This window comes from Corvus hawaiiensis, chromosome Z, assembly GCF_020740725.1.
Source record: "Corvus hawaiiensis isolate bCorHaw1 chromosome Z, bCorHaw1.pri.cur, whole genome shotgun sequence".
Lineage (NCBI taxonomy): Eukaryota > Metazoa > Chordata > Aves > Passeriformes > Corvidae > Corvus > Corvus hawaiiensis.
This window is the reverse complement of record NC_063255.1, coordinates 78,618,697-78,740,592: the sequence shown is the minus strand read 5'-3', so window position 1 is coordinate 78,740,592 and position 121,896 is coordinate 78,618,697. Positions and strand designations below refer to the sequence as shown.

The window sequence follows — 121,896 nt, the reverse complement described above, 5'->3', positions numbered from 1 at the left end:
CTCCACTCCCCCATCCCTCTCGCCCCCCCCCTTCCCTCAGCCCCCATTCCCGCCCCACCACGCCCCGCGCGCACGCGCAGCCGGTCCCCGCTCCCTCCCCGGCGCGCGCCGCCGGCCGCGGGGGCCGCGCATGCGCAGCCGGCGCGGGGCGGGCGCGCGCCCGGAGCGGCGGGAGGAGGAGGAGGAGGAGGAGGAGAAGGAAGAAAAAGAGGAGGAAAAGGAAAAGGAGGAGGAGCGCACGGTACGTGAGGGGCGGCCAGCGGGGCTGGTCCCTCCCGCTCTCCCCGAACCTGTCCGCCGGGGCCGGGAAGACCGAGGAGAGGAGGAAAAGGAAAAAGCTGTGCGGGGCTCGCTTGGCCTCCGGCAGCCGGCCGGGCCCGTGTCCGAGCGGGACGGGCCCGTGCGGGTCCGCTCGTGGCTCTTTCACGGAGTCTGGAGAAGGGAAGGCTGAGAGGGAATGCCGCCAATCCATACAAACGCCTCCGAGGGTGCCAGAGGATGGTGCCAGGCTCTGTTCCGTGCTGCCAGGGACAGGGTGGGGAGCAGTGGCCATAAAATAAACCACACCGAGTTCCAGCCCAGCAGGAGGAAGAGCTTCTGTCCATGGCGGGGCAGAGGCCTGGAACAGCTGCCCAGGGAGGGCCTGGAGTGTCCCTCTCTGGAGACATCCCGAGGCCAGCTGGACACGTTCCTATGCCACTGCTCCAGGGGACCCTGCCTGGGGCTGGGCAGGGGCTTGGGCTGGGTGAGCTCCAGAGGTCCCTTCCAACCCCAGGTGTGCTGGGATTCTTTGCAGCTGCCGATTTCCAGAAGCACGCAGCTCTGCTTCAACCCTGTGTGGGAGCTGTGCACTCCTCACGTTTTCCACTAAAGGTGGTTTGCAGCTCATCAGGGCTGGGGCACTTGGGGAATTGCAGAGGCACCTGCACTGTCTGTTTCCTGCTTTTCCTGTTTCCTGGCATCCAAGAGGCACAGAGCAGCAGAGCCTTGGGTTAACTGCTGTTGGAAGTAAAGTGTTTCAAGTGCTAAAAAATAATTTTTGTCGTGGGTAGACAGGATAGTGATGTGACTCAGGGTCAGATACTGAAAAATAATGAGCATTGCATGAGGTGCTGTGTCACTTGCATTTCTTGTTAAGGACAGGTGTGATCTGGTTGTAATGGTTACAGGTTATTATTGTGATAGCCACTGACAGGACAAGGGGAATGGCTTTAAACTGAAAGAGTAGGTTTAGAGTAGATAATGGGAAGGAATTGTTCCCTCTGAGGGTGGGCAGGCCCTGGCACAGGGTGCCCAGAGCAGCTGTGGCTGCCCCTGGATGTGTCTAAAGCCTGGTTGGATGGGGCTTGGAACAGCCTGGGGTAGTGGAAGGTGTCCCTGCCCATGGGACAAAGATGAGCTTTAAGGTTGCTTCCATCCCAAACCATGCTGTGATTCAGTGATTTGTTTGTGGTGCTGCAGTGCTGCCTGATGTCCACAAACACATTAAACCAGCTCTGTTTATGACACATCCTCATTGAAATGGACGAGGGGACAGGGGTGCAAGTAAAAATAAATAAATTCTCTGAGAAAAATTTTATCTTTAAAACCTTGGGAGAAAACACTTTGAGGGATAGGGAAGGTTTTGAAGCCATATTTTTGGGCCACAGAGAGCTGTGCAGCACTATGAAGGAAATACACGTTAAAAGTGCAGCTCTGGGCTCCCCAGTATAGGGAAGACACCACCATACTGGAACCAGTCCAGCAAAGAGCCCCAAAGTTGAGGCTTTTTTGCCTCAACTAAGGGTGTTTGATACACGAGGCAAGGCTGAGAGAGGTGGGATGAATCAGCCTGGAGAAGAGGAAGGTCAGTGGGATCTTCTAAATGTCCATAAATACGTGGTGGGAGGGAATAAAGAAATGGAGCCAGACTTTCTTCAGTACTGTGCAGCGACAGCACAAGAGGCAACAAGCACAAACTGATAGGTAAATGTTTCCAGCTAAACAGAGGAAAAAATACTCACTGCTATGGTAATTGAGCTCTGAAACAGGTTCCCTAGAGATGCTGTGGCATCTCCATCCTTGGAGATAATCAAAACCCAAATGGAAACAATCCCCAGCAACCTGCTGCAGTTGACACTGCTGTGACCAGGGGGAATGGACCAGACAACCTCCAAAGGTCTCTTCCAGCCTCAGCTCTTCTGCCATATCCATGATTCTCTAATGGAATTGAAGAAAAGTCTTTGGTTTTTTTAAAGCAATAGTTTTTTTTTCTCTATGCTTTGTTACTGTACTATTCAGTTGCTATAAATTAGTGAAATTTTTTGGTGTTCTTTTTATCTGCCAGCAGATTCAGTTTACTCTGCAGGTATCCTGCAGCATGGCAGGTGAAGAAGACTTCTTTTTGGAGGAGAAAAGATTCAAGCAGTACTGTGAAGACTTTGTTAAACATTCGCAGCAGATAGGAGATGGCTGGGAGTGGAGAACTAGCAAGGTAAAGCAATCAGAGTGTTAACTTTTAGAGACCCTTGATGCTCTTTTTGAGCTGTTGACAACCACCACAAGCTGGAACATCCTTTAACGACACATGAAACAAATTTTTCGCACAGCTGGTCTGAGACCATGATAGTGCATAGGTGTGTTGACATGAGGGTTTAGGCCAGTGCATGTTTTGAATAGGCTTGTGGATCTCTGAATCCTGGCCAAGCTATCAAAACCTTTTTTCAGCTGTGGGCAGGACCAGACCACGAATGTGAAATGTGAATGTGAAATTCAAGCCCTCCTACTCTGGGCAATTGCTCGTGGTTTTATACCCAAGGCTCACTTTAACCCTTTAGGCTGAAATAGCACATAGCCTTTATTCTAGATCCTTGGCTTAGTATTTTCATTACAATGCCTGCCAGTTGCATACAGCAACCAGAAGTATCTGCCACTATTAATGATCAGTTCTCATTATTTGCTGCTTCTCCATAACTTTCAAACCTCTACAATAATAATTACATATTGTTTCTAGGTCATTAATCAAAATTTTAAATAGCACAGGGCTAAGAGTAGTCTCAAAGGACCCCATTAGAATCACTTCTTTCATGATGATTTCCCCATTTTTTAAGCTACATTTGAGATCTGTGAATGAATAAATTTTCATCATATAGGATGAGTCAGATAAGTGTGGGATTATTTTAATTTTTTTTAATCTTCACTTGCGGAATCAACAGAGATCTTAGGGAATTCTGAGCGTGTATTGTTCCAACTTGTATGTTTATCAACCAAACATGTCTTTTGAAATTACACTGACAAATTCTGTTTTCTTTAAGAAAAATGTGTTTACTGTACATATTTTTTCACCTATTGAATTCTGTATGACTTCTGTTAGTTTGCTCAGGATAAGGTCAAACTAATATGGGTATAGGTACACTAATTAGCCAGTATATGTATTATGGTGTATAAATATGTATTAATACAGTATATAAAAATGTATTGTTAGAGTATATGAAGACATTGATACATGCTGGCTTTCTCCAGCATGTAGGTTTTCATGTTCTCTTTTCTGTGTATTCTTTCTATTGTAGAAATTTTTTTTTTTTAGAGTTTAATGGCATTAGTGGTTTCCCATGCTTTCATGAATTTTGTGGAGTAAAGTCATGCTTTTTCCAGTGTATGCCATCGTTTTTATGTATGTAGTTGTACATTTGTATTTGTAACCCTTTCTTCACAGACCATCAGAATTTCAGTAAGAAGGAGAACCTTGGACTTAGATTTGTTCTGTTTAGGAGTTTTTAAAGGAGTGCAAATATTAGCCAAGTGTTACAATGCACCCTTTCTTACAGAAAACCATTTGAAACTTTAGATTTCAGTCCAAGGCTATATTTGTGAGGATTTATTCAACAAAGAAAGATGCTCTGAGCCTCTACTGGGAATTTAATACATGGGTCAAAGTCTGAACTTTCTGTGAAATAAGAAGCTTTTCTGAAAATAGCAGAATGAGATAGATTTTTGTTCTCATATAAAAAAATTCTAAGAGGGTTGTTTTCTTTTTTTAATGGGCCAAGTTGGCGACTCTATGATTTCAGTGTGTGATAAAAACCTGGCCATGGAGACCATCCGTTTATAGTGTGGAGTCTGGGAAGAAGGGTTTTCCTCAACAAGATGTCTCAGTGTCTTTTTGCCTTTTTTTTTTAACCAGTATATGTGTTGTGGGTAGTTTGGGGCACTCTTAATTTTGCTGATGTAATGCACTTGGATCCCATTCCTCATTCCTGATGCACGTGAATAGACCCATTGATAGCAGTGAGACCACACAAGTGAACCAGGCTGGTAGAGCTGTGTTCCTGTGTTCCCGTGTTTTCTGTGGAGATTAAATTTAGATGATGAAATACTCATTGTTCTCGTGGAGCTGGCTCTTGGTGCACAAGCTCACATGGCCCAGGCAGAACCCTGTATTTATAGCTGTAAGTGAAATGTTCTAAATGATGTTATTTTTATAACGTGTTTTCTTGGTTTGGTTTTTTTTTTCCACCGGAAGAAAGCTGTAAAAAAGCCAGGAGCACCTCTACTGCAGGAGCTGGAGGAGCTGAGCTTGGGTGGTGCCATTAGGGATGGGTAGTTAAATCTTGCTGTGGCAGTCGAGATTTTATTAAAGCAAACGAGTCCCTGTTTTCTCTCTGCTTTTTGTTTGTTTCATATTTAGTGAGGTTAATCCAGGTAATCACACTGAAAGCTGCACTAGTTCCCTTTTGCTTATGATACAGCTGCAGTAGGAAGGGATTCCCTTTGCACATGTGTGGGATCAAGGTTCTGGCTAAAGCTTTGAATGATAGGGTTATAGAAGTGTACAGAGTCCAAAACACTGCCAAGTGCAACGGAATGGATGCTCCTCCTTCCTGCCTCCTCTGACACACAGCTATGAAACACAGAGGCTGCTGGCTCCAGGTCTCCATCCATCCATCCATCCATCCATCCATCCATCCATCCATCCATCCATCTGTGTTTTTTCATGGCGCTCACAGAACGCGAAGGCTGTGAAGATTGACTGCGCTCCTTTGGGGGGAAGAACTGGTTCAAGGAGCTGGAGGCTCTGTCCAACACTGCTCTGGCAAAGCTTGCTGTGCTGTGGGGCATTTCACCTCTGTGGGTGGCTGCAGTGCTTCCTCTGCTGCTCTTAGTGGGACAAATACCTGTGCAGGTATCTACTCCTGCTGACACCGTTGGGAAGCTCCACGAGGAGATACTTGAGAGGAGCAAGTAGACACTTCAGAGGGTGTTGAGAGTGAAAGAAATGGATTTTCTGTCACCAGTTTAGGCTTGGTTTTTCTTTCACCATTCTCTGCACACTGGATTCCTCCATGCACAGGCTGTACTTGGCTCTGCAGCCAGGACCTGCAGAAAATTTGGTGGGTTCATGCTCTTAATGAGATTTATTGAAAAATAAGACATGCAGTAGGAGATGTTGTGAGCAATGTAATTGCCTATGGTGTTGTTCATGCTTAAAAATCAATGGAAAAAATACATGTAGAGAGCATTATCCTTTTTCTTTATGAGTGAAACATGATCAGAACAAAGTAAACAGGTAGCTCATAGTAGATTTTGGAGGTACATATAATCTACAGTGTCTTTGGAAAGAGAGATCTAGTGTGTCAGTATAAAACCTGTGATGGTTTAAAGGTCAAAATAAATGGCATAAACTGTCAGCAATGACAGATTAACCAAAGACTTAAATCATAGTTAAATTTTCAGTCTTGTCAAGTAATTTAATGCTACGTTAATGAATTTTGTAGCAAGACTGTTTTGAATAGAATCCTTTTTCATCAGATGATGTGCATATGCTCTCTGTTTGTCTAAAATAAAATGTAATGAAACAGCTAATAAACCCCCAATTTATTTGTTTCCTTTGAGAAATAAATTCTCGACATGCAACTACTACTGTTCTTTCTGTTCTGTACATGCTTTCTCCCTTTCAGAGTGTACCTGTTACTAAATGTTTTCTCTCCTCTTGCTTCTAATTAAGAGAAATAAAATGTGCAGGTAGACAGGCCAGTAATGCAGGAAAGCTCCTAAACCTTTCTTCTGCCACTCTGGAGTTGTACAAGGGCCCTTTACAGCTGTGGACTCTGTGGCCTGGGAAGCAGAATGATAAAATGGGAACTGGAGAAGGCACAGCTTCATCTGTTTTCTCTTACCTTTGACCTCAGAGGTGATCAAGAGAAGGAAACAAGTTGTGACTCTGCATACATAAATTCTGAAGTGGTTTTGCTTTGTTTTGTTTTCAGAACTTTGTAAAGTTAGAGGGGGAAACACAGCAAAACCAAACCATCCTTGCAAGAGCTGGGAAGTTAATCCTGGCGTGAATGCATTGAAATAGGTTAGAATCATTAATAACGCCTTGTCTCTTCATCACCTTGGTGCACTGCCTTCCTGTTCTTTGGCACTTATCCTGATCCCCAGGGAGCAGTTGTCTTATTCCATTAATAGCTGTATTAAACTTTATTTTTGCTGCTCAGGTCTTTGACTTCCTTCAACACCAAGAACTGGTGTAAACTATCTGTGAGAAGGTGCTGAGGAGCACTGCAGTCATCGGTACCTATAAAAAGACTTGGAGCCTGTGCCTAAATACCATGCTCTGTTTATTTTCTAGAACAGTGAAGGCATTTACCATTTTGGTTACAGAAAATTTCTTTTTTTCTTTCTCTTTTTCTGAACACAGGACCTTGGTGATGGTTATCTTAGTAAGACACACTTCCAAGTAAGAAATAGACACATCCCACCAGACCTTGAGGAGAAAAACAATGATAACACTGAACCAACGTTATTTGCACATGTTGAAGTAAGTACAGATTTTTAAACTTTAGTGTTTATAAAATAAACAATCAAATCAAAAAGCACTATGCTAGTTAGTCCTTCCAGCAAGACTTCAGATCTGAAGTTATCAGTGGCTTTTAATTAGTTACCCTACAGTTACAGGAAAACTAATTCATACACCTCATTGAGGTGTACATCTGTATTGGTGATGAAAATTGGGAAGAAATGGAAAAGATTCCAGCATCCTTTATGTAGGTGTTATCCTCATAGGACAATATTTCTTAGCATGTTGATTCACTAATGTTAAGGAAAATTTTTTTGTGTGTGTGTTTGGAAAAAGATTAAACATCAAGATTTATTTATCTTAGAGTTAAATGTTTGTTAAAAGAATTAAGGAAAGTTTGAGGTTAATATTCATTTGAAGTGATATTTATTGAATAAGACTTTTATACTCAGTGGCTACTTTTCTACTGTGGAGCTGACTTAAGAGACTGAGCAATTCTTTGAAACTGGTGGCGGGCAATGAAATGGCCTTGGTGTTCCTGAAGGAGAATAAACATCTTTCTTCCAGAAAATTAAAACTGTTCATTAAACTCTGGTTGGACTGATCTGAATAATTATTTGCTTGTTTGAGTCTGCATTAGACCTCCAGATTATTGACTAATCAGGATATAAATGACAGGGATTCCCTCCCTTGTTACGTTGTTACCATAAATAAGAAAATAAATCTTGGATTATAATAGACTGAAAGCAATGTATTCTGTGTGTTATTAGCTATTGAATAGGTGGATGTGGTATACTTTGCAGTTACCTTTTTCTGCAATTCCTTTCCTTTTTTCATCAGCACTCTTGATTGCTTTTTTCCCCCCCACAGTGACTGGTACATTTAAGACTTTTCTGGTCTGAAATGAGTATTCTTTTGGCCTGGTTTCTGAAGGAAATGGCACTTAAAACAATTGTGCTATTAGTCTGTGATACAGTCATTTCTACTGATTTTTGAGCTCACTCACAGGTTTCAACTGCATTTTAAAGAAGGATAGATATCTAAGTCATTTAACGAATGGCTGAATTATTTTTCAAGTTTTCCCTTATATTGAATACTGGTATTGTAAAAAGAAGGCTGATATCAGTGCTTCAGGGGTTGTTATTTAATTGTCACTAACAACAGTGTTTGTATACTTCAGTCCTGACTTGTAACAGCAGATTACTGTTTATATTGAAAATTGCTTTTGATGACTGTGACCTTTTTTTTTTTTTAAGTAATGAATCAAGTCTTCATTACAGAGTGCATTTTAAAAGAACATCTGTAAAAAGCTATTGAGTCCTTCTTCTGGAAAGAGAGTGTCAGTTATAGAAAATGTCATAGAACAGACTTCAGAGTCTCTAACATACTGAAATGGAGTCTTAAATACACCACAATATTATAATAAATAATACCCTGAAATAAGATTCCAGGCCAAGCTTTGTGATTTATCAGGATACTGAAGTGATTAGTCCTTGAGATAGTTTGAAAGATTTCTTTGTTTTGAACCACAGTAATGTGCAGGTTGGAAGGAGCCTCTTTGAGAAGGAGCCTTTGTACCTGTCGTGTAGGAGCAGTAAAGATGAGGAGTGAAGCAAGAGAAAGGTCTTAGAAAATTATGGAGGGTAAAAGACCATAAAAAAAGAATTATTTTTTTCTCCCAAATATTCAGTGCCTAATAGAGATGGTGTCAAATTTACATTCTTCATTGAACTGAAGGGTAACCAGACTGTTAAAGTTATTTAATCTATCAAAAGTAGGAAAATGAAATTTGCTATGGATATGTAAAGTAAAGCTGTGTGTTTAGCACTAAGAAAGATGAAAATGGTGACTGTAGAGGGGTTACATTTTCTTCAGCACAGTAGTTCCTGTGTAAGATGCATGTTCTTTCTCACAGATAGTGAATGCTAGAGACCAATACCACTCTAATAACAATCTGTTATTTAAATAGGTGTTGCGTTTCGGTTTATTTTTTTAGTTTTAATACATGTTGTACCCATAAATCATATGGTATTATGGAATTACTGCAATGTGTTTGAATAAGTTATTGAAATACATTCTGATGAAAAGCAAAAGTTGTGGTCTTGGTAGTTTCTTATGGCTATATGCATTCAGTATTTATCTTTTTCTTTTTTTTTAAATGTAATACATTTTATTTTTATGTATTTGGAGTTTAAAGAAGCTCTAAATAAGAAATTAAACTCATTTTGGAAAAAAATGGCCATTGACTGATAGTTGCATATTTCACAATTTTCAGTTCCAGAATTACTGTTATGATCTCGATTTTTCTATATTTTGTCTCTGTTATTTGTATCTTATTGGAATATTTCCCTGACCTCCCCCAAGGTGTGGTAGATACGATACATGTGCCTGTAATAATATAATTAACTACGAACAATAAGAAAGGAAAAATACGGAAATTAAGATCTAAGTAATCAATGTTCATAGTTAGGAACAGCCATTGTTGACAAAAATAAAAACACTCTGTAGTGTGGAATATGCCAGGGCATAAGAGGCCAGAGGATTTTCCTCTCCTCATCCTGGAAATCCAGTTCAAAGGTTAGAAATAGAACATTAGTTTTGGCAGACAAGGTGAAAATTCAGAGGAAGATCAGAGACAGATTTTTGAAGTTGGGTGAAGTTACAGGAAAGTTATCCATAGTGAGGATTTAACTCCTGTGTAAGAGACTGAACCCAAGACACATGGAGAGGGGGTGATGTAGAATAAACCATAAATATGTCCTGTTGTAGTGGGGTACAGTTGGGATGATGAAACTGCAGAGAGGCAAAAATAATATTGTTCTACTCATTTTCAGTCTCTGAAGAGACACTGAAATCTAATGATACAATTAAGAAAATACACAAATAACCTGAAGTAGCTTTATTCAAATACGAAATTGATTATCAGTTATGATAATATCAAAAATGTGCTAGTCTTATGGGATGTACTGGAAACCTAACCAGTTTACTTGGAGTTTGTTTCACCTCATTGATCAGTATGGACAGTTAATGTTTCCAGCTTCCCCTCTCATTGACTGGTATCTAAATATCAGGAGCCTTCCTGGTGAAGGAGTGATGAATAACTTCATAATCTGGTCTTTTCCACAGAGCAGTCTGTATTGTGTGCTGGTTCCATTTATACAAGTTGTGTTTTCTTCTGAAAACCAAGAATAAAATTCTATGTGGGTTTCTTTCTGCTTATTTTAGATATCTGCAATAGAGAGCTTGTCACTTAGATCTTTGTTTCAGCCTGAGGAGGTAAGAAAGCATTTTTGGGTATAAATCAGTTGACCTATTTTAGGTGTCTCCTCTAAGAGAAGATGAGTCTAAAAGTGTGTGTTTTTCCTCAGGGGTGATCAAGGGAAGCTACACGGTTAACCAGGCTGTAGGTGCCTGCATATTGTCCTGTGAGCCCCATACAACAAAACGTGGCTCTGGGCCCCTGGGAGCTGTGGGAATTTGTGCTGGTGACTTCACTGAGGCCGAGATTTCACTTTGGTGGTGAAGCTCATACTTGGTTGAGGATTATGTTTTGTAAAGTAGCAACTTACAGACGGTTTAAGCAAATCTGTCTTTTTATACTTGGCATTGTCTCAGTTGTCAATCTGTTTATCTTAACGAGGTGCCTGGGGGATCCTGTCTTAGGCAGACCCTATTTGTCCATTTGCCATCCTCCTAGAAAAGGATTCACGCTGTTCCTCTGGTACACCATCCTCTGGTTTTTGTGGTTTTAGTTTAATCAAGATGTTCATTTCAACATCCTGATTGGTAAACAGAAACTACTAATGACATGTGACTGATGATAAATTTTAGGCCAAGTTGGTTGAGGATGCCCTTCTGACCAGTGAGATCAGATTCAGTCCCTTGGATATGAGCTGAAGAGCCATAAACCTTTTAGAGTCTCTTCCAATAGAATAAAAATAGCCTGAGATGCAAAGGAAGGGACAGATAGAAACACAAGGGCGCCATTTGAAAATTTTTAAGTTGCCATTTTGTTCTGGTTAAATTTTTATTGAATCAGTTGTTGTCTTTCTGAGCTGCTCTGACTTCATGCCAGCTGAGTGTCATCTGTACTTTTCCACAGACAGCATAAATCTTGTGTAACCACCATAAAGCGTTCTGGCTAATTCAACAACAATCTTCAGTATGTATTCTCTCTTGATCCAAATCAAATCTGTCCTCTCAGGACATCTGTCAGGGTCTTTATCAGTGAACATGGGACTGTGTCTTCTTTTCTGGCAAGGACAGAACAGTTACATACATTACTGCATGAATTGTTGATAAGGTAAAAAATACTGTGCAAGATTCAAAGTGAAGGTAGTTCTCCTGCCTCAAAGAGCTTACACTCTAAAAGAGTAAAATGGGAAAATCTGGATTCACTTTATGCATTCTTTTTGTTTTTGTTATTCAAATAGCCCAAGGGAAGCAATAACTTGGAGTAATAATTCTCAGTGTGTGGTTTGTCTCAGCTCCTCTGGGTATTGCAGAAGAAGTGAGTCAGCATGGAACCATTCCTGGAGCTGGAGCCATTGCCACTTTGTACGGGAGTGGGCAGGTTGGGAATGCTGAGAGTCTGTTCATACCTGATACTGCCTTTGGAAAATGAGCGCTGAACCCCAGCAAACACGCTGGCGAAGTTATGCGTTTGCTGTATCGTGGGCTCCACCTTTGCTGGCAGTTGTTCATGAGTGTTAGTGAAGATTTGCCTGATGGGGGATGTGGGAACGAGTCTGACATCTTTCTTAAACGTCCTAATTCCATAATTTGCTGTTCAGCTGTGCTTCTAAGTTTGTAGCAAATAGAAAATTACAATTTTTAGCAATTATTAATCATTTTTTCTCTAAACGCATCCAGTATTTTTACAGTTGGGAACAAGTCTTTTTTCTTTTTTCTGTGCAAAAATAAATAAGATGAATACAGTGTAAACATTTGCATAACCACAGTATTTGTTGGATGGTTAAGTGAAAACCCAGCAAACAGTGCTTAAGGAGAGAAATGTAAATACATTTAATAGAATCCAGCACTCACTGCAGGAAACAATGGAAGTACCTTAGCAAAGAGGGAGAAAATCAAGTATTACATACCTAAAACATCAGATTGTAGGGAATGTTTTGAGCTCATGAGCAGTGGAGTTGCTCATGTACCAGCACCATTTTCAAATGTCATGTCACAGAAATGAAACCCCAATGGAGACCTGTAAAAAATAAATCAAGAAACCACTTATGCCAAAGAGTTCTAAAGTGTGTTGCAAAACACAGTGAAGATCCTTGTGATTTTGCTTAAAAATGTATTAATCTGAAAGTGGAATTAGCCTTTATTAAACCGCAGGAAAATATGCCAGTGTGGATTTTATTAACTGTTGTTAATAAAAGGAAATGCTTGGCAAAATAACGGCATTGTTTAGAAATACCAAGGCTGGAAGAAACTTTGGTGCGGACATTACACCCCTTCCTTGAGCTGGAGAGCCCTCAGAAAAAGAAGAATGGTGACAGAAGCTACCTGAGTCCCAATCCTGATTTTGGGCTCCTTCTTTGATGGGATGCCTGGGTCTTCAGGGAAGAGGCTCAAATGCTTCTGCTCCTGTAAAGTTCTGGAGGCACAGGAAGTTTTTGTCTCCCACACACAGACCTTTGTGCATCGTTTTCTGCGTGTCGCGTTGGAATCCTGGCAAATCTTGTTAGCAGTAGTTACATTTAGTTTCCAACAGCTTTGATGACATGCTGTTGGCTTGACTGTCGTTGTGGGTGGTGGGACCCTGATCTGAGTTCTCTATCTTGCACATTCTTTGATAGCTGTTCTGTTTTACCCACTAATAACTTTCCACAAATCTTAGGAAATACATCAAAAGCAAGTATATAAACTAATTATGACGCTTTTGGGAGAGCTGAAGGACCACTTTTTGTGACCTCCAAAAGTGATTCATTTTCTGTTTAGATGTTAGCATGGGGTGATTTCTACTTTTTATCTGCCATCTTGGTATTCAGAGCTGTCACTTAATATTAGCAAATAAATGCTACATCAGACACAGGAAAAGATGCTCTAATTCAGGTTTGGTAAGTGAATGTGACAGTTTAGTTGGAGTTACCGTGGTTGAAGGCATGATGTCATTCCAGCAGAATGTCTTTCTTCTGCAGTAAATAAACATTCATTTCCTGTGGAGCACGCACTGAGGCTGTGGGAAGTGAAGGTGATTTTTCCAGAATCTGGACTTTGAGAGAGCAGTAATACCAGTGACAAAACTATTTATAAGCTCATCCTTTTATCCTGGTGATCCTGTGTTTTAGATATTAAGAAGGGGTATTGTTGTTTTGTTTCCATTTAGTGCATTTTCTCATGACATCCAGAAAGGTGTTTTGAAAAATGTGTGTGGTGGTTTTTTAGAGCATCTAGACAAGATCAAAATCAGAGTAAAGTATTTACACTTTTTAAATTCTTCAAGTTAAAATTTAATTAAATAATTCTAGTTTGATTTAATGTCATAAATATACATTCTGGTGGGGTTTCGTTGTGCAGTAAGTCATTATTATGAGATTGTAAGAAATAATTTTTAAAAATTGTGCCAGAGTGGACTTGAACTGTGGTTGTCTTCCCACAGAAGATGAACTGTGTGTAATTGCATATACAGCAGCAGTATCAGAGATGTGTAGGCCACACAGTCACTCACCTACGTGGGTTGTGTGCTTCCCCTCTCAACTTGATGGGTTAATATGATTTTTTACAAGTCTTGGCGACTCTTCCATCAAATGTTTGGATGCTTGGCATGTCTTGATAGCTGGGCAAAACATCAGGAGATCTCAGCTTCTGCAGTTTTATCAATGGAAAGGCTTGTGAGAAATTAAAGTCTGTTTTTCTGTTTCCAATTTAAAAAATATTGCTGCTGTGGTCTTAATAGGAGAGACGGTTTTGAAAAAAGACATTTTTCCTTTGTTGTATTGTTCAACCACTCTCTCTCCCTCTTCTTTTCTCCTCCAAAAAATGTTCAGAATGAGCTGCCATGAATGGAGGAGGTACTGAACTGATGGCCGTGTCAACAGTGCTTATGTTGGCACATTTGGCCACACCTTGGCTTCCTTTTATGTTATTTAATATATTGAAACTAGTGCACGTTGTAACACAATACCACTGTGACATTTCCTACACATGCTGTATGCCTGGGGATGATGGGAATGAAGAATTTGAGGGGGTCTAAATTCCCCAAATTCTATGCATTTTAATATCAAGACATACTTTAGGATGCAGTAGAATGCAGCTCATACTGGTCATAGTTGTTCAGAGTTGTTTAAGCACCGAGGTACACATATTGCAAAAGGATTTTTCTCAAAAAAAAGCACATGCATTGAAATGTGATGTTAAATATCGTAGAAAGATCAATGTTAACGTTGTGGCATTCCTGAAAGCAAATCTCCAGTGTGTTTGTAACAACCTGACTGTGCCAGGTGTAGATAAATTTTATAGATAAATATGCATTTTCAAATACTTAATGACATTAACTCACAGACGAAAGACACTACACTGTCAATACTGTTTTACCACAACAGAAACAAAATCACAATCTGGTCAATTGTTAGCATTTTATTTTTAATGGTGAACCTCAAAACACTTCACGTTTCCAGCCTTGCATATATGCCTGCCTTTGTTTCTCTTAAATTAAATTGTACTGGTTCAATGTTACGCTCTAATTTTCTGGGGATGATGATGCTCATCTGTATTGGAACAATGCTTTTATTTTGGCCAAGTGCCTGTGTTTTTAGCAGTGTCATATGATTATCTTTCAGTGTGTTTGGATTGCTCGCCTTCAGCACACAGGTCGTGTTGGCTCGGAGTGAATATTGCAGATTTAGGGCCTCAGAGTGGCTTCCTGAGAACCAGGCAAAATGGCCAAACTTCCATATGTTGCTGCTTTGTGGAAAATTCATGGTTATTGTCCTTTTAGCTGTGAGGTCCAACTGTGAGTTCTGTTTCCTTCCCAACACCATCTCATTCTCATTGTCTCTGACCTCTCAAGATACATGAAAAAATCCTTTTCTCCCCTTTGTTACAAAGAATGGTTGTGACTTTCTGCTCTGGAAAAAGATGCAGTCTCATACTTTTTTTTCCCCCTGCACGATAAGGTTTTCCTTGCCATAAACCTTTCTGTTACCCTTATTAATTAAGAAGCTTACACTGCTGGGTTTGTGTTAATATTGTAAATAAAGCGATTTAGCTTTTTTGTTGCGATCAGAATGTGACGTTTCTTAAGAAAATTATAGACTTATATTGTGTTATCAGTGTGTGATTTTGAGGTCAGGTCCTTTCTAGATATAACTAAAGAGCATCGAAGTTCACTGAGACTTAGGAACTTGTAGTGCTGGGAAATGTGTTCTAGAGTTAGAAATTATTTTTCATGAATCATAAAAATAACTTACCTTTCCCCACATAGACCAACACACAGAGAGGAGACACCGCTTTTTTACTTTGTAGGAGTCAAGACTTAATATGTATAGTTTAAAAGCTTGTCTATATATAAAGTATGTATATAACATAAGACTTTTCTCATACTGCAGTGGTACTCAACATGATGCTGCCAATGCAGAGTGTTAAAATTTGGTACTAATGAGATTATGAATGCCCCAATTTCAAAATTTCTATTCTGGTTTACAGCAGAAATTAATTTGGTTCTGTCAATTTATATGAGACAGGTGTTTTCCTGAATGAGCAAGACAATAGATCATTAATACAGAGCAGGTTTTTTTCACTTGAATTCAGCTTGTTAATGTTGTGTAATCTTTCTGCCCTGGTTTGCCAAGGACTAGTTCAGGCAGCACTTGGACGTGCTCACTGACTTATTTAAATGAGACTCGCTTCTACTGAGTGCAAGATACTGAGAGCACATCCTGAGCACAGGGGACATTAATGCTTGGGAGTGGAAAATACACTGTGGGCATAAACGGGTGTCTGTAATGGGGAGTATTTAGCTTAATGGGTGGCTTTCTCATGATGATCTGTGGTGGTAGCAATGAAAATGAGTTATTTGAGTTGACTCAAACATCTCTTACCACCATTTTGCTCTGAATTCTGAGGAAGGTATAATGCCATGCACTAAATAAGATTTAAGTTTGCTGTTTGAAGAGGAAAACAATAAAGTGTAAGAACTCATTGTGATCATGAGATAAGACGTTTTTCTCGGATAAGTGATGAACAAAGTTGTGGAAAGGCAGATGTGTCTAGTATGGGAGAGAGAAATCTGAGAGACAAAAGACTTGTGCTGTAGGTCATACTTTATAACATAAGCTTTGTGTCCATCTAGTGATTTTTGTAATATGATCATTAGTGTTTCCATCTGTATTTTGTGTTTTTCCCTATTTGATAGCTTGCCAATAAAATTTCTTTCCCAGACAGCTGAACCTAGCTTGCAGACTGACAGGGCACAAAAAAACCCCCCCCACCTTCAAAGGAAAGCACATTAAAAAGCTTAGAAATCACCAGAAAGCGTTAACGGCTCTGTTGGCTGTTACACAATGGGATGCAGGAATTGCAATAATGTTCTCTTCCATCTGGTGCCTGCAAACTTGCTGTTTTCGGAGGCATTCACTGCTGTAGCAAACTGTTCACTTATTCATTCTTGTGTAGTTGCCCGTGATTCTTTGGAAAAGACTTAGGTTGAAAGCGGCTCAGTTCTTTGTTGCAGAAGTGCTCAGTGTCAAACATATTACAAGAAGATGTCAGTCCAAATGCAAATATCATCAGCTCTCAAAGCCTCTCCGCATGTTGTGTATATTTGGAATGTGCTGTGAAGGTGTAGTCCCAGGAGCGAGGGTCTTGACTGACAATACTTAAAGGAAAATCATGCGATATCTGTGCCAAAACGTCTATCTCAGGCTGAAATTTCAATTTCCGCTTTAAATTTCCTGGCTTGTGTTAGCTAACATTACAGCCTTGGTTTTCCTTCTTTTCTTAGGATCTGTGTGGTTATTTTCTTTGTTGCATCTGGACTGGTTAATTTTCAGGACGGTGAGATAGCAACTGACTGGAAGGTGTTACTGTGAGAGGGAGGAATGGTTTAAGGAACTAAAACAAGTGAAGACACAGTTCTTATTGCCAGACCATGAGATAAAGGAGTTCATACATAATTTTTGAGCACAAACCGTGAAAAAATGTCCAACTCTTGGTCCTCCCTGAACATCTGAAGTAACTATGTTCATACAGCAACAGTCTTTGGTGATGTTTGTAGTGAGATGGGCTAGCCATCACCTATCATACATTATCCTACCCCAGAATTTAAATTTGTCTCTTCAGTCCTGTGGTATTGAGCAAGTAAATGGGCTTATTAATAGTTTTCCTGAAAGTATTACAGGAATTCCCAGCATTCTGCCCATTTTAGTTGAATGTTACATAATGATGTACATTTATGGAAATCTTGTGTTGCTTTCAAAAATCGTGAGCAGAATTGGGGTGCGTTGAGATGACCTTGGAAACCTTCATTTCAGCATGTGTACATTTCCAGGTGCTGTACGGTGTGCCTTTGTCCTTTCTAGCTTTTTTCCTGGAAGGCTTTGGTGCTGCCTGCGCTGATGTGACCGTGGTAGTTGTGTGTGGGATCTGACACTGCTATAATTCCATGTGCTCTGGGTGCAGTGGCTCAAATACCAGCCACCAGATCTGCTCTTGAGGGCCTCAGGGCTTTTAGGATGAAAGCTTAGCTCTCAAAGGCAGGTATGTGGGAGCCAGTGGTTATGCCTCTTTTTGACTCAATTCCTTTGCAAATGCTCTGGAGATCACTGTAGAGTCAGTCTGTTGGTCACCACAGTGTGCTTTTGAGGTCGTTTGCCAGTTCTTTTGTGCTTTTGAGTATCTCTAAATAAAGATCTTATCTGCTTGAGTTCAGCCAGCAGCTGTGCAGATGTGGGCTGGATAGATGGTCATGGCAACCTTAAAAACCAGTTATTTCTTCCCCAGCTAAGTTGGAATTTCAGCTCTGATTAAATGAATCTGAATTAAGTGTCTAGCTTAAGCAAACTGAATTCCATCTTTCAGCTTTTTTAGTGCTTCAGTTAGTGCTTGTGAAACGTTTGTTTTCCTTCCTGTATGCTCAGTGAAATCCATACTTCTGGGATGTTAGTAGGTAATACTGATCTTTTTGGAAGGGAGGTGTGTCAGAAGAATTAAGTGTTGTTATTTGGGCCATGCAATTTCCAGCAGTTCTGGAGCTTGAGGCGGGTGTCTGAACTGACCTGGTCCTTGGCAGCAGTGGGTCCTTTGCCTCTCTTCAGCAGAAGCTTCTGAGCACAAGACGCTTGGGAAAAATCAGGCCACATAGGCACTTAAAACAGAACAATGCCAATCCGAGTGAGAATCTCTGATTTTGAAGGTGTTGTCCAAGATTTTGAGGCTAAGGCAAAGTTAAGTGTCTTGAGTAGTTGCACAGGTTTGCAAGAAAGAACACAAGAGCTAGGAAAAGCTTTCTAAATGAAATCCTGAAACCAAGTAGGATGCATGGAATATATTGAAACATCTCCTTTGTAGCATTCTTGTCTTTCAGCAGAGTCACAGCATGTGTTCTAATGCATGTTTAATGTATGTTTAATTAGTCCAGTGTTTAAGATGCAGAAGTGCAGTTAAAAATTGAAGAGAGTATTGAGTCAAAATTTTGATCCCATGGTCTGGTATTGGCTAGAAATACTTAGTTCTCAAAAAAAAAGTATTACTACTGCTGTTACTGCTATCCATTTAAATACAAATGGCAGACACTCTAATGAATTTCTAACTTTTAAAATACTTCTAATTGCTGCCTTTTGTTAGATGCTTAATTTCAAATTCCCCAGGTCTTGTTCTATATTTTAGAAGGATAGAAACACCGTTGCTTTTTAACATCAGATGTAGTTTTTGTGTAAACCATAATTGCACAAATTTGAATTCTAAGAGAAATGTTAAACATTGGAAGGATGAGTCTGCAAAAGGTCTGCTGTGCTAAGGTTAGCAAGGTATAATACTTTTCTTTGGATTGTGCTAGAAAACCTGTTTTGATCTGTTTTTCTGTGATGTGTGCTTCAGTCTCTGCCCTTGCCCCTTCTTAGAAATTCATCTTTCAGTGGAGTGATGATAACCACATTTGAGCAAAGTTTTTTAAAGATAATTAAACTCCTGCAAGTTTTATGGAGGTAAGTGGCCGAGTGGAGGACAGGGCATGAAAGTTCTCTGTCTGAGGTAACTTACTGTGTGCCAGAGAATCCACACGACAAAGGCCTTTGTAAACGTCCCAGCTGCAGCAAGAGCCCTCTCCTTCCTTGGGCCTAACACTTGATGCAGATCTGAAGGAAAGAAAAATCAGTCAGACTAAACATTTCTAAGTAATTCCAGGTAATTCTGGGCTTACAGTATTTAGCAAGCAACTTGATAAGCAGCTTCAAAATATTTTGTCATCTGAATTAGAGGCAATACAAAAAAATAAATATGAATTGATTGAAGAGCTATGCTTGCATAAAAAAAAAAGACTGCTTTTTTGTTATTGATTTCCCTCCCCTCTTTCCACAAGTGGCTGTGCTTTGGGAAGATAGAGAGAGCATTTGATTAAATGTGAGTAAAGGCACCCTTGTATTCCTGGCACAATATGCAAAGTACATGGATATTAAAACCTTGCATTCTTTGGTGAAGCCCAGCTTACCTGTAGCTGATCAACATCTGTCCCTGTGAATGGCAGATTTAAATGCCTGTGAACAGTAAGGATACCTTGGCAAGGTATTTTTTTTTCCACTGTTAACCAGATTTGTGGTATTAAACTTTATTTCCTGCTCCAGGCTTTTTACCTCATCTACCAACTCTACTGATTTTCTTTGTCTCTCCATGGAAAGAGCTGCCACAGTAGGATCTCATTACAGAATTTTATTTCAAACCCATCTCTAGAAATACCTCTAAAAATAACTAGACTTTAATGTTCTTTTTTTAAAAAAAGTCTTTCTGAAGGCTGAGATAATACTGTGACAGAAATCTTGGTAAAAAAGAAGAAAGAGAAAAATAACATGAGTGGAGTGGTTAGTGATGTTTGTCAGTTAATGTGCTTCATTACCTTCAAATGAAATCCCTGTTTGGGTATACTTAGTTTTCTGGAAGGTCTTCTCACACTATTTCAATTAGCTGGTACTTTCAGATTTTGTCCATTGGTATTTTAAACTGTTTCTGAGAATTCACTTTGTTTTTCCAAGGCAGCCCTGGATCACAAATCTCATAACCATGTGTGAACACCTGTAGCAGGTGTTTGGTTGTCTGGTTTTTCAGCCAGGTCTGGGAATCTTGCTGTGATGAGCTGTTCCCTTACATGTGTGAAGTCCTTCATAAAGGACAGCCCTCCTCAAAGATGTAAAAAATACGTAATTAAAAAGCATAATCAGTTTTCTTTAGTGATTAAAGAACATTTAATGGCCACGCATGAATAATACAACGAAGTCCTTAAGCAAATCAAATTAGAATCATGTGCCTCAAAGTTTTTAAAATAATAATTATTAAGAACTGAACACTTACACTTTGAGCTGAACTTATTAATAATTTGTAGTCATACAGGGAGGGAGTGAATGGATGAATAGAAAGAAGCGTGAAGAGTAGGAGGGAAGTGAGCTGATGCAATACTTTGGTAAGGAAGGGGATGAGCCCATTCTAGTACTTTACAGACTTTTTTTTAGCAACTTCTTAATGCCAGAAGTCAGATTGCAAACAGTTTAATTTTCAGCATCAGGAGAGCAGAAGAGTGGGTTTTCCCTGCTTTTTTTGTTTTTTTTCTTTTCCCCTGTCCATTTTTTGAACTGTCTTTTACTTAAGTTTTCCCCTACCACTATCAAAAAACCAGATATTAAAAAATTTATTTTTTCTGACTGTAGAGTAGATAACAGCTATATTCAGCTGGTCCTGAAGCAAAATATTTCTTCTTAAATAGTATGAAAAATACAGAAAACTTCTTCAACATTTCTTTCAAAAAATAGGTTAGGGAAAATAGCTGTTGCAGGACCAGAAGTCAGTTTGAGAGGATTTACAACTTTTTAGTTTAAAAAGAACAGCTGAAACAAGTTTTGAGTGTGTCACTAATCGGATTTGAGGTCAGACTTGTACAGTTATTTTTCCCCACTAGTCTTGTGCAAGTGGCTTTTTGATAACTATGGCATTATTAAATTTAATTACTATTCTGGTTATTATTTCTAAAAATGTAAGCGTCTTTGGCATTTAACAGCTGATGGATTTTTCTCAGCAGTTGTGTTTCTTTATGAGCAAAGCCTGAAACTCTTTCAGACTTGGTTTTAGCATGTAGTAAGAACTACAGAACAGCTGGCTTGAGGAAACAGGCTTGAGAGGATATATCATTAATTGATTCTGTTTAAAATAAATAGATGGACAATTTGAGTGTTTATGTTTCTTAATTTCCAAAGGGCAAATTTTAATTTCTGGAAAAGGTTTAATGGTTTTGACTGAAGCACACTTCACCTTTCTTCAATCAGATGTGTAGGATAGTCTGAGAAGCAGCCATTCTACCAAGATCATTAGGAAAAAAAGCAACATTTAGAAATGGCACAAAAGTATAGCTTAGGCTTTTTAGATTCAAGAATTTCCAGAAAGAGAACCTGCTTTATATATGGAAAATAGGTCTGAAAAGATGCTGAGACAAATACCAGAAGGTTATTGAACCCTGCATATAGCAATATTAAAAAAAGCCCAGGGAAAAGATTGCAGACAAAATTATATTTGACTCTGTTCACCAGGTAAACAGAAATAAATTCCTATTTCCAGTAAAGATTCAGACAAGGTAGGATGTCTGGTGAGGATGGTCTGATGAGTAACTACTGTAGATAGTAGATACTTCAATCAAGGGGGAAACAATCTTTGAGAGGAGATCTTGAAGAAGAAAGTAGGAAATAACTTCTACCCTAGAATTTCTGTCAGGTGTCAGAAATCTGTTGGGTTTTGGATTTGGTTTTTTCTATTTCAAAAGGCAAAAAGCTATACATTTATTAGTCTAGCATCAGTGGTATTCAAAGTTTTTGAAGGAATTATTAAGACTTAAGGTTGAATATGGAAATAGGATGGAATGCAAGGTGGTGTTACAGAAGGTAGTGGATGTATTGAACCATTACCTATCATTTGGCAAAATAACTGAGTTACAGGACAAAGAAAATTTAGTGCTCCTAATCCATGTAGCGTTTAGCAAAACTTTATATCAATGGCCCACAGGAAAGCAAAGCTGTGTGATAATACCACAAAAATTCACCCTCAGACAAATCTCGTATTTCAAGTTGCAATTGCAGGACAGGGAGTAGGAGAGAGTTAATGAAATTTGCTGATGGCAAAATATGCGGAGGCATTGTCAATACAGCAGAAGGTAGGAAATTCCTGTGGAGAGAACCAGAGGAGCTTGAGGACTGGCACAACAGAACCAGGATGAAATTTAGTGGTGCAAAGTATAAGGTCATGTACTTGGGGAGAACGGGTAAGGTAATGCTGCTTCAGAAGCTCGTGGCTCATTATCTGGAAATGACTGAGGCGGAGAAATAAATGGATGTTTTAGTTGATCATAGGATTACTGTGAACTGCTCATGGGCATGAATGAAATAAAGACAGGTTTAGGTTCTGTCTGGGTGTTGCTCTCTGATGGAGTTGGTATTAAACAAGGATGTTGAGGACTTGTGCGTCGTGTTGTATGTTTAATTGCAGCTACTCCCGCTGAAATAAAAATAAAGATAATTAAAATATAATAGATCTTTTGTGTTGATTGGAAAAATCAGAAGAATTCTTGTTTAGTGTTAAAAAAAGAAAGGCTGAAAGAAGTATAATTTATCTCTGTTAATAGATTGGGCAAAAAAGGTTTGAAATGCCAAGGAATGAAAAAAAAGCTCCTTAAACTAAACTATGATGTTGGCATGGGAATTTACAGTTATAAACTGAACTTGGATAAACTTGCGCTAGAACCAGAGAAGTGAGATGCTGAAATAGCTTTCCAAAAGGAGCAATAGTATCCTGAAGTCTGTTAATTTGCAGGTAAAACAATATAAATATAGAAAAAGCCATTCCAGGATGTTTGGTATCTGTGGTAACGAGATACTGACCTTAATCACCCAGCAGGTCCCTTGGCCTCCTGTTTCATAGATCACTGTTCATTTGTGTTGTCCATGGCTGCGGTGGAAGATGCACATTTAGAGTTAATGCCTTTGTTTATATGTAAAATCAGATTTTGCAAGGCTGCTTGGAGAGCAAGGAAATCAAAGCAGAGATTGCACAAGAATGAATATTTTCCCTGTGTGAAACAGGACCCTCATCTTTACATAGCTCTGTGATTCGGCCTAGATAAGAGATCCTGAAAGCCTGGGATCTGATTATGAGAGTGTGTGATCCTCAAAATCCCTCAGATTTTATTCTTTTAAAAAGCTGTCTCCCAGGTTCCGTTTTCATGTGAAGTTCAGCTAGGAATTTCTTCTTTTATGTCCTGATGGATTAAAGGGTGCTGCAAGGTTAGTAATTTATTTCACCTTTGCAGCCAAGCTTTGTCTTGAAACAGAGAAACACTCTGGTCTTTAAAAATGCCGTTTTTAATGACACACAATTTTAGATTATTCATAGCTTTAGATTTTTACCTTTTCCTTGGTAATCTCCAATCCAGCTTTGTTACCAAGAACATAGTGTTTTCCTTTCCTGGGTGGAATTTGTTTTCATTTGTCAGTCATTTGGTGTTGAAAAGGAGCAGAACTGACGGACAGTCTTCTCCAAAGAGAGTGTGTTGTATGAAAGCAGCAGGGATGTACAACTTGAGAGAAGTTTGGGGTTTTCTGGAACTCTGCAGGAGTGCTGCCAACTGGAGGGGTCCACAGGCACCTGGTGTAGCTGCTGAGTGGTAGGAAAACACCCTGGCAGTATCTGTGCAGGGTGCCTTAGCTGAGGTTTATACTGAAAAAAAAAAAAAAAAGAAGCTAACCCTGATGACAGAATTACAGTTTTATGTGATAAAATCTAATACTAATGTGCTCTTTTTAGGTTAATTTTGTCTGAGTGACTCAGACAGTTTGCAGTTGTGATTGGCAATCAATAGCAATAATATGAACACTGTCATGTTTCCTCATGGAAATGACAAGGCTCGGAGCAGACAGTGTAATTGTTTGCTTTTCTGCACAGGTGCAGATGTGATTGCACTGCTCTTTTTCAAAGGAACAAGTCTGTGGGACTAAACTTATTATGTAAAGGACCAGGGACAAAGAGGGAAATGTAAATATAAAATAGAATGGGCATTGAATACGTCATGCTAAACATTGGCAACTCAACAGATTCTAACCTTATACCTTAAAACCAAATTAAAATCTGTAATAACTTTTTTTTCACTTCCTAACATGGTGTATGCTTTTTCATGTTTTCTTGAGGCTTATCTCCATAGCTAAGAATTCATATCGCTATTTTTTTTCTATTTTACCTTAGCAAAGTTACATATTTCTATCTAGTATCTGATTTTTCCCTTTGCCCATTCCAAATTTGGCTTGGTTCTATGTCTATTACTTAATATCTGTAATATCAACAATTCCTTTAATGCCTGTGTGGTTAAGAGATAAACCAAGAAAAAATTAGTTATTTTAAGAGCACCTAATATTAATGGGATGAAAGCCACAGAAATTCTGTTGAACCATAGCAAAATGGAGCAAAGCAAGTACACCATAGCTGGTCAGTCTGTTTTGGAAAGCTGATTCCAGCCGTGTGTTACACACACATCATCTGTCATAATTTTAAGGAAATATATGTATTTTTAGTTTTTGTTATAAAATTCGTGTTTCTTTTTTCTTTCCTGTGTTTGTCTTTCCTCCAAAGACTGTATAAAGAATTGGCATTTTCTTGTACAGAGGAAAATGTGGGAGAAGAGTTATGTTCAGATGTGTTTTAAGTATGCTTTTGGCACCTGTTTTTGTGATTGATGCTTTTTCAAATAGAAGACAAAATTAGCAAAAGTGTTAACCCTCCCAGTGTTTAAATTGTATTTTCAAGTTAAAGATACAAACAAATCTTGCTTCTACTGTTGCTTCTCTGGCATCAGGTTCTGTCACCCAGGTTTACACTGGAAGTTACTTACTAGCATGGTCATATTACTAGTTCTACAGACACAGCTGTAGTGTTTTCCTCGGCTATATCTGGTAAAAGTCTTGCACCACCTGAAGAAATTAATAAATTTTGGTGTTGCCTGCTTCAGGTATTACTGCATTCTGTTCCTCAAGATGGCTAAAAATGGAATTCTTGCTGATGTGGGGGTATCCAGCCTTTGAAAATATGTCTAATAGTTCACAAAACTGTTTGGCATTGACTTTGTTTTTAAACTTAGGTATTTAGTTCAGAGAGTTGTTATTCCTCAGAAAGTTATTTGTTAAATGGTTTCAAAACACAGATTTTACAGTTGCTAAAGCTGTGAAGGTGGCAGGGTGTATTCCAAGGTATTCTAAGGTTGTCTGCGACATGGTTATGGTAATGTTGTCTTGTGATTAGAGGTTCTCCTGACCTGTGATGAAGCATTGAGCATGTTTTTTTACCATTTTCAATTGTAAAATTTAACAGTTACTAAATGGACTTTTAAAATGCATAGGTATTTTACCACTGGATGATTACAGCCTGTTAATACTTGATCTTAATTTTGGAATGTTTGGATTTTAAAACAAAGATATCTAAAATATGTGTTGTGTACTTTACTGCCATCCCTTGTTTTCAAGGTTGCTTATGTTCGTAAACAGAACCAGTTTTGAAGTAATTTTGCTAAAATAGTGAGCTGTAAAGTCACTATTTTTTTTTTTTTTTTTAATATTTGGAAACAGTATTTTGGCAGTAGGAATCAGGATAACTAAATTATACTCTGTTCTGTTGTGAATTTTCAGTGTATGTTTGATCAAAGCTTTTCACTTCTTTGTCTCAGTTTTCACAGAGTAGCTCTTGCTTGTAGGGGGTAGAAGTAAACAGAACAAAATAACTTTGTAAAAAGAATCCTCATACAGAATATTCAGTGAACTCTGTATTGTCACTTTGTATTGGAAAACCTTCTTAAAATATTCAATGAAACTATTAAGGCAAGAGCTTTACCTTGAATTCCATCACTGCTTTGCAATGTTTGCCTTCCTTTCAACTATTCCTATGTTAAACAACAAAAACCTCTGTTTACGACTTAGCCTCTCCTGTTGTATCTTGGTCTTCTTGGGTTTATTGCTGAAAATTTTGGCTAATTTTTGTTAAGGGTGGAATTGTAGGATAAGCTAACATGGTGCAGCTTAAAAAAAAGTCATAACACTGAAGACTGTTTTTGAGGATAAAAAACCTCAGGACAGAGCTGTTTGATACTTATGTTACAGATGGTCAGCTATCCTTGAAAGTTAGAACAAACTTTATTCCACAGTAGAACTGTGTATAATCAGTATTTAGTCTAGTGGTCTGCATTCCTCTTCCATCCCAAAATTGGGTGATAACAAAACCAAGAAAAATGGGGTTAAATTTCTGTCTAGCTTAATTTTACATATTTTAATGTAGTGATATGAAATAAATGGATTTTCTTTGAGTATGAAGTGGCTGTATTTTTTTTTTTCAGAGTTATGATTGCAGTTTTAATGAACACTTTTGCACAGTGCTGTGTGGGTACTGCAGTACAGGTGAAGGTGTCAAGAGAATTTCTGAGTAGAAAATCCATTTTCTACAAACTCAGATCTTTTCAGGAATTTGGTTTTCTAATTAGACAAATGAAGTAGTTTGTCTAGGGTCAGATTAGTTCTACTGAAGATACAACAAGGTTTTAAACTTTTCTGAAAGTTTTTTTTTAAGCAGGTTTAATAATCTGCTTCATTGCCCAGCAGAGCTGTATTTTTAAAATGTTTTCCCACTAATGCCCTAATGCAGACTACCACGATTATCAAACTGAATGTCCAGCTGATTCCGAGTGAGCCAGTTCAGATTTATATGGCACACTTTAATTTGGAAATTCTGACATTTTCTATTTTAGTATTTACCGTCTCGGACCAGAAGGTTTTTTGTCCTGTGAAAAGGGTTCATATTTAACTTCCGTATTGATTAAAGAAAAAGACAAATGTTAAAACACTGGATTTTCTCGTGGAGTGGAAATGGCAGTATTTGGTTGAACCTCAGCGTTTCTCGTTCTCTGTTCTCGGTGTAAATCACGGCTGAGGCAGTGAGGGCTTGGAGTGCGTGTGGGATCCCTGGTGGCAGCGGGGAATGAGGGGCATTTGTCTTGTGATTTGTTGGTCCTGTCAATACCCGTGTGACAGGGGGAGAGCAGAGCTGAGATCAGCTCGTGGGCAATCTCAGCGTGGCAATGCTGTGTTATAAACCCCATTTCCTGCCACGGTTTCCATCTCCTGCTCTATTGACTGTGCTGCCCAGCTTTGTATCATCAGCAAAATTTGTCAACAATCCCCTGCTTTTGTGCTCAGGTTGTTGAGGAATATTGTAACTAAGATTACTTTACAGCCCAGCTTTAGAGGTGCTTTGTTAGTTGACTGTCTCCTGGTCAATAATTCTCTTTTTAGCTATTCACATCTTTTTAGCTATTCACATATTTTAGCTATTCACATACTCTCCCCTTTTCACTTTCTTATGTATTACATTTTGAGCATAATCCCCATCTTCTCTGCTTTAAAGAACTGCTTCCCATTTGGCCTGGTATCAAATATTTTACTGCATCCAGCCAGATTGAGTCTCCTGCATTTCCTTGGCCACTAATTCAGTTATCTTATCAGGGGAAGATATCAGGTTCGTTTGGCTTGCTCTCTCTCTGACAAACCAATGTTAAGTTTTAATCCAGTTTCTACATAGCTCTGTATGATTAATTATTCTTTCCTTCAAAAATGGTTCTAATCCCTTTTGCCATTTGTAAGTACAACTTGAATTTTGGCAGCTCTTACCTTCTTCCTTTAAACTTAGGCTTCAAGAAATAGGGTTTTTTTGCTTGCTGTACCTCTTTTTTGTTCTCTGTAAGGGTTTTCTTTTCATACTCTTTGTATCCTTTGTGAAGTGATTATTCACTCAGTTAGATCTGCAGTTTTATCCTATATTTTGTTTTCAGTTGTTCAGGGTGTAAATTCTAGGAAGTTTTTGTATCTTTGATTTAAATAAAATTCAAGCCTCTTCCAAATCCCAGTCCTTCCCCATTTAAATTTCTCTGCTTTAACTTACTATCTCCCTTATTTCTCAAATACTTTAAAAAAATGTAAACATAGATTTAGAAAGCTAATCATGGGCAGTTCCTCAACAGATGCCGAGTTCAGGAGGACCCATGACATGCTTGTTCTGTGGTCACCTGGACATTGCAGGCCAGAACACATTTCCCTGTCCACCAGACAAAGATCTGTTACAAGATCCTGACTGCCGCTTCTTGAACTTGTAAAATTCCTGTCTGATCCTAGAAAGCAGAGCACACTCTTGATTTTCCATTCAAGACATTAAAATTTCAGTAATCTCTGCTAGTCTGACGGCACATGAGATTCCCACATGACTTTGTGTCTTGCAGTTGGTTGTTTTTGAGAGATTGAGCAAGACCCAAAAGTCAAATAAGCTTAGTATGATGTGTGCACCTATCTTCCTTGATTTGTACTTGTATAGAATTGTAATCTTTGAGTCAGATTTATTTTATGTAAGCAGCTATCCTGTAATCATCTTAAAACTTTGTTAATCCACATAAAAATATTTTTGTTTGTTAATTCAGGAAATTTAGGTGAAGAAGTAATACCAATATTGCATCCAAAAATACTGGAAACATAATTTACTGCGGTTTTGGGTTTAAAAAAAAAATTATTTATATTTTGCTATTTCTTCATCTATGCTTTTATTCTCTGTTTGGATAACAGGCAAATCTCTCACAACACTTTTCCTGGTTTAAAACACTTAACTATCCTGTGAATATGAGTGACCATGGTGTCTTTTTATTGAGAGAGCTCAGTTCTGTGTGAATGCCTATCAACGAGACATCCTGGTTAACAGTTGGACTCGATGGTCTCAGAGGTCTTTGGCAGCCTAAATGATTCCATGATTCTACAAAATCCAAAGCAAAAAATCAAAATCTTCTGGGAAAGAAGTCTGCTGTGAAAAAGAATTCCACATACTTGCACTCGTGCTGTGCGCAGGTGTGTAGATGCTTGTGAAAACTTGAAAATTGATACAAAAAGGCAACATTAGCCTTTTTTCCTGTAAATTGGGTAGAGTCCTCTAGAACTCAGCTTATGAAAGACCCTGGTACTTCGGAGCTGATTTCTGCAGCCATAAATTCCTGATCTGCTCACGTGTTGTTTCCAGACTCACCGAAGTCAGAAACTCTTCTTTTACCTGAAACATTATGGAATAGGGACCTTGGCAGTACTGTTTGAAATATCATATGGACACCAGGCCTTTATTCTAAAATTATTCCTTCAGGGTTTGCAGTTGAGTTGCAGAAACCTATAAACTGAAGTTAAGAAAAAAATAAGTTGAATTGTCTTTGATTTTGGTGCAGCTCTACCGTTTGTAGCCTCTGCCTTATGAATAAGTCATCATATGGGATGTTAAAAATATATTAACATATTTTTAGTTGCTTTTTCTTCCCCAACTTCTTTGGTTTTGCACATGGCTGAAGTTTAATTTAGGGAAGCATGGTCTTGGTCATCTCCTGATTGGTTCCTTTACATAACCAGGGACAATTTAAGTAGTAAATATCTTGCTGTGGGACCCTGTTTGGGGTACCAGCAGCAGCATGCAGTACAGTAAAAGGTTCTTTCAGCAAATGTTTAGGAAAATACTTTCCAAGAGATCTGCACATGATTAGAATTATTGAGTGCTCTCCTCTCTGGCTTCCTGTTTTGGAATTAAATGCCTTCAGGACACTTGGAATATCTCAGTTTTGAGAAGCAAGAGCAATTTAACCAACTCTGTACTTCATTGTACTTCATTGTCTTAGCTATGATTTCAGTTAGTTGCAAATAGGGACGAATATATGGAATAACCCCTGAGATACCTTAATCAAATTGAAGGAATAAATTACAGAGCAGCTTTTGAGGGAAATGAGAGCAGATAAAATGTCCCAACAGTCAGAGCTATGTTCTGGCTCTTTCTCTGCACATGTGTACAATTAGTGGCTCTTTCCTTGCTTCTTGTTTCCCATCCTGTGGGATAATGAGTTTGAACATTTTTTGGAACAATTTGCTAATTGCTTGAAGTATTTTATGTAGGTTATTTATAAAGTATGAAGGGAAAATTTGATATGGTTATTGAACAGTTGTATACAGAACAGTTTCTTCAGGTCCCTCCACCTACTTCTGAGCAATTCAACTACAAGAATAATTCCTCGAAATGAGATAAATTCATTTATTTAACAGTTCAGCCATTATGCTGATTTTGCAGATGTGTAATATTTTTGTGAGATTACATGAGCTCGGCCAAGTGCAGTTATGTACATCTGTACCATTTCTTGGTGATTTTAACCCTTCTGCCACAGTGGTGTTGTCTGGTCATTGTGCTTGTGGGTGTTATTGACTGCATGTTTTCCACCACATACAGCAGCGGAAATATTTGGGTATTCTTGATTCTGTACTCGGCTTTCTTGTCAAATAAAATACAGTTTAAATGGAGACTGTTAGAAGAGTCATTCCGGACAAAAACATTGTCAATAATTCATCCAAATTTTCTACTTGGCTTTAAGGAATTGTAAAGCAAATTCCAAGTGGTTAAGTTTGCATCAAGACTTATTATGTACCACATTTCTGGAAATTAAAAATAACATGTAATGCTCTGTGGCAGTTTTCATTTGAGATCAGACTAATAAAGGAAGTAATTCAGTACTTCTCTCCAGCCACTGTGAATCTCTCCAATATACATTTGGTGTGTTTGTGATCAGTGACATTTGATAACTTTGTGTATGTTAATTCTTAGAATATTCTTACAGAGTATTTTGTTTGAAAGTGAACTTAAGGGCTTTTGACCTGCCCCAGTCTGAGTTCAGAACTTTACATTTCCTTTGTAGCAGTGTTTACAGAGTAGAAGGTAAGTGCACTTGTATTATATCATATATGAATACAACAAACAGCTTTTCAAAGTGGACAAAAGCTGAACATACTTGACTTGGTAGGGTCTGCCCCTGTTCCATTTAAAAATTCATTTATTACACTTAGGTATTTCCAAATGCAAACAATCACTGGATCTTAATGTGCTACCATTTTTTTGTCTAAGTGTAAAAACAAATTCAGGTTTTCTTTTGGAGATTTTAGGAGTAACTTCACAACTATTTTGAGTAATTTCATAATTATTTGTAGTGATAGCTAAAATTTTTGAATGCAGGCTATTTTAAATTTGCAATTTAGTCTCCTCTTCCTGCTTTTGTAGTAAGAGAATAACACGTGTGCTTTAGCCTTAACATACAGTTAATAGGATAGGATCTCTCACATCCAAATAAACCAGTTGTAATTAAGCCACATTGTTTATGATGATTGTTTCTAATGGTTGTGCTTATCTAATATAGTCTATAGCCAAGCTTAGGTTAGCATCTCAGGTAACTTTCAAGATGTATCATTTTGTCAGATATTAACTTAATCAGATGCTATTTCCTTTTTCAAGTGGGCAGCATCCAACTGTTCTATTTCTTGCAGTAAGTCACTTTCCCAGTGTCATAGCTGTTCCCTCAGAGTGTCCTGGGTGGGCACCAGTGCAGCCACTTCTAATTGCAACATGTAATTTCAAATTTCTTGTTTTTACAGCACCAGATTTTGTGATAATTTGAGCATTTCTGTCTGTAGCTTTTTCACCAGAATTACTGTTAAACACTGTCTGTCAGTCTTGGCATCGTTTTCATACAGTTTCCCATCTGAGAAATTAATGAGGATTTGAGTTTGTCTTCTAAAAAGTAAAGGTTTGTAGGCATTTGCTGTCAGTCTCCCTGTTGAATTAAGCGTGGCCAAAACTGGGTTGCTGCTGCGATTCACAAAGCAGAAATAATAATCCTTGTTCTAAAAAAATAAAGCTGACCTAAAATCCAGTTGAACTGCTACTGTTGTCTTCTAGTGTAGCAATTTTTTTTCCCTTTTTTTGCCTGTTGTAAAGCACAGAGCCCAGTCCTGGAAGCGCTTCAGTTCAAAAGAAGCAATAATCTTGTGGAATAGTACTTAACCTCAAAGTAGTGGCTTACTCCAATTTGTGCAAATGGAAGATAATGACAAAAATGATGGGAAAATCCTTCAAAAAGAGGCTCGGGGGGACCTTGTGGCTCTGCACAAGTCCCTGACAGGAGGGGGCAGCCGGGGGGGTCAGGCTCTGCTGCCAGGGAACAGGGACAGGAGGAGAGGGAACGGCCTCAGGCTGGGCCAGGGCAGGCTCAGGGTGGACAGCAGCAGGAATTTCCCTATGGAAAGGGTGCTCAGGCCTTGGCAGGGGCTGCCCAGGGAGGTTTGGAGTGCCCATCCCTGGAGGTGTCCAAGGAAGGGCTGGAGGTGGCACTCAGTGCTCCGGGCTGAGGACAAGGTGGGGGTGGTGTCACAGGTTGGGCTCAATGTCTGGGAGGGATTTTCTAACCTCAGTGATCCCAGGATTCAGTGATTCTTACTGAAAGGCGGGTGCCAAAAAAGTGCGGGTACAGGTACCACCATCTCTGATTGCTCCTTATCCCACTTCAGTGGAAAGAAAACCACTGTAAATTCCTCAGTCTGAGGAATAACATTGGCAAAGAACATTGGTAGGGGGTGGTGGAAGTGTTTGAATCCCTACAGCTTCCAGGTGGGGCTGCTGTGATCCTCAGCAAGGTCTGTGTCCATAGCTCCAGGGGGACATTCCTTTCGGGAATTTCGGGTAGTCTGGTAGGTCCATCCTCCCTCAGCAGATGAGCTGTGTCCCTCTGTCTCCTTTGATTTCCTTGCCTCATTTTCCAGATTTGCTGTCATTCCCGTCGGAAGAGGTTTCCTAACACACCATGCCTCTGTTCCAGCCCTGTGCAGACAGCCTTGTACTCTACATTAGAACAAGAGAAAATGTTTCTTCTGTGGGAGGAGAGAAGCCACCGAATTCTGCATTTTGTATGTGACAACCCGGGAAGAATGAGGAGTGGTTTTGTAACAATTCCCCACCTTTATGTGCAGACAAAATTCACAACTGTTCTGTTTTCACGGTCCGCTGCTTCTTTTGCTTGAAAAGGCTTTGCTTTCACTTGTGATAGTGGTTTTGAAGCAATCAAAAGACAAATCTAATTTCCAGCTGTTAGAAATGATTGTTCATGCATGAGGACTGCATGGCACATAAAACTGCAGTTTTATGTGCCATGTCTTTTCGGGATGGAAGTCTTGTTTTTGGTGTTTTGGTATGCCTTGAATAACAGAAGGCTGGGAGATGGGGAGGGGGGCAAATACATTTTGGAAATAGTTATTCTGAAAATGCTGGACATCTCCATGCAGTGGACATCACTCGATGCTTTCATAGTGTCATAGCCAGGATGCTGAGTTCAGTCAGAAGATTTCCTTTGGAAAATGGCATATTTCAGGGATCCACTAGCTGTTTACCTTGACTCACCTCTGAAGTTTTCCACTGGTGACATGGTGGCTTTTCAGAAGAAGGCTCCTTGCACGTGGTATTTCAGGCATCACCAAATGATTTGAGCCACTTTGTTTCTTTGTTTTTGGGAATTTAACCAGGTTCTTCACTTGGATGACTAAACTGTGAGAAGTTCAAGACAGTGGGGAGGATTTTGTAGCTGCACACAGAAAATGAATCCGTAAGGTAACTTTGTTCTGCTTCAGACCACTCCTGTTATCCTTGTGTTGCCTCATCTGTCACTGATGATGTCAGCACCAGAAAACACCTGGAGGTTGTTGGATTCCCCATGTGTTCTTCACATAAAAGAGCAGTTTGTCAATGTACATAAAAATGGTGCAACTGGTGGTAAAGGATTTTGTACAACATTCATATTGCACTGAAATTCTTCAGGGAGATGTCTGTGTTTTTGCAGGCTGTGGTAGAATAGGCTACTTTTGATTGGAGCCTGTAAATTTGAGCACAGTGTGAATATTTAGTAGTGACGGAAAAAAGTGACAATCAGTAAATGCATTCAGTCTCCCCCTCCCCAGGCAGGGTCACCTCGCTGACCACTGTGACCCCCGCGCTGTGGGTCAGTGACGAGGGCAGAGGCAGGATCAGGTCTGGAGGTCTCAGGGCTGTGCCAGGCTGGGGGCTGAGCCGAGATCCTGCACAGGAAGGACCAAAACCTGCAGGAAAATGACCTGCAGAGACTGTACCCGCGGGGGCTGCAGCAAGAACGTGGGGCACGGTCTGAATGCTTGGGAGAACAGCCGGGAGCCAGAACGGAGACATGATCTCACCACAAGGCCACACCCTGCTCGCCAAGCTCTGCTTTAATTCTCCCTGATGAACACTGTCCCACCATTCAGGTTCCGTGTTCAAATCTCCCTGTTTGCCAGGGGGAAAGTGCTGAAAGAGCTGCTCCTGAGAGCTCTTGTGTTTCAGTGGTGACTGCGCGCCTCTGAAGAGAAAGAGCCGTACATTTCCAACTTTAGAAGCTGAAATGAAATTAGATGTAAACGCATTCCAAGCAATGAAGGCAAATTTGCTTACTAATCTGGGTTGCATCTCCTTTTTCCCCTCCTCACACTGAAAGTAGCATTACCAGTACCTGTGCCTGTGTCACCTCTTCCCAGTCCTGCTGTGTTCCCACAGGAACATCTCCCAGGAGCCTGGATAAGGCAGGAGTAAGCAGAGGCCAAAGCAGCAAGAAGGGAGAGGAGGAACATGGGAACTGGGAGAAAGGCCACAGTGTCTAGACATCCGGGAGAAATGTTTATTTGCACCACTTCTCTTACCTTTTCCCCCAAAAGGGGGTCTGCTTCTTAATTTCAAAGGGAATTTAGGCTGAGCAAGAGGCTCAATGGCCCTCTGCAGGTGAGGTGGAGAGAGGGAAATGTTTGGTGTCAGCAGAGAAACCCATTTTTTTTTAGCTAATTCTGTCACCATCTCAGCTTACCCTGTCTGCCTCACCTTTCCTTCATCGTGTCCCTCCAAAGGTGCCTTAACCCACATCTCCCTGCTGCCCTGGTGCCACTAAACAGTACCCAAAACCACTATTAAGTCTCTCCTGCTGTCAAATTAACTTGTTACCACAGGTTTTAGACTCGCCTTCCTCATCAAGAGGAATTGAAATACTACAAATACGTTATTTTGCCTTCAAAATGACACCTGGCAGTGTTTCTTATCTATTGATTTAAATAATTTAGCATTTTAAAAGGAACAAATCGACTTAATTTGTTTTGGGGATACTTAAAGGTTGAGGACAATTTGATATCAATTAAAATCAGTGGTAATTCATTTATGATGGAACTAATGTAATTAATTAGGTAGCTGCTGCTTATCTTTTTACTAATACATACATTGCTTTTAAACATCTGCTCAATAGTCCATTATGATAGCCCAGGAGTGATTTTACCTGAGAGCAATAGAGGAGCAGATGCTTCCTGATGACAACTTCCCAATCTGTTTAGGAAGCAGCCAGTCAGTTCTGGATTCACAGTTTTAACTTGAAGCATGGCGGGCATGCAAGTAAATTTGAAAATCAGAAAAAAAAATTTGAGGAATAAGTTTCATTGTATCATTTTTAATGATTGCAGTTTGGTTAATGTTTTATATGACATTTTTTAAGGCTGATATGTGTGGTTTTTGTCTTTTGTGGTGTGTATATACATGTGAATGTTTTTCAAGAGTTACAAAACCATCTGAATTTAAATTTGATCTCAGTGTTGTCTAGTACAGTAACTAAAATTCAGCATTAGCTCAAGAAGAGAGCACCACTATATATAAGAAAAAGAAACTAACAGTTATTCAAAGAAAGAGTTAAAGTAGACTATAATGACATATATAAAAATAAAGTGGGAGTTTTGCTTTTTTTTAAAATAAGTTACACCTGTGTTTTGTATTTATGGCTTTATCAGTAGTTGGTTAAAGGGTGAAAATGAAGTCTTGTGGGCTGATATAAACCTGTCTGAGACTCCTTGGTTCTAGTGAGCCATTTGTGGATTTTTAGATGTTTCAAAGATCACCTGAAATGACTGTACTCGTTTTATTCATCTCATCAGCAAAGTTCATCTCATCAGCTACAGAGATACCATCAAAACTTGTGGGCTACAAAATGTACTTTTCCTGCAAAAATACTGTAGGCTGTACTTACAGAGACTGTAAAGAGCACGATTGCAAATCAATGATGTATCTTTTTTAAGTAAGAAAATGTGAAAATGCTGTTTACTGAGAAGAAAGGGGATTAGAGTAGCCCCGAGAAGGATTCAGCTATTTGCCTTTGTGTGCAGATCTAAAATAGCCACAAATTAGTCATTTTGCCATTATGTACAGAACACAGCATAAGCCGTCTTTTCTAGAACACTGATATTTAACACATGAACAGGTAGTCTTGACATTTCCAGAAGTATCTTTTAGGGCAGGGTAAGCTGGTGACTAAGCAGGAGGCAAAGCTGTGGTATCTGATGAAACATTAATGCCCGAGGAGCACCATGTAGGCTCAGTTCTCAGCACGGGGTCCTTCTCTTCCCCACCCCTACACAAATGAAAACCAATCTGTAGCTGGGTTTGGTTTTTTCCTTTTCCCACAGGCTGCTGATGGTCTTTCTTCTGTTATTCTTACTGAAGCGCTGATCAATTTTAAAGAAGGTTCAGCATTATATAGAGAAGAAACTTGTGTTTTCTAGAGGTTTTTTTTTTTAGCCTGTATTTTACGTCTAACCACTGGGTATGACTTGTGTGGGGAGGAAAAGAGCTCCCTTTCTTGGCCTGTCACTCATGTATGTGGGAACTGGGCATATCATACCTGTCTTTATCTGGCCTGTGACATCAAGAATAGCAATCATCACTGTCCTTCTGGCTGGTTGACTTTAGGATCTCTTCACATACAGTTTTTAAAACCAGATTAAACCAGGTAACAAGTTTCTAAACATTGCCTTTCAGTGCTTTAGGCACCTGTTTTCCCGTAAGCTAAAATCAACCATTCCTGCAGCCATCTAGGATTTACCAGGAAACCTCTGCTCCGGAGCCGTCTGGGATCTTCTCACTTCATGTCCGAATATGTATAGACAGTTTCGTGGTCTGCAGCTTTTCCAGGGTCTGGGCTTTCATTTGTGAACTTCTGTCCATGCAGAAGTTGCAGCATCTGGTTGTCTAATACACTAAATTTGGGGAGAGTCACATCAGACAAAAACCTGAAAATATCTTGGGTGTCATTACTGTTATAATTTATCAGTTTCTATATATCTTCATATATTGATTAATCCATTGCTGATTTGACTATGGATATGACATAAAAATGCAAAATAGTTTTAAATTTCTTGTGTGTTATATTAACATAGTGTTCAGAGGATGCTGGTTCTACTTTTCTGCTCAGTCGTTTTCTATTTTGCTTGGACAGATACCATAAGCCAATATTCAGAGTTGCTTGGCAGTAGCCAAGTTGTGAAATGCACACCCAACCTGTGAGGCATTATGGTTGCTTAGTTCATGCATGTAAATTTGGGGGTTTGAGCACTGAATAAGTCCACACCCTGAGTGTCTTCTTGGAAAGTTTGTTCTTACGTTTAATCCTAATGGCAGTATTAATTTAATGGTTCCATTTTCAGAGACGTTTGAGTTATGACAGCTTTTAGAAAAGTCCAAACAACTGGGTGCTTAGCACTGTTGGAATATTAATCTGAAATGTTATGAAATTTGTGCTGCAGCTGGGGTATATCTCAATGCAGTTACTTTCATTTATTTTGATTTGTTTCAAATCTGCCATAAACTTTACACCTGGAATATACACTAACAGGAAAAAAAACCCCTCTCAGTTTTATAATTGCATTCTTTGTTACTATAATTATATTATGTATTTTAAATTATTAGCAAAAACAACTGGCAAAAACCTGTAAAGATCAGAGGATTTTTGGTGGATACATTTGATTTGTCTTTTGGCAAGCAAAACCAGATTATTTAAGGAGACACTTCTAAAATGGTCTATACTGAATGTAATGAGGAGCGGTACAGCTGTAATCCCCTTATTGTGCCAGTTGCTGTGCCATGAAGCTTTTAGAGAGCCTTGGTACAGCTTAGAAAGACCTCAGTTCTGGAAAGGCTTGCAAATAGTTCACAGTTTGTGGAAGTAAGTGTGTAAGATGTCTTTGTAGGTTTTGGATTTCTCTGATTTTCTTGCTAGTGTTGAAAAGTTCCTTTGGGAGTTTGCATGAGTAGTGCCATGGAAGGGGTGGTTGCCATTATTTCTGTTCTGTGCATTTAGTGAATTTATGACAATTTCCGTCAGTACACATACAGAAGTTGATGTATGGCTGTGGTCATTTGTCGTTTCAGGAGCCTTTGGATGATTCTCAGGCCACTGGAGTTGGCAGCACAGAAGAAGTGGTTCGCTATGAGTACCATGTGCTGTACTCCAGCAGCTACCAAGTGCCTGTGCTGTATTTCAGAGCATGCTTTTTGGGTAAGGCCATTGTGGATTCAATGTGTTGGGTGCAATAGATGCTGAAAACAGAGATTTTATATTAAGTTGAGGAGCAGATGTAATAAGAAGCTAAGAGATGAGGCTGCTCACCAGTGAATTTTGCAATGCTCTGGACTCAGAGCTCCAGGACCGTGGAGGAGATGATACCATCTCAGCCTGAGGGAGGCTGATCTTTGGCTCCTGGCATCTTGCCTGTGGTTTACTGAAACTGCCGGTCATTTTTCTTGTTCTTTTCTTGAAATGACTGCAAAAACTTAGTGCTGCAGGTTTAAGCTGGGCTGGGCAATCAGTGGACATAACCACAGTGCTTCAGCAGAGCTCTCTCTGTTTCTTTGGAGCCCCAGTTTGAGCCACAAGGCTGGGGTCTAAATGTATCTTTTAAAATGTATGCCGTTTTCTGTTTAAATTTGCTGCTTAAGGGAAAATAAAATAATACCAATATGGTACTGACTTTTTTTTTGTATTAAAGCTGGCTCTTCAAACAGTAGCTGATCCTGTCTCCTCCCTGGTACGTACATCTTGTTACCCATTGCTCCGTGGCTGCGGCCACTGTGATTTGAGCCCCCATCCTGTCAGGGGAGGAAGGAGGAACCCTCAGCCTCCCACGGAGGCCACTGCTGGTGTCACTCATTTAATCAGCAGGCACGGAGTGATCACACTGCAGCACTGGCTGTGCTCTGTTCCTTGCTGCCCAAAGCCTGTGTACCTGTGCTCCAGTGGCACCTGGCTTGTGCCTGCAGTGCTGTGGCCAGCAGGACCAGCTTATGGAACTTGGAGATGAGGTTTAGTGGTGAGCATGGCTGTGCTGGGTTAAGGCTTGGACTTGATCTTCTTAGAGCTCTTTTCCAACCTAAATGTTTCTATGATCAGCATCTTTTGTGTTTTGAATAATATCTTAACTTTATCTAGATAAAGATGTCTGAATGTTGCCAGTGATATCTTTTCCTGTTTAATTAAAAAGTAGCTTAAGCTGCTTTGAATGTGTTTGGTAGATTTAATCACTCTCTGCATTATATTGTTTAATGGTTTCTAATTTTGCAGTGTTAGCGTTTCAAAAAGCACTTCAGATTCAAAATTGAAGAACAAATTCTCATAGGCTCCCTGGTGGAAATATTTTAGTCTGAGGTGCAGTTTCAGGAATGGATAATTTGGGGTAAATTTTCAGAGTGGGACATGGGGAATTGGGGACATTGCTCTGCCTTTCCCACAAACAGAACTCATTTGCACACATCCTGCTGCAAATTTATTTCCAGCATTATTACAGGCATTTACAAACGTGCAGTGTTTTGCCTTTGAACTTATTGTGCAGACAGGAAGATAAAGGTAGTTTTGCTGTGAGAGACGAGTTAGCCTATTTGTGGACTTGAAAAATGTCATCCTCTTTGGTTTTTGCTGAATTTATAGTGCAGTGTCTCTACAGAAGAGGACGGAGATGCTGCAGGTAGAGGAAGTAGGACACTATCTCTACTGTACTGTACTTTCATATAATTAGTATTCACCATAAGCAGTTAATCACCAGAGAAGAGCTCACAGAGACAAAACAAGTTGTTTAGCTTGTCAGCACCAGGGAATCGGAGGTGTTGAAACATGACTCCTTATAGCTGGAAGTGGATATTACAGGAGCCAGTGGATGATCTAATGCACAATCATGGTATTATGTGCCAACAGCTCCCCTTGCAGTACAGAACTGTAATTGTTCCTACAAGTACAATTATCTTTTAAAACACTTCTTGGGAGCCTTTCACAATGGAAAACAAGGGCTTTTTTTAGATGCTTCTGAAGGTCACCTGGGTTCTCTTCAGCATTTTACATTCTCTTTTAAATTTAGCAGTATCTGACTCTTGAAGGGAGCAGGATACAAAATACTGGCAGTAAGTGTGTTACCTACAGTGTTTCCAGCTAGTATTCTCTGATTTTAATTATGGGCAGCTCACTTTTGAGAATGAAGAATCTTGTCTTCCCTGCACGCTGTTGGCCTGCCTGTGCTGTGCTGTCTGAAGGTCCCAAAGTGAGATTTTTGGAAGTGTGCAGCTGGCACAGGCTCACAATCACTTGCAATACCTGAGCAGAGTATCCTTTGTCTTGCCCAAAACCTGGTGTGAGGAAAGCTCTAGGTAATGCCCTGAGTTTTTTTCCTTTGAGGCAATAGTCTTCATGTGATGGGCTCCTCACTTTGTTTCTCAGACAACCAGCAATACTCACTGCATTCCTCACCTGAACTAATCAAGGAACAATCTCCCCGAGACCTACCTCAATTTCCCAGTCTAAATTCCTACCATTATTTGTGGACTCGGTAACAGGATCGGTTCCTCACAAGTCTGCTCTGAGCTGTTCCTGGTTTCCCTGGGATCCTGTCCATACTGATCCTGGTGTTAATTAGAGCTGGCTGCGGGAGGTGGAGGTGAGCTGTAATCCTCCCAGTGTTTCCACAGCCCTGCCCCGTCTTGCCTTCCCCAGCACAGGGCACGGAGCTGGAATTCAGAGCTCTGCTTCCTTCCTGGCGGTGTCTGCAATGCCCACCACACCTGGGAAACAGTAATTCCTCTGTTCAGCCCGGCTGAGGGCTTTTGCAGTGTTCACTTCCTCCCTTTGTATGATAGCAGCTGATGCCAGCCTGTCCAAATCTGCACTCCAGCAGACTCTTTACAAACTTCTCTGGAATAAGGAAATCAATGAAATCCTGCCTTTCTCCTGCTGCATGTGAGTCCTGCTTCCATTTACCTGGTCTCTCAGTCCCTCCTAGGAAAAAGGGTCCCCGTAGAGTTGCTGGGAGGTTTCTCCTGTGATCTCCAGCTTGGTTGGCATCCTCAGGAGCTTATGTCAGTGAAGACATCCAGTTTTCAGTCCTCTGCTAGCAGTTATGTTCAGTCATTACAGATCACTTCTTCCTGCAGAAAGAGAAAAGTTGCATTGTATGCTTGTCCTTGCTGCTGTCTAAGTTGCATGAAAGAACTTACTTTCTTGAGCTCATCTTTAGACCTTTTTTTGTTGTTTGTGAGATGAAGTTTGATACGTAAGGTGGTGTAAGGTAAGGTTTGAAATTTTAATTGCAACAGAACTAAAACATTTTGAGAGACATCTACACTTTTTGTAGTTTCAGGGGATGGATTTACAGGGAAGATCTTGTCCTGTGCAAGAGCAAATACTTCAGTTGAAAACAGTGATTAAGTGTGATGAGTCTGTCTGGAAAGGTGTTTGGGAACATTATAGGGTACAAGAAGATATTTTTAGGCAGTGTGTATATACATAATAAACATTTTTCACTGCCTCATGATACTTTCCACGTGGCATATATTCCTAATTTCAGACCTGCTGAAGTCACAGTCAGTGTCAGGAGCTCAGGGCAGAGGCTCATTTCTCCCAGATCAGCCCTGTGCCTGCCATACCTTCTGGAAACGGAGCCCTTCTTTCTTTCTCTGGCTTCTGAGACTACCAAATAGGTAGTTGAAGAAATGCATGAACCCCTGCTGATATCTGATGTCAGCAATTAGCCCTCTTGGAGACAGATGGTATAGGCAATTATCCTTCCCCTTCAGTGCTGGCATCAGCCAGATGGGCTGAGCTAGGTCCAGTAAGCTTTCTTTAATCAGCAGGGTATTTTCCTCTTCTCTTAGTCTTCAAGATGTCAAGGAGCTTTGGTCTTTTCTTGAACCATCCCCATCTGAAGCCAGGCATTCAAAACCCTCTTGCCATACATTAGAAAACCCACAGTGAGGTATCAGCAGCACAGCCACAGGTGAGCACAGGCACCATTCAGGAATCACCCTGTGTGTAAAGAAAATAGTGGCTCATCTCACACTTCTCCTTTTTCCTGCAAAGGCAGAGGAAGCAGCACAAAAGGTGGCTAAACACTGAGAAGAAAGAGCAGGACTAATGGGAGTCAACAAGGACTGCACCCTCACTCCTCTGGAGAAGAGAGAAGGAATGGGGTTTTCAGTCTGACCTGCTCAAAATACTCTCAGCTCAGTGACAGCTAAATCCCTGCCAATAAAAACCATGCTAATCATGGTTAGGGAGAGGGAGCTTCTGAGATACAGCAACTTCCTCCAACCCTGAAGGCATAACTTTCTGTATTCACAACCACACTGGGCCTGACTGAAGTGCTTTCCAGAATACAGATTTACTTCCTGAGCTCAAAAACATGTAAGCACCATGTTCTTTCTCAGCAACACAGCTGCTCTAAAGACCATATCCTGGAAGAACTGGTTTTATTGTGGCTTTGGACATAACTGAAATAGAATAATTTCTATGATCATACATTGTCTTAAGCTTGTAAGAGTGTTTTTTTCCTCCTTTGGCAGTGGTTTGTTAAGATTGTTTCTTTATAAAATACATCAGAATGAAGCCTCAAACAATTTGTGCACCATTTCACCCAAAGTGTCGAATAACCTTTAACTGAAAATTTTAGAAATAGTTAAAAGCTTTTAATTGGGAATCTCAGAAATTCCTAAAAGCCCTCACTAAACATCAAGAAAATACAGCAACTTGGGAACCCTGAAAATTTTCTCTGAAAATGAATATGGAATCTTCTGTGCCTAAAGGATTTATGCTCTTTGCAGAAATTAAAGTGCCAGCTGAGAGCTGCAGCTCCTGTGTGGTCTGACAGCCTCACCTTGCTGCTGTGAGAGGGCACTCAACCTTCTGCCTTTTAACTATTTCTTATTTGTGGTGGCATGACTGAGTTAGGCTTCTTGACTGTCCAGTTAGGGTTTTCTCAGAAAAGTTTGTTGTAGTCAAAACAGTTTAAATAATAAAACTAAACCATCTGGACTTGGGATAAGCCTTGGGACACACGGCAAGCTGTGTCCTTGTGGGTGGATGGTGAGTAAATAAATTCATTGATGGGTGAATCTGGAGCCTTCACCTTCCTCTCCTGCCCTTTCTCTTGGCTTGTTTCCTTGCTGTTTCCTTCTCTTTCTGGCTGAACTTCCCAGTTCAGCTCCATCTAGGGAGAAAAGAGGCACAAAGGCAAGAGGCTGCTTGGCTCAGCAGGTGCCACTGTGGGCTCTTGTTGCCAGCAGCAACAATTAGTGACTGCTCTGTCACACCAGCTGGATGTTTGAGGTCTCAGTGGGTTGCAAGAATATGTAACAGGGCTGCTAAACATGTCAGACTGCTGGAAAAAGGGGGTAAGAGTGCCCAAAGAATACACACCTGTGTTGCGAGCAAATCTGGGAACTCCTGAATAGAACGAATTCACCACAAGGTAAAGACAAAACTCATTTTTAACTATAACATGGCTAATACTTCAGTAACATCTGATCATTTCTATAAACGGGATTAACAGAGTCAGAGTAATCCATTCCACGTGTACATGAATTTGCTCAAGTATTACTGTGAAAATTCTCAGGGAAAGGTGTACAGAGCACAATCTGGAGTGGCAAATCAGATGTTGCACTAGAACGTCTGTAACTGTAGATTCTACGCTTGGACTTTCTCTGTTCAGAACATAATTGCAGGCATGCATGGGATTTCATGTCACCTGCACACTGGTGATGTGAGTGCAAACACATCCTTCTAAAGTGAACTTATGCTGCTGTAGCAAATTTCTTTGTAAATGTTAGACTGTCTCCAGCACAGCTCTGGTATCTGTCATCGCAAGACAGCGGGTGTGATGGTCTAACAAGTCTCATCTTCATGAGGATAGCATGGAATAGCTGATTAATATGTTGTTACCTCCTCAGACACTTTATTTGCTACATGATTCTGCTAGATGGTGCTTATATAAGTTCAGAACTTTGTGCTTTTTTATAGATATGTTCAGAAAGTAAAACAGAGGCTGTAGGCAGCTGGTTTGAACTTGTATCTTAACATGGCATTCAAATGTTAATTGTGTGCATAAATTTTTTTCATTTTACAGACATGCAAATGTCAGTAGAATAAAACTAATTATCAGAGGATGATGGTTTCTGACACCTGATAAATGCCAAGATGAAGCTACTTATTCAAAGTGTATTGAAATACCCTGTTTGCCATAAACAGATATTCATTAAAAATAGACATGCTTATTTTCTAAGTGGTTGACACTAATATCTTGGCATAACTCTAGCATCACAGCTAAAAACCTGATGCAACAATGCTGTATAAATGCAGCTCAAGAAAGCATTATGGACAGACCAAAATGCAGTAGTTTTATCTGCAGAGTTTTGTTCCTTAGATTTTCTCCACTCTCTCACTCTGAATTGCTTATCTTTACACTAGGTGACTCTTCATGACATTGTTTTGTGGTTTTAGATGCATCTTATCCAAACTTTGCTTTACAAAACTAGTTACACTTCACACCTTACAATCAGAGCACTGAGCTGTTACTCTCAGGTGGCAGAGAAGAAAACTGAGCAGGGAATTTAGGGTAGTTCTGTGTGCACCTTCAGTCGGGATTTGAACAATTTTCAGTATTAATTTTGCTGTTTTGTATTAAAGATATAGCATGCTTATGAGCTTTGGCTGAAGGTGGTTGTTTCTGCCCACTCACAGATGGAAGGCCTTTAACTCTGGATGAAATATGGGAAAGTGTTCATGCATCCTACCAGGCTCGTCTGCAGGAGGGGCCCTGGGACACTATTACACAGCAGGTGAGAATCCTCTGGTTCTTCATGAAATTGGGGAATGCAATACATGCCTGAATCCTCAGTGGCCTTATTCCTCTCTTGGACACAAGGAAAAAAAATTAAAAATAATAAACAAATGTATACGTCTATCTCATGTCATGCTGAGCCATTTACCAGCAATTGCTTCAGTCCTGGATTTTGAAAGATGTGTAAGTGTTCACCATTTAAGGCTTGCTTTGACAGTATCTCACATTTTAAATACTTTTCCAAAGCCAATCCTCAAAAATTCAGGCAGTTTCTGAGTAATTGTGAATTTGGGTAAATACAAAAGCAGACTTACTTATATATCAGTGTAACATTTCACGAATTGTCTGGTAATCAAATTACCAAAAAGACTGTATGTAATTTTTGGTTTTAAATAGATTTGCAAGCCTCAGGATCGAGTGAGGGAAAATTCGTCTCTCAACAAAAAATAAGTTGTTGCTGTCTAATATGACACATGGCTCAGAGCTGAGCTGCCTGCTCTGGTGTCTTCCCTTTGCTCCAGGTCTCACATGCAAATCTGACAAAGAACTGAGACTCTTCAGTGAGTTTTTTTCCCATCAGACCAAGATACCAGTGTGCCCTTCCCCTTCCCCTTCCCCTTCCCCTTCCCCTTCCCCTTCCCCTTCCCGTTCCTTTTTGATTTTAGCTGTTTCCAGGCGCTCAGGTCTCTTACTACAGCGGCACGACAAGGATGTAACATCCACTGAGTCCTAGAGGTGCTCCCTTAATTCAAATTACAAAGTTTAATTACAGGATGCCTGTTTGTAGATGGTGCTGAGCCATGGGAACACGAGCAGCGTTCTTGTTTTTGCAGCCACAGACTATTATTTATCTTGTAACAGCTTCCTGAGAACCTACCAAGCCATGGGTGTTCTGGTGATTGCTGTGCCTGTCTGAATTCCAGTTGTGAGCTGGCAGCTTCTTGTAATACACGCTTTTCACATGGAGCATTAATTACCTGGCTTGGCTGTGAATGAAGACGAGGAAATTAGGTTTTAATAACATAATGTAATAATGTGACACTACTGAGAATAAAGCATAAATGGGATGTTTGGAATGTGTGAAATCAGAGTTGTGCAAGCCAAAAGGAAAATGAGGTCACTCCCACACGGGGATTATTTTTGTCTCTTAAGGGACAGTAAAGTGAAAATGGTCCTGCATCTAATAACTGGAGGTGTCTGTGGGATACATATGCAAAAATTCCTGCAAAAACAAGAGTTTTGGGTGGCAAAATGTGTGGAGTGATGAATCTGATTCTGGGACACTCTCCTGAGGTGGTACAGCGAACTCTGAGTCCAGGGCAAGCACAGGAAGAACATTTTGGAGAAATTAGCAAAGTTAACAGCTGCAAAATGTGACTTTCTGTTGATTAAGAAGATTATGGAACATAATAAAAACTGGCCTTCAAGCCTCAGATCAAAGCAGGAGTCAGGTCTACAAGAAAAAGACTGCTTTTCACCCTCAAATGAATCAGGGTTCTGAGTTGAAACGCCGAGTTTTGTCTTGCCTCCCTGCTTTTCTGCTGACCCATTTTGTTATGTGGGTTAGGCTTTGCCTGCAGGGACAGATCCTATAATGCAAGTCACTGGGCAAACTCATCAAATCAGGCTTGAGCACTCAGTACACATGAGCAGCAGAGTAAAAAGGTTTAGGATTTTAATCCAAAAGAGGTACAAATTTTAAATGCTACAAGCACTCCACCACTGGGAAGAAAAATTGAGCTTACCAAGGGTTCTACACGTGTTCCTTAACTTTTAACTAGGGCTGATTTACACTGTGATTGGCAGACCAGGAAAAGAAAGGCTTACTGACTTTTTGGGACTTTTTTCCCATGTATTTTATGAAATGTGGGTGCCAGGCCTGTGCATGTTTCTGATACAACTATATTTTGGTGTATGCTCTCTGTGGTAGAATACATTTATAATAAAATATATCTCAGGAACTGAGACAAGCTCCAGAGAGTGAAGATATGTGACATTTGCAAATTTTAGGTAAAATTTGATCTTTTATAGTTGCTTTTGATTACGGTGGGAAGTTACGCTCATTTCCAGGGAAAGCGTCTTGAAATACTTTCCCTGACTAGATTACTGCAAAAAGCAGAAGTCAACTAGTTACCTCCTCATAAATAAATTAACATGATAAGGTTGCATAGTATTTTAAAATGATAATTGATAAATGGTGATGATTTAATTGCACTTCCTCTAGTAATAATCTTATAATGCTCAAATGAAGTTCCTGTGATTGGCTTTCTTGTGAGTTAAATCTCCCTGGGGTCTTCAGTCATCCCTTCTCTACATCCGGAGATAACTTGCTTTAGCTGTTTTAAATAATACAAATCAATTAGAACACACAGCTGTTTAACAAAACTTCCAAATGTTGCCACAGGTCTCTGTGGGTATTTCCTGATGACTTATAATGACATCAATTTAGCACACCTGGTAAGATCTGTGTGAGCTGGAAGTGGCTTAATTCTGCAATGACAGGAAAATTAAGGAGTATTTATGGATTACTGTTGCCTTCCAGAAACGTTGCCAACTGTGATTTTCAGCTTCTTTTTAGGAGGATTCAGAAGTGGAATTACAGATATTGCAGCCCCATCTCCTGAATTGTTTACTTGTAACTTGGTGGGTGCTTTTTAGCGTTAGTTATTTATATTAGTAATTTAAATAATATATTAACATATATTATGTGTATGAGGTATAATATTTATATTAATTGTGTGTAAGATACTGGTTATACACAAATACATAGTGGTGTCATCTAAACAGCTCAAACTTACTGGGCCTTCTGTGTGTAATGAATGCAATAAATAGCAAATGTAGTGTCCCAATTAAGAAGGCAGCAGCCCAAAAGTGCCATGGTCAAATGCTAAAATAGTGAGGTAAATTGAGAGAAAAAAAATCCACAAGAACAGGAGAAAAAGTTAAAAAAAAAAAAGAGAGTAGAGAACAGAAGTGAGACAAATGAGGAGAAATCTTCCCAAATATTAAGGTGAACATATTTTGTGACATGGTAGTGTGTGGTGTAAGAACCAGGAATTAAAAAAACCAAATGGATAGCTAATACTGAATTCATCTGTAGAGGCTGCATTTGACCTTTTATCGTTTTGGAAATCTTTCTGAAGACGAGTGGGAGATGTGAAGCAGCAGAAAGTGACTCTGTGGTTATAGTCAGAACTTCAGACTGTGTGTTGGGTCCTCACTGTGGAGTTTGAAATACAAGACTGAAAGGCTTTTTTTGTTAGGATGGATGTGGGATAGGCATTGTCAGGGCCTGAATTTTCATCCTGGTGTGGCTGAGGGCTCTACACCTGTTTTGAAGTGCCTTTTTCAAGACCCAGGGCACTGGTGTAGCCTTCACATCCAGTTTTTTTCCACAGTGTGTGTGGAATGGTGCTGGATTGATGGGTACAATCACCTATTAGGAAGTAAACTGAGACCCATTCCTTTCTCAGGCACCTTCTGAAATTTAACAATAGTGGAATAAGGGATTGAAAAAAAAAAAGGGTAAAGACACTACTGATGCTTCATAATTCTTTTGCGCTGATGGATAGTATAAAAGTGTAGATAAAGCAGAAGGACTTCAACAGGGGGAGAGACAGCACTCTGACAAATGTTCTAGGACTATGATGAAGCTGAGTATTAATGTAGTTAGTTCTATGAACACAGGTGCCCAAGTCCGTTTTTGATTCCTGTTACTTGTGCTAATCCAAGCCGTCCATTAATTTTTTTTCTGTATGGAAGCAAACTAGCAAGAGAATTTTTTAGGCTGATGGATGAAGCTGATCGCAGTCAGTAGCATCACCAACAATTTTGTTTTTAACAGAGTGGTGTTGTCATAAAGCCTGACCTTCCCCTGAGGAAACAAAGTCGTAAACACAATCGAGTGTATGTGCTAAGGCTTAATCAATGCTTGGTGATGATGGAATGTAAAATCAAACATCCAAGGGTAGAAATCGAATTGCATTATTACAGGAGGCTCAAGGGTTGAAAAACTACCCCATAAAACAAGAACAAAACTTGGTGACTTGAAGATCCTGCAGAAATAGCCTAAAAAATTGATCTGTGAGTCAGGATTCCAAAGGACTCTGGGAGCTGCGGAGCACGTGTCCATACATCCCCCACTCCTTTTTAACCAGTGCTGTTCAGATGCAATTACTTCTGCTACCAAAGTGCTCCCCGCCATGGGAGGGGACACATTTCCCCTGTGACACCTTGGTTCTGGATCTGCCAACAAAAAAATCAGCATTTTCCTGGTTTAGTAATTCATTGTTGCTGCAGATGAAGTAACTCAGACCATTCTGATACTGACTGTATCCTAAGTTTCTGAATAATTGTAACTGACCAGGAATTTTGCATTTGTTTTTTGTCTACCATTCATTTCTCAGTTTCATCTAAACAAGGTGTTTTCCTTCTGTCATTTGATACTTAGCAGGTAGTTTTAATATGGCCTTTCTGTCATCCAAAAGTAGTCAACCAAACCAAAACTACGGAAATCACAGCACAGAGCTGCACCTATTTCTGAGTTAATCCAGAGTCTTTTTCAACCAGGAGTTAAGAATCTGGAGAACACATTCTTTGTAGTACCTCAGTAATCCTGTCCATTACATCACTTAATTTATAGCAGTGTTAACAGAAAAATCAATAAACATTTTTTCTAAAATGTCAGGGATGTTAACAGTGTGATTTAAAAAAGGAGGAAGAGTCAAAACTCTGAACAGAACACATTGATACAGTGTTGTAGAGGCACATTTTGCTGAAAATGTGATAGGGAGGATTTAAATCATTACGGCTCAGTCAGTTTGAAAAATGTGTGTAGGTAGCTATTCTTAGACATACAAATCTTTCTTGCCATATTGTGGGATTTTGCTGAGTGGGGGAGGCTGTATACAGTATTTCTTAACAGAAGGTTGCTAGGATCGCTCTTAATGGTTTTGAGTCGTATCAACAGTTGCTATGGATCCCCTGCTAATATTTTTGGAAAATTATTAGTACAACTTCCTGAGAAAAGGGAGTCTTACCAGTACAGATTGGAAAGCTGTTTGACAGGGGGAAAATACAAGGATGGCAAAGCTGGATGGGTATTTATTTCCCACTAAAATCTTCTGTGATGTGATGATCTCCTGGGGTTTAAAACAAGCTATACAAGCTACCAAGGAGGTTTTATTTTAAAACTAGCCATTAATTAATAATGTTGAGCTGCCCTACAGTTTAGTAATGCATTTCCCCATAAGACTTCATGGACAATAATCTAGTCCAACTAATTTCATAGAAGGAAAAGACCAAATAATGAACTAATACTAAATGTAGAGTAAATACAGAAGTTTAGTGGACAAGCAGCTGCCAGATGTGCAGCTGATGGCATCTGCCTGGACTCATGCAAAGCACCTGACACTGTCTGACAGGACATCCTTGTCTCTGAGTTGGAGACCCATGGGTTTGGTGGATGAACCCCTTGGTGGGTGAGGGATGGGCTGGGTGGTCTCACATGGGGACTTGGGGTCAATGAGTCGATGTCCAGGTGGAGACCAGGGTCAAGGGCTGGGACCGTGGGGATCTCATGGAGCTCAGCAGGGCCTGGGTCTGGGCAATTGCAGGCACCAGCACAGGCTGGAGACGAGCAGCCTGAGGGCAGCCCGGGGAGGAGCCCTGGGGGTGCTGTGGGGGAGAGCTGGAACCTCAAACCCCTGTGCTGGGACCCCAAACCCCCTGAGCTGGAACCCAAACCCCCTGAGCTGGAACCCCAAACCCCCTGAGCTGGAACCCCAAATCTCCCTGAGCTGGGACCCCAAACCCCCTGAGCTGGGACCCCAAATCTCCCTGAGCTGGGACCCCAAACCCCCTGAGCTGTAACCCCAAACCCCCTGAGCTGGGCTGGGCCCAGCGTGGGCAGCAGGGCAGGGGGGATTCTGCCCCTCTGCCCCCTCAGCTGAGCCCCCACCTGCAGAGCTGCCCCAGCCCTGGGCCCAGCTCAGGAAGGAGCTGGAGCTGCTGCAGCCAGGCCAGGGCAGGCACCAGGATGAGCAGAGGGATGGAGCAGCTCTGCTGGGAGGAAAGGCTGCCAGAGCTGGGCTTGTTCAGCCTGCAGAGGAGAAGCTCTGGGGTCACCTCACTGGGGCCTTGCAGGGCCTGAAGGAGCTGCAGGAAACCTGCAGAGAGACAATTGCCAAGGGCTGGAGGGACAGGACACAGGGAATGGCTTCCCAGTGCCAGGGGGCAGGGCTGGATGGGAGATTGGGCAGGAATTGTTCCCTGGCAGGGTGGGCAGGCCCTGGCACAGGGTGCCCAGAGCAGCTGGGGCTGCCCCTGGATCCCTGGCAGTGTCCACGGCCAGGCTGGACATTGGGGCTGGGAGCAGCCTGGGACAGTGGGAGGTGTCCCTGCCCATGGCAGGGGTGGCACTGGATGGGCTGTAAGTCCCTTCCCACCCAAACCATTCCAGGCTTCTATAATGATTTTCATGTAGAGATAAAAGCAGTATGAGGATCCCTGCCAATTTCTTGGGCATAATTCAGGACAGACTTTCAAGTCCCACTACTATTGTTACTTAAGTTATTCTGAAATAAAGATTCAGTAATATTTTCCACGCTGATTCATAATTAACAGAACAAATTACAATGTAATAGTATTGATTCTCTTGATTATTTTCTTCTGTGGAAAATCTGTTTCAGTTCCGTGCATTGCATTTACAGATAATTTATCTATCAGTGGTTCTGCTTCCAGAGAGCTTCCCAAGCAGAGATTTGTGGAGTAAGTTGTAAGAGCATGTTGCCTGCCTGGTCTGGCATTTCTCCTTGTAAGCTGAGGTTGGTTGGTGTTCTGTCTTCCCCCCACCATGACCTCTGGAATGAATCTGTCTACTGAACATTCCCCCCGAATGGAAAAATCCTAAATTACACATCAACACTGACTGCACAATATGAAAGGGGTGAGGATCATATATGGCACACTCAGGTCCGTTTGAAAGGCCACTGGAGTGCCCACAAGGCATTGGAAATCATATTTTATTCTTACTCTATTAATAAAAAAAAGCATTTTAAGTGCCACTGGAATGGAAGTTGGGTATCTGTGCTGACAGAAAGGGGTTTATACCTAAGCACCTGCGCTCTTGAGTGGTGTCAGCAGTTCAAAACCATTTAGACAAATCCATGAGGCCACTTGTCCATAAATGGGTGCAAAATTACCTGGCAGGAGTGTGTCCTCCACTGCCCTTGGTGCAGATCTGCTGGAGCAGTGCAGGGGGAGTGAGCCACAGAGGGAGCCCAGGCCTGTGCTCTCCCAGCCTGCTGCTGGGGGAGGCAGGAGGCACTGCTGGAGCACCCTCTGGAATGCCTGGGATTATGGGATGAACCCTTCCAGGCCACTTCTGTCAAATGGCAGTATGGGTTTGGTTTTTTCCCCCCCGCCCCTTATCATTTTTTAATCAGGGTAGGAAATCTGTCTCCAGTGTCTTTTCCATACTTCCACAGCTTGTTGGATCGTTCAGTTTTGCACCTTAGATGAATCTCATAACTTAAGAACAGATTTTAAATAGTAATTAATTAAGACTATATGCTACATAACAAAAATGGTGACAACTGAATTAATCTACTTTTGGCAAGCATGGAAGAAGAATCATCTGTTTATTTTCTTAGGAAAGTGGCTGAGATGCCATTTCTTGACAATGTAACTATGGACCTGCCAATTTTTAAGTATAAAGTTTTCTTGAAAAACCCTAAATGCATAAGTTACGTGCTTGTGAGAAGCTTTAAAGCCTTAAAAGAAGCTTGTTAAGCTTTAGAAACATGCCTGGGTGTCACCTACTGCTTTGATTCCTCTTGTTCTTAAAATTAATAATTCAAACCTTATTTTATATATATATATATATATATATAAAATATATAATTATAGATCAGCAGTGTTGGCTATTCTTGATTACTGTTTTGCTTGTCCTGCATTACCTCTCCTGCCTTTCAGGGATCTTGTGTTAGCTATTTAAAAAAACAATAAAGTCACAAAACGTAAAAAATAATCACCACCTCTTCAAAGCTGTAAATATTCTAGAATCAGGCAGAATTGGGGCATAAAATACGAATTACAGAATCACAGAATGGTTTGGTTTGGAAGGCACCTTCGTTGGGATCCATGATGGATTTGAAACAGCAGATGCAAAGTGGTAGGCGTGGTTCATCTCAAAGGAATTCTGGCTGTGTTAAGTGTCCTTATATTTCTGTGTTGTAGGATTTGCCAAGGCATCTCTGCTTTCCTCAGAAAAACTGAGCCATTTAATTGCCTTTTTGGTTTGCACTTTGTGTTTGATGAAAGAAGGACAGGATCCAGCTTAATTGGCTGCGTGGTGTTGGAAGTAGTAAAAGTGTTAATACAAAATTGTCACGGAAGTTGGTTGCGTGTCTTTGGGAGCACACGGGGAACAGGGATGTTAAATCACTGGGGCAACTGCAACTGCTCGTCTGCAAAGAGCTGGAGTGCAAATGGAACCACTCTGCTGCCTCTTCTGACAAAAAGAGGCTCAGTAACCACAGAAATCTGCTTTTTGGTGCTAGTTTGCACTTCTTTGTCTCATCAGGGCCCCTTCGTGCTTTCCCTTGCTCGGTGCCAGTGCAGATCAGCTTTGACTGTCTGAGAAAAGCAGGAGAGCTGTGGCAGTGGCCCTTGCCTGGTCACTCCTCAGCACCTGTCGCAGGCAGGGCAGGTTGTTCCATCTTCAGCTTCTGCATTTGGTGGGGTTTCTGTTGTTTGTGGCAAAGTCGGGGAAACTTGTCTCAGTTGTGCCAGTAGGGTGACTCGGCTTCTGGGTGTGAGTTGAAGTCAGTGACCATAAATACATTATCTGTCCCAGGTAACAGAATCCCAGGCTGCTTTGGGAGGGAAGGACCTGAAAGTTCATCCCATCCCACTCTTGCCGTGGCAGGGACACCTTCCACTGTCCCAGGCTGCTCCAACCCCAATGTCCAGCCTGGCCTTGGACACTGCCAGGGATCCAGGGGCAGCCCCAGCTGCTCTGGGCACCCTGTGCCAGGGCCTGCCCACCCTGCCAGGGAACAATTCCTTCCCAATATTCAGTGTAACCCTAAGTCAGTAGGATGGAGAAGCCCTGTACAATTACTGTGCTACCAACAGCTTTATTACTGTGATTTACACGTTCTGTCAGGATTATAAAAGTTCCCTGTGTGATTACAGTTCCTTAACGTTGCACTTGCAGCATAGTGATTCCATAGTAATAGAGTTTCCATCGTAGTAATTCCATTGTTAGAGGAAAATCCCCTTGACCTCAAGTTCCACACGTTCGAAGTTCCATGTGTGCAGTTACTGTTCTGGTTGTGGGACTGGGGGTCAGTCTGAAGAGAGAAATCTTCCTGCCTTCTTTCTGAATGTGTAGAGTTGGATTTCATTAACAAGCAAGTTATTATTGACATGTATAAAAATAAGGAATGAAAAAGAAGATAGACCATGAAATCAAGAACATAAATTACTTGTGGTATGAGCTTGAGTGAAGAATTTCTACTTGAACCCAGCCTTTTGTTTCACTGAATGTGGTCAAAAACTGTGAGGAAGGGAAAAACTTGTATGCTCTTTATTAATTGCATCACTATTTCCTTTTCCTAAATGGAAGAGATTATGTGGGACATATTTTATTAATTCTGCCTTCTTTTTCTGACCTGGTGACTGGGGTTTTGGATGCTGCTGGGAAGATGTCCGGAATCAATTGGCACTGGCTGTGGTGTTTGCTGGTAGGATCCTGCATGAAATCTTTGACACCCCTGAGTGAATTTATTTTTGCAAAGCAACATCATGCAAACCAGGTCAGAGAAGAGGCAGTTTCAGGCACAAATCCCCTGCACTATCATCAATGGAGAGACCGTAAATGTTGTGATGGATGCTTGAAGGCAGTTTAATGTAGCACTGGAGAAAATAGAAGCCATTACCTCTGGAAGAGCTCCAGTTATGACAGAGAAAATAAATGGTGCTGTTACAAGAGATACACTGACAACAAAATTCCTGCTGGCTGGGGAGGAGAGCAGCAGAGCACGGTACAGAAACCTACAGACAATTACCCGTTATCTGAAGTAATGTTTTATTTTTGGTTTAAATCCGACATGGAGACTGCTTGATAAAATGACTTAATCCAATGTGACGGAAGTTTAGTCATAATTATACTTGTGCTTGGGAGCTGCCCAGTCTCTGCCACTGCTCAGATCTGTGTTGTGATATTTCCAAGCTCAGCACCTGTGCGGGGAGGGCTGTACCTGCACAGACAATGAGCAGAGAGCTGTGTGCTGCCAGCGCTCGCTCAAACTCAGCCTGGGGCGGCACTCCTGAGCAAACCAGCTTCAGGACACAGGGAATGGCTTCCCAGTGCCAGGGGGCAGGGCTGGATGGGATCTTGGGAAGGAATTGTTCCCTGGGAGGGTGGGCAGGCCCTGGTACAGGGTGCCCAGAGCAGCTGGGGCTGCCCCTGGATCCCTGGAGTGTCCAAGGCCAGGCTGGACATTGGGGCTGGGAGCAGCCTGGGACAGTGGGAGGTGTCCCTGCCCATGGCAGGGGTGGCACTGGATGGGCTGTAAGTCCCTTCCAACCCAAACCATTCCAGGACTCTCATCCATTTTCAAACTACCCCCTGAAACATTTCATGTCTTTCCTCCCTCTCTCTCTTCCATGTTTTTTGATGGAAGGAGTTGAAGCAGCAGCTACAGCATCAGGCACAGAACATCCTCACACATCTTTTTCTGAGGTCACCTGGGAGAGAGGTCTTCCTACAGAAAATAAATGAAGCAACATTTTGAGATTCCAAATTCAATGGAGCTGGTTCCTGCCAGTGGAAGTATTCCTTTGCCATCCCAGCTGCGTCAGACTCAGAGGGATATGCAGATGTGTGAAGGATTCCAGTGTATGGTGCTGAACAGGCAGTGCTATAAATCAGCCTCATAGGTAGATAGATCCAAAATCATAGACAGATCCAAGAAAATAATGCTGTTGATTTCAAATGAACTGTGTGTCAGAGCTTTACTGCCCAGAAGAGTTGTGGGCAACCTGCAAATGGGTTCTTGCAGTACAACGCCAGCGAGTGCTTGTGGGAATTGGCTTGAAACTCTCACACTGCTCTGGTGCATGACTGACTGGAGAAAGATTAATTGTAAACTAGAAGTTGGGATGATTCTTATATATTGTTTGTACTGGTTTGGGTTTTTTTTTTCCATGAAGTCCCAGTAGGACTTTATATTTTTGGCGTAACTGGCACTGACCAGCATAGATGAAGGGTAGTATTGCTGCCCTAATATTTTGCTCAGGATGCATTTCAGTGCATGTGGAGTGTCATCATTCTGCCAGGGACTGCAGCAGATACTGAACCAATGCTAATGAAGCTGATGCAGCACAGACTTTTGTTTATTTTCACACTTCTGACAGTGTTTGAGAAGGACTTGGGGTTCATCCCACTGCAGACACTCCACCCTCTCTCAGGGCAGGGGGGCTCCTGGGCCAGCCCCGGGCTGGAGCCTGGCAGGGAGAGGCTCTGTAGCCCATTAGCAATTCTGAAATCATCCAGGGTTTTGATAACTCCTGCATTTTTATTGGCAGCATCCCCGTGCTTCCTCCTCAGAGCTGCTGTGTCAGTGGTTTAACCTTGAGTGTACATCAGAGCCTCACAGGGATGCCATTGTGTACAGGATTTGGAAGGCAGGATTTTGACTGAATCACAGCTGATGCTCTCAGAGTGTTTTCCCTGATGCTCCACAAGCTTCTCCTCCCCACCTCAGCCTTTTTCCTTTTTAAAGGCTGCTCCTTAATGGCTCTTGGCTCAGGATTTCTTGTGATCTCTTGTACTTTTGTGGCTTTCCTGTCAGTGTGTGACATGTTCCTGTCTTTTGAGTAGCATGGAATTTCTGAGTTTGGGAATGGTTTCAGTGTCACTCTGTTGTCATGCTGTAAGAAGGGGAAGGACTAAAAGAAGAAAGATGTAGAATGTAAAGCTAATAAGCTATTTTAAAAAACCAGGTCTGGCCTCCGTGTGTCACTCGCTGGTGTTCTCCTGAAGCAAGACCTGCAGAGCAGAATCAAATACTGGGGGTCAGGATGGTTGGGAATAACTTCAGGCTGAATATTCAGCTTTGGGAATTATCTTCATGCCATGTTCAAATAGCTAAGTCACTTAAACCCAGGTTACTTCTCTCTTCTTTCTGGGAGTGTGCTGCCTCTTGCATTCTTCTGTTTAAGGGAGGTGGCTGAAATTTTTGCACAATTTACTTTTTTTTGTTACCTTTCCGTACTTAAATATTCTTTATTTTAACGATACATGTTTTTTAGCTATCTTTAAGGAATACCATTGTCACAATCCATGTGTTTTATGGAATCATTTGGAGGCCTAAGTGAATTTGAGCTAGCAGATAGTGAAAAAGGGATTTTAACTCAAAATACTACTTTTTCTCAAAGAAAAAGTGCATCAATTCACTTTTAACAACAGCGTATGGTAGCATGCAAGTTACCTGTTTGCAGTGTGAAACAAAGCTTTCTGAACACTCTTTTGTATGTTCTGACACTTCTGGAAGTTTTTTCAAGTTCTCTTAGACATGAAGTGATTGATCCTCATGAGAACATTTTCAGCATCAGAACCAAGTGTCCTTCAGCTGTGAGAGCCCCTGTTTAATAGTTAATAGCATTGAACACGTGCTACCTGCTGAAGATGGCAGGATTCGGGGTTTGTTTCTAGGCTTTTCTGGTTGGTTTTCCAGGCTGTGTTTCTTGCTTGCAGGAGGAGTTTTTCCTGGGTATCAGGAAGCCTTTGTGAGCGCCTTCTCTTCCATGCCAGCAGTTCAGCCCAAGCTGAGGCAACCCCTCAGAGCTCAGGGGTCCGGCTGCAGCTGTGCCAGCCTGGACAGGGGACATCCCTGCCAGAGCACCAGTGTGGCATTCCCTGCTCCTCGTGTGTGGGGATGAGCTGGGGTTTGCTTGTGCTGGTGGCCTGGGCAGCACTGAAGGAAAATCCTTTCCCTGGGACACGCCGAGGCGGCGGGAGATGCTGGTCCTGTGCAGGAGCTGATGGGATCACTGCTGTGGCTCTGAGATAGAACATTTGTCCTGCTCATCACATGAAATGATGTGGATCACATGAAAGCTTTGTGGAGCCCTGGGCTGAGTGTGCAGCCGTGCCATGTCCACAGTGACGGGGCGAGAAACAGCAGAGCCAGCCCTGTGGCAGGGACTGTGTCTGACTCCAAGCTCAGCAGTCAAAACACGAGTTTCTGTTCTTCCTCAGGACAGTTTTGACTGGGCTTCTTGGAGAACAACTGCTTTAAGACTCTTTTTAGCCTAAAACGAGGATATGCCACGTAGTGGAAGTTAAAGCCACCTTGGGAGCACTTCCTTCTCCCTTCTTGCTCCCTCTCCAAACTGAACCACGCGTATCTCCCAGCACCAGCCTGAGAAGATACCAGGGCTCAGGGTTGCTGGAGACCTTTTCTCCTGAGGGGATGGGTGTATGTGTTACATTTGATCAGACTTTGGTTTACACAGTAGCTTTGCCGCTCTGCAGCCAGGTTAATGCTGGTACTGTAACTTTGAGATACTTTCTCAAACCATTAGATTTTAACTAATATAGTGCCAATAGCCTGGTTCCTGGTCTTGCTTCCCTTTTAACAGACAATATGTATGAATGATGTGTAATATATACAGTATATATTAATTTGTCATGACTGTCATAGGAAGAGCAATGTGAGCTAAGATTCGGAAGTGAGAAAAGTTGCATCAGGGGCTGATTGCACCTTGCCTTGTCTTTTCCAAATGCATGTGATGAGTTTTCTGTTCTTTCCTTCCGTAACAGAGCAACTTCTGTTCCCCCTTAGGAGCACCCCATCCTCGGGCAGCCTTTCTTTGTTCTGCACCCCTGCCGAACCAATGAATTCATCTCTGCTGTGCTGGGTAGCTCACAGAAACACCACAGGTGAGGGGCACTGCTGGGCCTTGCAAAGCTTTGTGCAATGCAGGTGAAGTCAATCAGCTGCAGAGTGGAAATGGCCAAAACTACTTCCTTGGTCCAAGCAGAATGAGATTTCTGTATTGTCACTTCAGACCTGAACATTAAAATATATTTGCTATAGGAAGAATGAAGGAATAGCCCCATCTGAAGTTGTGACTGTTGAGTCTGTCTGCAGTTCAGAAAAAGCCAGGATAATATGTTTATGGCTCTTTTTTTGTCTTTTTTTTCCCCCTAGACACACAAATTACATCATACTGTGGCTCAGTACTGTAGGCCCAGTTGTGGGCCTGAATCTGCCTCTGAGTTACGCAAAGCTGGCACCCGAGCAGAGCACAGACACTGACTCGGTTGAAAGGTAAGAGAAAAGGAAGCCTTTCCTCTCCCATCCTCCTTTTACAAAGATCAGATGGGGAACTGGCAGAACCATTACCTCCTCCTTTGAAGCTCGTGGTTCAGTTCATCTGAGACTCCCCTTTCCCTGTTTTTGTTACCTGTCTGCCTTGCTGCCTCACTTGCTTTGCAATGAAAATTTGTGCAGAGAGAGAGGGGCTCAGCCCATTGCTGACACCCTTCATTGGTCCAGAGGGTCCCTGATGTCCTGGGGTCTCTCTCAAGGTGTGGAGAAGTGTTTTCTGTTGGTTCCCCCAGCACAGGGTTTGGGGTCTGGCATAACTGCTGCAAGGATTTTAATGTAATCCCTTTTTGGTGTTTGCTGTCACTTCTCCAGAGCCCAGAGCTGAAGGACTGGTGGTGGTTAGACTGTGATGAAGCTGCTGCAGACTTCCCTGGGGATGAAGGTGAAGGATCCTTCCTGGCTGGTCAGCCATGGCAGTGTGGAAATGATTGCTCATGGCCCTTTCTCTGGCCAGAACTCAGCACTGATGATGGTGGGAGTTGGCTGCAGTTGTGGTAATGCCTCCCCAGCACCACCCAGCCCTGACCCCCTTGTGACTGCACTGGCCCTTGAAGTGGCTCATGTCCTGCCTGCTGTGCCTGTGCCCTTGGTGAGGCTGCACACAGATGCACGAGCCAGAGCCGAGCTGCTGCATCTACTGAACCTATCTTTAGAAAATCTGCACCGTCTGTGGGGCAGAAAATGCAATATAAACAGAGAAATGCTTGTGGGACGTGGTGTGAGCTTGTGGCAGTCAGAGTACGGGCTGAGACTGCGTCACCTGGGAACCACCTTCTCCAGCAGAGCCTGGTGAGGGCCCACCCCCATGTTCCCCACCCCACAGAACATCCTCATCCCGGGAGTATCCCAGGCACGGCACGCATCAGGGAGCAAACGGGGTCGGGACTGTGACAAACAGAGCCCTTGGAGTCTGCAGCTGAGAGAGCACGTCCAGCTCTGGAGCTCAGGTGCCTGGAGCAGCCGTGGGGAACATCTGGCTCTGCCGTGCTCCGCTGCCTGCGAGGGAATCTGTGCCCCGTGGGAGCTGCTGCTGTTCCCAATTAGTGTTTCTCATTGTACTTGTGGTTGTTCACAAGTTTGCTCCCTACCCTGCACTGCTTCTGTAGCCTCCCCTGACAGCTGTTGATTTTTGGGGAATTGCCTGGTGGTGCTGCCACCGACAGCCAGATTACAAGGAACTTCCCTACCACCCATCCTGGCTTCTCTCCCAATCCCATTTTATTAGCAGTATAAAACAGAGCCTGAGCAGCTGAGATGGAACCACAGATTTCACTTTGTACATTCAGCAGTTGTCAGTTGCACACAGAGTCCAGTGCGTGCCACATCCGTGTGAAATGCATCCAGATTCTGGTTTTTCAGATGATGTTTTTACCTTCCATTACTTGTCATTGGTGGACATGGAATACAGAGTGCAGTCCTTCACATTCCATTGGTGCAGAGTTTGTTTGCCAGTCATTTGGAATTAATAATGAAAGCACATAATTTATTTTGTTCAGGGTCATAACAACCTGAAAAGCCGTTTCTTCTGTGTAAGATTTACAAAATATGGCCCACAGCTACATTGATTTTTTTGACACTTTTGGTAAGACATGCTTGATAATTGCATCCACAGCCCATTTTTAAATTTAAGTGAGACTTACACAGTAGGAAAAACCAACAGAAAGAGGTAACAGCAGGTTTAAGAGCTGTTAAATGTTCACCTTTGTTCTGTGATCTTCACTTGTCATACCCTGAAACAGAAGAGTAGAAGCACTCAGCCCTCAAAATGTGGAATTTATATGTAAAGGGGAATAAATATTTTTATTTGACATGGGAAAATTCTCAACATCCATTACTTTCTACCTTAATTTAGCATTTGTAAACAAGGAGGAGGATTACTTGAACAGGGTCCTGCAGACTGTACTGCGCTCAGGATTTCCTCTCTCAGGGACAGCCCCAGGCCGTTGTCACAGTCCTGTCCCGGGGGTCACTGGGGTATCCTACAGCCACACATTCCCTTGGCTGGGCACTCCAGCTGCTCCCAGATTCTGGCGCTGTCTCTGCCTTGCTTCCTCCCTGCTGAAAAGGTCCCTCCAAACCCCTCCTCAGTGCCTCAGACAGGGGCTGATGATGAGGACCATGAAATGGGAGAGCAAACAGAGCATTCGCTGCCCTGCCACGACTCTGAACCTCCTAACACCACAAACAACGAGGTGACAGCGCAGTGTCATCATCAGTATCCATGTTTCCCTGAAATTTGCCTGGAACACCAAAATTCAGCTCGGTTAGTACAAATACATGGGGGTTAGATACAGGAACAAATACAGGGTAACATAAATATTTGGGACCAAGGAGATAAATAAGCCTGTTTGGATATCTCCTTTTTAATGGCTGGGGTGGGAGGTAGGCACCCAGTTTCTCATTTATATTTATACCTTAATGACTTTATCTTAAAGAATTTTTATGTACAAAAATCATACGTATATGTTTTTTTAAATCAAGTGAATTGTGGCACTATTTTGTGATTATATTTTATGTTGTGATTCATTATGTAGTGAACCTATTGAAGATCCTTAGATCTGAGCCTGGGTTTTGTCTACATGCGTTATCTGAACTCTTGCATCCTACCAAGGAGAAAATTTCCAGTTTAGATTTGTGAATTTGCTCAGTTGTTCATCTTTGGTAATCTGGGAAGACACATTGAGGGAGGTTCTTTACTTCTGGGGACTTCTTGTAGGGGAACAGTCTCATACCTGCCCTGGGTTGCCAGCATCATCAAGAGGAAGTAATTTTATGAGTTCACCTCAGCCAAAAAATGTGTTTTTCTGTGGAATGCAGTTGGTAGCCACGTACATAATCCCTCGTTTGTGTCAGCATGACCAGGTAAGAATTTAACCCCCTACCAGGAGATTTGAGGTTGCCTGGCATTGGTTACTAACAGGAACATTCCTTTGGAGATACTTAACTACAGCTAAGTACAGAGAAGTAATCAGGATGAATTCTTGCTGCAGCTCCATGAATTTCAGTGAGACTTTCTCAATAACTTCCCCCCCTGCCCCGTTTGCTATGATGATGATGGTTTCACGAGTCTGGACATCTGTATTTATTTTGCACACATACAGATTCAGTTCCAGCACAAAGGAAGGACGATTGCTCTTCCCTCTGAATGGTGAAGTTGCAATTATTTCCTCAAAAATACTCTCTTCTAGAGAACAGCGTGTGTATGGGTATTTATACCTATTTTTAGTAACATGTAGGCTTTTAAAAGTGTTTCAAGGAATTTAGTGCATTTTTTTAGTGATAAGTTCTTACCCCCTAGAATAAAAAAAATACGTACCTGAAGCTTAGAGCTGCAAAAGTAACCCTGTATTGAGTGCGCAGGATTAGGAAGGTGTCACACATGTTGTTATCTCCTGGATTTCATTAAAATCTTAAAAAACCCTGCACCACAAGGAAGCTTTCAGTTCCCCACTTGAGAGCTCGTTGTAGCTGTCACCTCCTGAAGACAAATTCACCTTAAGGCGAGAGAGGATTTCACTGCTGTGTTTGAACAGAGAATGGATTTACAGAGCAGCCTCTTAACACATTTCTCAAGTGTGTTAGAAAACAACATCTCCTGTAGCAGCGTCGTTATTCAGTCGGGTATTGCTGGTGTCAGATGGTTGGTCAACTGCTTTAATAACAGAAAATACTAATTGTGTGTTGGTGATGAGGTGGAAACATGGCCAGCCGTGGATTCCCCTCTGTTTTGGAGGATTTTGGGGTATGTAACACATATTTATTAGGCTTAAAACCCCTCTAATATTGACTTGGTGGTGATATTTAGCTCAGGTCATCTTTCTCTGAGTTCTTTCTGCAGTGTCCAGGTAAAACAAGCTATTCCTGGGCACTGGCACAATCACAGAATCACAGGATGGCTGGAATGGGAAGGGACTTACAGCCCATCCAGTGCCACCCCCTGCCATGGCAGGGACACCTCCCACTGTCCCAGGCTGCTCCAGCCCCAATGTCCAGCCTGGCCTTGGACACTCCAGGGATCCAGGGGCAGCCCCAGCTGCTCTGGGCACCCTGTGCCAGGGCCTGCCCACCCTGCCAGGGAACAATTCCTGCCCAATCTCCCATCCAGCCCTGCCCCCTGGCACTGGGAAGCCATTCCCTGTGTCCTGTCCCTCCAGCCCTTGGCAATTGTCTCTCTGCAGGTTTCCTGCAGCTCCTTCAGGCCCTGCAAGGCCCCAGTGAGGTGACCCCAGAGCTTCTCCTCTGCAGGCTGAACAAGCCCAGCTCTGGCAGCCTTTCCTCCCAGCAGAGCTGCTCCATCCCTCTGCTCATCCTGGTGCCTGCCCTGGCCTGGCTGCAGCAGCTCCAGCTCCTTCCTGAGCTGGGCCCAGGGCTGGGGCAGCTCTGCAGGTGGGGGCTCAGCTGAGGGGGCAGAGGGGCAGAATCCCCCCTGCCCTGCTGCCCACGCTGGGCCCAGCCCAGCTCAGGGGGTTTGGGGTCCCAGCCCAGGGGGTTTGGGGTCCCAGCACAGGGGGTTTGGGGTTCCAGCTCAGGGGGTTTGGGGTCCCAGCACAGGGGGTTTGGGATCCCAGCTCAGGGGGTTTGGGGTCCCAGCACAGGGGGTTTGGGGTCCCAGCACAGGGGGTTTGGGGTTCCAGCTCAGGGGGTTTGGGGTCCCAGCACAGGGGGTTTGGGATCCCAGCTCAGGGGGTTTGGGGTTCCAGCTCAGGGGGTTTGGGATCCCAGCTCAGGGGGTTTGGGGTCCCAGCACAGAGGGTTTGGGCTCCCAGCTCAGGGGGTTTGGGCTCCCAGCTCAGGGGGTTTGGGGTCCCAGCTCAGGGGGTTTGGGATCCCAGCACAGGGGGTTTGGGATCCCAGCTCAGGGGGTTTGGGGTCCCAGCACAGAGGGTTTGGGCTCCCAGCTCAGGGGTTTGGGGTTCAGCTCAGGGGTTTGGAGTCCCAGGTCTCCCCCACAGCCCCCCAGCGCTTCTCCATCTGCCCCTCCCCAGCCCGGGGCTGCTCTCCTGCTGCTCTGGAGCCCCGTTGGGCCGAGTGTCCCCGTTTCCTTTGTCAAAGCCCACACAAGCTTTCGGCTCGAGCATTTCCCTCTCAGCTGTCCCCCTCCCCGCTCCTGTCGCGACATCTGGTGGCGACGCGGCCTCACAACAGCGCCCGGCCGGGAGCTGCTCCAGCGCCCGCTGAGTCTTCCTCCTTTGGAATTTGGAGATGCAGAAGTGCGAGGAGAGACAGTCCCCTGCCCTTCTGCCTTCCCCGGTTCTACCACACGAACCTCCGGAGAGATTCTCAACGTGTTCTTAGATTCCTACTCCACTGTCATATAAATTATTGACTTCTGCATCAATTTCTATATAAATATATGAATTATTTGCAGCAGAGCCATTCCCTCACCACGCAGATGAGCTGCAGTTGTAATGAGGGAAGTGTTCACACTCTGGCTTCTGCTAAGTAAAGATTTTGAGGTTTTACTTCACTAAGGAAGCCTCTGAATAACTCTGTATTTTTCTTTGGGCTAATCAGGTAGAAACTCAGAGACACCTAAGTCAGTGTACTAAAACCGGTATCCTCAAATTGGGCAGACTCACCCCAAAATAACCATAGTTAATTTGTACTGAACACCGGGTGAAACTCTTTGGGCTGATGGTTCAATAATCCTTTCAGGGCACAAAGCTGGGGAGTTTTGTGCTCACACCAGAGGCCAGAACTGCTGCCACAAACACCATTTCCACCACTTCCAGTGACCATTTCTGATGTGAAGGCGGCTTTTTTTTAAAGTTATGCATTAAAATTCATGCAGCTTCCACTCCCCTGAGGGGATGTTTTGATTCCTGATTAATAGTCCCAGAAGAACATTACAGTTTGGGCTGTTTCTTTGGCCAGATCTAGGAAGAAACATTACTTCAGTTTCTACAGGAAGATTTTTGAGACCACCCCCTCTCCTCCTCCAGCACCCCCTGAATAACGAGCACAGCACTCCTTTTAAACCAAAAATTTTATTGGCGATCTTGTCACACTGGTGAGGCATTTACGACCTGGGTCTCTCCTTCTTCCCCTTGTAGAGGGCCAGCAGGGACACGTTGGCCACCTTGACCACCTTGAAGCGCACGCCCGGGATGTCGCCCACGGCGTGGCCCTTGCGCCCGAAGCCAGCCACCAGCACCTCGTCGTTCTCCTGTGACAGGAACGGGCTGTGAGCCCCAACGCGGGCACAAACCGGGCACTGAGCACCTCCCACCCTGCCCCAGACAGCCTGGGAACACCGAGGGTGCTGGCCAAAATCCATGCACACAAACCCCTTAACAGACTGAATCAGCACCAACAGAATAAATCTGCTATTCACACCTTTTCCTCACAACATTTGAGGCTTCTTGACAATTACCTCGATGAAGTTCAGGCAGCCATCGTTGGGGACAAAAGCTGTGATTTTTTTTCCGTTCTTAATGAGCTGGACCCTGACACATTTCCTGATGGCAGAGTTGGGCTGCTTGGCTTCAACGCCACTGCAAGGGAAACCACCAGCACAGAGATCAGTGTGGAGAACCAGGAGGGTCATCAATTATCACCCACAATTAGCTGTTTTACCTTGTATTCAGTGTAAACTCTACCTGTACTTCAACACCTGTGAGCTGTTTAAAAGTGCTGAATTAATATTCAATCAGTATTACATGGTATATATTAATGCAGATTTATACATGAATACATAAAATACCACTTCCAAAGCCAAACAGAAACTTAAATCATCTCCAGAATAACTCACTAAAATGCTAACAAAAACCAGAAGACAAAAATTCCCCAACAACCCAAATCACAGAAACCGTGTCCAAAAAAACAGAGCCTTGGCAGCATCCCAGTGAAATTTATAAATTATTAAAGAGAGGGAAAAAAGGCAGAAGTAGGTAGGACCTAGGACACACAAACACAATTTTCCTTTCATTTGTGCCTAACGCCCTTATTATAACCATTGCAAAAAAACCCCTCGCCTTTTCCCTTATTTTTGACTGAAGTTCCCTATTTTTCCTACTTTTACAAGAAATTTGTTTTCGCCAAGACTTGCCCAAAATCCCCGTTTTCCTTAATTTTCGAAATAACCCCACGTTTCTAATTTTGCCATAATTTGTGCCAACCCCTCCCTTTTTATTTTTTCACTAACTTTTGCCCAAGATCTTTGGTTTTTTTCCCCAATTCTGGAAGAAATTCCTGCATTTTTTCCCCTAGTTCTTGGGGGAGGAATAAAAGCACCCCCAATCCCTATTCCTCCGTATTCGGGGTCTCTGAGACCCCATCCAGCCCGGAGGGAGCACCCACACTTTCTCCAGCACGATGCCCTTGGCGTGGGAAGCGCCCCCGAAGGGGTTGGCCTTCAGCGCCGTGCCCAGGTGCGCCTTCTTGTACTGCTTGTCGTGCCACTTCTGGTCCCGGCGGTGGCTGCGCAGCTTCCGAGCGGTGCGGAGGCCTCGGCACTTCCCTGCGGGGCGAGACGAGACGGGGGTGAGGGGGGGGAAGGAGCCGTGAGGGGAAGGAAGCGTGAGGCCATGGCGGACATGCGGCGGGTAATGGCGGACGCGGCCTCACCGCCCGCAGCGCTGCCTGCACGGCACCGAGCCGGCTGCGGGCGGGCGGACAGCGCCTGCGGAGCGCCGCGGGCACCGCCGGGGATCCCGCAGCCCCAGCCCCACTCCCGGCCCCGGCGCGGTCAGGCGCGGCGCTCACCCATCTTCTCCGCGCGGCTGCCGAGCGAGAAAAGAGGGCGGAGAGGCCGCGCCCGCCGCCTATAGCCGCGCCCGACAGGACCCGCGGGGCTGGCCGCGCCGCGCCTGACCAAAATACCGACCGGCACCACGAGGGGCAGCCCGACGAGCACGGAGGCCGCGGTTCGAGTCCCGGCAGGGCGGCGCAGCCAGGACCCCAGGCAGCTTCCGGGCCGCGGGTTCGAGTCCCGGCCTCAGAGAAAAACCGAGAAGGAAAACTTTGGCATCAAAGTTGGACTTAGAAAACCGACCTCGGCTTATTACAGCACCACGGGCATCGGGGGCCTCTCTTCCAATCACCGGGGTGCTCACTTCTTTAGATTATATACCATTTGTTACACGGGTGTGTTTTTACATTCCAACAGCGTTACACCCCTTCCCAAAAAGCTTTCTACGCACGCTAATCAATCTCACAGCTTTTAGCGCCCCAGCTCTTTTCACCCTCACCTGGCCACAGGGACGAGCTGATGCCTGGTGGCTGAGTCTGGGGGCCTTTCCCATCACACCAGGCTGCCCAGCCCACGCAGAGGAGCTCCTGGATATTTTACTGGTGTGCAGAACCGCCGAGGAAAGATCATCTGGTTATTGTCAGTGACAGGTAAAAGTGCAGGGTTTGTTTATTCGAGCGGGCCCGTGTTTGCACGGAGGCCTCTCGGCATCCCTGGCATGGACGGTTCGAGTCCCGGAGGTCCTGGGTTCGAGTCCCGCAGGTCGTGGGTTCGAGTCCCGCAGGTCGTGGGTTCGAGTCCCGGAGGTCCTGGGTTCGAGTCCCGGAGGTCCTGGGTTCGAGTCCCGCAGGTCCTGGGTTCGAGTCCCGGAGGTCCTGGGTTCGAGTCCCGCAGGTCCTGGGTTCGAGTCCCGGAAGTCCTGGGTTCGAGTCCCGCAGGTCGTGGGTTCGAGTCCCGCAGGTCCTGGGTTCGAGTCCCGCAGGTCGTGGGTTCGAGTCCCGGAGGTCCTGGGTTCGAGTCCCGGAGGTCCTGGGTTCGAGTCCCGCAGGTCCTGGGTTCGAGTCCCGGAGGTCCTGGGTTCGAGTCCCGCAGGTCCTGGGTTCGAGTCCCGGAAGTCCTGGGTTCGAGTCCCGGAGGTCCTGGGTTCGAGTCCCTCAGGTCCTCGGTTCGAGTCCCGCGGACGGAAGGCGTTTGGGCTGGGCGAGGACCGTGCCCAGGAGGCCTGGTGGGGCTTGAGCCAGGATTTCTGCCTGGAAGGAGCCTGTCCTGAGGTGGGATTCGGATCTTATCCCCAGGAAGAAGCAACAGGTCAAGAGAAAATGGCCTGAAGGTGCAGCAGGAGAGGCTCCGGGTGGATACTGGGGAAATTCCTTCACAGAAAGGGCTGTCCAGCCCTGGCACAGCTGCCCAGGGCAGGGGTGGGGTCCCCATCCCTGGAGGGGTTTCAGAGCTGTGTGGATGTGGCACTTGGGGACACGGGGCAGTGGTGGCCTTGGCCGTGCTGGGGGGATGGTTGGACTCATTGGTTTTATGGATCTTTTCCAACCTAGATGATTCTGTCATTCTTACTTCGAGCTTTCCATGGAATCATGGAATGGTTTGAGTTGGAAGGCACCTTAAACTCCGTCCCGTGCCACCCCTGCCATGGACAGGGACACCTTCCACTACCCCAGGCTGCTCCAAGCTCTGTCCAACATGGCCTGGAGCATTTTCCAAGGATCCAGGGGCATTGTGACTTGAGTTACTGCGCTGCCTGCGAGCAGATCTGCACACAGTGAAGCCCTGTAACACAAACAAGCTTGTACTTCCCAGTTTTGAAAACTGCCTCAGTCCACGCTGCCAAACTGCATCAATCCAAGTCATGAACGCTCCCTTCCCTTTTGGGAATGACTCTGAAGAGGCAGTAATTACATATAAACACGTATTTCTTAACACAGCCTGTGCTCACGGCTTAAGTAGAAAATGCACACTTTGTGTGTTTATGTAGGGCTAGTTTTACATTCAGTCTTTGTAGAATAAGTAATAAAAAAATTTTAAATATTATAAGAACCCAACCTGCGTCCGCAAAACAAACCTCAACCAATCTCAAGCGAAAACCATAAACCCCACTAAGACTTTGAGGAGAAAACATTAAGATTATAAAAAGCAGCTCTTGAAGATGCAGTTCCAATGTTGGAATGCAGTTTCTGTTTGATAATTTTAAAACCAGGGAAGTTTGTCTTGTGAAAGTGCTGCAGCTTTGCTTTACAGTGTTAGGTGTATTAGGAATTAGGAATACTTAAAAGCTGGCTAGGAAGGCAATTGGTGAATATAACATAAATGTACTGTAACAAACTGGCATTATTGGACAAATACTCATTAAGAGGTCAAGATGTGGGAAAGAGGTGGTTTGCCATGAAGCTGCTTTGGGGTTTGCTCTTTCTTTTAAACTACACTAGGACTTTGGGACACTTCTGTTAAGACAGCTTTTCTTAATTTCACCACATTCTCCAAAATTAGTGCTGGGGTTTTCTTTGATCCAATATGTCATGGCTTAACCCCAGATTGCTGCTGAACACTACACAGCCTCTTCCTCATTCCCATCCCTCTCCTGAAGGGGAATTGTACCAAAAATGGGTACAGATAAGAATAGTTTAATAACTGAAATACAGTCAGTAGTAAGAGTTAAGAACAGCTGTTTTAGTTGAGACAACAAATAAGAATAAAGCCAATTAAGGCTAATGAGTGAGAGGTCTGCAGGCACAGGTGGCCTCAAGGCGTGTCCCTGGAAGGTGTCCCATGGCAGGGGGTGGTAGCAGGGTGACCATGAGTGTCCAACCCAAACCATTCTGTGATTCTGGGACCCACAGAGAGTCTGGGACTCCTTCCTTTCACAGGAGCTCCCCTGGGCACAGCCCTCAGGGCACTGTGGGCAGCTGTTGTCTTTGGAGAGCAGCAGTGCTGCCAGATAAGCGCTTCTAAAATTAAATGTCTCGGTTGGCCAAGCAGACAAATCCACCCAAAATCCCACCACTTATCCTAAAACTCCCAGTATAATCTGATCTCTGATGCCAGGCATCCTGCAGCGCTGCACAACCGGGGACAGCTGGGCTGTGACACACACTGGGCTTTCTGTGGGGTTTTTTGGGGTAGTTTCCCCCCTGACCCTTCCCTGAAGGTGGAGGTAGGCCTGGAGTCTGCATGGGGATTTCTCAGGGATGGGATCCTTTGGGGATGTGGGGAAGGGCACAGGGAGCAGAAGGTAATCCCAGAATCCCAGACTGTTTTGGGTTGGATGGAAGCCAGAAGCCCATCCAGTGCCACCCCTGCCATGGGCAGGGACACCTGCCACTGTCCCAGGCTGCTCCAAGCCCCAATGTCCAGCTTGGCCTTGGACACTCCAGGGATCCAGGGGCAGCCCCAGCTGCTCTGGGCACCCTGTGCCAGGGCCTGCCCACCCTCACAGGGAAGCAGGAAACAGCTGTAACAGGATTAATTTTTGCATCCCATCCCAGAAGGACACAGAAAGGCTTTTTGGCCTGATTAGTTTCCCAGAGGGAGGATTGTGTTGGAATTGAGACAAGATTTTTCTGTATTTAAAGGCCAGTTTTCTGTCCATGCTTCTGCAGCTTTGTCAGTGCGCTGCGAATCAGAACAACAACCATGTATTAGAGTGAAAGGATGGACTGTTGTGTTCAGTGGTCAAACCTGTAAAGTGGCTGACACCTCACACTTTGGTTAATTTAGGAAGCTTCGTGGTGACCTGATGTGGCCCTGGGAGGTGACTGCAAACAGCTGGAAATGATCTGTGTTGTGTGCGCCCGGGGAGACGCAGCCACAGGGAGAAATTATCCATCTTTATGGCAGGCAAACCCAGCGTGTGCACAATTGCTGCAGCACCAGGCAGCACAGCTGCCAGCCCAGGGTGTGCATGAGCATCCCTGTGGTCACTCTGTGTGACAGAGGGTGGCTGGACAGCGGTGACACGCTGGGGATGGGCAGGGTGCCACGTCTGACCTGTCACTCTGACTGCTTCACAGCCCTGACAGAACTGTGAGCCTGACTTGAACTGAATATAATTACCTTTCCTGCCAGGTAAATAAAAAAAAAAGCATTGTTTAAAGTACGGTAAGAGCTGCAGTGTCTCCTTCCTGGGGGTGGGAATGTCTGGGCTGCCTCGGTAGGAGATGGGGAGCGGACAAGTGGCACCTTGCTGCCTGATCATCCAAGGAGGATTTCTGTATCAGGAGCAATCACCATCACCACCTCATCTCCAAATGGGGGGGGGAAAAGGATGATAAACAACAATTTAACCCTTTTACTTGGAATGCTGGACACTTTTAGCCTACCATAGTCCATCCTGTGGGCTGCAAACAACAGGACAAGGGGAAACAGCCTCAGGCTGGGCCAGGGGAGGCTCAGGGTGGACAGCAGCAGGAATTTCCCTATGGAAAGGGTGCTCAGGCCTTGGCAGGGGCTGCCCAGGGAGGTTTGGAGTGCCCATCCCTGGAGGTGTCCAAGGAAGGGCTGGAGGTGGCACTCAGTGCTCTGGGCTGGGGACAAGGTGGGCATCAGGCACAGCTGGGACTCGATGGGCTGGGAGGGATTTTCCAACCTCAGGGATTGTGGGATTCTGGGATTCTGTTGACTTCCCATTGACTTTGCCCTGCAGGTGGTTCATTTCTGGCCTTTGTGCCCACAAAAAGTTCAAAAATGAAGCTTTTCCTGGTTGATTTCTTCACAAACCAGACAAAAGTACAACAGCAACTGAGCAACTGAATCACAAGAGCTCCTCTAACCCTGTCCTTGTCAGGACTGCTGCATGCAAGGCTCTACTCAGACTTTCTTTTAAAGCCCAGTAATGCAGACATGCTGATTTTGTCATCATTCTTCACCAGAATGAGGATCTAATTTCTTGTTAGGTACCAAGTGTATTTGTTTATGCTGGAACCTCCTTAAAAAGCAGCATTTTTAAGAAATGTTGAATTGCTGTTATTATCAGCAAGATTCAAGGGGTGAGGAAAGACTTTTCTTCTTGCTCTTTGCTTCACCATTATTTTGGGTGACTGCTGATTAGTGATTTACTATCAGCACCCGTGGCATTAATATACACTGGGGAAGTCAGGATATTTGCACTGATTTGTTCTAACCTATGTTCACAGTTTGGTGTTTTCTGGGTTGTCTGTTTATGCTACTTTCTTCCACTTTCTCTGCCCTCAAAGGACACATTTTTTCATTCTTTTGGGCCATGCTGGTTTGTATTTCAGAGATTTTATATTTCTTAGCTTTTGTTCCCGAGTGGGTGAGGAATGCTTGGAAATGGGTGCACATGGATCAAATCTCAAGGCACCATCAGAAAGCCTCCCTGTGCCTTTCCCTCCACTTAGTTAGGACTCAGGAGGGCTGAGTGACTCGGGAGTGACATTAGTGACCTCACACTGCTTAGAAGAGTCTGTGGTGCTTCCGTCCCTTCCCAGGGCTGCTTAAGTTTTCTACCTGAGCCATGTGTCTGTGCTGGTGTAATTGTTCTAGGCTTAGCATCATGCGTTCCTGGTGCTTCTCAGAAAATTCAGGGGTTATTTTCAAGTGGTTTTTGCTTAATCCTACGTTCCCTCATCTCATTTTTCAATCTGGGATTCTCACATAAGTATCTTTACTCCTCCTTAAATTGGATAGAAGCTGCTCTACAGAGGACAAGCTGTTGGGGGATTTCTAAGATGAGCAGATACTCTCTGCATCCCAGAAGGAGAAATGAATTAAGATGGCAAATCCTTTTTAATGGTTGCAATGCTAAAGCCCCAATCCTTCTGTAATATCTGGAATGCAACAGGCAGGAGCTGTTAATCAGCAGAGTGAGGCTTCACTGATGGTCACAGCAGCAGGTAGCAGGAAGGAGTAGGTGTCTGATGCCTATAAATTGGTGCATGGCTGTGTCCTGCCTGGTGTTTAAGGGTTTTGGGACTGGATGATCTTTAAGGTCCCTTTCAGCCCAAACCATTCTATGGCTCCATGATTCTCGGGGGTACCACTGTGTGTGACCCACAAACCTCTTGAGGACAACCCAGAGCCAACCCCCCGTATTCACAGTGATGTGTGTGGGCTTTGGTGTCTCAATCTGGCAGCCCAGAAACACAGACACTGTGATTCCGTGGGCATTCCACACCTGTGGCCTGGCCTAGAGCTCCCCAGTGCCAGAGGGCAGGGCTGGATGGGAGATTGGGCAGGAATTGTTCCCTGGCAGGGTGGGCAGGCCCTGGCACAGGGTGCCCAGAGCAGCTGGGGCTGCCCCTGGATCCCTGGAGTGTCCAAGGCCAGGCTGGACATTGGGGCTGGGAGCAGCCTGGGACAGTGGGAGGTGTCCCTGCCCATGGCAGGGGTGGCACTGGATGACTTTTAAGATCCCTTCCTACCCAAACCATTCAGTAATCTTTGAATTCAAAGCACCAAAACAATTGATGCAGAAAGCTGTACACACACAAACCGAATTCGTGCTGAAGAAAGGAAACTGCTTCCAAGTATTTGGCTCTGAGGCTTGCAGTGTCTTGCTTTCACATCTGTAGAGTCAAGATATATAACACACATATATCTGTCTCATCTATATAATATATAGATGACAGGAGGTATTATAAGAGTTCAAAATACAGGCAATTCTTGCTGTGAACGGAAGGAGAAATTCCAGAGCTGCTTATAAACATCACCCTCACCTCCCTCTAAGGTTAGGGTTAAGTACAGATAAGAAGTGAACCTCGGCATGATTTTAGAGCCCGTGTGATCTAATTCCTGCTTCCCCCTTAGCAAGCAGCTCTCACCCGGTACAATTTCCCAGACCAAGTGATCACTGCTGCAGGAGGGATCCGGCAGGTGCGGGGGGCACAGGGAGAGCGGCTTGAGCGGGGATGGAGCGGGGATGGAGCAGGGATGGAGCGGGGCTGGAGCGGGGCTGGGAGAGGAATTGAGCGGGGATGGGGATGGGGCAGGAGTTGAGCGGGGCTGGAGCGGGGATGGGGCTGGAGCGGGGATGGGCATGGAGCGGGGCTGGGGCAGGAATTGAGCAGGAATCGAGCGGGGCTGGAGCGGGGATGGGGCAGGAATTGAGCGGGGCTGGGGATGGAGCGGGGCTGGAGCGGGGCTGGGGCAGGAATTGAGCGGGGATGGGGCTGGGGCAGGGATGGAACAGGAATTGAGCGGGGCTGGAGCGGGGATGGGGCAGGAATTGAGCGGGGCTGGGGCAGGAATTGAGCGGGGATGGGGATGGAGCGGGGCTGGAGCGGGGATGGGCATGGAGCGGGGATGGGCATGGAGCGGGGCTGGGGCAGGAATTGAGCAGGAATCGAGCGGGGCTGGAGCGGGGATGGGGCAGGAATTGAGCGGGGCTGGGGATGGAGCGGGGCTGGAGCGGGACTGGGGCAGGAATTGAGCGGGGATGGGGCTGGGGCAGGGATGGAGCGGGGCTGGAGCGGGAATGGGGATGGGGCAGGGATGGAACAGGAATTGAGCGGGGCTGGAGCGGGGATGGGGCAGGAATTGAGCGGGGCTGGGGCAGGAATTGAGCGGGGATGGGGGAGGGATGGAGCGGGGATGGGGATGGGGCAGGGATGGAGCAGGAATTGAGCGGGGCTGGGGATGGAGCAGGGATGGAGCGGGGCTGGAGCGGGAATGGGGATGGGGCAGGGATGGAGCAGGAATTGAGCGGGGCTGGAGCGGGGATGGGGATGGGGCAGGGATGGAGCGGGGCTGGAGCAGGGCTGGGGCAGGAATTGAGCGGGGATGGAGATGGAGCAGGGATGGAGCGGGGCTGGAGCGGGGATGGGGCAGGAATTGAGCGGGGCTGGGGATGGGGGAGGGATGGAGCGGGGCTGGAGCGGGGATGGGGCAGGAATTGAGCGGGGCTGGGGATGGGGGAGGGATGGAGCGGGGCTGGAGCGGGGATGGGGCAGGAATTGAGCGGGGCTGGGGATGGGGGAGGGATGGAGCGGGGCTGGAGCGGGGCTGGAGCGGGGATGGGGCAGGAATTGAGCGGGGCTGGAGCGGGGCTGGAGCGGGGATGCAGCCGCGGCTCCGCCCGCAGTGGCCGCCCCCGTCCCGCCCCCGGAGCTCGGCGCTGATGCTGTGCCGGGCGTGGAGGGGCTCCGCGCTTCCCCATGGACGGGATCGCTGCCCTGCGGCTCCTGCTGCTGCTCGCCTGCGCCGGGCTCGGCGGCTCCGAGGACAGAAGCCCCGCGGGGAACAGGTCGGTGCCCGGGCGTGGTGGCGGAGCCGGGTGGGCGCAGGTTTCGCACGCTGTCATTCGTGCCGCGTTCACAATGCCAGGACCTGGCTGTGGTTTCCTGCCGAGGTTTGGAAACACCCGAGGTAATGCAGAAATTAATTATTTTGAAGCAGGCGGTGCGTTAGAGGTGTAACTCTGACACAGTTTTGTGAACGTGGTTTAAAATCGGGTGTTTTCTGTTGCATCTGTGCCACGTTTCATTATGTTTTAATGACTCTCACGCTGACTTTCCCTGGTCCCTGGGAAAACGGAGTTATAAATAGTGTAACAGCAAAAGAGTGTGAAAACTACTACAAGAAACACAGGCATGAAAATTTGCTACTTTTGTAGAATATTGGAAGCGTGAATTCAATATTGCAAGTGAGTATTAAACTTACAGAATTACTGGAGATTTGGGTTTATTGTTAGTGGTGCTGCTTCACCCTCCAATGAAACACAAACAGTGAGCCCAGATCATAGCAGGGGGAAGAGGGGACCTTGTAGAGTCAAGCATGATGAAAGTGAAGGCAGCCTGAGCTGTATGAGTTGAATGATGGCCAAAGTCACCAAAAACACACAGAACAAACATGCTGGTGAAGGTCGCAGCTGCCAGTAAAATCTGTGCATTTAAGGCAAGAAGGACATGTGGTGATTTGCTTAAGCTTGTATTAGGAGATCTGGTAGCCAGTTACTGATAAATAGTACAATATGTTTTCATTAAATAGCTTACTTGCTGCTCTCCTCTGCCAGCTCTCAGATTTCTTACTGCTCTTCTTAGTATGATTCCACTCTTCCCCCCCCCCCCCCCCCCCAATCAGACCAAAATCTGACAGAGAACAAGCAGCAGAGCATTACCTGAACTTCATTGCAATAAGTGTTAACAGACGAAGTCACAATCTTGATGCCAGGGAATTAAATGGGAATTTTGCCTCATTGCAGGCACAATGGGATTGTGTCTGCACAGTGTTAATTTGGTAGAAGTACTTTGAGTTCAATTTCCCTTTTTTTGTATTAAAAATGGAAGCTTGAGCTTTTGGACGTCCATTAAATTGCAAATCAAACCCCAGTAATCAGTGCATTGTAAAATATTTAAGGAGATCTGTCTCCCTGGATCAAATTAAATATTTGAAAACCGAAAGAGTTGTAGGTTTTGTAGGTATTTCATATTGACAGAACTTACATAGAGCCATTTAGAAGTCAGTGATGTTTTTTGTTAGGGTGTTTCTTAGCAGGAACCAGCTCTTTCCCTGATCCTGGTCTCTCCAAACTTACACATTTATAGTGTTAATAACTTCACTGAAGCTCCTTATGCTGAGTGTCCCTGGGACTACAAGCAGTGCATTGCCCCCCAGGTGCTCCTCACCTTTCATAACTTTATTTCTAGTGCATTTGAGAGGCCACACGTTATTGTCCAATTAAATATATCATAAATTAACTGAAACCAGTTCAGCAGCCAGTGAGGAATTTTGCAGCTGGAGATTATCAGCCTGAGGGAGATGACTCTGAAATAATAGGGATACTGTTTCTGTAGATGTAGAGTGCATTTTCCCATCTGGTGCAGTTCACCAGAGTAGTAATATGAAGAAGAGAAGTGTGGACATGGCATGAAAACTGCCTGTGGCCTCCACTCCAACCCTGCTGAGTGCCAGGATTATTCATGTGGCTCATCTGATGGGGAAAACTCTGTTTACATGGAAGTCCTCAAGAGTCTTTATCAACTTTTGCAGACAAACAAGCCAGACTCAGTTATCTTATGTAGATGGATAAAGTCATCTGATAAGAGGGAATTTACACTTCTTTATACTTATAATCTTATTTAATTGGGTTTTACATGGTGATTAGTCATTCCAGTGCTTTGTATTAGGGCTAATCCAATTTCATGTGGGTTCCTAACGTACTTGGTATGGTGAATTCAACATACAACATACATGCCTGGGTGTATCTGGGAGAGTTGTTTACCAAGTGGTAAGAGAAAATATCAGTCACCAAAACATACACCATTTGTGATCAAATGCCTTTGAAATTTCAGGGTAAGAGAGGCTGATAAAAGGGTGGTGAATTTGAAAGGCTGGTCTCTCACTCAATGTGCTAAAAGTTCTTTGCTCTGGTGCTAGCTGGTTCCTTTTCTCTTATACACGTAATTACCATTTTTATAATCAAAAGGGGATACGTATTTTTTAACGTGCAGTTACTTTCCAGTTTTTTACTCCCCATCCTTCTGTTCCCATGGAACGTGCTCCAGCTGAGGACGCCAGGGCGCTGGGACCCCCCAGCGTGCCTTTTTGGTGGAAAAGCTGCTCTTTTGGCAGCAGGGTGGCTGTGGACAGCCACCCACCCGTTCCTGCCACGGATCACACCCCCGTGACACCTCAGGGCTGAGTGTCAGAGCAGCTGACACAGCTGATGACATCAACATCCACTCGTGCCTGCCCTGAAACCGGGACGTGATCGTGTGGCTGGCCGTGCCACTGTGGCTTGGGGAGATGGATTTCCCTTCCATGGGACTTCATGCCTTGTGCAGGAGGAGAGGAGGCAGCCAGCACTGCTAATTAGCAGAGTAATTAGCAGGAGGGCCTGGCTGGAGGCACCTGCCTCACGTGCCTGACACGGGGCTGAGCGTGTTCGCGGTGCCGTGGGACGTCGTGGCGGCTCCCGGGTCACTCTGTGCTCTGCATTCCTCATGGAAACGTGAGTATTTCATCAGCTGTGCACATTCATCCCTCTTGGAGTATCTTCATGCTGAAAGCAGAGACGTGATATCTCTTCCACAGTGGCTGTGCCTACATGGGGTGTGCGGGAGCCGGGATTCCTTTTTCTTCATGGACAGTCACACATAGAGAACTAACCTTTCCTCTTCCCATAACAGCATAAAAACCTGTCAGGGAGTGGAATGAATTGCACAATTTTAGACCATTCTTCTTCCAATCCCAGTGCTGTAGTCCGAGTAGCACAGCCTGGTGATTTCCAAGCTGGAGTAACCGGCTATGAGTGCTTGATTATGCATATGGAGAGGAGATAAAAGTATAAATAAGCATGAATTGATATATAAATAGGTGCAACTAAGTATAACTAAAGTCAGAATAACTAAATAATTTACGTTAGTTTCTTTTCAGCATGCCTTGGTTTTGTAGCTATCATCATGAAAAAAATGCCCCCAAATTGCCTTTTTCAGTCGGAAGGCACAACCTCTCATGAAGAACAACCAGAAAAGACTGCATCAAATTACAAGACCCATGTTCCTAACTGTAAAACAGCCTTAGAGAGTGTTTTGTTTGAGCAAGAAAACAAGGTTTGGTCCATTGTAGCCACATCTTTTGATACCTGTGTCAAAAGCTGAATATTTCCACCCATCTCTGAAGGCTGTTTGCTGTTGGATTGAGCAGCCTCAAGCCCCTTGGAGACCCCAGCCCAGCACTAACCCTGGCACCCAAAAAACAGTGGGAGAAAGGAGGACCCACTCTGAGAGTGCTTCTTGAAGCCACGGGGATTTCAAAGTTGCAACTGAGGACAAATCTGGTCTCTCCATATGTAAATAAAACTGTGAGATGAATTTTAAACAAAGGTGAACTTTTCTGAATGTAAGATCTTTATAAAGTTCTTTCAGCTTGGCAGCAAGCAGGGTGGGGTCTAGGCTGTCCCACTGTTTCTTGGATGCATATTTATCTGCCCTTGAGGATGCTGTGATGGAAATTAGGTTGGGTTCACTCCTTACACAGATCCCCCTGCCCAGAACCCCCTAGGGGCAGGGTTCACCCTGCTGTCCAAACACTCCCCAGGACTTTGCAATTCCAACACCTTACGGTGAAATTTGCACATAAATACTGAAAACTGCTCTAATTCCTAATATTTACACGCCTGCCTTGGTGTAAGTATTTCCACAAATTTTCCTGCTGTGGTGGTTTGGAAAGGTGGTAAGAAATGGGGCAAGAGAAGAAGATGCAAGTGTGTTTCCATGTGCAGGGGGAGGTGAGGCAGCTCTGGAAGGCACTGAGGGGCACAGGCAGGGCAGGGCGTGCAGGGTGTGTGGGTTGGTGCTCACGAGCAAATCAATCCACTGACGTGGGATGCAGATCCCAAGGAAGCTGCTGGGGTGTGGAAAGTGCTCCTGTGACTCTTGGAGAAGAGTCTGGTGCTCAGTGAGTCCTGGTGCCTTGGACTTTGATCTTTAGGTGTCGGTGTTTATGAATGCACTGGGCTTGAGTCTGTAGCTCAGGGAAGCAGAATGTGCTGACACCAGCTGAAGACTTCTGCCTAAGAGAGAAATCAAATGCTGACAATTTCATCAGCCTGGTAGTTGTCACTTGAGATGTTCTTCACCTGAGCCCTGCCTTGCAGCTGACTTCCATGGGATCTGTTATTGCCTGGAACCATCCAGGAGCTAACATCACATGGTGTAAAGCTGTGCTTAAGGCACGCCAACCCCCTGCTTTTGCTCTAAATCCATCGTGTTGCTTCTGATCCTTGCTGGGGAATGAGAGTGGCGCCGAGCCCTCCTTGGTTCCCCTGCTTGTGCCCTGGAACTGGCTCTGTCCCTAACCCAAAACTGACATCCCATGGAACGGGACAAGAGGGGTAGTGAGGCCTTTTGTCAGCATGGTAAGGACATGGGAGTGCCTGTCAGGGCTGGTTCACCTGAGTGATCTCTGAAAATGAGACATTTTTAGCCTGGGTACTGCAGCTTTGGGATAATTTTTCCTGTTCCCGTGGCACTCACCAGCCAAGGACCTGAGTTACCCTTGGAATGTTTGCTGGAGTGAAGCAGCAACAGGAGCTTTCAGCACTAAACTTGCTGCAGACTTTAAAACCAGATGCTGCACAATTAATCTTTTTCTCCTCTCTCCTAGTTCACATGAATTTTCAGATCAAGATTCTCTCCAGAGAAATGGTAAGGCTTTTAGTGGGCTGAATCCCTGGGTGCTGGTTCTATTAGTGTGTCTGTAGAAGATTTCATTCCCAGATGTTCCTTCTCTTGGCATTGGTGACTCTTCTGTCACATATTTTGTTAAGGCATGACTTGACTCTCTTGAAAAAATAGCCTTTAAAGGGTAAAAATCCTTTAACGGATTTACCTGTTAAAAAAAATTATTACTGTCCAACTCTGAGATGCAATGAGAATGTGGAAGGAAAAGGCATTCACCTTTTTTTAAATCAGATGAAAACAGAGTTAAATGTTTGAAGGATGGAGCTGTGAGAGTGCCCATGAAATGATCTGTGCTTGTGGAACTTCACCCTCCTGGCGAGCAGGAGGGGTGGGATATCCTGGCATGTCAGGGGTATTTGTCACAACTTCCTGTCCCTGGCAGTGCAGGGAGAGAAGTTCCCAGCACAGTTACCACACTTTTGCCAGGCAATTCAGCACATACCCTTTGATGAATTTGTTGTGCGAAGAAAAAAGCAGCTTTTGTTGTATTTGAGGTGAATAAATACAGATATAGACTGAATCCTGTAATTTTGGGGCACTGGCGTTCCTCCCAGTGAGGGTGACAAGGTGTCCAGTGAGAAGAAGAGGAACTGTGGTGAACAAGAAAGGTAAATTAGAAAATACATATCCTGAAGTAAGTATTTGCTGGAAGTCAAGTGATTTCCAAGGCAAAATCTGTAATTCTGACATACACATTTTGTGCAGGGATAATTATTGTTTGCGTAAGAATGTGCAAAAATTTTATAACTGATTGGGTGTTTATAACGTGCTAGTACTGAAATGACACCCCTTCTTCTGCAGGTCAGCATTACAGTGGTGGTGAGAAGCCAAAGTTCAATGTCAATCGAGTGGCGATGGCACAGGTAACGCCTGGAGGACCAGATCTGTGAAGCCTTTTCACAGCACATTTAGATCCTTCAGCTTACACTGCTGAATTAAATTGGTTTTCATTTGTTTACAAGAGACAGCCAGCAAACCCATCTAAAACACTGTGGTACAGTTCTGCTTCAACACCTGTATGAAATATTCTCTGCTTTTCTGAGGACTGAGGTGACGCCTCAGGTGCTGTTGTTGGTGCTGGCTGACCACGGGTTTGGGCACAGGATCTGTCTGAAAGGACAAAATCCTTCTGTCCATATCCTGTACAATGGCATTTGACTGCTGTGACCAGTCTTGTGCCTCTACCAGTTGGTACTGAAGGAAGAGCTGCAGCAAAACTTCAGGTTTTTGGTGGGAGTTTTTTTCCTGAGACCAGGCTGTAGGTCTTGTCAAAAACTGAGCATAAAAGGCTTCCTCACCGAAAGAAGCTTACCAATATAAGTAATGTGTTGAATAAATCTCTCTCATATGAACCTCTGAGCAGACAGCCTTGTCGTTTATATAAATACAGTCACAGCCACTCAGCACATTTCCTGAGCATGATCTTGCCTTGCTTTCAGCTTGTTGCTGTCAGCACTTATTAATTTTAATCCTCAAACATCCTTGTGCCATATGTAAGGTCCAGTATCAAAAGGGATCTGTCGGGGTCTGAGCTGAGAGTTATGATTTGCTAATCTGAAAAACACACACACAGAATCTCTCTTTAAGCCCAGACAAAACCTTGGGGCTTAACTGTGTCCCTTCTGGAGCCTGGTAAGATGCTGTTTATGCCGGGACTCAGAAAACCTCTCCTGTTTTGATGTGAACTTGCAATCATATGACATGCTAAAAGCAGCCATGCAGGTGTGGTGTGTGTTATCCCACTCAGATAGGACAGAGATGGGGCCTGGAAATTTGAGTGTGGAATGTGAAAATGGAAGTTAAATTCTTTAGTTCTTTCTGAGCCCTGAGTCAAATTGTCTTGCCTGACAGTCAAAGTGTCTTTTGCCATGAAATTTGGCTTGTAAGGGATGGCAGTTTCCTGCTGCCTGCAGATGACCTGGAAGCTGCAGTCCCTGGGTTTTTAGCCTTGCAGCTGACTTTGTAAAAATAGGGATCCATACTTGATCCATCCCCTTCTGCAGCAGGTATTTCCCCGATTTTAAAGCCATGGTGAGCCAAGCTGCTTGCAGGTAATGGTAAACTCGGACATTTCTCTCAGCTGGACAGCTGCCCAGTGTGCTTCCAGCATGGTAGGCTGTGTCCTTGCACAACCTGAGTCCTTTCCAGGGTGCTGAAGCAATTCTTAGAGCAGTCCTAGAGAGTCTTCTGCTGGGAGGAGCACCTTGTGGTTCTTGCTTTGCCTCAGCTCTTCTGTGCTGTCCTGGATGTTCTGTGATGTGTTCTGGGGAGATGGCAACTCCTGCAATCACATCTTCTGATGGAAATCTCTTGTGTGGTCCCTCAGGTTGTCAGCTACAACTTGAGTGGGGGAGGACAGTGGGAAGGAGCACCCTGGAGGCCGTTCCCCCACAGCCACTACAGCCCCCTCAACGTCACTGTCAATGGCACCCCCTGCATCCTGTTCTGGGCCAAGAGGATCACGATCAGGTTTGAAAACCACACCCAGCTGGATTTGACAGAGAAGACCTTCGGTGTCCGCGCCACCGTGGACCTTGGGGACTCAAACTGCAGCGAGGACAGTGCCATGTAAGGGGAATGCTGCTCTGCTGGTGGAACTGGGGCCAGATAACCACTCTGGGCAGTGTGTGTGGGGGAACAGACCTTGCAGAGCCCCAGGCTCTTTCTGGTAATGTCCTGCCATGGCAGGCAGCGGGGGGTGTGTAGATAAGCACAGCCTTTCGTGGACACACATAATTCAGTTGTTGCACTGCTGTGGTTCCTCCTTAGCAGCCAGCTTTGCTCTCAGTGCCCGTGGGGCTGAAGCTGTTGGTCTCTTCAGTCTCCAGCTGTTTTACACAGCTGCTTGTGGGGTTGCATATAGGAGAAGGTTTCACGAAGGATGTCTGGACTTCAGGCGGCTCTCTTGAAAGCTGTTTATTGCATAGGCGAAGTTACAGCATTTCAGGGAGCGGGTATCCAGAGCCAGCCCTACAGCTGCCAGCTCCAGCTGTAGGCATACCTGAAGCCGCTTTCTGTTCAAGTTACAAAGCATTCTAGACTTTTCTTTGCAGAGTATCTTAACACATAACAACCAATAAGCACCATACCCAATACCTTTACATTTGCCTATAGCCTATCATAGCTACTACCATCACCATATTCTAGTCATTATTATCCAATCACAAGAGTAAGTAAGTTACAATTTAAGCTTACAGTGGAAAATTCTGAGACCTTTCTTCTTCTTGCTACATCAACATTTCTTGTTTGCCTGCCGTATCTCTCTTTTTGGTAAAGACACGTTTTCTATTTACTTATGCTCTTCTTGAGACTTACTTACTTGGTGAAAAACACGTCTTTGTTTGTAATCACATACCTTTGTCCTGCTCCTAAAAATCTCCTTCCAACTCATCTCCAACCTTTGCCTTCTCAGTTATTCAGTGGTCAGTGTTTCAGCAAAACATCTTTTACTCTGTACCAAAACTTGCTTCCATTTCTACCTCATCCCCAGTTTCTACATTCACAGACCTTTCTGCCAAGCCTACATACCTGTGAAACTTTCTACCAAACTTTCATCCTCCCCAACAGTTGCAGAGAGGATCCTGTGCTGAATGAGGGGCTTAGGTGCTGTGCATCACTGATTATCCCTTCATTTTCCTGGGGTGTGTGCCAGCAGTGCTGCACAGGGTGCAGGGCTGTGTTTGGATGGTCACCCCAAATCCCAAGCTGTGATCCGTGAGGTGCTGGACACAAAGAGTGGGTTCATCACAGGTCTGCATGTGGCACAAGAGTGTCTGAAAAGCTGACCTCTGCACACCAGTCACTAATTTCCTCAGTATGAACAGAATTCAGCAGCTTTGCTAAGTGTTTCTCACCCTGAGTGAGAAGCATTCAGCAAAATTTTGCTTTTTATGTTTCTTACCCTGAGAGACAAATATTAACCGCACTGCATCCCAAATCCTCCAGTGTCTTGGCTGTCCTAGGAACGCAGGTGGTATTTTATTTCCTTTGCCACATGCCTGCTTGCTCCTCTTCCCCCCTGCAGTGTACTGGCTCATGGCTCACACCAGATTCCACTCCGGGAGGCCTAAAAATCAGGAGGGAGATTCCTAATTGAACATGAGCACTGATTCTGCCCCACAAAGGGAGTTTAAACCTGTAATGACACACACAGCAATAACAATAACATGACCAATCCCAGCAGTTTCACTTCTATACAAAAACTCACCTGTACATCTAAATATGTTTTCACAGAACAGTAGGTGTTACCTCTTTCTGATTGTACAGCACAAGGTGCACAGGCATTTTGGTGAGGTTCCTAGAAAACTGAAAGTGAAGTTGAGAAAGAACCCAGGATTTTTGCCTATAGCATCATAATATTCAACAAGGCAGTCTGAATAATACATCATCAGCATGGGAACTAATCCAGCACTGTTTTGACAGGCAGAGGTACAGAATGGAATAAAAATATGTTAAATATAAACAGTGATGGCAAGCATTCCTCCCTCTCTTCTGGCCTATGATTGGGAAATAGTCTGATTAGAAATTATCGTAACCTAATAGAAAATATACTAAGGCAAAATTAGGGGTTTTAAAACACAGAGAATGGTATCAGATATAATAATGCAAGCTGCATAGTTTTTTTACTTGAATTCCACATTTGCCTGCGCTTAATCCTCAACTGTCTCTGATTTCCCTTTGTAATAAAGCAAGGGAATGTCTGGATTCAGTGTCCTGTCTTATGGGACCAGTGTTATCCAAGAAGTGTAGATCACCTGTGAAATTGTAGGGCTAGCTGTTTGCTGTGGTTCTGTTTGTTTGGTTTCTATTATTTTTTGTTTGTGTGTTTGTTTGGTCTTTGTTTTTTTGTTTAGGTTTGTTTTGGGGTTCTGTTTGTTTGGTTTTTGTTTGGTTTGTTTTTGTTTTTGAAAATATCCTTCCACTTTAATTTTGGAAGTCTTTCAGAATCGGCATGTTTCCACAACGTTTTGTTTTTGTCTTATGTGAACAATGCAGGTTTTAAGAGGCAAAATATTAATTCTAAGCAATAAGAATATATTCCACTTAATCATGTATTACATTAATTAACCTGATAGGGCTTTCACTTTATTAAAGCTCAGGTGCCCAAGGCTTTGCAGAGCTGCCTCACAGCCAGGGCATGTGTGTGGCGGTAAGGAAGGAATGTGGAAACCTGAACCCTTCCATCTGCTTTCCTTTATGCTCTGATATTTACAAAGATGAGGACAAGGTGTCTGGTTACACTTTCTGATGACAGGCAGGGGTGATGCTTGCCTGAGATGTCATGGCTTGAGAAGGAGAACAGATATCCACTGAGCCTAATTATCAGCTAAGGTGGGAAGCAGTGGGATTGAGTTGTGTTGGAAGTTAAACATGAATTTCTCTTCTTTCTGGGGAGTCTGGGCCTCATTCCAATTAGCAGGTGAGCAGGTGTATTTCACTGGAGGAATATTTAATCCTTTCAGGTTTTTTCCCCACTGACTTTAAGGGTAGGCTGAGCAAAAAATTCCATGTATGACTGAGCTTAATCTTTTGTGCTGCTCTTTTCTCTGAAGATTTCTGAATTTCTTTCCTATCCTGATGTTACTTGCTTTTTGACCTAGACTTTCCCTGAAGTTTGGTGACATTGGCAATCTAAAGGGACTTGTTATCAGGTAAGTTTATATAATAAAACCCTCACCAGATAATAACATGTTAACATACATTGTTACAGAGTTGCTTGGGGAATTAAAGAGAATTTGTTTGAGCAAAAATAATGTGAGAGAAACTCCTGTATAATTGAAACACCTGCATTCAGTATGTCTGTCTGTCACCTGCCTTATTTTATTAAGGCATTTCTTCTTCTACATTGACTTTTCCACTCCTGGAAAAGTTTGGTTCATCTGTGTAGAATCTTCCCATGTCTGAGATTTTAGCTAAGCCTTGCTGATTAAATACAGACTGGGCATCACACTGTGACTTACTTTATGTTTGCTTCTTGTTGATAGATGAAAACAACATTTCTTGGTGAGTGACTTTCCATACCCCTGGTGGAGGTACAATACCAGTGTTGCATTCCTATTTTCCCCACTAATTAGGCAAAATCCCCTCATATTCTTCCTGCTTTGTGGCAGAACAGCAAACTCCTTCAGCTGCCACAACGAACAACCTCAAATCACAGAATCCCAAGGCATCTGGGGTTGGAAGGGACCTCTGGAGCTCACCCAGCCCAAGGGATGGTCCCTGCCCAGGCAGGGTCCCCTGGAGCAGTGGCACAGGAACGTGTCCAGCTGGCCTCGGGATGTCTCCAGAGAGGGACACTCCAGGCCCTCCCTGGGCAGCTGTTCCAGGCATCTGCCCCTCCATGGAAAGCTGTCCCTCACTTTCCAGACTCCACGGAAGGAGCAGGAGCTCATTCTGGTATAAACTGGCCATGCCAGCAAGTGTCCTAAGGTTGTTCAATTTAACAGCTGCAATCCCCCGACTCATTTTCTTACTTGCCTCTCCTCCAACATCTCCAGGCTCTTGTTAACTACCAGCTACTACCAGCTGTCTGTCCAGAACTGGTTCAGCTTGCACAGGCTGCAGCTCCTGTACAACCACTCAGTGCAGGCGACGTTCAATGCCACGGGGATCCACGCGCCGGCCAGTTACTCCTTCCACTGCGAGCACGTCAGCAGCCTGCAGAGATACCATGCCCTGCTCGTGCCCAGCTCTGCAAACGACCTCTCCCAGCTCTGGGAGGTCACTTTCATTGACTTCCAGGTGATGCCATGGGCTGAAGCCAAATGGATCCCATGGGTAGATTCGGGGGAAGGTTTGCCCTTCTGTGCCAAGGAAAGATGGTCACCTTCCATGAGCAAGTTTACACTTGTTCCTGACGTGGAACACGAAATAGAAACTGAGACTTTCCCTGTCAAAGGACATTAAGGGCTATTTTTTTGTAGTCTTTCTGGTTGTGTTCCCTCTAGTGGGGAGTGAGTTTAGTTTCATTGTTCTGAGCGGAGCTCTCACACCTGGCATCAGTAACAGCACCACACACCCAGGCATGGGATTCATCTCACTTCACTTTTGATGCCGAGGAATTTTAAGCCTGTGCCCTGATTATAGTCACCCCAGCCTGCCTCTAAAGCCACTGGATAATTCCTCTGACCCATCTTAAGTCCTTATTTTAGGATAAGATTAATAATCTTCTGGAAGTGCCAATTCTTCTGTGTTTGACAGTGAGGGAGCCTAAGATGGCAGGACTAAGTTGTCTTGCTTTTAGATACCAGAGTCAGAGGGCATGAGGAGCTGAAAAAGGGAGTGAAAAAAGCTGATCCCCTTCTCTCACCCTGTGAAAAATGTCCATGGACTGATTTAGTAGAGCAGACAGTCAATTCCCTGCGTGCCAGTGTGGTAAAATCCATATCAGAACTGAAGCCACGAGTAAAACTCGTTGGTGTTTTCCACAGCTGGGGGCAGCCTCCTGTAGTTTAGCTGGTTTGCTGCCATGTACCACCCATGTGGAACTGGTGAGGAAAACCTTTATACTAGGGCAGGCACGTGGGAATATTTCCTGGTTTGTCGTGTTGAAGTTTGTGCAGTCTGAAGCAGAGACTCTGGGGACTCTCAACAACTGGTGCTGGAAATGCACAGTTAACATGAAAGGTACCACACCTGCAGTTCAATATTGCTGGGCCAACAAAGAGTGAGCGTGGAAGATTTTGTTTGAAACACAGCTGCAAATCCTTTGGGTAGCAGAGTGGAGGGGATTAGAATAGCTGGCAGTTCCAGAAGACTGACCTGGATAAACTCTGAGCATTAACTCCAGCTATCAGTGGGAGGCACAAATTTGCCGTGTGCAGGTGTTAAATTAGAAAAATCTTACTGCCGTCAGGAGAAAATTAACAAAGGACCAGTACTTTATTTAACATGATCCCTCTTGTTCTCTCTGTAGATTCAAGGTTTTAACGTTCAAGAAGGACATTTTGCCTACGCCAGAGACTGTGCATCCCTCTTCTCCCCTGCAATCCTGATGGGGTTGGTGATGTCCCTGATTCTGCTGCTGGTCCTGGCCTATGCTCTGCACATGCTCATCCACCTGAAATCTCTCGACAGGCACTACGAGTGCAAGGCTTCTCCTGCCTATTTTGCACAGATGAAAGACAATGACATGGGAGATGAGAAGGAGCCACTGAGAAGCAGTGGGAGTGAGTCCTATGAACTTAGAAACCAACAGTTCAGTAAAATCTATATTTAGCAGTGTGTGTCTCAGTGAAACGAGGTATTTTCTTCTTCTGGCACTGTTGTACGTAGTCTGTGCAGGTTTTTTACCAGCTGATGAAAGGAAAAGTAGGTGACAGATTGTTTAGCCAGTTATTCACTGATAATCATCTCAAAGATGCCTTAGGAAAGAAGGTGAGAAAAAAAATTCCGTTGTGGGTAAGCGATATCCATGTTGTGGGACTTTACTCCTGTAGCAAAAAGCCAAAATGCAGAGCTCTTCACCCAGCTTACCAAGCCTTGAGGAGAGAATCAGTAATGAACACCTTGCAATTCAATAAAGGTTAAAAACCCCCACAAACCAAACTCTTTGCTTATTCTTTGAGAAGGCGAGGTTTACCCTTATTCTGTATTTGCTCTGTGTCCTGACAAAACAGCATCAGTTTCTTTCTCAGGATGTGCTTTCCTTTTATTTCCCGAGTTACATCCCCTCCTTTTTGTCCCCATAAACTCCCTTTCCTGCTTTAGAATCTTCAGGGCCACATAGGCTGCGTTTTTTTCCGCTGCACAGATGAAATAGTGGCTGCAGGACAGCAGCATCCTGGTACTTCCCTGTGTCTAAGCTGGAGGTTTGCCCCAAGGATCTGATGGGAAAACTCCAGACATCTGGTCACAAAGGCTTGCCCTCAACATCTCGGCTCAGCTCCCTGCCAGATGGATTATGAGCCATCCTGTAATTCAAGGTTAATTTCTTTTCTACCAAATCCCATCAGTCTCCCTTGGGGACTTCGGCTGAATGGAGATTTGCAGATGGAAAATACATATAAACAGAGAGGTGGAAGCTGCCAGCAGTGAGAAGAGTACTGTGATATGATTTTCACTGCTGGTTCTAAGAGTTTAGGATACTGCTGCCCCACTCATCCTTTTTTTTGGTAGAGGCAAAGTTTGGGAACTCCAAATTAGCCATAATTTGGCCCTGATTTCTAGCAAGTAAGAACACAGCAATGTTCTTAGCCCTGTAAGTGCTTTTATGTTACAAGTAATGGAAACCCCAGCATGACTGAAAATCAATCAAAACCAGATTTGCAAGCAAACACATTTTTTATTTTAGATTACAGAATTAATTACTTGTTTGTAGCCTTTGAAAATTATACTGCAGTTGTCTTAAAACACCTTGAGAGATGTCCAAAGACATCCTGTTTACTAGAACAGGTGTCACACAGACTAGCTGTGGAGTCCTAAGTGGTTAGTTCATCTAGGAAGGCACTTCAGATGGAAAAAAAATGTATCTTTGACACATAACCAGGCGTAATACAAAAGCTTTTGAGAGCTTGCCAAGGCTGCCTGTGGCCAGTTGCTGCCAAACTTTTGTCTGTTCCACGAAGGGAGCAAGCTAAAGCAGGAATGCCTGGGAACCTGAGTGAGGCTGGCACGAGAAGGTGAGAGTTAAACACTGCCCAGGCTGGTCCCTGTGCTGCACACAGAGCTGGCAGAGGTGTCTGGTGCTGGACAGAGCTCAGGGGTCCAGTGCTACACAGGAGATGCTCCTCGTGATCTGGAGAGCTGTGCCAGCTTGGACAAATCTGGAGGAAATACCCCTTGGTAGAAGGCAGGTTACAACCATTCCTCCCCCACCAGGTTCGGGAAAAAAGAAATTTTCCTCAGAGGAAAGTGAAAGAGATAAAAACTATTTATTTAACAAACACACAGGAAAAGGATAGTGATGCTAAATAATAAAACCTCTCGCTGTGGAGAGAAACCTGTGAGGATTTCAGAGTCCTTCTGTTGGTGTGTTGTCTCTCCTCCTCCTGGGAGCTGGGTCGGTGTGGGTTCACCTCCGGGGCCATGGTAGAAAATTCTCCCGGTGTGTTCTGATGTTGAAACAGTCCAGAAGAGAAGAATGGAAAAACCCAAAGTCCCAGGGAAACAATGTTCAACTCTCGGTCTCCCTCTGGAGAAAAGGAGCTGAAAGCAGGAGGATGCAGAGGAGTGTGTGTATCTCTGTGTCCTTGAACAAACTGCTTTGAAAAGTTCGCTTTTTTTTTTCCCTCCCCCCTCTCGGGCTCAGTCTAAAGGCACAGAAAGGCATAAAATTCATTTCTGGGCGTAGAGCAATGATTGGGGATACAACATCATAAAGTCACCCCAAGACAAGAGCAGGGCTGTCCTGCCTGGGGCTGAGGAAATAAAAACCTGGCCCTGCTCAGTGGCAGCCTGAGTGTCAAAGTTGCTGCGAGTCGCTGATGTGAAATCCTCAGCCGGCAGAGCTGCACTTCCCAAGCCCCCGGTTCTTGAGACACAAGGGCATCTCTCCCTCCCCCAGAGGTTATTTCTCCTTCTGGCTGGTGTCTGATGGTGCTGCCAGGATAATTCTGACCTGTCATGTCCTTGCATGGTTTCACACTGTTGCTGTGAGAGGTTCTACAGGACTGAGATTGGGAATAAGGGAATTTCCCCTCTGGTCCTCTCCCTCACTCCTCGCACCCTTTTCCAACGCAGCTGTTCCCTTTGCTTTACCTCGGTTTTCAGGGTGACTATCTGCAGGCTTTGTGCTCGAGAGGCTCAGCACTGCAAATCTCCAGCACGTGCCAGTCCAGATTTTGTGGTGCAGAATTTCAAGACTTGTGTGTGTTTGTGTCTCTTCCAGGCCCTCCTGAACAAGAGACTGTCATTTGTACCTGATAACTTACACGGAAAACTTCAGAAGTAGAAGTGGGAATGCAGATAAAAATTTTTTAAGAATTACCAAGAAAAAAAATTTTTCTTTCCAATTATCAGCTTTTTCTAAACCATGGGATGACTGGGATATCCTGGGGAAAGGAGTACACATAGGAGTTATCTCTGCTGTGACTTTTTGTGTTGCAGCTCTGCCTGGCAGTGGCAGGTAATGCTCCTCTGCCAGGTATCCTCTGTATCATCACAATCCTACTCAAATGACAGAAGGATTTAGAAAGGATAAATACACTACTTGAATTAGACAGGAAATACAAAGTTCATCACAGGACTGGAAGGAGGAGCCATATATTTGTAAGGAGTTAATGATGCTTTGGTAGAAAGTGCACCAGAAGAAAAAAAAAATCATCTTAATTGCAGTTTCTGTCCACTGGTGCCATGCATAAAAGCAAGCATCCATGGCTGAAAAACACAAAAATGTGTATTCTTATGTTTCCAGTAAGCTGCGAGCCAAACAATCCTTATCAACTGCACATTTTGGCACAACAGAGACATTCCACTGCCTTGGTCCTGAAACAGGAAAATTCCAGTTGAAATGATATGTCTGTTGCAGAAATAAAGTGCGCTGGCACGAACAGTCTAATTTATAAAATATAAGCTTCTTTTACATGCATAGTTTATTTCTGCACGAGAACACAGCAGCCTTTCCAACATGTATGTGTTCATTCAAACAAAAACCTCCCAGCATCTTTCCAAACCCCATTCCCTGTTTCAAATTCAGGGTTCCATCCACTCCCACTCAGAGCCGAAGGGAAGAGCCTCACCTTCCTTAACTCAAGCAGGAGAAATCTCACAGACTGTGATAATACTGAAAGGAACAAATGAACACGTGTTCCTCACAGGTTTCATCTCCTCTAGTTAAAACGTTGTATAATTGCACCTCACCCCAATATTTGGCAACTTCACATTGGCAGGAAAGTAGACTTTCAGGCAGCACATTAGGCACTGTTGTTTGAGCTGAAGTGGTGGAGTTTTGGCATAGTAGTAATCAAAAATGCGCAAGGAACAATCAGAGCCAATGTCACTGTGAAGGCAGGGAGACAACCCATGAGCCCACGAGCTGGTGAGTAGCACTGAATCCCAGGGGAACAGAGAAACAGATTTATTTCTTTCCTTCAAGATTTTTAAATGTTGGCATTTCCCTCCCCTCCTGGAAACACTGGTTCTTGCCATAGCAGCTTTGGTATTTCTATTTTTTTTTTTTTGATCAAGGATTTCCAAAAAGCTGGATGCAATGTCTCATTTCAGAAACTGTCCCCAGGAGCTCAGAAAGCATTTTTCAGGGTGGGTTAGTTCTTTGCCATTATGGAACACCTCCAGAGGTGCTCTCCATCTCCAGTAAGCCTTGTGACATGGCATTTAACTGGTGTGTGATAGGCCTTTGTCATGGTTTAGCATAGTTTGGGTTTTTAGTTCAAGAGGGCTCCATCAGCCACGGAAATGATTCTTTGCAAAGAGGTGCTTACAGCTTCCTCTAGACCCAGCAGAACCAATCACCTGGCTGCTTTGAATATTGGCAGCTCTCTTTAAAGCCACTTAAGAAGCTTGGCACGCCTCTGTGATCCGCATTTAGGGGAGAACAAACCCTGGGAAGGCTCTCCTGCCTCTGGCTTTCGGGCAGGTGACTGGGGGCTGCAGGCGGCCCAGCGGGGCCGGGCCGGGCCCTGCTCGGCGGGGCTGGGCTGAGACCTCAGCTGCTTCTGCTCTGGACTCTGGCAGGAATTGGGTGACCAACATCGAGAGGCGAATTCCAGCTGAATTCCAGCTGCTGGCCGGGTGAGATTAACCCTTTTAGTGCTGTAAGATTCTCCAGAACACATGAAGCCTGCAGACATCAATCTTCTCCCAGGTCAGAGGAAAGGGAAAGGTGAAGGCAAGTGAAGAAAACACCATAAAGACACCAAAGTCAGTGAAGAAGGAAGAGCGGAAACCCTGAGTGAGGAGAAAGAGGAGATGCTTCAAGCTTAGAAGCTGAAATTCTGTTGTAAAGCCATGGTGATGGACTATGAGACATCAGAGTACCTGTTGTAATTTCATGAAGCATGGGGGGGGTAGAGCTTTCAAATTGCAATCGTGAGCAAAAGTACCTGTGCTGAAATGAGCAAATGTTGAAGTAGCTGGGATTTGATGAGAATCTTGAACAGAGAGAAATGAAAGTGATGAGGACCCTTGCTCCCAGGGAAGAAGACCTCTGTTCTAGAGGTGAAGATGCTCCCAGAGATATGTGAAGAGAACCTTTCCTTCTGAACAGCTCATCCTTAAAATGGTACCCCAGTAGCTCAAGATTGGACCCTCGAAAGCAGTTGTGGGGAAAGCTGTAAGACGAGGGAAGGGACTTTCACATGTGAGCAGAAAACCAACCCAGGCAGCTGTCTTGCTGTGACATTGAAGCCATGAGAGAACTGTTTCTTGTGGAGATGTCTCCCTAGCATGAGCAAGAGAGACTCCTCTCCCTAAGTGAACTGAAAAAGATTATTATAGAGGTGGTAAACAGACTGAAAATCTCAAGGGTTGTCTTTTTACATTGTCAGTGGGAGAAGGGAGAAAGGTGGGGGGAGGAAAGTGTTCTGAAGGTTTAGTCTGACTTTTTTCCTTTCTTTTAGGTCTGTTAATAAACTTCTTTATATTCTTTTAAGTTTTGTGCCTGCTTTGCTTTTCTCCTAATTCTTATCTCACAGAAGGAAAATAAGTAAGTAATGGATATTTTGAACCAAACCACTACACTTAATTGGTGTTTCTGCCCCGTTTACAAACTGAACCCGCTACAGCCTTAAATCTGATTTAATGGTTTCTAGATCACCCCTTAATTTGTTCACTCTAACAATAGAGCAAATCAATACAAAATTTGATGTTATAAGGCGAAAGCTGTAAGAAATCAGAAGAAAGTGCTAAAAATTGTATCTATATATATTTGACTTTTTTTCCTTTAAGCAGATAGCTTATCATCAGACATTTTAATTTCTTTGTCTTCAGTCAGTAGTGTAAATTTACTCACGACTCAGATTGTATTTGAAGCGTAACAAAGAATTGCAATTCCTGCAAATTTTTGGAGCGGCCTTCCTGAGCACTTTGCAGCTACTTCTGAGTGCTTTTTCTGGGTGGGTTTTTTGGTTCTGGTGCACCAGAGTGCCCTGTGTTGGCTGCCTAAATATCTGAATTGGTTATTGCAAGTAATTGCTTAGGCTTTTTGTAGGTAAGTGCTGCTGCTTGGGAGTAAAAAGGAATATTGACTTGGGATGGAAGCTCAAAAAGTAGGTTTTCCAAATAAATGAAGCAACAATTTTGGTTTGGCCCCATGATGCCTCTCACACCACTGAGCTGCCTCTCAGGTGCCCTGGAGCCAGTCTACAGCTTTTCTGCTATGCCTAAATGTCTGGAATGAAAAGAATTCATTATCAGTCTTCTCTCACTAAAAAAATCCCAACCATAAACGACAAAAAAAATCCCACTCCGAACCAAAAACGCATGCAAAAAACCAAATCCAAGTTTCTCATCTCTGGATGTGATTTCTCATTGTTTTCTTCAAGCTAGAGCTGGTCCTTCCAGTGGAAAGGAATTTGCAGCATTTTGTCTTATCAACAATGGGCAGGTTTATCACTCCCAGCTGCAGTTTTCTGTCACAAAATATTAATCAAGGCTCTTCACGAGACTGAAAAGCTCTGTTCCGGTTATACCCACAACTTCAGAAAAGTGAAGCCTCAGAGAAAGGGACAGTTTTGACTTCACTTCTTGAAAAGTCCCACGTTCAACCACTCTGCAAGCACGGCCTGTGAAATGGAGTGTGGGATCATGACCAATCCTGCCCCAAATCAGCAAAATGAATTTGGTGGAAACCCTTAAACCTGTTCCCAAGCAAATATATCCTCAGTATTGATGTTCTTCCATTTCAGATCTGCTTCTGTTTCAGCCGGCTTGAGGTGACTTGGCTCCTTGTACCACACAAGAAAGAATCTTAAATCCCTTTTGTACTGGGGCCATTGCCTGTGGTGCCAGCTGGGAATTTTTAAGAGTTGGTTTATATAAACACAGTTACAGTAAAACTGATGCTCTGCCCAGGATACACCAGGCAGCCCCTGGAATTGTGCAAAACTCTGCAGGAAAAATGAAAAAGGTGCAGAATTACACATAGAATCTTGCTGCAGTGTTGGGAAGGTTAATGGGTCACCACCAGAGCGGCAGTGATAGTGTAAACCTCTCCAAAGGCAGATTCTTCGTGTCATTAAAGTGATCAGGAAATCTTCAGTTCTCCTGAAAATCTGCTTAGTGAATTACATAAATCCCTGGTAGCAATTTGTGTGGAAGTAGCTGGAGCATCACAGTCCAGCAGTGCCTGAGCACGTTTGGTTCTGTTCCTTGGGCTAACTGTGAGCAAGACATTTCTAGGCCAGGTTCTAATACTTTTTTTTTTTTGTTGTTCTTTGTTCCACAGAAGTAATTTTAGGGGGAACTCTCCCTTTATGTGCAAGTTGTGCTCTAGGCTTGATGCTGGGACCTCACTAATTTCTCTTTTTTCCTTCCAAACTCCGAAGTCAGTTAGTGGTTGCAAATATTAGAGGTTTGCTGGGGTGGACCTTTAGGAGGCCTGAATTACTGCAATAATGTCTGAATTGTTCTGAATTAGTAAAATCTCAAAGCTTCCAGGACACATGGCTGGCAGTTGTGAGGGAAATGCAGGTAATAATAACTCAGAGAGGAATTATGAAGCACAGAACACACCTAGCCTAATAAAGAGGCTTTGCTTGGTCGTGATTACTCCTTGGTCTGGTGAATCAGATCCTCAGCTGGTGTGTAAACCATTGCAGAGGCTGAATGTGCTGCTCTGCCTGATTTATTCCTACCACTTGTGGCCACATTTGAAACACAGGAATCTGACTGAAGTACTGGGAAAGCCAGTGAGGATCTCTCCAGTGAGCTTTGGAGTTGGCACGAGTGGGTCAGAGCAGAGCCCTCTGCCCCCCCTTGCAGTGGGGGATGTCAGGGGGAGCTGTGGCAGCTGTGGTGACCCCAGCAGTCTGTGCCATGTGGAGCCTTCCAGGGGTCCCTCCAGCAGGAGGAGGTGCCTCTGGCCCCGTGTTTGCTGGGAAGCTTCATTCCTGTTCTCTCTGCCCATCCCACTCCTGTTGGAAGTGAAAAAAGAAAGGCCCGGTGGCTCTGGCGGGGGGAGAAATTGCAGTCCAAAACCAATGTGGCTGATAAAAGCAAGCTCCATTTATTAGCAATCCAGAGGCACTTATATAGTATACCAGCTTGTTAGCTCTTAAGTGGCTTAAAGCTTATCAAAGCGAATTTCTACTTCTACCTAACTGGACTTACATTGGCCAGCTTCTCCAGTTATGTTATGATTAAAAGAATTCGGAGTTCACCTCCCTTCTCTCCCGGTCTTATCTCCACAGCTGTACCTTCTCAAAACTCCCTTCTTGTTCCCAGCTTGGTTCTCACAGGGATTTTTCTCATGCAGAGTTTTTCTCACACACAGGCCTTTTGCTTGCAGGCCTATTGCTTGTATAGTTCTTTTATTGATCCCATAATTCTATCAATGATCCATGCCCCTGATCCCTCAATAATTCTGCAACACACTCCCCTCTTCCCTGGCTCTGCCTGGTTTCATGCGCTGTGATCTTCCCCTCCTGGCTGTCACTCACAAAGATTGGCACCTGCCCTAATTAGCCCCAGGAGCATCCTGCCTGTGGCCTTGTCCCCGTGCCCCTCCTGCCACACAGGGCTGCTGACACCCTTCCCTCTGCTGGCTTCTGCTTGGGGCCCTGTCACACAGCTCCTGCCTGACCTTCTCCACGGCTGCTCACCCCACCTCACAGGACAGCAAGGAATTCTCTCCTGTCTTCCTCCTGCTCTCCTCCCTCTCCTTCCTTTCCTCCCAACCTCTTTTGAACTCTGGGAGGTTTCATCCTCAACAAACCCAGGCAGTGCTGCTGCCTCCCCTCCTGCAGATTTATTCCTTGGGGTCTGTGCTTCCCATCCTCGCTCCTTGTGGCTGTCAGATGTGATTTCCCGTGGTCCTGCACACAGATGATGTGAGGCAGAGGAGCAGCCACCAGCCTCAGGCGCTTCTTCCTCTTCCAGGAGAGGGTCAGGTCATGGCTGGCTGTGATGAGCCTTGCCAGTCTGGGGAAGGCAATCTATTTAATAAGGGGATGCAGATGCTTGGGGAGAAGGCAGCTCTCCTACAATCCCAAACTGGTCCCAATTAAAGATTGGGAAATTTTTTTCCTCCTCGCATCCTGAAAACCTCGTGGCATTGACTGTGCCTCGCTGGAGCAGAGTTTAAAGAGGGCTGTTGTGTGGTGGAAAGGGTCTGGAGTGTGGCACTGAAAACTGCCCACTGCCCAGGGAGGGGCAACCACGTCAGGAGGACTTTAAAAACACCAAAACTACTTACCATGGAAATCTGAACAGCAGGAGGAAACAAATTGTCACAAAGAACTTTATTGAAAGATTCAAAACCAGGTATTTTCTCACATAAACCCTTTAATCCAAGGAGATGGGGTCATTTTGCAGGGTTGTATCTCTCAGACAAGCCAGCTGAATTTGTGTCATGCACATGTGTGGTGCAGGACAGCACAAGGGAATCCCGGGGTGCAGAGGGAGGGGGCTGCTCTGGCCAGCCTCAATTGCAGAAACTGGGATCCTCCAGCTGCAGAAACTGGGATCCTCCAGCTGCCCAAACTGGGATCCTCCAGCTGCAGAAACTGGGATCCTCCAGCTGCCCAAACTGGGATCCTCCAGCTGCAGAAACTGGGATCCTCCAGCTGCCCAAACTGGGATCCTCCAGCTGCAGAAACTGGGATCCTCCAGCTGCCCAAACTGGGATCCTCCAGCTGCAGAAACTGGGATCTTCCAGCTGCCCAAACTGGGATCCTCCAGCTGCCCAAACTGGGATCCTCCAGCTGCAGAAACTGGGATCCTCCAGCTGCAGAAACTGGGATCCTCCAGCTGCCCAAACTGGGATCCTCCAGCTGCCCAAACTGGGATCTTCCAGCTGCCCAAACTGGGATCCTCCAGCTGCCCAAACTGGGATCCTCCAGCTGCAGAAACTGGGATCCTCCAGCTGCCCAAACTGGGATCCTCCAGCCGCCCAAACTGGGATCCTCCAGCTGCCCAAACTGGGATCCTCCAGCTGCAGAAACTGGGATCCTCCAGCTGCCCAAACTGGGATCCTCCAGCTGCAGAAACTGGGATCCTCCAGCTGCAGAAACTGGGATTCTCCAGCTGCCCAAACTGGGATCCTCCAGCTGCAGAAACTGGGATTCTCCAGCTGCCCAAACTGGGATCCTCCAGCTGCGGAAACTGGGATCCTTCACCTGCAGAAACTGGGATCCTCCAGCTGCAGAAACTGGGATCCTCCAGCTTCCCAAACTGGCATTCTCCAGCTGCCCAAACTGGGATCCTCCAGCTGCCCAAACTGGGATCCTCCAGCTGCAGAAACTGGGATCCTTCACCTGCAGAAACTGGGATCCTCCAGCTGGCCCAGGGTTCGACTGTGCCCAGAGGAGCCCGTGCTGGGCACGTGTGCAGCACAGGGAGACAGTGCTCTCCTCCCTCTCCCCAGGTGGGAGCTCTCTGTCGGGCACGTGGGCTGGTGGAGCAGGAGAGGGGATCTGTGGCTCTGCACCACTGGGAAGGGGCCTTTTTCTCCCCTGCCTGCACCTGGGTCTGGTTCTCTGTGCAGTGAGCTCCTCTGGATGCTTGGGCAGCTGGAGTACATCATTCCCCTAGGGTAAGGAGATCCTGCTTGTGAGTTTTACTTCTGCAACTGCAAATATCTGATTTGGGTCCTGTGCCACATTCCAAGAGGCTCCGTGGTGAAAGCTGTCCCTGGCAGGTGGCAGATACCCAAATCACAGACTCACAGAATCCCAGAGGCTGGGAACGCCCTCCCAAACCATCGGGTCCCAGCTGTGCCCCATCCCCACGCTGTCCCCAGCCCAGAGCCCTGAGTGCCACGTCCAGGCCTTCCTTGGGCACCTCCAGGGATGGGCACTCCACCACTGGAAGAAAAGCACCGTGAGCAGGTGTTTCACAGGCTGATCCACTGTCCCTGCAAAGCCACACTCCTGCACCTTCCCCCTGCTGACAGATCCTGTACACCTCCGTGCACACACATGCTACCCCAGTGCCCAGCCTGTCTGAGAGACACCTTCCCTGAGCTGTGGTAATGACCCAGAAACCTCAGGATCTGCAGAATCACATTTCTTCAGGGTGCAACGCGAGAAAACCTTTATTTGTTAACAGAGCTTGATTCACAAACTGCTCTGAAAACACCCCCTCGTGGGATTCCATTACCAGCAGTTTTATGGCATCTCAAAGGCAGCATCTGGAAAACCCAGACAATGACTCTTGACACCCTTCCTGGAGTATGAGAGCTGCTGAATAGCTCAGGAGTCCTCAGCTCTGGACTGGGGGGCCAGGATGGGTGACTCTGTGTCACCTGCACATGCTGCGTGTGGGGACATGGACAGCCAGGTGTCCTCCAGGGACGTGGGAACAGGAGAGGCCACGAGAGGACAGAGCTTGAGAGTGGCAAACCCAGCCCATTTTTCCAGACAGTGATCAGAAGGACCCCAGGAGATGTTGCTGCACTTTCCATCTTAGAGCAGCATGAAGATGGCTCCCTCCTTCAAGTCTGTGTCTGACCCTGACCCTGTTTTGCTCTGTGCGATGTTTTCTGGGTAAATCTGTAAACTGCGGGTCTGATTTCACTCCTGGTTGGTGGGAGACAGGGAGTGTGTTTAGCAGGGTTATCCCTGGCCTCATTAATATGATTGTATTTTGCAGCTGTGGACCAGCCTTGCCCTTGCTGGTGCAGGGAGCTGGAATTCAGAATGTCCTGCACCAGGATCATCTGCCGTACCTTGCATAAATCTCCCTCTCCTGTCTCTTAATTATAGTCCCCTGTGACTTTTTCCAGGACTCCAGGGAAGATTGAGGAGAGAAGGGCTGGTTAAGATTTCCCTGACTGACCCTGCACCCAGCACCCAGCCCTGCAGAGTGAGGAGAGCCCCAGAATTCAGCAGGTACCTCCCCCAGGGTGCACTGATCACAGCATCCCTCCTGAAAATGTATTATTATTATTATTATTATTATTATTATTATTATTATTATTATTATTATTATTATTATTATTATTTACTGTGGAGTGCAGCAACTCCACACAGGACCTAGGGGAAACTGAGCGCACAGATGCTCCTTCCAGAAGGTGGGTGCACATAAATTTCCTGCTAGCTTTGCTCACATCAGGAAACCACGAGCTGTGGCAAACTGCAGGCATCTGACAGATAACTTCCAACCTTTTATTTGGTCCAGGGAGAAACTGGAACAAAAATTAATGAAATCTAAATGATTAAAGATTTTTATTTTGAACTCCTTAAGTAGCTGAGAGGTCTCATGCTATCTCTACATCAAAGCAACTAAAAACCCGCGTGTTCTTTTTGGCAAACTGGAGCTCCTGTTGGAAGCAGCCTGCTTGGAAGTACAACATTGCAGCATCAGTGCTGAAAGAACAGAAACACTGAAAAGCAACAGCTTCATCTGCTCTTTCTTCTCTTTCTGCCTCCCTCTTAGGTACAAGTCAATGTTTCTTAAATTTCTCAAGGGATCACCAATCAATGCTTCACTGCCCAGATGATTTTGGTGCTTGCTGATCTCAGGGTAAACTTAAGACATTAAGTTTAAAAAAAACTAAATTAAGTTTAAAAAAACCTAAAAAACTGATTTTAAAAAACCGATGTTCTGGTTAATTAATGGACTTTTCTTCAACCTAAATTAACCAGTGCTAGGTCTCCAGGCGTGGTCTTGTTTGCATGGGCTTGGTAAAACCAAAGTAACGCGATTCTGCAGAATTAAAGATGTTTTGCTTTAGACCATGGTTAATTTTTAGTTGTATTAATTTTTAATTACATTGTTTTTTACCTAGGTAACTTTACCTACATAAATCTGCTTTAGAGATTGATGTGCTGGGGCTGTGGAGCAACACTCTTCATTTTAGAGGTGAACAGAGTTTATCAGCTGCAGGTGTAAAGATGTGAGGTCACGTTTGTGCTGTTTCCAGTTAACCCAACTTCCTCCGTACCACAAGATTTACATTTTTACTGTGGATTCAGGGAGATCTCTGCCCTTCAAGGAAGCTTCTGTTTGGGCCAGATCAAACAGAAGGTTGGCATAGACTTTTTTTGACCCATTCCATGGAGTAAGAAGCTGAATTTCCTCCAATTAGAGAAAAAATACCAACAGCTGCACAATTGGGTCATCTTAAACTACAGATTCTCAGGTAATTCATATTATTTTATTTTTTAGTTGTTACTTATTTTAGGACTGCATACAGAAGGGATTTATCAGCACTAAAGAGGGCTGCAAGATTATTTCCACGGTACATGGATAGATGGGGAGCAGATGCTCTCTTCTGCATGACAGGACTTCCCCTGTAGCTGATGCAGTGCAGGTCAAAATTCACTGCAGATACCTGAAACACCTGGATTCCGGGTTTTTTTTGGTTAAAAACTGCAGGACATGTGGATTCAGCGCGCTAAGGAGCTTGTTTGAAATACTTCCCAGCTGCTGCATGATTAAACCCCTGCGACTTCGCTGTCCTTTGCTACCACTTTTGCAGGTGCAGTTACTCCTGGAGTGCCAGCAGGACCTGTGGCATGCTCAAAACTCACAGCAGGAATGTTGTTCACCCCTCACACCCCCATGCTTCTGGAAAAAAGCTTCACTCTCTTCCAGGTCATTCACACTCCATTCTCCCCTTTAAAAGAGGCTTCCTGTGGAGAATATGGAGTCCTCACGTGGTCCCTGATGAAAAACCAGTGGTCCCTGTCCTAAGGCCAGGGTTTCTGGACTTTGAGTGATCTGTTGGAAATCCACAGAGAGCTGTTTGTCCCCTGGTGCCAGAGAATGGTGCCAGGCTCTGTTCCGTGCTGCCAGGGACAGGATGGGGAGCAGTGGCCATAAAATAAACCACACCAAGCTCCAGCCCAGCAGGAGGAAGAGCTTCTGTCCATGGCGGGGCAGAGGCCTGGAACAGCTGCCCAGGGAGGGCCTGGAGTGTCCCTCTCTGGAGACATCCCGAGGCCAGCTGGACACGTTCCTGTGCCACTGCTCCAGGGGACCCTGCCTGGGGCTGGGCTGGGTGAGCTCCAGAGGTGCCTTCCAGCCCCAAATATCCTGGGATTCTGTGATATTACCTCACATGTTCTTTAAAAAGATGTAGATGGGGAAAAACAGTTTTGGTTTTCTGGAGGTAAAAGCTGTCCCTTCATTGTGACAGCACCTCTGCATGCAGATTGTTGCTGCCTGCCTGTGGGTGCTGTGGGAGAAGAGGAAGGGAAGACGTGGAATGGGGATGGAAGAAGGGAGGAGTCTGTGGACAATGCTGTGTGCTTCATCTGAAAAGGAACAAACAAGAAACTCACCAAACGAAGTTCATTTCTATGAGTTCCTTACCATGATTATAAACAGAAATTTTTTGAAGGTATTTTTGGGCAATTTCTGAGAACAATCAACTAAAGAAGCACCCTCAGAAGCGGACTGCTAGTGTGGTAGAAGGTCACAGAATGGTTCTGGCTCTGTCAGGTCCCTGTTGCCTGTCCCTGGAAGACAGTGAGAGCTCAGGCACTGCTGAGATGGGGTGAGTGTGGGTGCTGAGCAGAGGAGGTTTGGCTCCCTGCAGTGGAAATTTCTGTCTGGGGGAGCAAGGACCCTCCAGCCATGGGGCAGCCGCCTCAGGTGGGGCTGGTGGTAACACAGGATCACCACAGGATCACCAGAAAATGTCCCTAAAATCACCACAGAATCACTGCAGAATTGCAGCACGGTTTGGGTTGGAAGGGACCATAAAGATTTTCCCTTTCTTCAGTCAGCATTAGGGGTCTTTACAGCTCTGTCCTGTTCTCTCCTCGTTGTTTATTACTGCCCCAGTCTTGCTGTTCTCTGCCAAGTTCAGCACCAACAGTTTTAAATATTTACCCAGGATCATTCACAAAATGTTGTATGGTATAGAGTCAATAACTAATTTCTGTGATTGCAGTAGAAGCTCATCGTGTTTTTGGTTTTCTGTTTACAATTACACTTAGAAATCTGCTACTTAATGTATGCCACGTGTGGGTTATTTTCTTTTCTTTTTGGTTTTTTTTTATAGTGCTCTGTGTCATGTAAAAGTATTTGTACATCACTTGCTTTATTAGACTGGCTGAAATGTTTTGTGTAACTACTATTTTCCGTCGACCCAAAGACTTTGTGAACTTATGATTGATTCAATAAAGAACTTAGGTTCAGGCAAATATTAAAATTCTGAAAAGAATAATTAAGTTTTTTTCAAACTGGAACATTAAAAGTTTTTGTCAAAAAATACTCTGTATTTAAACGGCAAATTAAATATTTAAAATATTTATTTAAAATAAAATTTAAATACTAATGTATTTAAAAGGCAAAAAAATGCCACTTTAAAAAGTTTAGCCTTTCCTAAACCATAAAGACATTTGTGGTACTGTATTCAATGAGCTGAGATGCAAAATCATTCCTTTATTTATATATATATTTTTTTTTTTACTTTTCAAGAAGAATGCTGCTTCGTGCACTTTTGCCTGGCAGAATTTGCTTCTGTGGGCTGCAAGGCTGATGGCTGATATGTAGGAACTTAGAAAACTATGACAAAATAACATCCCATGTTACCAATCAGGCAAAACCATATAGACTTTGTCTAAACAAGTCCTGAATGAAAGACTTAGAAATAATTTGACATGGTTAATAGGAGTCAATAGTAAGGTAAAAAAGATAGAGGATGCAATGGACTATTGTGTCAAGGTCAGACCATTATCATGGTCTAATTAGGATTCACCTGTCAAATGCTTATTTAAAGCTTGCTAATTTCTGCCTCTCACTGCCTCTGCCAATTCTGTGTGAGCCATCAGATTTTAAATAGAATAGAATAGAATAGAATAGATTATCATATCCTGAGCAGGAAGGGACCCACAGGGATCACCCAGCCCAGCTCCTGGCCCTGCCCAGACCCCCCAACAACCCCAGCCTGGGCATCCCTGGCAGCGCTGTCCCAACGCTCCTGGAGCTCTGGCAGCCTCGGGGCCGGGACCATTCCCTGGGGAGCCTGGGCAGTGCCCAGCACCCTCTGGGGGAAGAGCCTTTCTCTGATCTCAGCCTGAGCCTGCCCTGTGGCCTGGGTCCTCTCCCTGTCCCTGTCCCAGGGAGCAGAGACCGGAGCTGCTCTCGGGATGAAGCTGTGCAGCATCACGAGGTTTACACCCTTTTGTTGCTGTGCCAGTGCTGTGATTTAGCCTGACAGCCGTTCTTCCTCCCCAGGGTTTACCCCCTGGTGTATTTTTAGAGATCAATCCGGCTGCCTCGCTTTGATATGCTAAGCAAGCCTTTCCCATATCCTCTGGGATGGCCCTGGCTCCTCCCCAGTGGTCCCAGCAATCCAGCTCCACTTCCAGCCTCAGCTCCTCTTTGAACTCAGATGGCTCAGCAGCAAAGGCCGTTCCAGATGAGGGTTCATCCCTGTTTAATGAAAGAGCATTAATGGCTTACCTGTCTCCTGGATCCCTCGCCTGATAAGCCAGAGGATGCATTTCCCTGGCTTTGATGGTGAAGAGGGTCTGATGTGCTCATCAGTGCACCAGGCACACACACGCCTGACCCCCATCTGGGGTTTGCTTGGCTCCAGCCAGGCATCACCACTCCGACTGCACAGTTCTACACAGAAATCTTTGGCGCTGAATGTGCAATTCCGTGTGGCAGTTCTGGCATTCTGGGACGGAGCCGTTCCGTGTCTCCTGAGCACAGCACATCCTGCACGTGGGCTGTGGTCCCTGCTGGCTGCTGGTGGTGGGAGCGTGATGGAAGGCACACCATCCACGTAACTGGTGGCATTTGGGATGGAAAATAAGGACCTGAGAGACTTTGGAAGGTAAAAGGAGGAGGAATACATGTATCTAACCAGGGTAAGCAGAGCACACAAGGAGCTGGCAGCTGCAGAGGCCAGTGTGTACAGATGAGGTGGCCCAAATAATTGTTTGGGGGTACAGTTCAGGTCCGTGGGAGGTGGAGAAACAATTTCAATGCCTGGGACTGGATGCAACTGTCCCTTTGACAAAAATTGGGTGCTGCAGAAGGATTTGAAGTTCCAAGCACTGGGAGCTGTAAGGCACTCAAAGGTGAGGAGACAAGGTGGAGGACTTCAGCAGAGAAAATTCTGGAGATTTACACCAAAACTGCTGCCCAGTGCAGAGCTCCCATCCCTGCAAAGAGTAAGTCCTTGCAAGGAAAGGATTTAGATCTGGTTGGATGAACCATCCCTTCATGAAGAAATGCAGGGAAAGCAGAGGTTAATGAGGAATTGAAAAGAGTGCAATAATTTTAAGTCCAAAAGAATGGGTAGTGTCAGTATTGATTAAACCAGGGCAGTGTTAGACTTGGCAGAAATAAGACCACTGTCCTTAAACTATAAAAAAGAAAAATCAGAAGAAAATGAATGGGACAAGTCTAAGAGGAGAATTTTATGTGGTGAGTTCAAGGATTGAGCAGATGTGGCCATAGGTGAAACGATTTTATCTCATTTCTCACAGGGAAGGTGACAAAGCACAGCACGGTGGCCAGGGAAGGAGGAGGAGGAGGATAAGGGTGGGTTGGAACAGTACACAGTTTGTGCTGAAATCTGAAAAAAGAGGAATTCATCTTTACACTGGAAAGATTGTCACTTTTGTCTTATTTTTCTCTAGAAGAGTTATTTTCCTTTTCCTTTTCCTTTTCCTTTTCCTTTTCCTTTTCCTTTTCCTTTTCCTTTTCCTTTTCCTTTTCCTTTTTTCCTTTTCCTTTTTTGCTTTTCCATCTTCCTCTTACTTTTCTCCTTTCCCTTCCTTTCCCTTTCCCTTTCCCTTTCCCTTTCCCTTTCCCTTTCCCTTTCCCTTTCCCTTTCCCTTTTCCACCTTTTCTCACATACATACATGCCCAAAGTCAGAAATTTCAGAGAGACAGATGTAATTTCACAGAAATACAAACTCAGAGGTTAAATCACTCTACTCCACCATCAGCTGCAGCAGTTTCAGAATCTGAAATTGCATCAGTGAGTTGCACCACCAGATTCAAAGCCTCAGGGCTCTATGAGGGGAGAGTATTTGGCAGAAATATACATAATTCAACATGCAAACTCAGTATCATATCTTTCACTTCACTCCAGAATGCCCTGAATGCTTTAGCTTCTTCCAGTCACAAGTGTGATTTGCTTGCTTGTTTTTGCCCGTGCTATTTGTGCAACTGATGAGGGAAAAATTTGGGCAGATTCACCTTTTTATTTTTTTTTTCACAGTGATGGCACTGCATTGACAGAAACCATATTTCCCGGTTCTGGGTTCTAGTATTACACTCTGGCAGAAGTATGTCCTTTATTTTATGTTCTGTTACAGAGAAAGAAGCTATTGTGATGATATGCATATAGGGAAGCCAAAAAAAAAAAATTGATTTTGTTAAAACTATTATTTTTCTCAGTCTAAGAATTCTGGATCATATTCATTCAACAACAACAACAACCACCACAACAAAAAAAACCCATCCCCACCCCAAAAGCCAATTCCCCCACCCGCAAAAACCCACCCAAACCCCACAACAACGACAAAAACCCACCAAAAAACCAACTAAAAAAATAGCCAAAAAAAAAAAAGGAAAAAAACAAAGGATTCTAGGTAAAGCCTGCATGAAAATCACTTTTGATGAAAGATAAGGTCTGACAAGTGAACCAGGTTAAGCAGCACACATCATCTCTCCAGAGTCATGCTTTTAATTTAATGTTAGCTCTTTTTAAAGCTCAATGCTTGATTTTTTTTTTGTTTGTTTGTTTGGTTTTTTTTTGTTTTTAATTAGGAATGTCTGATGACTGTTGGAAAAGTGGACATTTGCTTTGGGAAAAAAAAAACAAACCCAACAAATCACAAGGTCCCCTTATTTGGCTCACAGTTATGGAAAATGCACTTCTTGGCATATGCAGTTATGGATGTATAATCTGAATTCTTATCTTATATGAAAAGAAGCAAAAAGCTGGGCAAATTATTTATCATTTTGCACATTTGTTGCTGTGAAAGAGTGGACAGGGGCTGACTCCCTCTTTGTTCAGTGGTAATTTTATGAAGTAGAAATGATGGTGGGGGAAAAAGCCATCATGATTTTTTGGGTTTAAATCTAAACTTTTGGATCTAAATTTGAATTCCACTGCAGTTAAAGGTAGGCGTGTGTTCCAAGTGTTGTGCTGGGCTGGGCTCTGCACCTGAGCAAAGTTTTTATAAAGCAATCATATACACCCACATTGTTAATGCCATCCTTCTGTCTGTTCTGGGTAATTCTGTCCTTCTTAAAAATGGCTCTGAGTGTTTGATTCAGGGAAATTCAGTGAGAACAAGCCTTGGTCAGTGGCTCACAATCAAGAACATGGCAGATGCAGCTCACTCACCGGCGCAGTCCCTCTCTGGTTGTACGGGCAAATGGAAAAGATTGTGATGACGAAGCTGTAAACCATGCTTGCTGGCTTAATTTTGGCATGGGATGGCTGAAGGATTTATAATTTTACAATGAAACCTTCATCTCAGGCTGGTTAAAGACTGGGGGAGGGAGAGGAGCGGAAATTGTGGTTCCAAGTTCACCTGCGAGCGCGACCCCGGCGCTGTCTGCATCCGGGTTCTAATTAGACAATATTCCTGGTCTAGACTGCAGCAATGATTAAAACCAGACCTGACGCTCTCGTTTGAAGGAAAATTGAGTTAGCCTTTATTAACTTGCAGTTATTAACTTCACAAGGTACAAAGGAATCATTGAGCTGAAGCTATTTTGGGGTTTCAAACCGTGAATGCTTTCCAAGACCAAGCTGTACGTGGGACAGTGTGGCAAACCTGGCTGTTTCCTTACTGAGCATTCAATCTAAGAGCCTGCCTTCAAACAGAAAGGACTCTGGCCACCTTGGACTCGCCACAAGAAGATTTTTCCTGCAGCCACTGAAGCCCAGCATGGTTTGGGTGGCTGCTCACTGCCCATGGTGCCCAGTGGAGATGCACTTGGGCCACCACACCGAAGGACTGCTCACAACTGTGGCACAGCCACCTCCTCTTCTCTTTTGCCCCCAAATTGTGCTTCTGGTTGGTCCTGACACCCAGATCTACCAAGGAGCTTAGGAAGCTGAGCTGAAACACACCCAGCACTTGCTGGTGTTTTGGTAGGTTCTCTTAGTTTGCTGCGGCTATCTCTTTTTGGACCTAATTTAGAAGTCTGAGGGTTTTCCCATCCTCTGGATATAAAAAGAGGCCACAGCTGAAGCTCACTGTAGCCCTTTCGATTTGTAGGCTGTGAGCCTTTGGTCCCTTGCTCAGGAGCTGACATCCCACGGGACCAGGCCTGCAGAATTCCACGAGGATGTTCCTTTTTAGTCAGGTGAGGTTCAGGTTCACCAGGGGAGGTTCAGATTAGATATTAGGAGTTTGGTTTTTTACTGAAAGAGATGTCAGGCATTGGAGTAAGTTGCCCAGGGAGGTGGTGGAGTCAGTGTCTGAAGAGGTGTCCAGATGTGGCACTTGGGGACATGTTTTAGGGGTGGTTAGGGTGGTGCTGGGGTGATGGTGGGACTGGATGATCCTGAAGGTCTCTCTCCACCTTGGTGATTCTGTGGCTCTGTAAATATGGGAGCACATACTTACAAAGGAAAACCAAACCCCGGAGAGAATAGCCATTTCACAGGTTTTCATTTTGTTTTTTTCTGACAAATTCATTGCACAGCTTTTTGCCATGTCTCAAAAGCATCAGAAAACATGAGGAATTTAAGTTTTCTAAAATTTGAGTGATTTCAGTTTCCTAATCAAGCAGGTGGGACAGGAGTTGCTTTCTTTTGTAAAGAGGAACAGACAGGGAAGAAACTCAAAATGATGATTTAATTGTTCACTGCACAAATGAGATTCTCCATGGAAAGTACCTGTAGAGTCACTGTGCTTTGGGATAGATTTAGTGTCCAGGGGCAGAGTCTGATTTGTGCCTGGGATGTCAAGATCAGGTGGTGGGAGTTTGCAGCGGGCTGCTTTTATTTTTAAAGCACATAAGTGACTGTGCAACGTTAACAAATTGCACACAACCTTTATTCTCCTGCAGGTGAAAAAATCATGGCATTGCCCGGTAGCAGCTCATCCTACTGGAAAACACTCGAGAGACCTTCCATCAACACCTTTTAAGCTGAGGCATTTGTGTGACAGAGCAAGTGCCAACGCCTGCCTGGAGCCCCATTCCTCAGCGGGATTTTGGCGATGAGCAGAGGAGTGATGAGCAGGCGGGGTGAAACGCCTGCCAGGATGGATCAGCACAGGGAAGGAGCTGCCCTGCCTGACACTCATCGGGATCACGGCTGGAGCAGCACACGGGAAGGGGCTCTGGGTTCCTCTGGGTTCAGGGTGGCCTGAAAAGTAACAGAGGGAAAGGACATCCCCTCTCCTGGCGGAGTTCCCCTCTCTTTAATCTTCTGCTGGTTGTTTTACCTGGTCCTTCTGTTAAGAGCTGGCTATTAAAATTATTAGAGAGATGCCTCTGCCCCAGCTGAGGCGCATTTGAGACCACATGCAGAAGTCAATAGTATGGATTATTATTTACCAGTAAATGTGAAGTTGAGAGAAAGGTAAGAAAAAGGACTGGGAGGGAGTAGGGGGAGAGAAAGAGAGTGACAGAAAAACAGGTTAAGTAGAAAAAAAATCACCACTCTGTAGATTCTGGTGAAGTCCCATTGATGCTCTTCTTCTGGTCTTCTTGGTGGCTGCAGACTGTATCCATCGGGTGGTGGAGGGAAGAGTTCAGGGAACACAACCTCTGCTGGACTAGTGTTTGCCCAGGTTCAGGTGGGAATGTCCAGGGACCTCCCCCAGGGCGGGGAGTTTCACACTGGGCACTGTAATGGGCCACGGGACACTGGGGTGCTGTGATAGTGTGGATCAGGGACATCTCAAGAGTCCTTGACACCTTCTAGGATGTTGCAGCTGTTGCTTAGGTCGGTGTACCTGAATCCATCATGGCCCGTCAGAGGTGAACCCTTCTTCAGAGGGGAGATTCTGCAGCTGGGTCAGTGTGTAAGGGAGGACTCTGCCATGATAAGATTAGCCCACCTCGAGTCTTATCAGCCTCCTCCCTTACCTGGGGACCCAGTTTGCAGCCTCAGGTTCTGCACCCGGCAGCTGCTCTGTGCATCATGAGCAGAGCACCCACAGTTGTTGGAACCCTCAGCACCAACAGTCCCAGCTTGTCCAACACCAGGTCCAGTGTTTGAGTCATTAACCAGAGTCCAGTCTCCCATTCACTTTAACTCAGGTTGTCTCAGTTACTTCTTCCCCGTGGTCATGGTTCCTGCGTTCCAACTTGCCGCTTGCCCCCTGAGACACCTCTGAGTTTAGGACATGTTGATTCTGCACATTAGAAAATCAGACACAATCACACTGCCCAAACTGCTGCATGGTCCCAGAGCTGAGCACCCCTCCTGGCCCCCTGCCTGCCTTCCTTTCCGTGGGAAGGGGACCTGTGCCCTCACGCAGGGCCAAAGTTCCCGAAGAGATATCAACAACCTTGATTCAGACATCTGGTCCTCCTCGCTGTTGCAGATGGGAAGGGTGAAGCACCCAAAACATGCAGACTGTGGAGCTGGCGATCCAGTCCTCACACTGTCCCCGTGGTGCCTTCTGCAGCAGCAAAGCAGAAAAGAATTGATGATGAAAGCTGAAAGTGTAATAATAATGCAGCTCGGTTGTCACGTATAAAACGAGAGACAAACACAAACTAATGAGAAACAGAGTGGCCCGAGAGGAAGGGAGAAACAATGCCTGTACTATGGGGGGAAACATGAGAAAGGCAAATAAACTGCCAGCTGCAGGAGTTTATTGCAAGGGAATAAAAACCCCAAACCAAACCATTTTGCAAGCAATGACAGAAAAAGACTGGAAGTATGTGCCAAGTGGAGAGTGACAGTGACATCTCCTTGGACAATAGGGGTTTCACTGCTTCCCACTGGGCTGGAGCTGGAGGAGCAAAGCCAAGAGCTGGCTTGCCCAGCTAGAAGTTCGGGTTGCATCGAAGCATGCCCAAGCAGGCAAGCTCCACACCTGGCAGCAGCTTGGCTGGCAGCTTAATGAGCTTTAAAACCACAATTCTACGGGGTAACTTCTCCACACTGCAGGAGAGCAGCTCCTGTGCCCATCCCTGCACCACACGTGGCCAAGGATCAGGTTGACTGATGGGGGCTTCACTAACCAGGCTTCAAAACCTCTTCTTAACAGAAACCTTTGCCTCTGCCTTCAGCAGACAGCTGGGATTAGAGGACAGTCAGGAATTGTCATTTACAGGTGCAATTTGCAGTGCTGCCGATGGATCTGCTCATGCCACAGCAGGAGAGGGAGGTGCAGGGGCACGGGACAAAGAGGGTGATCAGAGTAATTTCAGGTGACAGGCACTTGAAGAGGTAGATAATGTGAATATTAAGAGCCGGTGTGTGATGGTCAGAGTGTGCAACTCCTGTGCTCTGAGGGACAAAAAACCCCCACTGTGACCTTTTTCCATATGGCCCTTTCTCCAGCTCTTAACATTTTGCAATATGAAGGATAATGAAAAAAGAGAGTTTTATCATGTCTTTATTGATAAAAGCTTGATTAATTCTTCACTGCTTTCCACAATCTTAGCATATTTTGCCAGTTTCCTTGTAGATCTGCTTTTTATTTACCTGGAAAAGTATCTCCTGAGCCGAATTCTTCCTCATGAAGGCCCCACGTGCGCCTGCTGCTTCCTCCCTCTCTCCGCCCCTCCCCTGTTTTCTGCTCAGAGCTGCACTTTTCATGACAGCCCTTGTCAAATGCATTTCTTAAGCATCTTTGTCCAAAAGCTGTTGCCAGGAGGGTTCGGTGTCCGAGCTGTTTCTGTGACACGTCCTCAAAGGACACTGCTCTGAGCTGCTCTGGTCACTCTCTGCTTTCAACTTCTGCGCTGCCGAATTGTTTTCACCCGTGATGGCCCTTGTCCATCAAATGTGCTCTCCCTGTAAATACCCTCAGGCAGGAAACCCATTAGCAGATGGACTCCATGACCTTCTCCAGAAAGCACTGAAGTTACAGCTGTGTGCAGTGTGCACAAGAGAGGGAAGGTTTATTTACTCTTCTTTGTTTCAAGATTTTTAAAAATTATTTTTTTCCTGCGGCAGAAGATTTCTTTATACCTGGAGGGAGAAATCATCTCCCCGTGTTGCTTTCTTCACGTGGTTACTGCCTTTTAATTTAGTACCTGCTAACAGGAGGAAATCTGTATTTCAAGGACCAAGCACTGACAGAAAATGCTTCTTCAGGCGTCCTGCTGGAGTGAGATCTCACACCGAGGAGGTGGAGAGGCATCCTTTGTGTGGGGGAAAGAGAAATAAAGCCCCTGAGGGAGCTCCTTTCCATCGCAGCTGGTGGAAACAAGGTGCAGGCCAGGTGTGGGGCTGGCCAGGAGCCAGGGAGCGCTGCCTGCACTGAGGGCAGATGCAGAAGTACAGACCTCGGAATTACCCCACCAAACTGTGTGGGACACAGCCCTCAGAGCAGTGTGGGTGGAAAAGCCAGCGAGAGAGAGGCCACAGACAGCCAAAGGCATGTTTGCAGAGCATCCATAGGGAGAAGGGTAAGAAACAGTCTTCAGGAAGGGTCCTAGCTGGAAAAAGTTTTGGAGTTTTGAACGGAAAAGTCTCGTCTCCTGCTGCTCAAACACAATGGGGGAAGGGAAATGGGGCTTTGTACATTCACTGCAGAAAAATAGGAGTGCATCAGACAAATATCTGATTTCTTCATCAATTACTTCTCCTAATGGAAACAGCATGTCTGTCCCCAAATTCTGGCTAGCTGCTCGAACTGCAAAGGGTGACAGTGCTGCGGGATCGCCCCACAGAGCCAACCTCCCCCCGCTGCTGCCAGGGACGCTCTCCTCATGCTCTGTGCTTATCCAGAGAAGGCAGAAATCAATGTTTTTAACACTCTCCCCCCATTGCTGTCCTTCCTTGGGGATCAGACCAGGTGGCTCCTCAGGCTGAGGGACCACTGGCTGCCGAGGTTTCCTGCTCCCTGTCAGAGCAATGACCTGGCTCTCCACTGCTCCCAGCGCAGGGTGGAGACCGTAAATGCTGGTGGAACTGGAGCACTTAACAAGTGGTATTTTTATTACAATGGCCTCCTCTCCTTTCCCATGATACTGTAGGAACTGCTGAAATACCAGCACAGCATGTCACCTCTTCAAAACGGAAAACCTACAATTTAAACTGTGATGAGCAGTTTGTTCTGTTAATAGATCTCCGAGCTGCAAAATGATCGCAAGAGCTTGTTGGCGGGACACACGTGTTTATTAGGAGTGGAAATGATACCTACTAGGTTAATCTTTGCAGGAACAACAGGATCTCTGCAGAAAACAGCAAGAACCCCTCAAGTGACAGCGGCGGAGCAGCAGAGGGCATCCGCAGCCTGCGTTTGAAGGCTGCAGCGAGGAGAGTGTTCGCTGGCAGAGCTCAGCAGGACAATGCCGCTTTAACCAGCGCATGGAAACCCTCAGAGCATCCCGCAACCCCGACAAAGCCAGCGCCGGGAAGCATTTCATGCTGCAGCACCTTCAGAAATAAATTATAAACGAGGCCAACAGTGTCCTGGCACCGGAACAGAGTGGGCAGCACCTAAAGGCAGTGATACACGGGGCAGGTCCCTCTGCTGTGCCTTGCCTCTCCAGCTGCAGCCGAGGGGTTTGCTCCGGATTAAACAAAGCCATGTGCTGTTTACAATGTGGTTTGAGTTTGTGCTCGCCGAGGTTTGCAGTGCCCCTGTGGAACAATAGCTCACTGAGCCGGGCAAATGGGGAACAGCCCGTGAACAATGAACAAACAGCGAGAGGGAGCTGGGTTGTTTTAGTTCTCATCCAAAATCCAAGGCAATCGGTTTCTTAACGGAAAATAAAAAGCTTATGAAGCTGCTGGTACATTGTCACCATTCGGCATCCTGGAAATTGGATTCAGATTTTTGGGAAGGTTCTTGGAGCAGTGGATGGAGCAACACTGGATGGTGCCAACCTTCCCTCACGCTGCGGCCTTTGCTGTTTCCGTTAAAGGATTTTGTCACAAATGGAGGTTTCTAAGATGGCTGCAGCCAGAGAGACGTTTAGAAATCTGCCCTGCGTGTCTAGCTCTGAGCAGGGAGCCTGGGGATAACAGAAACAAAGAGCACTGGATCATTCCTGTGCTGTGAACACTATTTCTTGCATTTCACATCCTCTAAATTAGGGTAAAACCAGACCATGTTCCCCTAGGGTGAACCACTGTGCTCCTGCAGCCTAAGGGCAGGATTTTTTTCATCAATACAGAGATGAAGAACCTTGGCTTGCACGGGAAAGGCAATGAAATTCGTCTTGAAAGTGGTGACCATGACCCTTTGTTGTGAGAGATTTACTCTGCTCTCAGGGATATGAGGCAGTTTCTTCCTTGCCTTTCTTTCTCCTGTGTTTCAGAGAGCAGAGAAAGAGGGGGATTGCTAGAATATTGAACCCAGTGTAAAAATGTACAAGTTTTAGCATCTTTTCTTTAGAGGTGCTTGCATTTCCTCTGATTCTAAATCCCCCGGAAACTGATAGTTTCACTACGAGGGTGATGCTCAGCGAGGAAAAGCAAATGAAGACAAAGCCACAGATGCCAGTGAAATAAATGGTGCCTGAAATGTGAACTAGATGTCTTCACAGTTCAGAGGAGCTCGCAGAGGCACAGGCACTGCCCCGACATTTCCTGTCCCAGGATCTCATTTGTCACCAGCTCCTTTTCCAGCGAGGCTGGGGGCTGCTTCCTCAGGAGCTGTGGGTGCCTGGGGAGTGGAGCCTGTGGGAACCTCAGCTGTCCTGGTGTGCATCTGCTGCCCGGCTTTGACCCCTCCTGGCCAACACAGACCGCAGCCCCAGCAGCAGCATCCCCTCCCTGGGGCTGCTGCAGGTGTGACACCTGAGGACCACTCCAGACAGCACCTCAGGTCCAGGCTCCTTCCCAAAAGATGCCGAGTGCAGCTGACTTTGGTGCTTTCTACGAGAGCCTTGCACCAAGAAACAATTCTCTTCCCAGCTATCACCTGAGCTCCAGCATCATCTCTGCTTGCAGGAGCTTCTCTCACACATTTTGGGCTGCCACCACCTGCCCCTGCTCCCTGGCTGCTTGGCTCAGCCCCAGGTGAGACGTCAGTGGAGGGTCTAAGATGCTCCCCCTGTGCCAGGGCTGCTGCTCTGGTGCTCAGATAAAACAGAGGATTTCTAGTGATCTCTGGGCTGTTTCATCAGGAGGGGCACAAACAATGGCTGAGAGGAGTTGCTCCTAAATTCCAGTAGAACTTCCTTGGACACAAATTGGCTTTTACATCACCAGGGCATGTGAGTACTTGATTACTCTCCAGATACAAAGAAACCTTCAGTTTTTTTGAACACATGGGAAAGATTATGTCAGGGTGAAAATGTGGGAAGGGAAGGAAGTAGAGCCCAGCATATTTTCCAGAGGTGTGGATAAGCAAGAAGATTTCATGCCGTCCAGTCAGTCATTATCTTTTATCTCTTCTGGAAAGCAAAACACCAGTACAATGGAAGTATTAAGTTTAAACCCTTTTCCAGAAAGCTGAATTTATCCAGAGGGGATTTTTTTTCCTGGAAGCAAGGATCAGTAATAACATTTGTGGGAATTATCCAGCTCCTATTGTTGAGCTGAGTCTTCTTTTTTCCTTTCATGATTACCTTCTCCCAAACACATGTTTTTAAAGAATCTCTGGAAAGGTTTTTCCCAAATGGAGCTCTTCAAAAGAGGCTAAATCTTCTTGGCTCACTGGCCCAGTTTTCTAGTGGGTTGGTTAGTTGGATTTGTGCCTTTAGTGTAAGGTAAGGTACCCAGTAGAAAAAGACAGGTTTTAATATATTTTCATGATGCCTTTTCATGCTTTATTATAACCAGCCAATTTGACAATAACTGGAGGATATGGATACCTCCTAAACTTTGGGGAAAATAAATCTGTCTCCAGGATTAGGCTCCAGAGCAGTAACTGGGAGGTGACAGCAGTCTGGACCAAAGAAGAAAAGGCAGTGCTTGCATCCTTAGCTCTGATGAGGTTGTTCTCTCAGAAGAAGGACAATGGTTCTTAGCCCTGATGGATATTATCTTTGTTTATTTTGACTGCCCACCTTGAGAAGGAAGTTGGTCTCATTTCTGAATTATCAAGGCTGAGGCAGGCTGTGCCCCAGAATACTTTGAATAAGAAAAGAAAAAAGGGGGGAAAAAAAGAAAGGAAAAAAAAAGAGAGGAAAAATTAAGAAAAAAAGGAGAAAGAAAAAAGAGGAGAAATAAAAATAATAAGCTGGAGTATCCTTGGCATCATGCTGGCCTCCTATTTTTTTTTCTAGAAGCATCATTGCGGATACAAATGGATTAGCACATAATGTTGAAATATTGTGAATATGCTGACATCTCATTGTTTTGCTCAGGAAGTAATTTGTCATTGTTACAAAAAAAAAAAAAAAAGTATCATGACTGTTTCAAAGCTAATTGAGTGTGTTGTAAGAATTTTTAAATTCTCAAGTAAAACCACTGGTCAACAACCAGCTGTATGTCCCTGGATGGAAAGGGCTTCCCATAGGAGGGTGGGAAAGTCTCCAGACAACCGGTAGGAATTTATTCAGGGTGTGAGATTAATGTCATGGTCATGCTCAAAAGAGCCAGTGAGAATTCAGGGAAGTGAGACATCAGCCTGAGCAGCTTGGCAAGGAAGGAAGTTGATATTAAAAACCCCTCTTTTTCCAGAGCTCATTATCTCAGCGAGGTGGAATTCGGGAGGGCGGTTTCGGCAGTCTCCAAATCTGGGCGAGGAGGACTTCTCAAGGTGAAGCCACCACTTAGAGCCTCACCACTGCGGCAGCAGGGGAGCACTCAGCCCCCACACCCCCCAAATCGGTGTTTTTCCTAGGAAATGGAAAGGGTGGTTCCTCCCCACCCTGGCTTAGGGCACGTCTCAGTGGGGTAGGTTGCCGCTGTATTTTCTGCATCCCTGAGAGCAAAGCCCGAACGCACCCAAAGATCTCTCTTGGGAACCCCTTCCAGGCTTAGCAAAGCCAGGCTTAAAGATCTGGGCCAGAGCTGAGGCTCCTGGGCATGCCAAGGAGGGGAACCTCCGGGGAAGTCAGGGTTTGGGGTTAAACGGAACTTTGCGACTCCCGACAGTGGAAACAAACCCGGGAGGCATCTGTATCTCTGCTGGGAACCTCGCCATGCGATTGTAAGCCACCGAAAGAAAACAAGAGGTGGCTTGAAGTATTGTTTGGCGGATTTGCCCTCTGCAGCGCAGCTCTCAGGTGAATGCATCCCTCCCGGTTCGCGAGAGGCTCGGGCGGTCCCGTTCCCATCCCGGGGGCCATCGGAAGGTGCTGAGAGGCTCCGTGTGTGCGGCCGGGCTCTCGGAGCTGCTCGCCGCCAGGCTGAGGGTCCCCAGGGGCTGGGCAGGTTCACAGCCTGGAGCCCAGCCCCGGGGCGCTGCAGGAGAGGTGAACCTATTCCCAGTGACACGCTCAAACTGGTCCCAGCTTGGCGAGGAGGGGGATGCGAGTCCTGCCTCAGTGTGTGCCTGACTTTATCTGCCTCTCCAGAGCTCTGCTGGCCTCTGCAGAGGGCAGGAGGCTTCCAGCCAAACCCTGAGATGCAGCTCCTGCTCCATTGCCTTCCCTGGGTTGTTCTTCCTTTGAAAATAAAATTCTCATTCTTTATGGCACCTTTCTGCTTTCCCAGGCACCCAAACCTACCCACAGTGAACTGCAGGCACTCTTTAAAATGTCAGTGGGATGCCTCTTAATCCCATAAACACCCCGGTTCCTATTACACATTTACCCCGGGGAAAACAGCAATCCCTTTGGAACAAGGTGATTTAAGTAGGTTTTCCTCACTCTTTCACAAATACATGTAACTCTCTATTAATATTCAAAACACGGTTAATCCACCAAGGTGGGACTGGGTGCCTCTGGAAAATCCCAGTGCTTAGACATCAACGGGAGTGACCAGTCCCAGTCCCTTCTTTTTCTCCTGACTTGCAGGGAGTGTTGGGATGCGTTCCTGGACCCGGGCAGATGCTCTGATGGCTGGCCTCTTGGTTATTCAAAGTGGGTTTCTCTCATTGTCTTCTGCCAGAAAGAGCCCGCTCTGCATAAAGAAGATGAAATCCCATGACTAGGCATGTAAGCTTGTGGCTGCAACCCAGCACATTGTGTTTCCAGGCAGAGCTGAGCAGCTCCAAAAGACAGAGAAAACAACAACAAAACTGCCAGACCAAGGACAGCTGGGTGCTCACCTGGGGTTTGAACCCAGAATTTGAACCCAAGACACACCCTCCCAGCACCAGCTCATCTCTCACATCCCTTTGCATTGCTCTCATACTTAATTTTCTGTGTGGACAAAAACCAGCTCCCCAAAGTTTCCTCCAGCTTCATCACCCCAAGGAAAGCTGCGTCTGGCCAGAGAGACTGCAGGAGTCCCTCACTGAACCTTCTCACTGTAGGCTGGACTCTGGGTGTGGGTTATTTCTAGGGAGGAAATCTCTCATATCTGGAGGGGACCAAACAGAGGGCACCTCCTTGCTGGGTGTTTCCAAGGTGTGATTGGGCAAGATGCTGGATAATCGCATGGAGGGTCCCCTGTCCCACAAAAGTTGGATTAAATGATGTTTTGAGGTCCCTTCCAGCTCGGGCTGTTCCAGGGTTGTAGGATAAAATGCACCCAAAAAGATAAGAAAGGTGGTCCTTGGAGCTTTCTTAAATGTTCCTGCAGATAAATGGAGACCTTAAACAGGTCTGCAGTTAATTTTAACATGCTCAGGAAGTGGCTGCTGTGACACCTTGTAGGGTAGAGCTCTGGGTGCTCAAGCTGAACCAGTCCAGCTGACTCAGTCAACAGGTACTGATCTTAAATCAATTGCCTTCTGGGGACTCCCTTAAATTGGTTTACATTTGCTGTCTTTTGGCACATGTTAAATCAGAAATAAATGTTAAGTCAATAAATAGTTCTTCCTTGACTGGAATAATAGAGCTTTTAGGAGGAAGACTGTTATGTGCTTCTTCAGTGCCTAAGAAAACAGAGCTCTTATCTCTATTTAAGTAATAATTATAACCTAAAGTTGTTTATTTGACTGCATTTACTCAATCGTTTCCACAATGATGGAAGTAGATCTCTACAGCTCCCCTGCACTGATTGATCCTGGATCACAGGGCACTGATTTCTGCTTCAAAAAGCAGAACGTTGATAGCAAATGCAGGACAACATAAAGTAAATGGTGGGCAGAGGAGTTAATTAATTAATTCCTTTACTCCATATGATTGTGTATGTTGGTGTGATTATCAACAGCTTTAGTGAACAAAAGCCCATTTATGGGTAACAGCAGCAGCAGATAACAAGTGTTGAGGCTCATGGGTTCTCTCTTGTGGCATGACCTCTGTAGTTGTCCCACTCTTTTGTTTTGTGCCAGTCGGAATTAATTAGATCGAAACTGCTGGTGAAGTAAGACGATATGGAACGTCAAAAATAAGACTTTGCACATTATTTTGGATGAGTTTCTGCTCCTGCTTGGGCTGAAGCTGAAATAGATGACAGTAGTTTCACTGTCTCTGAACTCAAAGATTGTAACTGACAGCGAAATCTGTTTCCATATTCTGTTTCTATTTAAAATGTGCTGGAAATGTCAATGAATTCCTATCCTTATGATTAATAGTTAGCAACATTTCTGTCTTTTGGCAACTAAATGGCTACAGGAGTGAGGACTATCAGAACACGGGGAAGAGGTGGTTGTGGGAAAGGTGGTGGAAAGGCTGCACCTAATGCTCCTCTATCTGAGTGACCTTGGTGTTCTTCATCTGCTCTTTAATAGGAGTTGGACTGTGATGATAAGTTCTTCAATCAGAGGTACTGTCCTCCCAGTCCTTTGAACTTTTCCTTCTGGCTTTTTGTGACCTTGGAAGTAATTTTTCACTTCCAAGCTAAATTGAAAAAAAAAAAAAAGCTGCTATTGAGTCACGAAAGTTAAATTGTAAAAAATGCTGCAATTGAGTCGTGAAAATGAAAAATATACCTGAAACCAGAACTGGGCATTTTGTTTCACTTTGGTGGCTAGGAGTGGCAGTGAAAATTGAAGGCAGTTTCTTTAACAGCACATTCAAACGCTTTCTTCTGCAGTTGACTTTCATGCTAAAATAATAAAAAAGAGATTAAGTAAAGAGGAGGACAGCAATCATTCCTTAAGTGGGGTGTTATTTTTCTGATGAGGTAAACCCAGCTGACATCAAGAATAGTTTAAATCTGCCAAATACATGCTGATGTTGGCTGGCTCTGCCTCTCCCCCAGCCACTGCTAGAGCTGAGATTAAAGTCAAGTCATCTTCCATGGTTCTCCACATTTGGGGTGTAATTAAGAGGAATGGGGTGAAAAAGGGAACGTGGAGGTGGTTGTAGTGGTGTCATGGACCTGTAGGTAAAGTATTGAAATCTAGGGTGTTTGGGGCATTTAAAACCAAGCTTACCTCGCATTAATGCAGGAACAATAAACCACAACTGCCAGGGAGCAAGGGAAACATTTGGCATCTCCGAAACTCTCGAAACAGGACCGCGCTTGAGATCTTCAGATCCCACCAAACCCCAGACAGCTGCTGACATGGCTGGGTCAGCACTGGTGGCTTTGGAGAGCCACCCCAGCCACGGAGGGTGGATCACCCAAGCAGGAGAACTGGTGGGTTTGTTTCCCTTTTGAGAGGTGGAGGTCAGTGAGGGGCTTTATGAGATGCAGTGTCGTAAAACAGCAAAAGGCAGAGCAGGAATCGTTTGTGCATCTGCCGTGGAGCCAGGAGGGCTGGCAAAACAGACAGACATGTCACGCTGATCTGACTGCAGGGAGCAAGAGACGCATGAGCATGGCTCCTTCCAGGCTCCAGGAATGAAAAGCAATTTTTTTTTTTCCTGTTAGGAGCTGCTTTGGCCGCTAAGCAAAACGTAATAATGGCTACCCATTGAGTTTTAAGAGGTTTTGTCTTCTTCCTCTTTTTTTCCCTTAGGACTTCAGGGACTATTCTATTTGATGAGCTTGCCTAGAGACTATTCACATGGTTGAATCCTGTGGAAAATTTATTGTCATTAGAAAAATGGGGGGGGGGGGGGAGGGGGCAGTTGAAGGAAAAAAAAAAAAATCACACGAGTTTTCTTCCAAACCCTTTTCCAGATCTTTTTTTCTGCTTCATCTTTCATGGGAAAATCCATCTGTGTGGTTGTACATCTATTTTAGTGTTTTTACTTGTCAGTATTCTGTTTTCGTAGCTGCTCTGAATCTTTTAGCTCAGGAGCTGTTGTGCTGTTGGTTGATGGAGGAAGAAATGGCACTGGAGACTGCAGTGATGCCACATCTGGAGAGGCTGCAATTATGAGCCCAACTTGTCTCGTTAATAACGACCAGAGTGATGACTGGTGTTGTCAAGGCAGCAGCTGTGACTCTGGATGGCTTCACGTCAGCTCCACACCAGAGGTGGTCACTCATCTATCAGCTGATAAGAGGTGTCCAGGTCCTACTGGGAAAACTGAGGTGTAAATGGTCACTGGAAGGTGTTTCCTAAAGGTGAACCCGAAGGTGCAGCCCTGGCAGAGAAGACAAGAGAGAGCAAACACCACGCACTGGGCTGGGTCCAGGAGGGCTTTCTTCTCCAGGAGGGTCTTGCAGAATTGTGCTGGGCTACCCAGAGGCATCTCCTTCCATGGGGATGGACAAGAAGTGGGTGGGCAAAGCCACTCTGGAGCTGGTCTAGTGGTGGTGACAGGCCCTTGG

At 44.6% G+C, this 121,896-nt stretch overlaps 3 protein-coding genes and 1 long non-coding RNA gene across 8 annotated transcripts; 3 read left to right on the top strand and 1 right to left on the bottom strand.

Moving 5' to 3' along the window:
• Window positions 1-247: 247 nt before the first annotated feature.
• Window positions 248-61,735, top strand: ATG10 (autophagy related 10). Of its 4 annotated transcripts, XM_048291859.1 has the most exons (9): window positions 252-745; window positions 2,327-2,473; window positions 6,680-6,799; window positions 10,004-10,054; window positions 38,129-38,255; window positions 44,751-44,848; window positions 58,707-58,804; window positions 59,076-59,195; window positions 59,568-61,735. In XM_048291859.1, exons 1-9 carry the CDS (start codon window positions 458-460, stop codon window positions 59,578-59,580), a joined length of 1,062 nt encoding a protein of 353 aa, XP_048147816.1. In that variant the 5' UTR covers window positions 252-457; the 3' UTR covers window positions 59,581-61,735. The 4 variants fall into 4 exon arrangements, with proteins under 4 accessions (XP_048147820.1, XP_048147819.1, XP_048147816.1 ...); XM_048291861.1 differs by lacking the exon at window positions 10,004-10,054 and having other exon boundaries at window positions 254-745; XM_048291863.1 differs by lacking the exons at window positions 59,076-59,195; window positions 59,568-61,735 and having other exon boundaries at window positions 248-745; window positions 58,685-58,770.
• Window positions 61,736-65,223: 3,488 nt separating this feature from the next.
• Window positions 65,224-67,051, bottom strand: RPS23 (ribosomal protein S23). The gene is made up of 4 exons (XM_048291686.1): window positions 66,960-67,051; window positions 66,555-66,714; window positions 65,629-65,749; window positions 65,224-65,421 (listed from the first exon to the last, which is right to left on the bottom strand). Exons 1-4 carry the CDS (start codon window positions 66,961-66,963, stop codon window positions 65,275-65,277), a joined length of 432 nt encoding a protein of 143 aa, XP_048147643.1. The 5' UTR covers window positions 66,964-67,051; the 3' UTR covers window positions 65,224-65,274.
• Window positions 67,052-67,601: 550 nt separating this feature from the next.
• LOC125319919 lies at window positions 67,602-68,504 on the top strand. Its single transcript, XR_007200936.1, has 2 exons — window positions 67,602-67,685; window positions 68,104-68,504. It is a non-coding gene; the product is annotated as an uncharacterized LOC125319919 (long non-coding RNA).
• Window positions 68,505-73,654: 5,150 nt separating this feature from the next.
• Window positions 73,655-88,635, top strand: LOC125319917 (V-type proton ATPase subunit S1-like protein). Of its 2 annotated transcripts, XM_048291684.1 has the most exons (8): window positions 73,655-73,785; window positions 74,993-75,154; window positions 80,017-80,057; window positions 80,895-80,956; window positions 82,420-82,661; window positions 85,694-85,744; window positions 86,591-86,834; window positions 88,009-88,635. In XM_048291684.1, exons 2-8 carry the CDS (start codon window positions 75,066-75,068, stop codon window positions 88,309-88,311), a joined length of 1,032 nt encoding a protein of 343 aa, XP_048147641.1. In that variant the 5' UTR covers window positions 73,655-73,785; window positions 74,993-75,065; the 3' UTR covers window positions 88,312-88,635. The 2 variants fall into 2 exon arrangements, with proteins under 2 accessions (XP_048147641.1, XP_048147642.1); XM_048291685.1 differs by lacking the exons at window positions 73,655-73,785; window positions 74,993-75,154 and adding an exon at window positions 75,188-77,860.
• Window positions 88,636-121,896: the final 33,261 nt, after the last annotated feature.

Coding starts and splice junctions, on each gene's coding strand:
- ATG10 (XM_048291859.1), top strand. CDS start 458: ATGCCGCCAATCCATACAAACGCCTCCGAGGGTGCCAGAGGATGGTGC. Junction 10,055..38,128: donor CTTTGTTTCAGCCTGAGGAG/GTAAGAAAGCAT, acceptor TTGTCGTTTCAG/GAGCCTTTGGATGATTCTCA. Junction 44,849..58,706: donor GGGACACTATTACACAGCAG/GTGAGAATCCTC, acceptor GTTCCCCCTTAG/GAGCACCCCATCCTCGGGCA.
- RPS23 (XM_048291686.1), bottom strand. Junction 65,750..66,554: donor GGCATCGTGCTGGAGAAAGT/GTGGGTGCTCCC, acceptor TTTCCCTTGCAG/TGGCGTTGAAGCCAAGCAGC. Junction 65,422..65,628: donor GCTGCCTGAACTTCATCGAG/GTAATTGTCAAG, acceptor TTCCTGTCACAG/GAGAACGACGAGGTGCTGGT.
- LOC125319917 (XM_048291684.1), top strand. CDS start 75,066: ATGGACGGGATCGCTGCCCTGCGGCTCCTGCTGCTGCTCGCCTGCGCC. Junction 75,155..80,016: donor AGAAGCCCCGCGGGGAACAG/GTCGGTGCCCGG, acceptor CCTCTCTCCTAG/TTCACATGAATTTTCAGATC. Junction 82,662..85,693: donor TGCAGCGAGGACAGTGCCAT/GTAAGGGGAATG, acceptor TTTTTGACCTAG/ACTTTCCCTGAAGTTTGGTG.